This window comes from Melospiza melodia, chromosome 1 (assembly GCF_035770615.1).
Source record: "Melospiza melodia melodia isolate bMelMel2 chromosome 1, bMelMel2.pri, whole genome shotgun sequence".
Lineage (NCBI taxonomy): Eukaryota > Metazoa > Chordata > Aves > Passeriformes > Passerellidae > Melospiza > Melospiza melodia.
The window spans coordinates 22,173,852-22,281,916 of NC_086194.1; the positions used below are offsets into that span (position 1 = coordinate 22,173,852).

Below are 108,065 nucleotides of genomic sequence, written 5' to 3' on the forward strand. Positions count from 1 at the left end.
TTATTAAGTTTTGTCTGAGTGAAGTCTGCCTGTTCTTATTTTTATTATTAACTACGTCAGGTTCAAAATTGTGACTATTTGCTTGCATAACAAAGGAAGTAGTAAGCACCCTGCTCTTTATTGATAATAGACCTTATCTGTAGTGACAGTGGAAAACTCTTTTGCACCAAAGACAATGAAACATTAGATACATGTCTCCACTACTTTAAAATTGTGGTAAACAAAGGTGAGGGCAGAACATATAGACTGCTTTTATTAAAGGGCCATTGCAACACTGACCCAGAAATGGATTTTGTGTGACTGAGTACAACAAACCAAGAGTTTTTATGGGTACCATTTTTTTTAGAGGGAGTAGAAATGGTGACTGGAATTTTGAACACAATTATGTAGAAACTTTGAAACCTGATACAGATACATGTATTTGTTTATTTGTATATCAGTAGAAATTGTCAGAAGATTGTGCTCTGTGTAGAGAAATAAGTAAGCCATGCTTCTCATCTAAATAATTTTAGGTAGACATTTACAATGTTCACCTACACCAGCAGAATTATAATATCCAGAACATCAGCACCCTAGGGCTAACTGGAATCTTTATAATTAAAACATTAAGGAATCACAGAAAACTGAGCAAATAGCTGAAAAAGAAAAAGAGTCACGAGTAAGCACCAAGTAGTGAAAAGACATATTGCTTCAGAGAATCAACAACCACTAAGATCAGGAAAGAATGAAGAAACCTTGAATCTACTATGGTAATTTTAGAGGAGAGTCAAGCACTGTTACAAGAATACAATATTTTAACCATAAATCATTATCTGTGTATTAACTAGAAGTCTTTTTGTTACAGCTTGCAGTATGTCTTGTAGTGTGTGACAGAAGACGTGGGGCTATCTGGAGCTGTTGCAAAAAAGACCAACACAGATTTTGCAAGAAAATCACAAGACTGAAGCAGGGTGACAGTGCACTTACCTGTTCTGAGGCAGTACCCAGCCTTGAGCAGGCAGAGTGTGAGACTGGGTTCAGAATCACAGAATTACAGAAAGGTTGAGGCTGGAAAGTCATTTGGTCCAACCTCTCTGCTCACACAGGGTTCCCTACAGCCCATTACTCAGTTTTGCATCCAGATGGCTTCTGAATAGGTGGTTTCCCTTCCAGGGAAGGAGACTCCACAACCGTTCTGGGAAAGCTGCTCCAGCGCTCAGTTACCATCACAGCAAAGAAGTTCTTCCTTCTATTTAAGGTGCAATTTCCTGTGCATCAGTTTCTCCCCGTTGCCTCTCGTCCTATTGCTTGGAAGCACTGAGAAGAGCCTGGTCCATCCTCTTGACCCCCTCCCTTCAGATACTGACAGACATGGATGAGGTCCCCTCTCAGCTGCCTCTTCTCAAGGCTGAACAGACCCAGTTCCCCCAGCCTTTCCTTGCAAGAGAGATGCTCCTGTCCCCCGATCATCTTTGTTCTCCTCTGCTGGACCCACCCCAGGACCTTCAGGTCTCTCTTGTACTGATGATCTCAAACCTGGACACAGCACTCCAGATGTGGCCTCACCAGGGCTGAGTAGAGGGGCAGGATCACCTCCCTTGACCTGTTGGCAATTCCCTTCCTAATGCACCCCAGGATACCATTGGCCTTCAAGGTCACAAGGGCACTGCTGGCTCATGGACAGCTTGTTGTCCACCAGGACTCCCAGGTCCTTGTCCTCAGAGCTACCTCCCAGCAGGTCAGTTCCTGGCCTGTACTGATGTGTGGGATTATTCTTCCCCACATACAGGATCCTGTATTTGTCTTTGTTAAATTTCAAAAGAGTAAGAGCCTGAATGAGAGATGCAGGACTCCAGGCAGCTCTTCAAAACACAGTTTATTACATCCAAGACAGTCCAGGGCGACAGAGCCTGTGCCTACAGCTGTCAGCTCCAGCTGCAGGCAGGCCTGGAGACCCTTTGGTTTTGGTTACAATGCATTATATACTTTTCTTTGCTGAGTATCTTAATACAGAAGAACCAATCTATACCTTAACTTTTACCTATTGCCTGTCATAACTGCTATAATTACCATATTCATGTTACTATTCTCCAATCACTAAAAGTTAGGATGTTACAATTTAAGCTAGAAGTTGTTTTTCAGTTTTCTTGCAGTGGAAAATTCTGAGACCTTTTTTCTACTTGCAACATTTGCTGGCTTGTTTGCCTGTGCTATCTTTCTGCTTGGTAAAAACATCTTCTTGTTTGAGGTGGGTTTATCCTTTCCTCTAAGTTATAAAAACCTCTTCTAACATACCCTTTGCCTTCTTAGTTATCCAGTGAGACTGGCTCAGTCATTCTTTTCCTCTATATCAAAACTTGCTTTCATCTCTATTTCTTCTTCAGATTTTACATTCAAAAATCTTTCTGCCAAGTATACATATCTCTGAAACTTTCTTGTCTAACTTTTTTCCTTCCCAACACAAAATGTTCTGCTCTGCCAATCCCTCCAGCCTGTGAAGGTCCCTCTGAAGGGCTGCATGGCACTTCAGGGCATCATTCACTCCTCTCAGCTTCGTGTCACCAGTGAACTTGCTGAGGAGGAATCTGCCCCTGCATCCAAGCAACTGATGAACAAGTTAAACAATTCCTGTATTGAACCTTAGGAGACATCACTAGTGACAGTCCAACTAGACCCTGTGCCACTGCTCAAAACCCTCTGAGATCTGCCATTCAGCCAGCTCTCAATCCACCTCACCATCCACTCATCCAGCCTGCTCTTCCTGAGCTCGCAAGGCATGGGGAATTGACAAGAAGCTTGCCAAGGCAGAAGATTTTTATCAGTAAATATCCTAAGCATGATATAATAAATATTTGCTTGTCTTGAACCCAGACAGAAATACACTAAACCAGCAAACCCAGAAACAACAAACTAGCATTTTGTAATATAGCTAATCATACAGATAATATGAAACCACAGAGGGACAGAGACTTGGGGTACAGTTTCCCAAAAGTGATACAGAAAATCATTCTCAAGTAATAAAATCTGAAAAAGCAAGAATTAAAGATGCAGAACAAGCAGGAAAGAAGCCTGGCAAAATCAGAACAAATTCTAGTCCTAAAAAAAAAAAAAAGAAAAGTTAAATTATTGGTAGCAGACAATCCTCTGCTTGTTTTGATTGAGAAGGGGTGTGAAACATTAAAACTTCAAGGATGGGAGAGCAAGAATGGGGAGAAAAATCATTCACCTAATTTCTAACCATACTGAAGAGCTCTTAAATCTGACCACCCCAACATCAGTGATTGACATGCTTGAGAATTACAACAGCAATAGCCACAGCATGCATCTATTCATTGCAAAAAGGGATATATTGCTCCTGTATCTGTAGGAAAATCATGTCAAGGTTTGAATTGTATACCCATGAAAAAAAGGGATCTTAACTTACATTTTTTGTCTTCTATTACTGATCAAATGAGGCCACCAAGTGGCAATGTAAATATTTTAAATCACAAAGGAAAAGGGTAATAACTTTTAATAACATAACTTTAGAATATGTAAAAAAAATAATCAAGAGAAATGAACACAGATCAAATTTTATGTGCCATGTCATAAAGCTATTTTTCTCACAAGTAATCTCATAAGCATAACTTTCAAAAGCTACAGTGTTTAAGTCAAGATGTCTTCAAATATTGCTTTCTTACTCATTTCAGGCAAGCAACCTTAAACCAACTTGAGTTTAAAAACTCAGAGATTGAAATTTATATCCTTCCAGTCCTAAATCACAAACACTTCATATTTCAGTGTTTCATATTACCTTTCCTTGGCCATCTCTACTACAATTATATAATTTTGTAAAATTCAGGTTTGTTCTTATTCTCCTTCTGTTCATGACTGTCACCCAAGTATGCTCTAAAAAGGCATATGGTACTGTGCTTTCCTCAATTCCTTTCCCTCCTTCCAAAGAACTAAGTATCAGCAGTATGCCAAAAAAAGAAGGTGGGTGGAATTCCATGTTCTAACATGCCCTCAAACCTTCCTTTTAAAGGCTCCTGTACAGATTAAGATATAAGGATAAGTGCCAAAGGATATAAGGATAATAATGCCAAAGTACAAGATCTACAAATAACCTGAAAAATCTGAGAATTCTCGTAGGATAGAGCAATTTGGAAAAGTGCAACTACAACTTCAAATTATACCTATCATGTTTTAGTAGAAAGATGTTGGCAAATCATATCTGTAGATACCCAGATATTCTGCCAAAAAAAAAAAAAAAAAAAAAAAGCCCAGCAAAGCAAAAAGTAAACCCAAACAATTTCAAACCATGACATTAAAAAGAGCAAGTGTGTATGCCTCCTACATATACAGAATCACAGAATTGTTCTGGTTGGAAAGGGTCTCTGCAGATCATCTTGCCCAGACCCCTGCCAAGACAGGGTCACCTGGAGCAAGAGACACAGGAACATGTCCAGGTGAGTTTTGAATGTCTCTGGTGAGGGACACTCCTTGACCTCCCTGGGCAGCCTGTGGCAGTGCTCTGCTGCCCTCGACATAGAGAAGGTTCTTCCTTTATGTTGAGATGAAATGTCCTGTGGTTCAGGTATGCTTCATACACAGAGCCAGGCAGCTGGCTGGAATCCATGAGAAGTGTTCTGAACTATCAGTATACTCAAAATGACCCTAAAGTGCAATAGTAAAATATATCACATCTCACACCAATTTGTGTTTTGCTCCTAACTGAGGGAGTCTTATGTGATAGCTTGAGATCATTTTCTCCTGCTATAAATGACAATACAGTGCCAACTTGTGGACTAATCCTGGTCAGCAGCTAAGGCCCACACAGCCACTTATTCACTTCTGCTCAGTGGGATGGGAGAGACAGAATTGTACTGGAAAAGGAGCAAAACTTGTGGGCTGAGTTAAAGACAGTTTAATAAGTAAAGCAAAGCAGTATATGCAAGCAAGGCAAAATAAGGAATACATTTACTGCTTCCCATCAACAGGCAAACCTTTAGCCATTTCCAGGAGAGCAGGGAACAGTAACTTGGGAAATGTAACCAAATGGTGTAACTCAAATGTCCCTGCTTCTTCCTTCTCTCCCTGAGTTTTTACCACTGGACACAATGCCCTATGGTATGGTTCCTTTTATCAGCTGGAATCAGTTGTCCTGGATGTGCCCCCTAACAGCTTAAACATCTTTGCATCAAGAATCTTAAGTGCTTAAACATCTTTGCATCAAGAATTTTTCCCAATATCTGTCTTTTGTTGCAGCTTTTGGCAATTGCCCCGTGTCCATTTGCTCTGCACTCCTCAGAAAACCTCTTCCTCTATCCTCACATTGGATAATTGAAGGCAGTAAGATTTTTCCTTAGTCTATTTTTCTTACTGAGAGGCTTTAAAAATTCAAGACTTACCACTCTATACTTCCTGATAAACTTATTGAGCTTTCCAAAGCAGCTGATGATATTAAAATTATTATTTTTTTATTCTTTTGAAGTCTTCTAGAACCTTTTTACATTTTCTACTTTGATAAGACAGTAGTGGAAGATAAACTATGTTTGAAAGAAAGCAACAAATTTTAAGGAAATCCGTTTACTTGAGGACAAAAACCTATTAATATTGAAACCTAAGGCTTGGTCCAGCAGACAAGTCTGTTTTAATCTTAAATCTCTTTCAAGTATAAAAATAAAAACTCGCAGTTTCTGGGGAAAAGGTGAAGAGAGAAGATACTTCTGTTTTTGATATATGTAGAAAAGTTCTCCTGGCTTTTTTTGTTAAATATCAGTAATTATCCAGTATGTTTATCATCAGTTCAAGAACAATAAACCTGGCACCTGAAGTTGCTCATCTGCAGAGATTAAATCTTCTTCAGCCTTAGCTTGGATTTAATTGCAAGTTTACTCAATCTGCACAAATCTCTTAACAGAAGCTACAGAAACAATGGGCCTTAAAAAACCCCTGAGAAGAGAAAGAAACCTGAAGGCTTTTAATTTCTGAGAGGCAACAAGTAACACATGCAGCATTTCCCCCTGATAGTTTGAAAGAAAAAGTAAAGAACAACAGCTTGTTTCAATCTTGTACTGGTAAAGCCACATAAAATTAATTTTAAAAGTATTATTCTTGATTCCAGTGTAGAAAGGATATCATCTTCAGATTTACCTATGCCTCTACTTCTTTATGATGTTTCTGGAGCACAGAGGAAGAGAGGCAGAAACAAAATAATGAACTACCTTACAGTGAATTTGAATGGTAATATGCTTGGGAAAAAAAAACAAACACTCAAGCAAAGAAGATTTACTTTAGAGAAGGCACCACAGTTTATTCACCATTTCATATCAAGTTCAATGAAGATAAAGATTAGGTCAAATTTACTCAGTTACATGTTGAGAGAGGCGAGAAAACAGCATATCAAGTAATATATGATGATATTGGACGTTTTGGTAAGTGGTAATACTTGAATCAATTTATGAGATATCTTCTGATAAAAAAAGTTTACATGCTACTACATTTGAAAAATAGCCATCTATATGGTAATCTACTTTTCAAACTTCTTATGTCAACAAAATTCCTCTTCATGTAATAAAATTGTGCTGGACACGCTTCTAGTTTGACAGGAACTGTCAGAAATAGCTTCATATCTACAAGGGATATTCTCCAAAGAAACCAAAATCCAATGGGGTTTGCATGTCAGTAAACAGAAATTTTTATGTTTCATTTATAGGAATGGGTAGGTAGGAATTTAACAGAACCATTTAGGAGTATTATGTATGTAACTCAGTAGAAGGAAGAGTTGTGCCACAATTTATTTCACCACTCACTCTCATTGCAAACAAATAAAGCTTGTAAATCAAACAAAAGTATTTTCTTAGGCTGAAAGGGAACTTCCTCCCATAGAGGAAGCAAATCAAATTAATCCATACCATTTCACACCTCCCCAGCTAACCAGCCAAATCTACTCCTTCACAGCCACAAACCACAATTATTTTCTGCCGGGCTTTCTTCTGCAGTGCTTTGTCTTCCTGTCTTCCAGTGCCATGAACGTCACGCAATTCTGATGCCAAGCCAAAGCCCTGTAGCCAGAGCTCTTCCAAGCATGTCTTAGCTCAGAGCTGGGGCAGCCGTAGTTTGGTGGCAAAGTGTATTCCCACAAGCATGGCCTGTAAAGCTGATATATTTCATAAAACATTGTCCAGCACTGCAACAGACTGCCCAGCGAGGTGATGGAGCCACGTCCTGGAGGCATTCAAGAACCGATGCGGCACTTAGTGGCATCTAGGTGACATCGTGGTGTTCAAAGGTCGGACTCAACGATCTCAGAGGTTTTTTCCAACCCTGTGATTCTATGATCCTAATTAACGACTGACAGCATTTCAAACTCTAAAAGCTACAACCAGGGAAGGTCTCACATTCGAGACGCCAGCGGGCTAAGCAGGGAGAGAACTGATAACAATTAAAGGAAGACCACAATTTCACGGACGCTTGCAGAGGCGCACGTCTCCCTCGCGGGCCCCCTCAGGTGCGGCTCTCTCCTGAGGAGAGCCCGCCGCCCCCGGGAGCGCCGCCAGGCGGCGCCGGCGCCGCGCCCCCCGCGCGCGCTGATTGGCTGGCGGCGCCGGCGCTCTGCGGCGCTGTGGCGGCCCGGCTGCCGGGAGCGGGGGGGGCCGAGCCGCCCCCGCCGGGGGACCCCGCGCATCCCCGCCCGACCCGCCGCTGCCTCGGGCGCGCCGGGACCGGGCGGCGGGAGGAGGAGCGGGGAAAGCACGGGGGCCTTCTCATCCGCTTCCTTCTCGTCCGCGTGCCGCGGCGGCAGGCGCAGCATCCTGGAGAGCGGGAGGCCGGGAACAAAGGCTTCGCGCCAGCACCGGCGGCTCCACCTGCCCTGCCCAGCGGAGATGGCGTCCCTCGGCTTAGGGGGGCTCAACATCTCCGCCCGAAGGAAGAGCGTCCCGTCCCGCAACGCCGCGGTGGAGAGGCGGAACTTGATCACGGTGTGCAGGTGAGCCGCGGGCCGGGGCCCTGCCCCGCCCGAGGGGACCGTGCCCCTCGCTCCCGCCGCAGCCCGCGGGGCCCGTCCCGCCCCCGAACCGCACGGGCGGGTCGGGGCCAGGAGCGCGGGGGCGGCCCCGCCGCAGCCCTGTCCGGGCAGGGAGGCCGGTGCCGGTAGAGCAGCCTCCTCCATCCATCCTGACTCAGCTCCTGGGAGCGTGTCCGGGTGGCGGGGAGTGCAGCGGCTCGCCGGGCAGTGCCTCTGCTGCGGGGCGGCAGCGGCCCCTTCTGAAGCGGGGGGCTGACGGGTTTGTTGCCGGCACCATGCTTGCGTGCTCGGGCCAAAGGCGGTGCGGAGCAGGCAGGGCAGGGTGAGCGCTCGGCTGCGCTGGATTCGTGCGGGCACGGCTGCTGTAGCTGCCCTACAATTGACGGTCCGGCCGCGGGTCCGGTTCGGAGTCAGTGCGGTGAGGATCGGAGTTAATGGGATGGATCCAGGGGAAGAGATTCGGGCCGCTGACCGAGCGCTCCTGCGAGCGCGCCGGTGCCGCAGGACCATCCCGAAGAGGCTGCGCTCCGGGATATTTTTATCTGCGAAATCTAGATCAGGAAATCTGCAGTACTAGAGCTACTGTATTCAAATTTCTTTCTTTCTTTCTTTCGTTCTTTCGTTCTTTCTTTCGTTCTTTTTTTTTTTTTTTAAGCATCTTAGTGCTGAGCTTATGCAAGCTTAATAGCAGTTCTATGACGCTCTATTTAAGCGTTTCCACTGCTGTCACTGTGGAATTCATGCAGCATTTCCAGGTGTGCAGCAGTGACCTGTAACGTCATGGCAAACTTTTAAATACGTGGATATGCTGGTAGCAATGGCTCCGTTCGGTCGTTTGTTTCAATTGCTCAATTTTGACGTTATTAAAGTAATTTGATTATTGTCTGGGAAAGGTTTTCAACAGATTCATGAGTGTTATGACATAATTTTAGTTGTCACAAATCTTACTAAAGTGACAGGACAACTATTAGATAATTTTGTACCATCATCACTTAAAGCTGCAGCAGGGTTTTTAAAAACCCATACAACCTCATATTTTCCACTCTCTTTTTGGTTTTTGTTCTCTTATGGTATACTGTTAGCAGGTTTTACAAAGGTTGACTGTATCATCCATCTCTTGAATTTGCTTCAGTATTCCTTCCAGTCATAGTGTCTGTGTTTGAGTAGCATCAGCACTATTCTGTCTTTTCCTGGGCTTGTATGCTTATCTCTACTCCTGCCTGTGAAAAAGATACACAACAAAAAAAAATTTAAAAAAGTTTTTTATCACACCTGCTGAAGCAGCTTAAATAATAGAAATAGAAGTTTTCAATTTCAGCTGTTTTTACAGGGATGCAGATACTGCCAATCTGTGTGCTCAGGAAAACACTGGTTTTATCAAGTAATCACACAATTGTAGAGGATATAAACAGTTCTTTTAAAAGAAATATATTGTATTCTACAGAACTTGGGGCTTTTTTTTTTGCCTCCCAGTTGAGAAGAATTCTTCTGTACTCTCTGCTGTTACATTGGGTGGTTTTGGTTTATTTGATGTCCCTGTCCTGAAGTTGAAGTGATGGTGTAATATATTTAAAAATGCCTAGAAATCTGAGAGAACTCACTTAAACACATATTAAAAAAAAGAGCTACTGCAGAAACTGCTTGAGATTGGTGTATTTTTATTGCTTTCATTAAAGCGACTTAATTTTGCTGTTCTTCACACAACTGGAAGTTCTCAGTTTGTGAATACACATAAGAATTTGGAAAAAATATTGAGGAGGGAGGATTTGCATTATTATGATGTATGTGCATTTATTTATATTTTTATTTTGCCAGTGTTAGAGTGTTTAAAATATCTCTGTGCTTTACTGTAGTTATTACACATTTTCTATTCTAGAAAACTGTTACCTGTTAGGAATAGCCAAGTTAGTATTGAAAAGTGTAAAATAATAGTCCTTTCCAATCAGAATTCTATGAAAGTAAGAAATTGTTCTGGTAAAAAATAGCTCCAGTCAATTGAGTCAATCAAATTTAGATGGTATGGACTGTTCCCCAGTGAAGGGGAAAAAGCACAAGGAAGATACTCCTCTGAGTTGCCATCTGTTAACAGTCTCTGATAATTTAATGAATTATTTTTGTCAAAGCTTCAATTTAGTATATTTTTACTTAAGAGTTATACCAGACTTCAAGGTTTTCATATTTTCTTACAGTGATGTTATCTAACTCCTCCTGCAGATGTGGATAGTTTCTTATATTTACAGTTTTGGAAGGAACAGTTTATTTCCACTGAAATGTTGAGTGTCACTGTAGCCATGGAAAGTGACATAGATAGTTAAGTTCCATAAACCAATTGCATGTGAAAGTGAATGACTGTGGTTTTGTAACTGCACAGCCCTGATTTAAATTGGAATAATTCTCAGGACTTTTTGTGAGTACATAATGCATGTTCTAAGTTTTTTCTCTCCCCTTACCTGTTTTCCCTGAAGTTTGATCCCTTCCATGTTCCAGTAAGTGGCACTGAGATTTTTTTATAAGTTATAGATTGTTCAACTTGGTTTAATCTAGTCTTCAATAGGATCCATATAGATACAGAACAACTGAGACAGACCTCAGAAGTGACATTCATGGCTTAAATACAGACTGTTAACGCAGAATTGAACAACTATTAGGAAATATGCTTTTAAAACAGTGATTTTGCTAATACACATAAGACCTGATGCAGTGACCTTGACCCTTGGCTCAACTGTCTGGTTTCATGATTGCCATGTTTAGCCTAAGGCATATTGTTTCATAATCTTAGGGATCATTCTATAGTAATAGTTTGAATTCTTTAAAATAGTATTTTAATGACACTTCCCAAATTGCAAGCTAAATAATCATGACAAAATCTGCTGTTTTGGAAATAAGATGTGGGATGTACCCACAAAATGTTTGGCTTTGGTTTGGAGTTATTCAAGAAACTTGGGAGACTTCTTGCACATCTTGCAAAGTTGTAGTGGAACAATGTACCCTAGAAAGATTGGTTTCAGTCTTTCTTATTCAGGAATGTCTCCATCTTACATAGTTCATAAGGTCTTTTTAAGGTTGGGAGAATGTTACTGTTTCTACATCTTCTTTTTGGCTCAAGCAAGTGTAGATTCGTGACAGAGAAAATGTGTAATAATCCAAAAACATCAGAGCTCATAAAGGTAATTTAGAAACATTGATATTGAAATCTCTAATTGCAGTTACTGCATTAAAAAACAAGTAATAAAAGTTGGGGAGTAAAAGCTGTTGCAGTAACACAATGAGAAATGTTGGATAAAATACTTTATTTTTAAAAAGTCTTGAAGCAACAGGTGTTATAGCAAGAGAAGCTACATTACTCATCTGCTCTTGCACTCCCCTCAGAAGTTAATCTCTGATGTGTAAGCAGACTGCTGCTCTGGAGTGCAGTGCTGCTGTGGCAGCCCAGTGGAGAAAAGATGGAGTGAGGTGGTGCTTGGGCTTTTTCCCAGGTAGCAAGTGACAGGATGAGAGGAAAAAGCCTCAAGTTGCACAAGGGAGGTTTAGATTGGGTATTCAGAGAAATTTCTTCACAGGAGGGGTGGTCAGCCATTGGAGCAGAATGCCCAGGGAAGTGGTAGCATCACCATTCCCAGAAGCGTTCCAAAAAAGTGTGGATGTGGCACTTGGGGACATGGTTTAGCAGTGCTGTTAATGGTTGGACTCCATGGTCATAAAGGTCTTTTCCAGCCTTAGAGGTTCTGTGAAGATGGGAGCAATACAGGGAACCAAGGAAACAGCTCGAGCTATTTGGACCTTTTTTCTTCATAGCCCTTGTGTACTTTAGACCTGACCTTCTGTTTCTTGGCTTTCAGTCTCCATGTGGCTCCACATAACTGTGCAAGAGTGTGGAATTTCTGGTCTGGGGCCCCACACACTGGAAACACCTTCAATGACCGAGGAGAATTGCTTACTTAGTGCTTACAGTGTAACCTTTCTTCAAAGGCAAAACTTCTATATACCCTTAATTCTTTTTCCAATATACATGTTAAACATGGTGAAATGTGAATATCTAATATGCAAAACGTGCTCATGACTTTTAATTTGCACTTAAATATGTTTGCCTCTTTTAATATTTAGAGAAAAAAAGATAGCAAACCAGTATTTGCCTAAAGGGTTTTTTTTAAATCTCAAAAAAATGTTTCTAGTGAATCAAATTTTGCTTGGTAGTGCCATTAGCTTCCTGGTTTGTAGAAGTAAGTATGTGCTTGCACTCCCTTTAAGTTCTCCTAAAAGCCAGTCTAACCCAAGTTGGCTATAAAAGTTTAGGGTTTTGGTGAAAGGGTAGAGTAGACAGATTAAAATTAACATTTCTGATGTTATGGGAGTAATATGAGCACTTAAAAAGCACCATTTTGATGATGAGCTCTTAGACTGCCTTTTATAATCAGACCCTAGGTATATAAAAATTTTTTTCTAGTATTTTTTCTTTAAATACTAGATATTTTTTTCTTCAGTCGAGTAGCAGAATGCTTTAAAATGAAAAAAAAAAAAGCTTATCTGTGATTTTTAAAGTGTTTGTGAAATTGCTCTTAAGTGTTTCTTCTTGAATATATCTCCATTTCTGAATAGGTACTCTACACAATATTAATTAGTGAACTTTCAAGTATGACATTGAATACAGGAGAAGTAGAGATTGCTTTATATTGTACTCTACTTGATTTTGCAGTTTATGGATGATCCTGTCTCTGAGTTTTATGGTGATATTCCTGCATACAGGGCAGTACATCACTCTGCTAACTCACTGTCTATTTGTGTATGGATCTATGAGTGCTGTGCTGCACTGGATCTTTTTCAGACCTGCATGGTGTGGGAGGACTCATCTTGTTACAGTTAATATTAGCTTAGTCATGGCATTGCTATAGGCATTTGTTTTTCAAAATGAACACTTTTTTTTTTTAATCAAAAATTTCTCAGCTCTGATATAGCTTTGAGGAAGCAATAAGTTCTGCCATTAGAAGAGTCAATGGCATTGACTGGTGGGCATGCATGTCTCTCACTTACTCAAAATTGGTTAAAAATATGGAGGAGTTCAAAACTGAGTCATAATTTGGCACTGCAGGAGAAGCTTCCTCCTCCACCCTAATTCACTCCTAATTCCTGTTCTGCAAAAAACTCTACAACAATAGGAGGCTGCAGGAAAGGTAAAATAGGGAGTTGTTATTCAGAAGTTTACTGAGTAAAACATAATTGAGTGGAAACTCTTGAGCTGTGTGCCAGTTCAGTTTGAGCACATTAGTTTTGTGCATCAGAAGGCTGTGCTGGCTCCACTAGGCAGGTACTGCTGTAGTGCAGAGCATTTCAAACTACTACAGGTGTCAGGAGCTTCATTCCTGCCCTTGCTTATAATGCTGTGCTGCTTCTGCAGCTGTGCCATAGAAGTGCTTGTGTTGAGATGCTGTGAAGGATCTTTTTTATGAATGTATCTGTATTTAAGAGTCACTTCTCCCCTCCTTTCCAGTACTGAAAATCTAGAACAGTTCATAGTGAGCACCATAAAAAGTAGAAGTGGCAGAGCTGAGGAAGCCAGCGCTCGCTCAGGTGTGGGATCTGGGAGGAGCAGCAGAGTGAGAACATCCTGAGTTGATACTGTTGACATCTGGGTGTTGTAAAAAGTATCTCCTCAGGCTGCAGGATGGCTTTATTAATACAAATAAGATTGTTGCAAAAAAACATAGTAAATGCTTCAGATTTAATACCTTGAAGTTTGAGAAATTTGTCTTGAAACTGAAAACTGGAAGAACAAGCTGAAGAAAGGAAAATAAAAATGGATAATGATAAAAAATTATGAAGGCAAAAGAAAAATAATTTTTGTCATATTTGTTGAGGTTTGAACTATCCTCTGAATGAGAATAAAAGTTTGTATAAATGTAACTAAACACAACAGGCTGGCCAGTTGACTAATTACATCTTGTCTGCATTTTACTGTGACTTGATTCAGCCTTTCCAATTTTAGGTGTTGGATCATTGAAATGGAAAGCTTTTCTAGCATAATAATGAAGTAATACAGTGCTGAATAAGGATTACCCTCATTCACAGGGAAATCAGCCTAAGTGAATGCAGATTTAACAATGCATAAAAATTCATTGTTTTATAATATGTCTAGATTATTTTTGCATTAGGATGAAATTAGTGTTCTCATAATAGGATAAAGTTTGTATTTCTGATTATTGAACATAGATTTTGGGAATAAAAGGGGCACTGACAAAATGTCAAGCAAAAGTGTTTGTGTTTAGGATTACAAAGAAACTGATGTTGGATGCTTTTGGGTGCTTGTTTTTCTCCAACTGTGTTAAAATTGTTCAGAGAAGAGAAAAATAATTAACTCATTTCTGTGTGGAAAGGGTGGGGATTTTTGTTTCCTTTCTGTTCTAAAGGCTTTATGCCTAAGACCAACAATGCCAATTGCACTTCCATGCTATATCTGAACATTTTGTGTGTTCCTGTTGCTGTGACCGAACTTGATACATCAAGGTGGGTTCTGGTTCCTTCCTCTTGGTTTACACAAACTACTGCACTACTGTAGAGGACCTCTAATTATTCATGTAATTTATGATTGTCGCGTATTTTTTGCTCTAGGTTTTCAGTCAAAACTCTGATTGACCGTTCCTGTTTTGAAACTATAGATGACACTTCCCCTGAATTTAATAATTTTGCAGCCATTCTGGAACAGATTCTAAGTCATCGACTGAAAGGTATGTTAATTAACTTCCTTATTGATGATGATTTTGCCATGAGAATTTGTTTATACAAAACCAATGTGCATCTGTACAAACTCCTTGATGCTGAATGAAAGTATTGGCTTTCTTTGTGGGTCTGTCTTATTGCTGTTACCTTCCTGATTTTCTGTATTGCTATGGAAAAGTGAAAGCAACTATTTCTGTGAAACATATTTCCAATGAAGAAGCCTTCTGGGCTGTTAATTAAGCAAGTGAATGTTGCCATGGTGCTGAGCTCTGTCTGCTTTTCTGCTTTATGATAAGGCTGTGTCCTAAGAGTCTAAAAGACAATTATATTATCTGCTTCAATAGGAGCTACAGAGTGTATCTGGTGCTGCTCCCATTTCTTCCTCCCTTCCTTGCTTGCTCTTGTTGCCTTCTTTTCCAGAGACTGTTTTTAGGTTCTTTCATTCTATTGCCCCACCCCTTTAGTGAAGCTGTTTTTTCTGCTGGAATGTCCTGAAAGGGATTGCTTTTTAGAAAGGTCAGTTGTTGATTTTCTTCCTGTATCAAGTTCTAGTTCCAGATAATGTCTGTTTGCATTTTCCAGTTGTTCTAGAGGAAGCTGCTTTGCTCAGAGAACAGTGTGTGCTTTAGTAGTAGCAGTCACTAGAAAAGGACCTTGGATGAGTCTTTTCTTTCCTCAGTTCTGTGTACAGTTTCTGAAATGATTTGAGGATTATGAAGAACATCATAATCATCTAAATATAGATGTGTAATATGACAATCTACTCATTTTCATACTTTTTAATATTCATAACCAAGCTTTGTGAACAATACTGTGTGTAGGCTGACATTTGAATAGCACAATTACTACCTGCTGTGGTTCTGTCAGAGGAGGAAAGAAATGGTGCGCAGTATGGTAGAAACATAGGGTTTGTCACATTGTGACAAAGATTTTTGGAGTGATTATGGGTGCTTAGCAGCTTGACTCTGCAGGGAAATTGCTCTCTTTTCTCCTTCTCCTCCTCCTCCAGCTTCAGCAGTATTTGTACAAAAGTCATTGTAAATTCTTTTTTTTCACCAACATTCTTTTGCTTCACAGTCTTTTATTCAGAGCAGGCAGTACAGAGAAGAAGCCTTGACAAGTTGGCAAATGGAATTTGCAAGTAAAAAATAATTTCAAGTAAGAAATAGAGAAATTCAAATAGCTAAATTTTCTTTCAGTCTTCCCCTTGTAATTGCTAGTATAGTTTTCTATGTTTGCAGAGTTAAAATTACAGAAAAAGGTGGGAACTTGTGGATTGTGTTGCAAATGGAGAATGTTTTGGTAATAAGCTAGTTGACTGCTTGTAATTTTTAAAGATTTTAAAATAATAAGACAGAAATTGAGATAAGAAATGTACTGTGACACTTCACATTTTAAGATGGCATGTATTTTACAACTCAGGGCTTGAAAGAAATTGTATTTTATTGATGGAATTTACTAATATATTCTGAATACATACTTAGTGTCAGTAGGAAGAGACTAAATGTAAACTAGTGATTGCAGTGAGTTGTATAAAGTGTTTTGAAACTGGCAGAACATACTTGATCAGTTAGTCTATGGTAAGATAAATAGCTTCTTTGTATCAAAGTTGTCAGGATAATCTCATGACACTATAGTTAAATGGATGATCCAAATTTGAGAGTTTAAGTATATTACTTTAAGGCCATGGCAAACAACAGTTCTTAATATTTAGCTTCCTTTGGAAGTACTGGGTGAGGAAGGAAGAATAAGAAAAAAAACCACTTTATGTTATTAAGTATGAAGTTTGCCTTATTAGAAAACTTTTACTGCTAACTCTTCTGACGTTAAATTTAATGTATTTTTAAGGAGCAAAGTGTAGTCTTTATGGAATATAGTGACGGTTTCTGTTTATTGGTTTCATGCTTAATTAGGATCCAGACAAAAAAATCCAAACCCAAAATGGCAGGAAGAAGGATGGTTATTTTAAAGGAAAAAGAGTTCAGCTACAAGGATTAGAATTTTATGCTTTTCCTAAAACCATTGCATTTAAAAATTCTGTAATAGTAGTTGTCCAAGCCTTATCTTCCTAATTGTTCTGGAAAAAATGGTCGTTGTAGAAACACAAGGACCATGTAAAATGGATTTTTGGTAGGTACCTGATCTGATGCTCCTGGTAGCAAAAGGGTAATGAAATAGCATTTTTTATTTAACCACCATGAGTGGTTTCGTTGTTTTGTTTTGGTTTTTTTTATATTCACTCTCATTGAATAATTAAGTTTTGGAAAGTTTTTAGAATGTCATCCAGTCCAACCACTTGCTCAAAGTAGGGCTGTCGCAGATTACTCATGACATTGTCCAGTTGTAGTGAAAAAGTCCATAACATTTCTTAAACTCAGTGCAGTTTGCTACAGATTTTTATTTTCCCCCTTACTGCCCAGCTTTGACTTTGCACTTACCTTTCCTGGCTCTGGGGCCTTGTAGTGAGCCAGACCAGGAAGTCAAACAGGCAGAAAACTGATGACTTTCCCCATGAATGCACTTTTTAGCCAAGCTGCTCATATTCTTAAGAATATTTTACATATGGATATTTACTTAGTAGTAAAATGAGCAAACCAGCTCGCTACAAAAGTTCTGTAAATGCTGCTTGAATATATGTATCTGTGTGTGTGATACAGAAGACTTGGCACATATGGCACCAAAATAGTGCCAAAAAAGGTAGCATAATAAGCTATGGCACTGCCTTACAACTACATGTGCTGCCAATAAGTATCAGTCAGGAATAGGCCACTGTTGACAGTAAAAGCAATCTGAATTGCCCTAAGGATGAGAGTTTGAGCAAGCTGTACTAAAGGGTTTTTAAGGGACTGCCTTAAGCTCTGGAAAGGGGAGAGCTGTTTCCCTGTGCTGTGTAACACTACATGTGCAGTGTGCCTGCTACTTCCTACAAGTGCTGGAGGTATTGAGGACATGGAGTCAACCAAAGATTATAATGAGGAGTATATAAGGCATGTGTTCTTCTTGTCATTGGAGTAAACTGCAACATCCCTCCTGGCAAGATGTGATACTACTGGACAGGGCAGCTGAAAGTCTTGAAAAGGGAGGAGAGAAGTAGTAACAGAAAAAAAGACGAGTGACTAATTACTTTTATTTCTTCTTAGGAATAAGCTTTTGCATGGTTTTACAATACAGGTTAAGTGTTACTCTTGGGGGAATACAGGGACAATGTATTTGAAGGTCCAAATAAGACCTATAGTCCTGAAAGGGGTTTTACAAATTTGTGTACCTGTGTTTGATAGCCTTTAAAGCAAGGTGAATCATGTCAGGAGCCATTTTTTTTCTCATACAGTTGTTTGGAATTTTTTCCATTCCTGACCACTCTGTACTGTGGAGATGAAGCTGTATCTTGTAGTGATCTGTGTGGTTTCTTGTTTTCATTTCTAGCACAGATTTTTCAGGTATATTTCCTGTAAGTGTCTTTTTTATCAGGTAGTGCAGAAATGGTACGACATCAAAGGTGTTCAACAACAGTACTTGGGATTTGATCTCAGATATATCCAAGCTGATTTAAAACCTGAAGTAATTTCAAAATTATGTGTATTATATCTTTACTATATAACTAGGTTGTATTTTTTTCTGCCTTTTCTTATCACTTTAAGTTAGTATTAAGTGAGTTATTACTGAAAAACATGAATAACTATTGTAGATTTCTATGGCCATAATCTCAAACATATCTCTGAAGACTAGTCTCCTGGATGTATTTGCTGCCTTACTATGTTTTCAGTAATATCCTTTGTGCAGCAAAAATGTTTAATGTCCAAACTGCTAGCCAGTATGTGTGTTTAGAAATAGTGTCAGGCGTCAGTGTGTAAATGTATCTAGTGCATTTTGCTTGTGACTTGTGAAATTTTTGCATATCATGGTTACTGTGAACACATTTGTTATCTGTACACCTACTTGCATTTGCCACCATGAGGACACAGAAAATATGCTGTACTGTGCTATTTTGACATGTTCACAACTTTGTGTACCTATTTTCCTGTATGTTCAGGAGGCACTATAAACATGTCAAAAGCTTCTGCTAGGATTGTCCATGGAAGCTGATTTTATCTATCCAATTTATGTAACTCCTAAATTTCAGGAGTTCTTTGAGTCAGTAAAATGCCGCTTGTAATGCTCCTTGTTCTGAGAGAAACAAGTCTCCTGGATTAAATAATTTAGGTAATGGTGATATAATGGCAGTGAAAAAAGTAGGTTAAGGATATAAGAACTAAAGGCACTACTATTTTAAAAAGACAAAATAAACATGTGGTAGCCCTTTATTTGGTGCAATAATGTTGTTAGCAGAATAGCTTTTATTATTAGATTTAGTATCTATACACATATACTGAGTTATTCTTTTTCACTAAGAAGAAACAGGAAAGCTCTTGTGTAATTTGTGGTTTAGTTCATTCTTCTTGTATGGAGAAAAATTGTAAATGAACTCGTAATTGTCTTGGAGGACTGAGTTTATGAACTGCTCTAAGTATTTAATGACCAATTCTGTAGGCTCAAAATAAAGGTAGGTATCTCAGAAATTCCTCAAAGATCATGCCAGTTTGTTAGCAAGAAGTTGTACTAAAACTTACTTTTTATTGGATAGAAAAAATTGCTGCTAACTAAATAACATAGTGAAATATGGAGAAACCTGTCTGCACCTTGGAACATCCTAGTCATTACTTCTTTGCAACTGTGGAACTTTGTAAATTAAATTGGACAGTAATTGGATAAAGATCAGACTGTTTAATCTTATTTGTGAAGAATTTACTGAGCATGAAAAGGATCTGCGATATAACTGTGGATGTTTGTGTCTAGCTGTCGAAACAGAAATGGGTTGATACAAGTAGGTATGCAGCAGTTTGCAAAGATGTGGTGAAAGCAAAAAAAAAAAATCATAGTTTGTTTCTATTTTCTTTGCAGTTCTGTAGACAGGAATGGAATTTGTTTGAGCAATGTTTAATATTACATATGCAGCTTCCATGTTTACCTAAGAATTTTGTTTGGCTGACAAAACCAACATCATTTCTGTTGGAATACCTTGTCAGCTTCTACATCTTCAGGTGACATATGAACTTCACAGCAAAGACCACATGCTCATTGCCCTATGCACCTGCTGAGAAACTTCCTCTTTCCTTATGACATACTTTGACAGAATGTAAGTTCTACACTAAAACTAGCTTTCAATTTTATTGCGATGTTTTAAAATTTAGATATGATTTTGAAATAATAAAACAGCCCAAGTTGAAAGGGTCCTTGGAGAATCATCTGGCCAATCATTTGGGGATGGGAGTCTAGATGAGAATATCTGGCACCCTGTCCAATCATATCTTGAAAACGTCCCGTGATGGAAACTCTGTCGCCTTACTGGGGATGTTGTTGCAGTGACTTTTGGTTCTTGCTGTAAAAAAATTTCTTTCGTGGGATGCAACCTCTCCCAGTGCAACTTGTGTGTGTTGCCTTTAGTCTTCTGTGTGGCTCCTTGTGAGGAGGGAGCCTTCACCTTCTTTAAGTACTCTGGAACTGTGATGAGTTCCCCCACTGAGCCTTCTCTTCCCTAGAGAGAAAAAACCTAATGCCTTCAGTATTTCCTCATGGGACAGGTTTAACAGCCTTTTGAACATTTTGTGACATTCCTTTGGACCCTCTCCAATCTGATCCTGCCCTTGAATTGTAGAGACCGGAACTGGACACAGTATTGCAGGCAAAGCCTGACAGGTGCAGAGTAGTGGGAGCTGTTTCATTTCTCATTCTTGAGACCTCTCGTGGCTCTGTGCATTGAGTGCGTTAAGGGCCAAATAAATTTCACATGCTGAAAGCTTTAAAAATTTAGTAAATCTATAGTTTAAAATCTTTTCTGGTATTTCTTAAAATACATTCTCACTATTCTCAGTCTTTTCCAGCATTTTTCTGTGTATAGATAGATTGAGAAAGTTTTTTTCAGATTATACTAATGATGAGAATGTGGGCAAGATTTAAAGTTGTAGGAACAGAATAGTGAAATATAGCAGACCTTGGTTCACAAAAGATGCTGAGCTGGCTGTGAGTTTCAAGTGAAGAAAATTCCTGCTGAAGTCTGAAACCCATTGCACCCTCTCACAGAGCTGGAATGAGATGGGAGCCCACTGTAATGTCTCAGAGTATGTTGAATTATGGCCAGCTGGCTTTCTTGATCAGTGTAAGCCAAGTAAGTGCTGGTATGGTTTTCTGTTGTAAAGTTATTTCTTGTTTTAAATGATCATGTCTTTTTCAGGTGTTCATTTGTAAAAGGAATTGCCATGAATTAGGAGCTTCAAAACACTGGAGTGAAACTGGTTTTTGCTAAATATATTCTGCTCTTAAGATAGTTTGAAAAAAACCCACAAAGTTAATATATCATATGCCTGCCTTTATTAGTTAGAACTGGAACTGATGATGTGAAGTCATCTTTACACCATAACTGCATTTAATTTTGTAGATACAATTTCTAGGGCAGAAATGTTTTTGATTTGATGAAGAATATGAAAAATATCTGTAGCTTTTTCTGCTCTTAAAATGCTGTTGAGTTTTTGTTGCTGTCCACTAAACTTGGCATTTCAACAAAAATTGTAAGTTTGTAAAATTCCACTTACCTTGTGGAATTTCTTTTATTTTAGTCCTCTGAGCTGAGCAGATCTAAAACTACAGTAACTGTGGCACCTTGGAATTCTATTTTTTCTTTGTCATATTGGTTATTATATATGAATTCTTCCTGCTTGTGCCTTTTTTGTGGTTTTTAAAGTCTTTTATCATGCTTTGAATTTAATAAATGTATCTTTGGTCAAGGAAGCAGATGCACCCTCTAGGGGAAGAAGAACCTGCCACTTAAATTTCTTCAGTTCGTAGGGGACAGACCTTTGATACTACTTTGGTTATGCTTGAAGCTAAGTCTAGTCATGTCAGATAAAAATGCATATTCTGACTTTTATTTTCAGTATGTATGATTTGCAGTATCGCTCTAATATATTCTTTCTTGAAATCTGAGCTTTCTACAGAAAAAGAGTAAGAAATCTTTCTCATACATTAGTAAAGCTTCATAAGTGCAATTCCAGTCTTGAAATAAGATAAAATCAGCTTAAAAAGAACTCATTTTATATGGAGACGAGATTTTGCACATAGCAATGCTGGACGTCACCAGAGGGCAATATTAACCTTACTTGTTCCATACCTGTTTGCAGGTATGTCCAAAGTGAGAACAGTGTGCTGTTCCCTCTGAAAAATGGGGTTGAGCTGTTGTGCTGCTGATTAAATTTATGTGGAGATGTTGCAAGTGTTATGTAGTTTTGCCTTTCATTTTCTAAGTGCAATACATAGCAAACTGGAAAAAATGTGAGGGATTTTGGTTGTTGTTCCAGAAGGGGTAATGATCTGCTCAATTATTTTCTCTCAGCTTCTGAGGGAATGTTTTGTGTATGCTCAAAAGAAATTGTGATTGCAAAACTTTTTTGCTTATGCATCAGCTTCTCTTCAAATGAAAGTACCTTTTGAAAAAATACAATCTGTTCCTAAAATAAAGATAACACTACCACAGCAAAGAGGTGTTTTATATTTTTATTTATATAATTTTAAGAACAAAAATCTCTCTGCTTGACTCTATTAGTGATAATATGCTGCCTATAGAAAAAGCATAAATAAATACTTCTTGCCTCATATTTTTAAGTCACAAGTTTGTGCTCTGTTGTGATTGAAGAGTTCTGTGAAGGATTCTTGGGTATTATTTTAGCATAATAACAAGAAAAAACCCAAGAAAATACACATATATACACAAAGCCCACCCTAAAGTTCTCTTTGTACATCACTTTTAAACCAGGATGAACTGCATAATGCAACTTTTTTTACATCTGTGGGTCAGTTTTCAGAAGGAATTAATTTATACATTGTTTGTATAAAATTCTTTCAGTAAAGGCAGTGTATTGGGGAGTATTTAATTCCATTTATCTCCAATAAGCAGAGAGGGAGGTCCATAAATCTTTCTGTGTCTTGTGTTTTGATTGAAGGTCAGATCTCCTGGTTTGGCTACGAAAGCCCTCGCAGTTTCTGGGACTACATTCGCGTCGCTTGCCGAAAAGTCTCCCACAACTGCATCTGCAGCATTGAGAACATGGAGAATGTTGGCTCTTCTAGAGCTAAGGTAGGCAAGAGAAAGGCTAAAGTGACTCTTATTACATCTGTAATTTTTGACATTTCTGTACCTGTAAAAATACCATAGTACTTAGCTTGCTCTACATATTTTTTCATTGTTCAATTTTTTTTTAACGTGCCTAGTAAATATTTGCTTTTAAAAAGCCCCACTTTTAAATCAAAATGCATTCCCTTTAAGATTTCTTACTCGGTATGAAAAATTCTCTCAATTCAGTGATTGTGTTATGTTATAAAAGGATTGTCCTCAGATTTTTTACGTTACATAATTTTTTGGAAACACAGTTTTTTAAGGGAAATTAAGTTCTTCTGGACATGCCTAAGAAATATTAAAATTGTAGAAATTGGGTGATTTTTTTCTTTTCCCTTCTAGTAATTTTACTTCATGTAGAATTTATGCACTTGATAGAATAGGTGTGATCAGCTCTTAAGATTTATTTTGTAGATCTTTCTGAATTCTGAGATTTTGATAGATATGAATATTTAAATTCAGTAGATAATAAGATGCAAGGCTGTTTTCCAAAATATTCTTACAAATAAATAAATGCTTTCTATTACTCTGTGGAATACTTCATGCCAAACAGTAGACAGAGAACCTAATTTGAGCAGTGAGTGTGGAGAATGGTGTTTGGTTTTTAGGGGAGTATTTTGTATGTCTGGATATGAAAAGATGGCGAGCATGTTGACTCAAATACCCATCATGTGCATCAGTTTGACTGGTGTCCAGGTAAGTGTCCTCCTCAGCCTGGAAGCCATCAGCAAGGGTTTTCCTGTGCTAGCTGGCTCTGCTTTCACTGGAGGTGCATAGGCTTTAGTTCTTAGCTAAGCAGCATGGTCGGTTTCATGGTTTCAGTCATGTTCTAAATAAATGCAACATAAAGGCAGCTATCCAGGTAAATATCCTTCTAATTTCAGTGAGATTTAATTTAGTTTCTATGTTAATTTTTTTGCTGCGCTGATGGTATTTATGAAAGCAATTTTATTTATCATTTCATAGAATCTTGGAATGGTTTGGGTTTGAGATCTTGAAGACTAGCTAGTTCCAATCCCCCTGCTGTGGGCAGAGACATCTTCCTACTCTCTTTTAGCTTGAAGCTACTCTCCCTTGTCCTGTCACTACATGCTCTTGTAAAAAGTCTCTCTCCATCTTTCTTGTAGGCTCCCTAGAAGGCCACAGTTAGGTCACCCTGAAGTGGGATTATAATCTACTGCTGGTTCTGGTAGAATGTCTTATATTCAGATAGATGTCAGTAAACACCAAATATATTAAACATAAAGACATCTTACTACTTACATAAGTGTTTGTAAGTTTATATGGTTTACAAGAAATGTTCCTGGTGTTCTCAGAAACACAGTCGTAGCTGTGGCAGCCATTGAAATGTCTCCCCCTTGTAAGGCACAATCCCGTGCACCAGACCTACAAACACAGCACAACATGCTTTCCTAAGGGTTATTTTTAAAAGGTATTACTGTTGTTTATGGAACTGTTCCAGTGAAATTTTGCTTTTGAACTCTGAAGGATTTAGGCCTCTTGGATTTGATTTCATGTCTGTATTTTATGTACATGTTGTTAGTGAGGGGAAAAAATATTGTACAACACATTTTTTTATGTAAATCCCTCAAATATTTGAATGAACACAGAGAATCACTTTGAGGACAAGATGCTGCCACTTTACTGTGGAAACAGCTGGATGCTTCCAATGCCATTGGTTTTAAAATGTAAAGCTTTCTGCCCTGATCTGCTGCCTCTCACATACATGAGCTTTTCAAAAGGCTGGAGCACATAATTAAAGATAAAAACCCTCCACCCTCTCCTGAAAATTTTGGATGACTTTATTTCACAATAAACTTTGTGTCCTTGTAAGAATGCATTTTTTGTTTTCGTTATTGCTGTAATGAAGTACATCCTAGCAACTATTTCTGTTTAATGTCATTTTTGTTAATCAGTCATTTATTCAGGTAAACCAATGGTATTAGTTTTCAGAGTGTAAAACTGTTTCTTTCTGTAATGCTTAAATATTTGATACCTGTTTTGTCTTGCAGGGTCGAGCATGGATAAGAGTAGCACTTATGGAAAAACATTTGTCTGAATACATTTCCACAGCTCTGAGAGACTTCAAAACAACCAGGTCTACAAGAATTTTATTTTTGCAATATTTTAGTAAATAAGGATGTCATTAATGAAAGACCTATAACCTAGTGAAAGGTATCTAGAGCTGGTATGGATTTGGTTTTAGCATGGGTAAAACTGGAAAATTGAAAATCTTCTCGTGATTTAAAAAATGTGGAAATAAGCCTGGAATTCTTGAAATGTCAGAAGCAAAGATAACCTCTCTGAAGCAGGAGCTAAAGCTGAAATTGTGGTGTAGTAAGGATAGATGTAGTGTTCCTTTCAAAATTAATAGAAAGGCCAAAGACTCAGTGAAAAATAATTTTTATAGAACATCTTTTGAAGAAAAAAGGAAGACAATTCCAGAAACCTCTTGAGAACTGTAAAGCAGCAGAATTAGTGATCAGGCATAGCTAGGATTCTTGATATAATAAAAAAATGTGTAACAGACTTTTTTTTTTAGCTTCTAATGATAAAATCAGGGATGAGAATATTCTTTGTGATAGAGAATACTCTGGCAGTTTTTAATTGGTTTTAGATAGTGTGATTATTAGATGCTATTTTATCTCATAACAAGTATGTCTTAGAGATTTTTGATGAAGTCATCTGAGTACAAATGGATCTGTAACATGTACTTTGTGTTGAACTCTAAAAGTTTAGACATAATGAATGGGCTATTAAAACAAGAAGAGTTTTCTCTATAAGAACTTCTGTTCATTTAGCATATTGTTTAATACTGTTTGTCCAGAGATCTCCCTATAGTTTGCCAGTATTAAGCTGACTTTGAAACACAACTGGGTAAACATCCCATTTCATTTCAGTTTCAAAACCTGTTGTCTTATTTTACCCAGATTTGCTTGCATTTACAGTAGACAAGAAACACATAAAACAAAGAAAATCTGGAAAAGATTTACTAATGCTGCTTCAAATTGAAAAGTCACATGGGTTTCTGAGGAGGAGATGAAGAAGAGTAGGGTCACAGATTATGTAGTTAAGTAGTACATTCTTTGTCCCTGTTTCAATAGTGTAGTTTTTTAGTGGATAGCAATGGTCTTATTTGATTAATAGTTTCAAATTCATTTATTTGAACATGTTAATGTTTAATATATTTGAATGTTCTTTCAGTGGTATATCTTTTTGAAACAACTTCTCTTGCATTCCAAACATAGTAAGTGCAAAGTTTCTTTTGAAGTGATATTTTAAAATACATTTAATGGAAATAAAAATTACATTTTCAGATTTTGATTGTATGGATTTCAAAGCCTCTAGCAACAATGGACAAATTTTCTTTTCCTGTGTGGGATTTCAGATACCTAATAACTGACCTGGATTTTGGGTGATGCTTTGCATCATTTGTTTAGCATTTTAAAACATATATTTTATTATATGCATATTTAATAATTATTAGTATAAACTAAATTTCTTGTGTTACGTGTATATGACATACAAGATTATCTATCATGCTGATAGCTCTTTCTAAACTTCACTGTTTTGTTTAGCTTCCTGGAGTTAGTACTTGAATGAAGCAGCACATTCTTAGTGCTGTGTGTGCATATTTCACTTGGAAGAGGGGTTGGATTAAGCATGGGCACAGAATTATTTTTTTAACTGATTGGTCAGGCTCTTAAATTATAGCAGGCTGGTGTGTTGTGAGATGTCAAGTGTATATCACTGAATGAAGGTTTGTGGGTTTTCCAAGGGGACTCTTGGTTTGGCTGGATTGCTGCAGCTGTCTTTAACCCTGGCACTGCCAGGCTAACTTCTGCATCTCACCATTGAAGGTGTGCCTTGTCCTTTTTGTGTGCTTTCTCCCAAGGCACTATTTTACAAGAGCTCAGTGCAGATTGGTACCTGGCAGTGATTTTACAAACACCAGTGGAATGGCTGGCAGTCTGCATGTACTGGGGCACTGCTGTTTGTTCACAAATAAGAGTCACTGTGCTGAATCAGACTGGAGTCCCTCTAGCTCCGTGCTCTGGCTCAGCCAGCCTAGCCTCCTAGTGCCCTTCCTGAAGGGAGAGCCTACAGAGCTGAGTTTGTACTTCCTAGCCTCATTACTGGGACTATAATCTCTGTCTTGTGAGAGGAAGTCTTACAGATTTATTTATTCCTTCTACTGAGAACATCTGAGATCTTGGACAACTCATCTCTGTGTAGTGAATGGATGTTTGTTACAAAGCTGCAAAAAAAGTGGGATTTCTCACAGCATGCATTATAACACAGCTCAATTTCTGGAGCTGTGCCTCAAAACATGTATTTTCTGGATGTTCACCATACAGCCAACTGGAGCTCTCTCTGAACTACCCAGAAGCTTTCATGCGATTCTTAAAACAGATGGAGTTTTGGTAGGGCAGTGTTGCTGGTATTTGTCTGGTTGTAGTCAGTAATCTGGCAGCTTCCTGCACTCATCCCTGCTAGAATGTAAAGATGAACTGTGCATCTCAGTTCTTACTAAGTGACATTTCAGCCTTGGCTCTGGTACTGAGCACCTCTTGGTTTCCCTCTTACCACATGTAATTCTCAGGGGAATTCTGATGGCTTTCCAGCATGCGTCTTCCCAGCATGCAGTATTTTAAGAAAAGGTAAACTAACTGAAAAATAGCTGATTGGTGAAAATACTTTTTTAAAAAAGACCACCTACTAAGAATTAAAATTGAATGTTGAACTTTAAAGGAACCTGCAAGTACAATTGTGAGAGAGAATTTATTTTCATGTGATGGAATAATTTCTTTATGTACATGACACAAATTCTTCCTTTCAGAGGTAAAGTATAACAAACCTTCATAATTTTTTTTGCATTTTATCCATCTTGTTCTTCTAGTTCATAGGACTAATATTGAAAATTCTTTTTGCTTATGTCTAAATTCTTCTGTGTTTTAAGATTGTGTTGTTTTGTGCTATGTAGTCTATTAGTTTGCTTTCTTTGAAATGGAATATGAATGCCTCTGGGGTTCATGAATTGTTTTAATTTAAACAGGATTTCTTCAGTTTTCTGCTAAATATGAAAAATAGCTGAATTAATTTCTTTTTTGTTGAAGGAGGTTTTATGAAGATGGAGCAATTGTTCTTGGTGAAGAAGCAAATATGCTTGCTGGTATGCTGTTGGGACTCAATGCAATTGATTTCAGGTATTGTATTTGTGTGCTTCACAACAAAATGCTCAGGGAAAGTACTTACAAATCAATGTATTATGGAAAACATTCTTAAATTCCTGTGGTAGGTTGAGAGGCAAAACTTAGGTTGACGATGAGGGCAAGGGAGAGATCTTGAATGGTTCTTCTAGATAAGAACCAAGTTATGCCTTTAGGTAACTGCATGATTATGGGGTAGTTTTTTCAGGTATCAAAATCTTAAAAGGAAAGAAGTATAATTGCAGAAGATATTTCAAACCTATTAAATGGAGCTTATAGACATGACACCTTTTATTTTTAAACTGTAAGGAAAACTGTGTGATTAAGTACTTGGTTATGTCCTGGTACTTGAGGATAGCACTGTAACTGCACATGTAGAAGGTAATCTTTAACTTTATCACTTCTAAATTCGAAAAATATAACTTACAAATGACCATTTAATATCAATTGGTGTTAAAATTGCCTGCAGCTGAACTACTTATATTAATTGACCTTTGCAATTTCTAGCCAGGCTTTTGTGGGTTTTCCTATATAATTAATTCTGTGATTTTGAGGTAACAAAGGTGCAAGCACACCCTAGATAATAAACAAACCAACACAGCATGCCTATATATGTACATATATTCAAAAAAAAACAACAAAAAAAAAAAAAAAAAAAAAAAAACAAAAAAAAAAACATCAGCAAGATATAAAGATTGCAGTGCCTGTAAAAAGATAGAACCTGGCTGGTGCAAGTCCTTATTCATATGCCTGATTGGGCCAATTTAGCCTCAGGCAGAGCCACTGGCAGAGTTTCATAACCCAGCACAAGGAAAAGGAGACTGATAATGCTGTTCTTCATTCTTCTGTCAGTACACTGTTAGTATTTACCTTGCAGTAGCATTAATGCTTGTCACAAACCAATATAGGAGGCAAACTGCCAGAAAACAGAATGGATGCATTGAGTGATTGACCATTGCTAAAAGGCCCTTCAGAGATTTACTGCTGTTTATGTACCTCTGTGCCAGGCTTGTTGGACCCTTCTTTCAGCCAGCTAAATTTTTGAAGAATGAAAAAACATCCCCAGTAAGAGGACTGGGTACTTCTTTTTTTTGTTAGCTATTATGGTTCACAGAAGCCTCCTATTAGTGGCAGAGATTATGGGAGAATAATGCTTAGAGAAGAAAAGGAACAAATAAGAAATGGGCAGTGTTTTCCCTTTCTGGTGGTAAAGAGCATTTAGTTCCACTGGCTATGGAGCTGCACCTGGATGGAGAAAGGGGAAAAAAAGGGAAAAAACCTAAAAATGCAGGTCTTGATGGCTGCTGAACCATCATGGAGTCAGATAAGTGCCAGTGTAAGGAGGGGAATGTCATGTTTGCATTTAAGAAAAAAATGGAAAAAATAGGGAGAGGTTGAAAACACAGGATAGCTTCTTTTTCCAGCATTGTGTCATTAGATTGGCTTAACTACATCCTCAACATATGTCCCGGAAGAACAGAAGTGTGCTGCAGGATGATAAGAGTGCTAGTCTTGTGTACAGCAAAATTCAAATCTTACCAGATTTTATTAGTTTAAGCTTTACATAATCTGAAATTAAACTGCTTCTGTATTAGCCCTGTACTTGGAAGGACTGCAGCTATACATGAATAAGCATTGCAAGATTAGGTCTGCATTATGTAAATCCTGTCATAAATAATCATCAGTTGACTGTCCCTTAAAAGCCTCGGTGGTACATACTAGGGTATGAGGGCTTAGTTGTATGACTACTTGTTCTTTCTTTGTCCTCTGATTTCTAGTATAAAGGAACCTGTTAATGGTATTCAGACTGCTGATTGGCTCTTGAAGGCATTTACATTTTGTCAATGCAGCTTTTAAGAGTCTATGAATTTTCTGTGCAAAATGGGAGCTTAGTACTACAGGAGTGTTTTTATTGTGCCACACATCCCAGAATGGTTCAGGCTGGGAGGGACCACAGTCTGATCCAACCTCTCTGCTCAGGCAGGGTTATCCTAGAGCACATGGCGCAGGATGGTGTCCAGATTGTTCTTGAATATCCCCAGTGAGGGACTCTACAACCTCTCTGGACAGTCTGTTCCAGTGTGGGTCAGTGCACAGTAAAAAAATTCTTCCTCGTATTCAGGTGTAATTTTCTGTGCATCACTTTCTGCCCCTTGACTCTTGTCCTATTGCTTAGAACCACTAAGCAGAGCTTTCATAGTATTGTGATTTGAATGGCTGGGAAGCTGTATCCATTCTTTGCATCGTATTATGAGATTTTTTTTCAGTTCAGTATCTCTTATAAATGTTGACTAGCTTATCTATGTGGAACTGTAAGTGTGAGTTTGGGCTGGAGATGAGCAAGCTTGCCTGAGAACGTAATCTGATTTTTTTTTTCTCCCCTCACAGCAATATGGGATTAGGTAATTGTGCTCTTGAAGGACTGCTTTTTCACTTTCTTGTTTTTCTTTTTATCTTGGGGAAAAAAAAAACAACAACCCTTAGATGTACTTCCTAAATAGCACTTAAATTACTGCATTGTCAAAAATGGCACTTTGCGATTCAGTTAGCAATAGCTGTGACTAACTAGAATCTGTTTATCAATAACAGAGATAGGAGCAATGAGGAATATGAGCCTTGTGGAAGCAGTTTTGTCACTTCTGTGATAATTAAACATAGTTGAAATGCAATAATTTATTTCCAGTAAAAAAATACAGTGTAAATGAAAGTTTTATAAAGCTACAGCCATTTAAGAATATTTTCCAAAAGTTAGGTTCACTTATATTCTTCAGCTTCATGCACCTCAGCACCTGTAAGTGTCTGAAGGGAGAAAGACCCTGAAATATTTTTGAGAAAATTACTTTTTACTTAGTAGAATAGTTATATAACTACTCTGCAAAACCTTTAAATTATGTTAAATGTAGAAAATTCCAAGCTTGTTCATAATTCTTCTATTTCTGCTGCTTCAATTAGCTTTCTGGTTATTCTCTTGCCATTTCCCCGTATTATTGAGAATAAAAGTGAATGTTTAAAAACTAGGGTTTATAGCACCAAAATATTACAAAAAATGAAGTTTCAGGTTGGTAATATTCAACTGTCACTGTAATTTAATTTTCTTGTAATAAACTTATTGTTGTTGCTCTGTTTTATCAGTTTTTGTCTGAAGGGTGAGGGATTGGATGGAAGCTATCCAGCTGTCATAGATTATACACCATACTTGAAGTTCACCCAAAGGTACTTCTTAGCTTTACTCTGCTTTTTAAAATTTTGTTTCATTGGCAAGATTTTATTTATTATTAGGCCTCTTATTTTTCATTTCATATGCAAAATGATATTTATTTCTCAGTACAAACCTGTACACTCAGCTACCTCATTTTTTCCAACTGTTGGGATTGTTACATGATTCATGAAACGTGAGTCATGCTAATTGTGTTTCCTTGATTCAGAATAACAGTTCAGTGGAAAATGAGTGCTGCATCTCCTTTGATGATCACCAGACCAAGCTGTCTTTTTTCTTAGGCCTTTTCTGTGTAGCCATAAAACGAAATAGATATTTTGTAAATAAAAATAATATATAGACTGATAAATATAAGATATGACATAGACAATATAAGCCATTAGCACATCACAGAAAGTCGTGACCAGGCTATGTGTAAACTGATTTTTTAGCTGCATTTTGCTCCTCTGATCAGCCTTATGATTAATAATAAAAAGAATTCTTACTGTCTAATAAATCAAGTAGCAATTTGACATCAGCAAAAAGCATGGAAATTAATTATATGTTTTCTGTTATGAAGTTTACCAAAAGGAGAGAAACAGTTAGGAATAGTTAGGAATAGCAGTTAGGAATTGAAGATGTACAACTGAACATGAAACATCCTAGTTACTCTCTTGAAGTTCTTACTAGCTTACATGTTAGTCACAAATTGTGATTCAGTTTGTACCATGGGAGGATCACAGCGTTATGGAAATCACTACTTAAAAAAACCTAGCAAATTCTGTTAGTTAGGGGGAAATATAGTTGTAAGAGAAGATTTTCAAGTGGGTACTGGTATAAATCAGAATCCCAGAATTGTTTGTGCTGGAAGGCACCTTTGGAAATCACCTGGTCGAAGCCCCTGCCAAGACAGGGTCACCTGTAGCAGGTGAGACCTGGAGCAGAGAGGGACACTCCACAACTTCCCTGGGCAGCCTACACCGGTGCTCTGCCACCCTCCATGTAAAGAAGTTCTGCTTCATGGTGAGGTGGAACTTCTCGTGTTTTAGTTTATTGCCATTGCTCTTCTTCCTGTCACTGGGCATCACTGAAAAGAGCTTGGCAGCATCCTCTTGACACCTGCCTTTGAGATATTTATACACATTGGTGACATCCCCTCTGTCTTCTCTAGACTAAAATAAATTCTTGTCTTTGAGACAGATGTCTGCATTCTCTAGCATGCATTGATTCTGGAAGATATGAAGATATTTTAACAATGAGTCTACTTACTATGTAGGGAGATACATTCTGTGAAGTAACAGGCAAAGGACCATTGCTATAAACATAGATATACGTTCTGATTTAAATTGATCTTGTTTTAATGACAACCACTTTTTTTAGTTTCTGCTTTTTTTTTAAGAAACAAAATCTATATTGTAATGCATTTACCCTTTGTACTAAGGAAAGTAGCTCACATACAGTTGTCTGACTTGGCAAAGATCACAAGCAAATTTTTGCCCACTTTTTAGGTGGTCATAGAAACAAATGCTTGAAATACAAGTTGTGTTTAGCAAACCATCATATCCCAATGTTTCTTTTTATTTTTTGTTTGCAGAGCTTTTAAAGAAATACAATATTTCAATTTCAACCAGAATTTGCATTTTTATGAGCACAGCTTTTGACTTGGCTAATAAATATGATTCTTCAGTTCTGACAGTATCAGCAGTGATGAAGAAGAGCTAAGAACGCTGGGCAGCAGTGGCAGTGAAGGCAGTACTCCAGAGAACATTGGTCCTCCTTTCATCACAGATGAAAGCAGTTGGTACAACAAATGCAAAAGGGTAGAGCAGAAGTACCGGCTTGCATTGGAACAGAAGGTAAAGGATTCGTTTTGTGTGGGGGCTATGGAACCAAACTCATCACCAGCCAACTGGTGACATATCCATCTACTAAGTAAAGGCAGGAAAATATATTATTAGATGCTGTTTAGCTTCATGTAAGTGGTCCTAAATTTTATGATCCTCAGAGTATCCAAGCATCTTTGCTCACTGATTTAAGGGAAAAGAGGCTTGATGAGTTGGGGAAGAGAGTAGCAGTAATTCAGAGATCAGATTTCACAACCTATTGTTGAAGCTTTGACTTCTTTATCCAGTCTTGGAGTTACAGACACTGTATCTCTAATGCTGTTAGGTTGTGAGCTTAAAGTTCACATGAATTTTCTCTTCCTTAGAAGTCTCAGATTTTTATTGTAGGTAAACTGACAGTTGAAGGCTTTTTGATGATAGTGATGTTAAACTTTAACACTTAGTCTTGAACTAAACAAAAAGGATCAGCAAAGTAATCTATTTAGATGAAAGGTAAAATTATCTTCTCAGTGATACTGGGATGTGTTTTTAGAAAATAGGTAGTTTTACAACTTGATTGAAGCAGAATGGGAAAGGAAAATGTGAAAGGATGTGTTTGTTGGATTTTAATCTAGGTGACATATTGAATGTAACTACAGAAACCAAAGGTGCGTTTTCCATCTACCACCCAACATACCTTAAGTTAAAGGTGAAGTGAAATATATGTCCAAACCTTTTAGTAATTTAGCATTTTCAAAGCAAATTACTTGTCAGTTTTTCATAACAGCATTATTACATCCACAGTAATTACAATGCATATTAGCTAGTAGAGAGAGAAGAGGGCAGGCTCTTCATACACACCAAAGAAGTAGTACACAAAGAAAGAAAGGAAGGGTCAGGAAAAATTACAGGAAAAAATTAAATACACCTGGTTAAATTTTTAAAAATAACTTCTATTAGTATTTTTATTGTTCTGTTTTCCTAGCATAAGAATTTGATTTTTGTGAAACTCTGAATAGAGTCAACCATATGAAGGGCTGCAACCACACAAGGATGCTTGAAAGTGCAATTATTTCCCTGAATATGGTATAGGTGAAATCAAATTTGATTTATTTTAATGCACTTGAAAGAAGCTGGAGTTTTTCTAAGTAACAGGTGAAAGAGTCAGATTTACTATGGGATGGTGGATATTTAATATTTCTTTTTATTATATTTTTAAAATTATGCATACAGTTATTGCTTTTGTGTTTTGGGTCTCTTAGAGTTTGTTTTTGAAATATAACCCTGTTGCATCCAGGTTTCTGGTCCAATCTTCTCAGCTGGTATTGTGTCACTTTCCATATGGAAAGAACTTGTGTGTGTTCCTGGGGTCTTTTCTGGTAACAGAGGGCATTTTCTCTGCTTATATAAAAGCAAAGCATGCTGTTCAAAAGGAATCTCTTCAAATACATAAATGAAAACCTTTCTCTTGAACCTCTAGAAGGAATTCCCATCCTTGCCAGACAAAACATAGGATCAGTTTGAGTGTACATTTTTCCCCACCATGAGGAGAGTCTTGTCAGTCTGGAGAAACATTAATGAGAACAAAATAGGTGAATGTTTATTTTTCTTGATATATTTCCAAAGATAGTCCATCAAAGTTGTGACATTCATGTGTAGAAACATGTAACCCACATTCACAGTCAGAATCTCTAGGAACCTTTGTCTGCATAAGCACAAAGATTGTCAATGGCTGTAACAGCAAATGGTGGTTTTGGTTTATTCATGAGTCCAAGATCTAGAACCATTCCCATTCCATGGAATGTTATTTCTGGTAACATTCTCTTAATGAATTGCTAACTTCTATAGATAACTAATATAGAGGTGAATTTAATTCAGTTGTAGGATAAATCTTTGGAAATTTTTGTGCATTTAAACAATTTTCAAAATGGTAGCTACTCTGACAGTTGTTGACACTTTCCTAGTTGTCCTCCTTTGGAATGCCTACTTACAATTGCAGCAGCAAAATAACTTACTTTTCCTACAGTCAGAAAATTTTCTGTTCTCTAATTTTCATTTGGGGATGGGCCTGCCAAGTTTTTATATGATTCACTTCATCTGTACTGCATCTGTTCTATTGCAGCTTGAACAAATGACCATTAAGATGGACTGTGTAATAGAGCTCCTTTCCCAAGTGTTTCTCTCCCTTCCCTTTTTTCATGCCAATGAGTTGCACCAATGACTGAGTTGCACTCAGTGCAGTAGGTAGCAGTTCCTCAGAGACTTTTTATTTGAACAAAAGGGCTTTCTGACGTTCTGTGTGTTGGAAAACTGGGTGTTTGTGACAAGAAGACCAAGTTGTAAATAATGTCTTTAATAGCTGATACAGTAGGTCTGATGGATCCTTCTTTTGCTCTATTGTCATTCATTTTGCCTGAACAGTGATAAATTCCTTTTGTGCCGGTGGTAGGGATAGGGTCAGGTGTTACTTCAGCAAGCTAAATCCTAGCATTGCTTTATTGCTACTCTCTGCAGGTTTAGACCAAGACTCCTTGATCATGCTACTGTCCCATCTTGTGTACTTGACCAAAGCAGATGTGGAGGAAAGAATAAACACAAAGTACATGATTATGCCCCATTTTTCTTCTAATGCACTCTTAATCAATGTATGTCAGCTGAAGGGCTGCCTGAAGCTAAAAGGTTTGTCTGTGTAGTAACCTCAGATAAATGTCTCTGCCAAATACTTGTCAAATATCCCCTCGATTCCATGTAAAATTTCACCACCCAAACATTTTTTTTGGCAAAGCATTCTGTGAATCTACCATCTGTTGTGTGAAAAACTACCTCCTATTCTGTCTTTCGAAATCTGGTTCCTAAGAGCTTGATTTCATGGAGGCTAGCTCTTGCTTTTTAAAAGGTTAGGAACTGTCTCTACCTTTCTGCCCTGCCCAGACCACTCTGGAAATATGACAACTTTGTCTTTTCCAAGTTGTCTCCTGTCCACATCAATGAGTCATACTTTACACATTTGTTATTTGTTCTGGAATGGTTTAAGCTGTTCACTTTTGAATAGTAAACTCCTAAATTATTTGTGTACTGTTTATTCTGCAAGTTTATATGCTTGTACTGATGGGATGTGCATCTCCATGTCATTACAGATAGATGTATTTAGTGTACATAGGATTATGTTTCTGATACTGGTGCTTCTGGTCTAAAATGTTTCTGTAAAATGATTTTTTTGGGATTTTTTCTGTTTTATTTTGGGGGGGGGGCATGTTTTTGAGAGACAGGACATTTGTTATGTTGTAATGCAGCATTTAGTACTTTCAAAGTGCTAACTTAGAACTCCAAGGAACATATACCGTAGGAGTCAAGATAACAGTAATACTTGATGAGGCAGAACTAGGCATACTGAAAAGCTCTCAAGATTCCTTGGAACTTGTACTGAGACTAAGAAGTCCCTGTCAAATATAAATACACCAAATGGATAGAACTATATTTAACAGTAGGATCACAGAATAGTTGTAATCACGTGGCATCTCTGGAGAATGTCTTGTCCATATCCCCTGCTCAGAAAAAAAGTAGACTAGAGCAGGTTTCTCAAGGCCTTTTTCAGTCAGGCTGTGAGTATCCTGGGGATACACATTCTCTAGCCTGTTTGGACAGGCTCGTTTACTGGGGAAAAAAAGGAATGAGGAAAGAAAAGTTTTCTTTAAATAGTTTCCTATATGCATGTATTTCAGATTGTGCCCATTGCCTCTTTTCACTGGCTATCACAGAGAAGAGTCTGATTCCATCATGCATACACTCTCCCATTAAACACTGATGCACATTGATGTGATTCTTTTCCCTCTTCTCTTCGGCCCTGAACTGAGCAATCCCAGCTCCTTCTGTTTCTTCTCATCCCAGAGATGCTTCAAACCCTTAACAGTCTTTGTGGTGATGAATTACACTAGTAGCACTTTGTTACCAGCTAATGTGAACCTGTTTTCTTAACTCAGGAGTTGAGAACAGACACATCCATTCTGTGTCTCTGAAAACTACCTTGTTTTTAATACCTTTTTTAAAACGTGGGCATGTTATAAACAGTTGCACATTTTTCCACAGGTTTCAAGGAATGTGCACAATTTTAGTGTAGACTTATGGTATCTGGTTTTAATTGACAATTTCTAAGAAGTTACTAACACCTGACGTGCTGGAACCTTCTTTGTCGTTTTAATGTGTAATTCAAAATTTCAAAGAAACTTTAAAATAACATTGGATATTTTATTAATAGTAATTCTGGATCTCTAACTATAAAGATCCATGTAGACATAGTCTACTCTTACCCTAGTGTATTATCTAATATCCTGCACCTGTTCAGTTGTAGAATTCTGATTTGTTTTCTTGTACTTGTGACAGTTGTTTTTGAAAGATCATTTAGTGTTTCTTGCTGGTGGCTTTCCTGTCTCATTTTTTCATCCATTTTTCTACTCCTCTGCAAGAGTATAAATAAGTATATGATTTTCCTGTTGCCTACTAGGAAATCTCAAACTAATCTAAAGTCAATTTACTAGTCTGTTTAAAAATAAATAATTAAAAAACCTACAACAAACCCAAAATAAAATTGTATACATCATAAACCAACAAATATGAACGTGTATAATCTAAAGTGGTTTTGATAGTGTGTTCTTCAAAGTTTTCTAATAACTTACATTTTCAGGGTTATCTTGAAGAATTGGTACGACTCAGAGAAAACCAGCTGTCTGAATCTGTCTCACAGAATAAACTGCTGTTACAAAGAATTGAAGATATGGATCTAGCCCATAAAATGGAGAAGGAGCAGCTGGAATATATCATTGTGGAACTGCAAGACCAGTTGTAAGTTAGCATAATGGAGAAGCATTGCTACAGCAGCATTACTTAAATTATTTAAGTTATATAACTATACAATATGTGGAGTTTCTAATCCTGTGGAAATGAGTCAACTTCTTAAAGAAATTGATGTATTTTAGCTTTTTTTTTTTTTTAATCTGACAAGTCTTAGATTTGGGAATGGTTCCCTGGAAACCGTAGAATAATTCTGAATAATTCTGAGATTAAATATTTATTCTGAATTCAGAATAATTCTGAGATTAAATATTTAAATTTTTAAAATCTGAAATAGCTTACAGTAACTTGCTTAAATTTTATACACATTTTTATAAAACGTTCTTTATATTTCATTGCTTCTAGTTTTAAGACTACCCCTAAAAGTATTGAAACCAGCTACCTTGTGAAGACCATTTTTTAAAAGTTAGGCAAGAGGGGTAAAAAATATTTATTTTCTTTGGCTAGATTTTAATTTATTTGTGATGGCTCAGACACGGTAGAAGTTAGTCTGATAGTCCTGAAACTATTCAAACTGGCAAAGCAGTTCACTGTCACCTTTTCTTCAATGTAAGGCAAAATGCTAAAACAGTAGAAGGCTTATTTTTTTCTTTTTATAGCATATGTGATTTCTAGTATGATAAAGTTTGGAGTATCTTACAATCATTATACAGTTTATCCTCTCAGCCCTGTCTGGGTGGGGAGGAACTCTCCTTTTGCAGACATTGCCACATTGGATGGGTCTCTGAGCAGCCTGGTGTAGGGGAAGGTGCCCCTGCCCATGGCAGGGTGTTGGAGCAGGATGATCTGTAAGGTCCCTCCCAACCCAAGCAGTTCTGTAATTCTGTGTTTGAAGACCCAGGCAGATGGAAAACTCAGTGATAGGTTGCCATGAAACTGCCATTCAACTGCAGCAGTTGAATGTTCTCTTCATAACAAATATAAAACAAATTGTTTTGCCTTAAATCTGGATTAATTTGTTAGTGTCTGAGCCCTGGAGTAACACGGCAGCCTTCTCAAACAATCCACGATAAAGAGAATAAATGAAGACACCCTCCAAAGGGGTCTTTACTATGAAGTAAAATATTTCAAGCTTGTAAGCAAAGCTTTGGGGTTTTTTTTCTGCTGCTCTCTCTCTCATAATGGATCATTTTATTGCCAGTGCTTGAAATGGATTTTATGAAAGTGTTCAGGAATACAGAATTGGTATTTTATTTAAGCCAAATGCAGAGTTGATTAAGAAAAAAAAAGATGTTTTTCCAAGTTTCTTTTTTTTTCCTTCTAATTGACTGTAAGGTTTTGAGACATACCTGTTCTTGAACTCTTCTCTGAACTTGCTGATATGCCTAATGATTCATGTTATACTGCTTTGGCATCCCTGGTTATTTGGGGGATGTGAGGGAAGGTGTAAACTTATTTAAACCTACGCTGATGCTGGAAATTTTGAATGCTCATACCTGCTGTTAAATTTTAGCTGAGATCTATGCAGTCAGACTGTTCTGAAGATCTCAGCCTTTCAGGTTTGATTTTGTTTGATGGCTTTATTGTGTAAAGGCTCAAATTGTGGAGTAGCCTTGTTGTATCTTGTCAGTGCTCTTGTATATCTGTTTGTGAGACACTGCAGTCAGGAGTCTGAACTAATCTAGATATTTGGGGTATAATTTTACATTTTTATTGCTGTGAATGTAGTGTGCCTGACAGGTGAGGGAGGGGAAGAAATATTCCTAGCAGATTTATAATGGTCAACATCAGTCATATTTAGCTTATTTTAACAATATTTGGTATTTATGTTGGGTCTTTTATTCCAACCAAAGGTAATCTGGCAGCAGAATGTGTTTTATCAGTAATATGTCTGTAATGAGGCATGAGTTCTGGCCAATTGCTTTTTATGGTCCAGCCATTTTAGAATGATGTTAAAGCAATACCAAAACTTAGTGTTTTACTCCCCTATCATCACTGGTATTTTGAAGCAGTGAATGTAAGTTGTAATCTGAATTCTTCATCAGCAGATAAGAGCAAATCTGGGACTGTAATTCTGCCCAAGGCATACTGCATTGCTGTTTGTAAAACACTTTGAGATTGGTTTAGGATCCTTTGCTGTGTAATTGAAACTATTATAAATAAACATTCTATACTTCCTTTTTGATGATGCTCTTCTATTCTGCTGGCTGCAGGCATGAAAAGCTAAATGTTTTATTTATCTTGTCAGTGGACTTGTCAGAATCTGAGTCTATATCTATTTCTGCCTTCCCCCACCAAAAAAAAAAAAAAAAAAAAGAAGGTGAGGAATATAGGTCTGACTTTGTTGACAGTATAGGCTGTTGCTGTTGCTGAATTGGAAACCAGTTAACCCAGGATCAACAGATCAACAAGGCCTTCAGGTTAAACATTAGATAAACATTAGATTTCCTACAGAGAAGCTTTTCTGTATGCGTGTTCACTAAGGGGGCTTGCTGCAAAGCATGAAATAAATATGGGGATAGGACATCAGAAGAATTTGGAAGGAATTTTTCTTTTACAGCTGCTATGCTTCATGTTCTGCAATTTTCAGTACTCTTAACTTTGTCTCACACACTTGAATATTCAAACTACAATGAATAACATGGTTTCCAATTTAGTTAAAAGATCTCATCCATTTTACAGATCTTATGAATACCACTATCTGGAAAATGGTGAAGCTGAAAATTTATCGTTTAGTTATTCACAAGAGTAACTTTTTTTGTGTGTCTCTCAGCTTAATTGCACTCCTTAGCAATATGCCCACCCATCTGGGAATGGGACCTCTGACTTTGTTGGCAGGTGTCTGATGGCAAATCTAGGTGGAAAAGTGAATCTGCAATAGACAACCTGATTATCAGTTCAGCACACTTAAGCTAATACACGGCTCATCAGGAAGAAGGTTCGGGCTGGACATTGGCAAACATCCCTTTACCCAGAGGGAGGTCAAACACTGCAAGAGGCTCCTGGAGAGGTGGTTCATGCCCCCAGTCCATCAGTGTTCAGGAGTCATTTCAATTGTGTGAATTGCAATAATGATGAGCCATTCAGGGCCTTCATTTTTTTCTTCAGATGTCATCACTGTCATGTGTTTTTTTCCCTAGGACTCGAACACTACAGAACAGTGCTTTTGGCTCCACTCTTCTCTAAGAATAGTGCATTTTTACAGTGAGGGTGAGGCAGTTCTAAAGGCCCTAAAGTACATAAACAGCTCTGAAGTTCTTGAAAATGACAACTCACAGGAGGACAGCCAGGAGAAGCCTGTGATCCATGGCATGCCTAGATGAAGAAAATAGTTCAAATTCTGTAACATTCAAATTACAGAATTATCATTTGATGGGATAGGGATCCCAAAGCATCAAGGAACTGGATCCTGGAGTATTTGAAATGTGCAGAGGCAGACATTCCTGCCTCCTCTGTGTTTCTGGAAAGAAATGTTGAATGTCTCTTGAAGCACAGGGACATTTGATTGCACACCCCACATCAGTAAAAAAAATTCTAAGAAGCACCACAATATAGGTATAATTATTTATAAATTATATAAATATACTGTTGTGCTAGTATATTATTTGCATTCCTAAACATACAAAAATAGAAATTGAAGAGTATAAGAAAATTATAAATAAACAATTTACCTTGTTATGTAAATGTTACATGTTACATTTTTAAAAATTTGTTAGCAGTACAAGAAGGGTTTTTTCCAGTACCCCAAAGGATTATCTTCTGCATCCCACTTTGAGACCACTGCCTTGAAGGACTAGTTAGCTCAGTCAAAAATATGACTGGGCAAAATCTGGAACCCATTGGCCCACAATATCCTTGCATTAAAACTCTTTAGCTCAGCTTAAACAGGCTTTTTTCCCCCCTTAGGGTGATTCTTAGTCTTTCTTTTGACTAACACACAACCTGTGTTACAACAAAATCTGATTTTGTTACTTTCAAGTTCAGATTCTGCATCTGAAGTTGATATTTATATATGTTAAATATTGATGTATGATTACAAGAGAGATTCATTAATTTCCTCATTGGCTCATTTCCTGCATATTGACTCACTGATAGTATAAAAATTGATCTCACTGATGTTATAAAAGTTGATCGTGTCAACATGCAACATCTTTTTAAACAAAGTGAAAGGAAAAAGGAAAGCATTGTATGCAAAGCAGAAAAACTCTCAAAATGCTTTAGAAGTTTTTTCTTCTGTTTTGATTTTTGCTGAAATGAGAACGGTGATTTGTGTAATGTTTACCACCACAGGTTTCCTCCAAAAGAATTTTTTTAAGTTTTCAGGTTGGTGTGCCTGGTGTAAGAAGTTGTGGCCCCTTTGTCCCCACTGGTGTAACTTTTTAATCAATTTATCACATTTATGGGAAATTTATTTTGTACATTCAAAATAACATGTTTTATGTACATACGACTATGCTATATTTTATACCACTCTTTTTTATCTCCCACTACTGTTTCTTTGTAGATCCCCATCTTGTTATGGTGTTCTGTGGAGGGAAGAAAAGTTAGGGGGGAAAAAAGTCAGTCTTCCATGTTTGGAATTCTGTTACTGGTTAAGGCATAGATAAGCATCAAATTAAATTGAAGGGACACTCACATCTTATACTGTATTAAGCTTGACTGTGGAATTAAGAATTTTTTTAATGGGTTGTCATATCTTAAAGATAGGTTTAATTTGTCTGGCTGTTCCTTCAGAATTAGCCTTTTCAAGGTCCAAACTATGCTATTCTTCCATTCTTAACATCTTAATAGAATGTAATATTTGATTATATTAATAATACTTAATATTTTAATATCCAGCAATACTACATTTTCTATCTGAATAATACAGCTGTATTTGTAAAGAGAGTAAATTCGGATGTGATTAACTCCAGGCAAAATTGGCTTCTCTGTTTCAAACACACCATGACCTACCAGGTCTATTATGGACTACATGAAGGAAGATGCACTATATTCTCTGTTAGCAAAGATGATTTCTTTTCAGTGAATGGTCATGCCCCATTTGGTTAAAAACTTGCTTATTAAAATAGTATCTCTGCTTGTCCTCGCTTTGTCAAAATGCTGTTTGTAAACACTCTGGAATCTGCAGCATGCTGCTGTGAGCAGGCAGGGCAGGGTCAGAGGGGAAGGCACAGGGCTGTGGAGGATGCAGGCTGTAGCTGGGCTCTCAGGGCTGTGGAGGATGCAGGCTGTAGCTGGGCTGTCAGGGCTGTGGAGGATGCAGGCTGTAGCTGGGCTGTCAGGGATGAGGCTGTAGAGGATGCAGGCTGTAGCTGGGCTCTCAGGGCTGTGGAGGATGCAGGCTGTAGCTGGGCTGTCAGGGCTGTGGAGGATGCAGGCTGTAGCTGGGCTGTCAGGGCTGTGGAGGATGCAGGCTGTAGCTGGGTTTCAGGGCTGTGGAGGATGCAGGCTGCAGCTGGGCTCTCAGGGCTGTAGAGGATGCAGGCTGCAGCTGGGCTGTCAGGGATGAGGCTGTGGAGGATGCAGGCTGTAGCTGGGTTTCAGGGCTGTAGAGGATGCAGGCTGTAGCTGGGCTCTCAGGGCTGTAGAGGATGCAGGCTGTAGCTGGGCTGTCAGGGCTGTAGAGGATGCAGGCTGTAGCTGGGCTGTCAGGGCTGTGGAGGATGCAGGCTGTAGCTGGGCTGTCAGGGACAAAGCAGAGAAAAGCTTCTCCAATGAAATGAAAGCAGGAGGGTCTGAGCAAAGGCTTTGAAATTGTGTGTTGTGTCTCCTTGTGAGTAAAACTTTAATGTGGGTTGCCTGGCTTTGTAATCCTAGCTCAAAACCTAAATCATCTGGAGAAGAAGGGAAGCTGGATCAATTTTTTTTAGCCCTCTTGCCTTCATTTCAGATAGTCCCTCTTTTAAGACTTTTTTCAAAGAAACTGAATTCTTCAACTGCTTAAGTACAGTAAATCCAATTTGTTGCAGCTACTTTACTTCCTCACTGAAAGGAAGTTGAAGATTAAATTTTAATCTTTGATCTTGGTAAGTTTCTTTCCTAGAATGTGAAAACTGAGAATGCTAATCCTTTCCTTTTAAGGCTTTAATGGATCCTGCTATCAAACCCTAATTCACATTAGCCATGCTTTTATTTGTAATGCTTCCTGTCTGTCCTCTGCTTCTCCCTCAAGTTTGAGCAGCACTTTGAAATCCTGTTTGGTTGATTTTCAACTTGTCTGCATGTGAGTTTTGGGTTTGTTTGTTTTTTTTTTTTTGACATCACAGAAAAAAATATTAAATATTCTGATAAAACTTTTTTTTAGGCAGTGTTTTGAATTTTTTTGGTGTAACTTTTTTGTTTCAAGTTTGCTGCAATATCATAATCCCATTCTATTTTACAAGGGTGTGACCTGACAGCAAGAAGGGAAGTTCTGTTTTTAGTGAGGTGGAAACCCAAGAAGACATGGGTGTTTCCTTTTTTGCAAATATAACTAGTAAAAGTTCAGCTGGGCGTAGGACATAGAGAGATTCCTGCAATTCAGAGAGAAACATACAGGGCAAGGTACAGAACTATGCACAATTGAACAATTTGCTGTCAAGCTTACAACATGATTATTCTGTTCTTAGAGTCCACATGGGTTTATTGTGCAAATGGAAACCAAAAGTCTCTGGGCTGATAGCAGCCTGAAGGAAAGAGCTTACTCTACAGGATGCAGTAGATAGAGAGGCATTTATTTTTAACCCCTCATATTTTAGTATCTTATTCTGAACTATTAAAAGGGGGTGTTAAAAGGTTTGTTTTAAAATAAACCTTAACGTTCTAAAAAAAGTTTAAAGCTTTTGAAGCTATTGGTGTCTTCGAAGATGTGTTGGAATATTTACAGGAAAATGTTTTCTGACTCCCGAATGAAAAATATTTTTGTAAAGAGTCTGCCTTCTGCTCCCTTTTGTTCTGCACTCCCCTTGGTAGGTTAGAGACCCACAGGGACTTTTCTTTCCCCATTTTACATACTTAATGACATTAGCATGGCAGTGTGTCCCCTTCTGGGAGTCTAATGTGTAATACTAAAATCTGTTTTTATACTGGCATCTTTTCTCTCTTCTCCCATAGTTTCATTTCTGTGGATAATGGTATTGCGTAGAAGTACCAAGCAAGAAAGCTTTAAATAAGTTACTTGGACATTTGCACCTCATGCATTCCGAAATCCAGAACATTTGTCCAATGTAGAATTAAAAGATTGGGAAGAGGGAAAAGGAAAGCCTTTCAAATTAATAATAATTACAAGTATTGAGCCTCTGAAGGCCTCAGTACAATGCAAATGATGTGCATTCATGATAGGAAAGCAGATTGTGTGGATTATGAGTTCCTTCCTCTGTCAATATACCTGAACTGTGGCAGAAGAAGAGTACTTGCTTTGGCATAGCAATCCAGCACACATCTGTGTCTTCCTCTTCTGATTTCACAAGAGAATTGTCTCGTGTGTGGAACCTCAGGTGAACTTGAGGCTTTGTTGTCATAAAAGAGTTTGAGTGACTTGATGCTGCAAATGGAGGGATTAGAAAGAAGCAGATAAAAATTATGGTAAATTAATCATGGTGCATAATCATTAACTGCTGGATTGCAGTCACAGAGCCTGAATTTGATTTCTTTGTGCTTCATCTGTTTAGATAAATAACCTTGCATTACCATTTGCTTCTGAGAGTCACAGGGTTTTGTGCTTAATTTCTTAACCTTCATATTCATCTGCTGTACATTTGCTTCTGTATTCCAAAAAATACTGATGGGAAAAGCAAATATTTCATATTGCTTGTACATAAATGAGAAAAGTTGAGCAGAATTTAATATTTTCTAATATTTTTAATGCTAGTTCTGTATTTGCAGACATTATTTTATCATTGATATACCGAACGAGTATCTCTGCAATTTGTCAGACAAAAGAAATTGATGTTTAAATTATCCTAGCTTCAGATTTATCTTATTAGATTTATTGGTTTAAATAAATTAGACCAGGAATGAAATTTCATCCAGTAGGAAAAGAGTGCAAATTCCTTTTATACTTTCAAAACAAAACTATCAGTTTCTCTGAAATACAAATAGTTTGTTCAAAAGAAAGATGAGTTACAGATCAATGTGCATACACATGATTGCAAAAATGTTGGAGGTTTTTAAAATTATGAATTATATTTGTAAATTTAGGTTACAACTTGTTTTTCGAGTTTTAACTTTGTGTCTTGTGTTTCTTCAATATTTTGTTAAAATAAACCACAGTCTAAATGAGTTCCAGAAAGGCTTTAAATAGATGCAGGGAAATGCCTGAAGTTATAACCTAGAAAATACAATCAGTGTGCTCCCTGATTCCTGAGCAAGAAGCTTGTATTAGCTGCTGTCCTCTTTTGGCCTTACTGTTTGCATAGTTTGGCAGCTTTATTAATTCACATTCAACTGCCAAGAAGGACTTATATTACTCAAGGCTTGCTGCTAATAATTTAATTTTTTGTTTGTAATTAAAACCTCTGCATTTTGAAAGAGATTATATATGCTAGTTTTGGCAAATGCTTGTCTATGTGTGTAGAAGATTAATCTTCCAATTACCTTGTTGGATATCTCTCATGAAACTCTTGCTGTCTTAATATGCTAGTGGAATTTTAAAGAAAAAGTGGTCATTCAGTCCACCTGAAGTTACTTAACCATTTTGCAGTTGTTTATCCTGTTTTTACTTAATTCAAAGGAATCAAGTTAAAATGATAAAAAACTTTTTGAGAATACCAGTTTTCCTGATCTGTTAAGAAGAAAGTTCTTGATTTATTTTTTTCCCACACCCTTGTAGAAATGTTTTTTTAAAAGAATTTCAGCTATAAACAGATATGTTGTATTTACATCACTGACATAAGAGAAAAAGAATCCTTAAATGACAAACTGGGCTTGAGATGATATTTACAGAAGGCAAATTAGACAATCTGTCAAAAAAGCTTGTTTGCTACAAGTCCTTCATTTCCCAGCAGAGATGAGATGATGGTTGAAGAACTGAAACCTTCTCCTTACTTTTTCAGTAGTTTGGTTGCTGATCAAGTTCATCATTCTTGTTTTCTGTCAAGACCTACTGTCTGGGAAATCTGCTTGTGTTGTGCCTGCTATCCTCCTGCAGAGAATCAGGCCTGCTTATTTGTCCATGGACATGAAGAGTGTCAGTCACATGCTGCAGTGCCCTTTTAGTGAGCATATGCAAAGTTAACATATTATGGTATGTTTTGGTCCATTCTGGATGTTCAGAAGCAAAGTCTCCACTGCAGTTAGCCTAGAACTCAGGAGTTCCAGCTGCTGGTATTTCTGACAGTATAAACTCACTCCAGTTATCCAAAGGTCAAGAAAATCGAAGCCTGTATAAAATTGATAACTAATTTTGTTAGGATATAGTTCAAGATCTCTCTAAGAGACAATAAAAGAGGATTAAAAAAATGCTGAAGAAGCTTCAAGGGCATCTGTTCTGTGGCCCAAATAGTGCCATGGCTGTGACACATGAAGATCTGTTGGTCAGTCAGAATAAGAAAATATGTTGCAGTAGGACATTCCTGCCTTTTTTCACTGCAGCAACTGCCTTTAGGAAGTCTGCTGGCATCTAACTGGTCTGACATCTGGTTTGGGGAATAGTGTGTCAATGTACAGGGCACAAATCTGAGACAGATGCTGTATTGCAGCATCAAAATCTACTGGTAAGTAACTTGTTTTCATACCTGCTGATCTAATTTCTCAAAGTCCAATGACATACCAGTCCAGACAGCTCACTGCTCTGCTAGAGTACTGACAGCTTGGGAGTTCCCTTTTTATTTTGGAGTTGCTTTTACAGATTTTAGTTATATTCATGTATGCTATCAATTTGAGTTTGCATTCCATATTCCCTGTCCTAAATAAAGGTTTTTAAAGCTTGTTCTTATGCAAATGTTTTTATTTTTTTTTAAGCTTTTATTTTCACTTTTACTTTTCACTACTCAGGTAGTTCTTGAACTGGAACACCCATCTGATGTAATTCCCTTTCTTAGGGAATTAGTCTGTTTGGTTTATTTCCTGTCTTCATCTGCTGGTAGGAGGGCAAATTGCCAACTGGACTGGCATTTTCTGGATTTGGAGAAATTAAACTTGCAGGTAAGAAATTACTGGTTTTTCATAGGTATAATTGGAAACAGAACTGACTTTTGTTTTGTTGAACAAAAAAAAACTTATGTAAATGGAACTTGAGGAAAAGGCTTCCAGTGAGTCTGTATTTGGTGCAAGGGAAATTGAAAATCTGGTATAGCTGAAATGACACCAGAAATTCTATGTGGTTATGGAAAGGCTTTTCTATATTAGCTTGGACTAAGCTTGGATTGAATTTTATTTACTTATTTATTTTTAAGTTCCCATAGGTAATATAGTTAGAGTATAGTAGTAAGTGACCAGCTATAATCACTTACATAATTTCTGTTGTGCATGCAGGAACCCAACATACAGGTGGTCTTATGTCCCTCTGTCTCACTGTTAAGTCAGGTCACACTTTCAAGATGCAGAAGTCTCAGATGTGTTAATTCAAAGCAGTAATTTCTTAATCTCTTGAGAGGCAGCTGAGCTGCCAAAAGCAATGCTAGTGCAAACAGAAGTGTTTCTGGGTTTTTTTTTAAATTTAAGAACTAAATTTTAAAAACATAAACACAAACAAACAGAACAACAAAAAAAAAAGCCTAGTAAAAAAAAAAACTATTTTTGATGCTTCATTTACACAGTGGCCCCTAACATGATTGTGCCAGAACTTAACAGCAGCATGGATGGAAATGGGCAGTAATTTGTCAATTGCATTTTTTTTTTTGTGTGTGTGTACTGTACAAAAATATATCCTGCATGTGCTTAATACTCTCAAAACGTTAGATCATTAAGTAAACGTCTCGAAATAATAAGAGTTGAGGAAATCTGCAAGTAAATATTCTGGAGAGTACCTGACAAACACAGGACAAGTGAACAGTAGAGGAGAAGGATGTTTATTGGAAGACTTCACCAATCTTACATTTCCTAACTTCTTAAATACACAATGAAAGTCAGGAGCATGCAGAGATATTTCTGGGAATAGCTGCGTAAACCTGATTAATGCTTTGGCTGCTTCTGTTACTCTTGAATAAATGTAGGTAAATTTACAGGCCTGGAGGGAGCATATGTATCTGCAGACACTTATTTCCACCCTGGGAGTATGTTAGTATTGATTAGTCCCATCAGTAATAGGCAGGAATTCTTCTCTTTTGTAATAGGCAGGAATTCTTTAGCAGGATGTTTTTACTGAACAGTTTTTTTTTGTTTTTGAACAGGAGTCTAATTTTAATAGTAGTTCTTGGTATCGAGAAAAAAAAATACAAATGTAAGGCAAATATTGGTTAGTTTTTAATAATGTACTTTAGTACTAAGATGGTCTCATCTCTTTTTCTGGTTGTTTTGCCAAGGAAATTATTACTTGCAATAGTATTTTCAATTTGTGTGGAGTTTTTTCTTTTTTTCAGATATAAAAAAATCCCACCACAATTCAAGTGGCCTAAATGTTATCCTGGGACAACATGGGAGACTTTGTATATTATACTTCCCATATATATATATATATATATATATATGTATTTATTTATTTATATGCATTATGGAAAAATCTATGCTGTGAAGTAGTACAAAGGGTATTTGGTCATTTTAAAATAAATGCCCTGCTTTCAGCTGGGATAGAGTTAATTTTCTTCCTAGTAGCTGATACAGTGTTGCTTTTTGGATTCTGTTTGAGATTAATGTTGGTAATAGACTGATGTTTTGATTGTTGTTGAATGTTCTTTCTCTGCTTATCTCTTCACTATTTCTTTATTTTATAATGTTTACAGAACTTGAAACCCTATATGAAGTTATCTTACACAAGTGTTGTTTGGGGTAAGGATTGCTAAGGGTACATCTGTTAACTTTCTGCAGATTATGGAACATCTACTGCTACTTTTTTGCCAACATGATTGTAAAGAGATGGAAATAATTGTAATCACAGAGGATACCACTTAGTTGGATGAGAGAGGGGAAGCTCACAGGCTCTCAGGCAATCAAAAATTTTTTCATGGCTAGATTAGAGAGCGTACCATAAATGGATTTAACCCCCCTGCTCTCATAATAAGTTCTTACATAATCCTCCTGCACTGCACAAAACCTCTGCACTCTGCAGTCCCACTGTGTCAGTCCAGGATACCCTGTTCAGCCATATCTCACACACTGCCTGTCTTTCATCCAAAACACAGCCACACAATCTCTTATCCACTGTATTCTCCATGTACCACCTGCCTTCCTGACATTACTGCTTTTAGCCACTGTTTTTATCTTCTTTTCCAGACTGAAGAAAAGGAGTTAACAGCTTGGTGTATATGCTTGTTTTCTCTCAGGTTTAATTGTATTTCCTTGTTTTTTAACTTCCTCCTTTAGTAAATTCTATTATCTCTCTTACTTACCCTCTTTTCATTTTGGAGTGTCCTTGCTTTTACTCCTATATTAAATGGCTTAACATACTTTCTGCAAACCTTATCTTGCATCATCCTTAAATCCTCACAGCTACAAAACCAATAGAACCATATTTTATTGAACTTTATTGAAAAATAGAACTGCATACTCCTTCCAGTCCTGGTGCAAGGAAAAGTCCTGCCTGAAACCCTGCAGCACCTCTGCACAGAACTGGCCAGCCTGGTTACAGTGTTTGCATTCTGGGGAACAAGAGCACTACTGCAGAAATTCAATATGCCTTGGATAAAATAAGTTGTTGTCCTTGGAGAGCTCTTAACCTCTAGAAAGTGCTTTTCTTGTCTGAACAAGAGCAGGACAGCACTAGATAGCCTTGCACAGCTTCTTTTCACATTGAGTTTTGAAATTTGTATTTGCTTTTTTCATTAAAACTTGATCATAAAAACCTTCCGTTTTAACTTTTTCTGTAGCAAATGCTTTTGTATCCACTTCTTTTCCTGTTTCTGAATACTTTTGTAGCAGGATCATTTTTCCTCATGGTGATTAGGAGTGTGAGGATTCTGTATGCTGTGTCCACATGGCACTTAGGGACTTGATTTAGTGGTGGACTTGGCAGTGGTGGGCTTATGGTTGGACTCAGTGGTCTTTTCCAACCTAAATGGTTCTGTATTTCTGTGCTCTTTAATACTTCCACTCTACAAATAAGTTTGGTTAAACAAAAGCAGTGCCAGTTTTTGCATATCAAGAGAGTTGCTGTCTGCAGGCAGTGCCTCTATAATGGCTGCAGTGGAAACTTATGAAAAATGTCTGCAAAAGAGCTAAGAGCTAAATAATCTACAAAGCTGGTAAAATAGATAGTAACTAATAGCATCTGGTGTGAATATTTTGTCTAAATTTTATTGCCTATGCTACTATTTTAGATATATTTGATACTACACTTGGACTGATTTTATAATTTCAAATCTATTTTTACATATTTTTAAAGATTCAAAATAAAAGCTTTAAGAGGACAATATTTAGTTCTCAAGTATTTAAGAGGAGAATATTTAGTTCTCCTCAAGTTTATTCAACTTTATGCCTGGTTTTCTTCCTGAGCATGGTAGAGTGGTTTAAGAAATGATTAATTGAAACTATCTTTAAATGTTATGTTAAAATTCCTGGGAAATTTTGGTGACTCTTTGCTTCAGAATTTCTTTGTTCACACTGTAGGATGTAAAAATTTGTGGAATATAGAATATAGAAATATTAGATATATTCAATATAGAAACCTATGTCAAATGCAAAAATTACACTATTATAAGGGACTTGTCTGTATTTGTGTGTCTGTGATAATGTGTCTGTGATAGCTTACAGGGGTTGTCCAAATGGAAATTTGCATGTCCATGTTACATGTGTGAATTTGTGTTTAGACCCTGTGGGCATAGTTGCTTCTATAAACTGTGTCCTGTTTTGAAACTCCTGTGAAAATATTCAAGATGTCCTTCTGAATAAGGAGGTGATTTAATGTACCTGGCAAACCTCAGAAAAACTTGCTATCTCTGTGTTTCAGTTTCCTCAAATCAACAAGCTCTGTGTAATGCTCAGTGTTCCCAGGGGATTGGGGTTTTTACATGGGGAAGTGAATACCATGCAAGGTACTTGAAATTATTGAGAGCTTTGGGTCAGCAAAGTGGTTATTCCTGAAAACCTCTTAGGAGGGTGAGGGTGTGGATCCCTGGGTAGAAAGGTTGATTCTTTACCTGTATGAATACTGAGGGAATTAGTAATCTTGAGAGAAGTTTCTTGAAACTAGTTTTAATCACAGTTGTGCTTCATCCTCTTTTTGTGCAATAAAACTCAGAATCTGTCTCCTCTGTGAAACTCAGCTCCTAAAAGTTCCTTACTGAGCTTACTACTGTCTTTGTTTTGTGGGAGTTCCTGTCTAAACAGTTCAAGTATCACCAGAACAAAAACTTTTTTGTAAAAAAAGACCTGTTGACAATGTTATTGGAAAATTCAAGTAAATGTATGTGTGCCATGAATAGTTATTTAATTTGCTGTGCAGTTGGCATTTTGGATAGCAACATGGCATTTGGCTTTGAACTTCTGAGTACATTTGGTATGGAGATGAGTAAATTAGCTTTTTGCTTCAGGCCAGAGATAGTCAAACTCCTTGTAGAGCAACATTTTAGTATTGTCTAGTATTTTGTGGATTGGAGGACTTACAAAATCAAATTACAAAATGCTCTTGCTTTTAGTTCTAATTATTCTACAGCAGTATAAGGGCAGATCAGAGGTTGCCTTGTGCTATTGGAAAAGCCTGATCTTGTCTTGGAGCCTGAAAAACTAGGTACTTTCCTTATTTCAGTATGACTTTTGGCAGGTGATTTCCAATACTGGCATATTAGCTTCTTCATTTCTAGAATTTTAGAAAACAATTTTGCTTCATTGGGAATATGAGGCAAAACTAATTTGAGCATTTAAGGTCTTCAGTTTACACTTTTTAATATCAGTTATAGTCATAGTTACTAGAAATTGTAAGGTGATAGAAAACAGAGTAACTAAGTGCTATATTTTGCATGAAAGCATACAGTGGACTTGACATGTCTGTTTTTTAGTTCATTCTGGAAAAGTATTGAAGGGGGGATGCAAGGGTGTTCAAACTGCAAAAAAAATTGGTGTTGTGGGAAGCATATCACATTCCCAAAGTGGGCTTGCAAAAGAGCTGGCCTGTTAATTACCATTATGCTGGCAGAAAGAACCTTCTAAAATGCAGTTGCCTTTCTGTATTGCTTTTGTCGAAGGATTCAAATGTCAACATTTTTTTTTTTTTGTTCCAAAATATGTCTCAATATGTTTCTAAGTTGCTTCCCTTAGGAAAAGCAAGCAGTTTAAGATGCTTTGTGAAAATTGCAGTCTGTTGGTCACTTGAAATAGAACATCTGGATGGTCACTAGTGGTGTTCCCCTAGGCTCGGATTTGGGGTCAGTCCTGTTTAACATCTTTATTGGTGATCTGGATCATTCTCAGCCAGTTTGCAGATGACACTGAGTTGGGTGGGAGTGTTGATCTGCTGCAGGGTGGGAAAGCTCTGCAGAGAGATATGGGCAGACTTGATCAATGGGCTGAAGACAGCTGCATGAGGTTCAGGAAGGTGGAGTGCCTGGTGCTGCCCTTAGGTGACAACATCCCCTGCAGTGCTACAGGCTGGGGGAGGAGAGGCTTGAGGGCTGTTTGGCAGAAAGGGGCTTGGGGTGCAGGTTGGCAGGTGGCTGAACATGAGCCAACAGTGTTCCCAGATGGCCAATTGCATCTTGGCCTGTATGAGGAATAGTGTTGATTGCTCTGTACTCAGCACTGGTGAAGCTGCACCTCAAGTACTGCATTCAGTTTTGGGCCCCTCCTTCCAAAGAGGACATTGAAATGCTGTGTGTCCAGAGAAGGGCAGCAAGGTTTGTGAAGGGTCTAGAACAAAATCCTGTGAGGAACATCTCGGGGAGCTGCAGGTGTTTGGTCTGGTGGAAGCTCAGCAGGGACCTCACTGCTCTTTACAGGCTCCGGAAAGGAATTTGTAGTGAGTGGGGGTCGGTCTCTTCTGCTGTGGCTGCAGTGACAGGACCCAAAGAAATGGCTTTAAGATGAGACTTAAGAGGGGAGATTCACATTAGATACTAGAAAATTTTTTTTGCTGTTCAGGTGGTCAGGTGGAAATAGGTTGCTCAGGGAGATGGTGGAGTCACCATTGCTGGAGGTGTTTAAGAGACATCTGGGTCTGGCACTGGGTGATGTGGTTTAGGGGTTACAGGGCAGTGCTGGGTGATGGTTGGACTGGATGATCTCGAAGTCTCTTCCAACCATGATGATTCTATGATCATCTATGTCCTGTCTTTCCTTTATCTTAAGGAATTGCATGTAATAGACTCTTTTTTTTTTTTTTGTATTCACAGAACTGTGCTAAAGAATAATGACTTGAGATCAAGACAAGAATTAACTACTCACCTCACCAATCAGTGGCCTTCCCCAGGAGCTCTGGATGTCAATGCTGTTGCCTTGGACACTCTACTCTATAGAAAGCACAATCAACAATGGGATGAGTAAGTATCATATTTATTTTGACTCCCCCTTAGAGGAACAGGGAAACTGACAATTACATATTTCCTTCAGCATACTTTGGAACATATCCTACTGGATATAGTTACCAGTGAAAGATCACTGATAACTAAAATCAGTTTCTCTTGCTTTCCATAAAAATTTTCTTCCTTTGGATTAATTTTTTTTAAAAAGGCAGAAAAATAAATCATTGCTTTGGGAAAGAACTGGCTTTGGAAATAAATAAGAATAGTGTTTAAGAGAAGAAAGATTAACTGCATAGGATTATTTTAGAAAACTTTTTAAGGAGAGTTGAAGATACCTAGTTAGATCTTTAAATGTGTTGCTATCAAATATTACTTGCTTTGCAGGAAAAGTTTTCAAAGTCTGGACCAACTTTCAGCAGAAGTCAGTCTTTCTCAATCCTCTCTGGATCCAGGTCACTCACAGGATGGGAAGCAAGATGGAATTAACTTGTTAAATGAAGGTACAGAGCCAGTCTAATGTCCTCCTTTAATTTTGTTCTTCATAGTTCTGGACTTCAGTACCTGTGAGACAAATTGTCAGCGTGAAGAAAATACACATTGAAAAACATGTTTTTCATTGTTATGCCAAGTGTTTCAGTTTCCCTAACAACCCTGCTTCAAATTAGTTTGGATTTATGAAGATACGCACCCCACTCCTCTGTATTTAAAGCTAAGCTTCAAATGTCTTGCACATCTGTTCCTTTTCCATCACAGAATCAGTCAGCTTCACTACACGGGGGATCTGCTGACATCTTTCTGCTCTAACTAACTTCTTGTGTTTCCTTTTTTTGGTTTTAAAAGAATGATTAAGTGCATTGGATTTGCAACTACACTTTCATTCTTACATCTTAACATTTATCTGGAGATGCAGCCTGACAGTGTTTCCATTAAAATAGAGAGAGGAACGTGATATGAACTGTCTATATAAATGTGATATATGCACACACCTCTTTCAAACCTGGATGCTTATCAAAGCTTAGCTGCTCCATCTTGTGGGCAATTCTGAAAAAGCAGGAAAATGTTGGAAGAATTGTGAAATAGTAGTATTTTGGGTATAGAGTGTAAATTGTTAAAAAAATAATCCTTTCTGTATCTCAACAATTCTAAGCATTAAATAGATTTGCCAATACAAAACCTTAGTGTTACATAACTGCTAAAATGTCTCTTTTTTAAACATCAAGGATAATTTTTTTTTTAAATTGTAAGCAGTATTAAAATATAATTTAATCCAAGACTGATTTCAGCCCAGGCTGTAAGGCATGGGTAGAGATCTCTGTACCACCTGGATAGAGAATGTGTGGTGTAAGTTGTCTTCCCAGTCACATTTATGAAACATGCCTGTGCTGAAGCATACCATGGAATTCACAGTGTGTAGATTAAACAACTTTTTCTGTTCTCTCATTTTTTATGGTGAACTAATCTTGTGCTGCAAAAACTATTAGCTGACTTCTTATTTTTCTTCGCAGGAAAGGAAGACACTCCATCATTGCTTGGTCTTTGTGGCTCTCTTACATCAGTAGCAAGCTACAAGTCTCTCACAAGCCTGAAATCAAGTGAATACCTTGCAAGTCCCACGACAGAGATGACAAGTCCAGGCTTAACACCGTCCTGAGATGCACACAAGAAGCAAGAGCTTTATGTTGTATGCATTTGATTTATGTTCCATGAGATGACTTGCAGTGAAGACTGCTAGTTGCGAGTTAAAAAATAAGCTGTTTTATTTTTTCTTGTCTCAGATACCTTTATAATTCACCAATTTGGTCAGTTTTCATTTGCTTCTTCTTTCCCCCAGAGGATTTTTCAGATATTCTATTTTAGTCTGGAATTATTTCAATCTCTTGTTCAGGTACAGAATGTATAATCTGATGTTTATGACTGGTTTTTAAAATGAAACAGTTGAAAATCAGACCCATACTTAAATGCCATCAGCTTTATTTCTCCTTGCACTAGCCTGGACTGGCTCTAGCCACTGTACTCTACAGTGCTTTAAATATTTATCAACTCCTGCAGAAGAGACAGGGAATCCTGAACACCAGTTTTTGTAGGAAAAAAATACCTAAAAATCCAGCTTTTCATCTGTGTATGTTGTGTAGGACCTCAGATAGCATATTTAACCTATCAACAGCTTCTCTCAAGTTGACTCAGTGTTAGGTTTTGCATTCCTGTTAATATGGCACTTAGGAGATGTCCCAGTCACACTGAAACACAAACACTTGAAATTGCATGTGAATAACAAATGTAACTTGATCATATAAATCAAGCATACATAGAGATTTGTAAATGGTGAGTAAACTCACTAAAAATGCTTTTAAGTGGCCTGGGTTACAGATAATCTAACATTATACAAAAAGTTTCTTGCTGAAAAGATGGGGGCTATGGATGATGGGGATAAGCACCTTGCAAAGTTTGGATTCTGTGTTTATTGGCAAGATCCCAAGGAGAGTGAAAGAGAGGAAACAATGTAATGACTGTATTTGTGTGTTAAAAGACTTTTCTCATCCCTGTAGTAGTCCAGTAGGTATTTTTCTTGCTTAGGTAATGCAGCAGAAATTCTCTTAAGTCAATTTTCTCAAAGTATTTGCCATTGATTTAAATTACTGATAGGAGAAAAAAAAAAAAAAGGGAGACGTTTTTTAAAATGTAACTAACTTACCAGATTACCCTACAGTTTCAAAGTTTGCAAAATAATTTTTGAATTGCAAACTATATTCTTAATTCTTTGTAAAATACAATAGATCCTTTATCTATGAATTTTGCTAATCAAGGTAATGCTTATCAGTATGATTAGTAACTTTTTAAACAAAAGTGAAATGCATGTAAGTATGTTGTATTTATAAGTGCTAGGGAAAATGCTTTTTTGTGCCAAAGAAGTTTCATAAATTGTTTACATGAGTAGCTGCAATACAAGACAGATTTTTAATTATTGCTTACTCCTAGGTGTTTACAGTATGTCACTACACTTTGTACAGGATTAGTTGATTTGCCTCTTGTGATGGTACCTTGGCACTACTACTTTAAACTGGGCATCATAGGGTGGGCTTGAAAGAGAGAAGATTCATTCTTGCTTTAACTGAAATATTTAGTTTTTTTAAGTAGGAGGCTATGCATTTCTGGAACTCGAGGCACTGTTGGATTTAGCTAGAGGATAAGAATCCATCTCCTCAACTCTCTAGTCCATGCTGCTGGAGGACACTATATCCATGGCAGGGTACACAACCACTGATGCTACTTTAATGCAGAATTTTAAAGCAGTTTAACAAAACCACCAGGTCCTTCAAGCCCTTGTGTACCCACACAGGTAATTTCTCTGTAATAAACTCTGACCATTAAATCCTTTCATACACCTTCAGAATGTCCATTACTTCATGGAACTTTTTTCTGTTATCACATTAAGTACCTGTTTCTCGAGTAACATTATTAAATATAAATTTGTAAATTAGAGATGCCTTTTTACTACAAATAAAATGAGGGAATCCAGATTCCACATGTTAACATTCTGCATCAATGTACAGTGATTTAATCGGTCTTGTTCGCTGTTAAACACTTCTCATGCCACATCAGTGTTTTGGAGGGGGCAGTAATCATGATCTTCAGTCATGTTCACTGATGGCTCTTTTCTTAGAGCTAAATGTGTTGTTTAGCTGAAGTGTTTTATGTAGTCTGACACGTGTTTCTGGGTGTCATTTTGTGCATGGGCAATCAGTTATGTGCATCTTTCTCAGTTCTAAACATTAACCATTTTTAAAAAAATTATTTTAAACCGCCAAACTGTATGTTTTGTTGCCTTGACGTCCCATGAATGTTGCATGTAAATTAAAAATTTTGTATCATCACTAGTTACAACTTGTTGTCTCTGTTTTAATCACACAGGATAAAGTAAAACCATTCTGTAAATTACTCAGCATTACTGAGTTTATAGCAAATACTTTTCTTGCACAAGGGGGAGGCTGGTTTTCTTGCTCTATATCATTGTGTCATCCAATATCTGCTGCTACTATGTTCTCTTAGGCTTTATTTTGTGAATTTACATTCAAAAGTCACAGTGGAAGAACAGTGTTAAGCATCTCCTCTGGCAGCACCTCTTGCCCAATGTGGCACCTAATGTCTTTACAAGTAGAGCATTTTTCAGTGTGTGAGGAATTTTCACCATGAACTCCATTTCTTGGGTAAAGCACACCCAAATGACAGTGTCTTAATGATCTGACTACTGAGTTAGTTTTGTATCAGCACCCCCCTCATTAAAATACACCAAAAAAATAGAATTCAACAACTGCATTGAAAATGCATGAAAAGAGGGAGGTAGTGAGGGTAGTTAAAAAATGATTTAAATCACATAGAGGCAGCTCTAATTTAGTAATTTGAGTGCCTACAGGCAAGTGCAGTGCTGCAGCTGATCCTACCAGGAGTGCAGCACAGTGGGCAGAGGGTGGCCGTGCCTGTGGCAGCAACCTGCACACACTCTTCCCTTCCGAGGGTGCAGGGCCCAGGCAGGCTGGCACACCATCACCTCTCCTTATGGCAGCAACCTTGGCCTTCCAACACAGGGGGCCCCACACAAAGTGTGCATGGAGCAGTGTGACAGTGACAACTGGCACCTCCCAGAAACAGGTGCGGGAGTGTTCCTGCAGAGCACCTGGACAGGCCTTGGCTGCAGTGCATGTGTGTGCTTTAACTTCGAGTATTACCTTAAACAAAAAGCCCCTGCTGCCCTATCACTGTATGCACCATGCTCTCTCAGTGTCTAATGAACATCAGTATTTTTTCCAGTTTTACAGAATTTTTCAGTTAAAATAAACCTGAAAAGCTTTTAAAATATGCACTTACACAAAATACAGAGCTGCAAATAAGAAACAGGTACAGAATGAAACACATAACAAGCAGCAAGAATAAATAAGTATTTATTGAATTCACTCTGTATAAACCTCCTTATTGAGAAATAAATATATCTTACAATTAGAAACCCAAAACATTTTTAAACATAATTTTAAAACCCAACTAAAATGCTTAGGTAAATTTAGTCATTTTCATGAATAAAATTTTACACAGTGGAAGTCATTATTCTTCATTGCTATGTCCAGGTTCAATTTTTCTTCTCTCCCTCCTTTCTTTTTTCTTTTGTTCTTTCTTCCTTTATTTTTTCTCTCCAGCTGCAAGAGAAGTCATAAAATCTTCAATGATAGTTTAAGGGTGATGTGCATTTTCTTATTCTTAATAAAAAAGTGAATTAATGCTTTGTGAAAGTTAAAAATGAAGCTTTATTAGTTACCAAATGTAACAGTAGAAATGCACTGGGAATTCTAGAAAACATCTTCACAGATTTGGATTTGGCACAACTTCCATTTTATACTTTGCCTTCATACAATTGGACGAAGAAGAATTATGGATGTTGAGTCTTTTTTTCATTTAAATGAGAAAAGAAAGACTTTCCATATTCATATGTGCTGATCATTATGGCACAAGCAGGAGCAACTTTAAACAGCCGTGGAGTAATACCTGCCCAGAAGAGAAAGGGAAGTATTCACTATTACTGTTTTCAGACCCAAGTGCTGCAGCACAGTGTGTTGATCACAATATATCTATACCATTGTGTATCAGTTTAGAGCTGGGATTCTACCTGCTCACATGCCTCAAAATACTGAATTTACCAGCTGTAGGTATTACCAGTGTAATAACCTTAAGCCCTCACCTCTGCTGTCTTGTGTGGTCTGCCTGCCTCAAGTCCAGTGTGTCTCTGTCCCTTCTGACTCCATGCAACTGGAGCACCTGGGCCTGCAGGGCTCCTGTGCTCCAGCACACAAGAGGTGGCCTCTACTAAAATGAACCCTGGTCACAGGAGTAAATGATGGAATGTAAGTGTTAAATGGCTCCCATTATAGTCAACTGTGATCTTGCCAGTGGAGGTTAGACAGCGATTCAGTTTAGAGAAGGGGAATAAGGCCAAATCCCCTTGTCCACACACAGTCAGCCCTCCACTTCCACTTGAAATGCAAAGATGTCTGCTGAGAGCCAGCACAGATGACACAGGACCTATGCAGAACTTGTGTGCCTTTGGAGCAGCAGCAAGGAGCCAGACAGGCCAACCCCAGTCATCTCAGCTACGTATGGCCAACTGAACTGAACTGGGCCTGATCAAGAGTATCTCAAACTCTGCTACCCATGTGTCAAGACTGAAATGTGTTTTAATCTATTAACTGAATTCAGTATCAATATTATTGATACTTTGTGGTGTCTTGCATTCTGTTAGCATCCAGTGGTCTGAAATATGCAAATCCTGTTACTCAGCTATGCCATCACTGTACAGTGAATAAAGCAGTTTAATCTCTTTCAGCAAACACAAGTCCTGCAAGGCTTAACCACTTGTGCAGCCATTCACACCAGGGCCCCAATGAGCCAGTGCAGTGTGGTGAAGTCTGGTAAGTATCCTGGATTTGAATGTCTCTTGCCAATAGTCATTTCAGTATGAGCTACAATAGGATTTTATCTCAATATTATTTTAATCTCAGTATCTTGTCATTTCTGCCTCAGCCTGCCACAGTCATGCAGCACAGGGCCAATGTTTTCCCTTGTCTTCCTCTGGTCACCTGTAGAAGCCTTTCTTGTTGCCCTTGACATTCCTGGCCAGACTCATTTCCAAACCTGATCTCTGTCTACTTGGACCATTTCTCTGTGACAGGTTACCTGTCCTGGCTTCCTTATTGTGTCTGAGCTTGTCCAGGATCTCCTTGTTCCTCCATCCAGGCCTCTTGGAGTTTTCACCTAACTTTCTCTTTGCTGGAATACATTGTTCCTGAGCCTGAAGGAGATGATTCCTGAATATTAACCAGCTTTCTTGGGCCTTTCCTCCCTCCAGGACTTTATACCATGGTTCTCTACCAAGAAGATCCCAGGACAGGCTAATGTCTACATGTCTGTTGCTTTATATATGCAAACTATTGCATAGCTGACAGTGTTCACAGAAATGGAAATATAAAACTTACGCACTTTAAAATCTACAATTAAGAACTCTCTAGTCTGAATTTTTTTAGAGATAAGAAAAAATTTACCTGCAAATAATCCAGTAATCCCATTTCTAGCAGCAATTTTCCTCATAACTGCCCAAGTTGATTTACTGTCCCTCTGTGGAACTCAATACAGTACAAGACAACAGTGAATTAGGCAATCCATGCAATGCCACAGAACGATAGTTTTAGAAATCAGAGACAGTCACAGATGTAATTGTTAGGTTTAACTCCTTTTTTTGTTAATTTTATCCATCTTATTTATACAGTATGTTAAATTATACAGTACGCAAATACACAAATTGAAACAGCAAGACATGGAAAAGACCTGTAGTAAAACCTAGAATAAGATATATGAACAGCTACTATAGTCTTTAGTGGATTGATGATACAGGTGAAAAAAGCCAAAGTAGTTTCATAGAATACATTCATCAGGAATATCACACAGCCCTTGGAAGCCAAAAAATATTTATGCATAGACAAGAATATCATCAAATATTTTGAGAGACAAAATGTAAATGCACAGTCAGTGTCTAACTGGATTTGGAAAGAATTAAACTGGCACAAGTTAAAGATTACCATAATAGAATTTTAAAAATATAAATTAATTTAATTAATACTAACCTAATAAATATATGGCAGACACATGTTTCGAAGTGGTGTTAGGAAGGAATTCTTACATTCATCAACACAGGAAAAGAATTAAAAACAGTAACTATTTATATTTAAAACTTTTTTAATACTTGTTCTGCAATCAAATAATAATAATTTCTTTCAAGAATTACTCTAGGAAAAAAAAATTAACTGAGAGAATGAAACCTCATGCCAAAAAGTGAGCACTTATTTTCTAAGCAGAAACTATTTGGATACTCAGCCTTTTTAATGGTCTGTGTTCCTTCAATTTTATAAAACAGAGCAGTGCTCTACTGACAAGAACAACACAGAAACTTCCTTTTTCATACTTTAAAGATGTTGGAACATTCATTAATATGCCCTCCAAAATAACTTTTTTGAAATCTCATGAAAAGAAGGTGAAAAACACACAACCTGAGCACAATATTTCTCTTTCTACTCTAATACCTATCACAAGAATATTGCTATGTAGGAGCAAGTGGTAGTGAATGTTATTTTGAAGACTTCTTCTATAGATCACTGTTCACCTGAATGTTTGCTATGAAGTTAATTTTTTGCCTGTTTAAATACAACTCACTTCAATCATAGAGTACTTTGGGTTTAAAAGAACCAAAGAACCTTTATTGGTCATCTAGTCCAACATTCCTACAGTAAGCAGGGACATCTCAAATTTGCAATTGGTATGCCTAAATGTAATAGCTTTGGATTCCTTTGTTTCAATTTTATACCATCTTATTAAGCTAAATTGTAGTGAACTCTCACCTTTTCCCTCTTCCATGCCATTAATGAAATATGGTATTCTCCTGGGAGATAAAATGTATCTTATCTAGATACTGCAATTTGGGGAAGAAAAAATGCCTGAGTGATAAAATGTTTGCATATACTTTAGAAGGGGCAAATATTTACAATTCGTACCACAAGCCATACCCAAACACTAGGTTTTATTTTTTCAAACACTACAGGTTTATTTTTATTTTGAAACACTAAAGGGTTTTTTATTCTTACCAGCAACTTACTTTTTAAAGCCTCATTCTCCCAAAGCTGAGTCTGCCTATGTGTTTTCACTACATCAAATGGCTGAGTTACAACAGCTGCAATCTATCAGGAAATCAGTTTTAATGTTAGTGCACAAAAAATTAAAATTTAACTCTAAATTTTTAAATTAAAGTGCACACACAATTTAAAATTAGATTTGATATTTCAAGCACATTATATTTTAAGTCCTTTATGTCAGACCACTGTAGTTTATTCAGATTTTTTTAGTCAGGTTGAATGCCACACCACATGTGTTTAAAGTACAAGCACCCCAAAATATACAACATTTCTGAGAGAATAATCTAAAACCATAAATTTTGAAAATAGTTTATTAGTGCTAATAAAGAACAGTACTAGAAATGAAATTATATACTTACAGAGCCAGATGCTGCTCCTGAAGTAAAAGAAACAAAAAATGTGGGTTCATGTGCACCAACTTCCTTGCACATCATCTTCTTGAAACGTTCATAATTATACCAATACATTGCTATGATTACAAAAAAATAAACTTGCATTACAACAGATTTGTATCTCAAGTACAAAAATTCTTATATCAAGTCCAGACGTAAGAATTCTACTGTGGCAATATGGCATACAGAAACAAGAGCAGAAAGCATAATAAGTGTCCTATGTGATAACCCATGGACAGATTGCTGTGTTCTCCTTGTTCTCCATATCCCAAATTTCTTCATATGATACAAATTAGCCTAATCAGTTTGTCATTCCCTTAGGTAACCCCTACCTTCATGCAATCTAAACCAAGCACCATAAAACATTCAATTTAAAATAAATCAAAAGGTAGTCTTCTAATTACTTGCTATGTTTTCAGGCATATTTCACAGATCTCAGTAATTCTGTAAAAACACATTTAATACAAAATGAAATGTTGCTCAGGACTGCCTCATACTTTTTTGAGGCACAGTATAAAATTTATTTCTGAGAGAACCAAAAAAATATGATTTTGCTCCCTGGGGAGCAAATAGGCAAATGCCTCTCTGGGGACTGTCAAAGGAAAGTCCAGCAAACAACTTTCAGGAATAACATCTGTTTCTGTGACCATCTGCTGAACTGAAGTGCACTTTTTCTGCTTTCTAACTAAAACTTCCAGTGATATACTACTAGGCTGAATTAGAGAGTAATTCCTCATGGCAGTTGGTTGACTAAATATTGCAAATGACAGCTCCATATCCTGAAAGGTAACCATGTTCAGAACTGAGTTCTGGAGTTTGTGCCAGCAGAAAAATTGCACAGCATTTCCTTGCCATGAAGACTACCAGCACATATGCCTGGCTCCCAACATTTTACAAAACTAAAGGTAGGCAGTATGTCAGAAGGCATTCTGAGGATTTGAGGAGAATGTTGAAATGTACAACACTCTAATTTAATATAAATTATCTAAAGCCAGAATTTTCTTAAGAACCTACAGGACTCATTTCCCTGAATACCATTTACATGTATATTGTCTGTGACACTGCTTAAAGAAGGACTCAAATATTATTATTAAACCAGTTTTTGTGTTTATAAGCATTCATAACTTAAGTTTTGTTCAGCCCAGCTAGCGTCCCAAGAAACATGACTGAAACATGGCATGAACACTTGGGCTAGGAATAGAGCAGAATTCTAATTATCCTGTGCTCCTTGAGTCATGCTGTGCTGTTTGCCTGTTTTCAGTAGGACCTGCTTTCTCAACTCCATGTTACAGTGATTTTAACTCTTGAGATAGCTGACTTGAACTCCCTGCAGCAAAGGTGCAAACTGAGAACACCAGAGATTCATTCAAACTGAAGAGCTCAGACTGGAGGTACAAAGGGAGGACACCATAGCAGGGAGGTATGAGGAAGAAATTACCAGAAAACACAGTTGGAAAAGGCATTAAGCAGTATTAAACAACCTTGGCTTTACATAAGCTGAATTTTGTGGCATTTGGGTTTTTTTTAAAATACATTTTCCTCTACTCATGCTTCTACTTGCCTGCTCACTATTGCCTGAGTAGTTCTCAACATGCAGCTACTGCCTTATAGGTTAATTTGTGCCTCTACCATCATGCCCACAAAGTACTGGGCACAGATGAGTGAGTGGCCACTGGCTGTGCAGGGAATGCCAGAGCAGTGTGGAAACAGATTAAAAATCAACAAGCCTGGCTTGGAGCAGTGGAGGAACAGCAGGCATGGACACAAGAACCTGAAAAGTGCTAAGAAGAATGCACATCACCTTAGTGCCCTCTCCCTTGTGCACTCCCTCTGATCTTCCCACTCTGTTAAAAGCAGCAGGGGAAAGGAAGCTCACAAGCTCCAGCCACACTGCTACAGACAAAAATCAATAAAAGAATAAGAGTTTCTACTTGAAGTCAGACAGCAGGAATCAGATGAAGAATTTGAGAGTTCCCTTACAAACCTTAGAGAACAGCCTAAGAGAAAATTGCATTTGGCAGAGAAGAAAAATAGGTAAATCAAAAATAAAAATTGAAGAGGAAACACTTCAGACAAAAGATTCAGATGAATTCTGGCAGTTGTCTTTAGCCTTAGTGAAACCATGTTTTTATAGGGTGAGAAGCCTTCCCTATCACAGAAGACTAAATAAGGTCCCATCAAGGAACTGGATCTTTAGGCAGGAAATACATTCCAATCACAATTTTCAAACACCTTCCAGTAGCTAAGTGAAAGAGTACAGAGCATTATAAATTCTGAAAAGAAGACAGCTCAAATAACTTGGTTCAGTTTACTCACTTAACTACCAACAGCAATTTTAAAGTAAATATCCTCATCACACCCCACTTATGTCTCAGTTTGGTTCACAGCCAATTTAAAATTTACTCTGAGTACACACATCCTCTAACAGCCCAAACCAATGACTGGCCCCCAGTCATTGATTGGAAACACAAATTAAATTAGATATCAGATCATCTTAAGAGTGAAGTAAGACAATAGAGATAGCAGGTCAAATACTTCAAGGGTTCTCTGACTCCAAAACCAGGTTTGAATAAGAATCTTTCCAAAAATAGGTTTGAAGAATTTTTCTGGGCCAACATAAAGTGTTTAAAGATTCCTGGTACTACCCCAATGACAGAAACCGCTTCAATGACAACTGATGTCTGATGATCCAAAAGTATTCTGACAAAAACAGGCCTTAAAGGGACAGGGGCTTGCTGGTGCTTTAGCAGTCTCCCCTGTACCATCTGTCCCAGTTACCTTAAGGAACAGCCCTAAGACCAGTTATGCTTTGAATCAGACTTTTCTTCTTCAAGGCTTTCAGCTTTCGAGTCTTGCTAAAGAGTTTTTTGGAGCAGTTACACAAATGAATTTATCTTGATTTAAAAAAAAAAAAATAAAATCTTGAAGACAGTACTGTGTCACTCTCTGTACATGTTTCCAAAATTATGTAAAAGAACACTTAGATAACAGCATGTTTATCAGCCACTATTTCTATTACAGAGAAAATTTCCAGCTGAAACTCTTCAAAAGCAGTCATTGTGTAAGCTAGAGATGAGAAGAAAGTCTAAGTACAGAGAAAGGGAATGTAACAATGAATCCTATCTGGTATCCACAAACAAAATGGGGGAAAAAAATCACATCTTCAGAGAATTTATAAATAAAAACACTCAAAAAAGACAAATCTCAGTCATTCCTAAAGCCAACTATTAAAACTACTTAAAAGCACAGAAAAATAATATAAAAACATAAACAAAAACCTGCATGGGAAATAAACCTTACCTGAGAAAGGTACATCTCTCAGTATAGTCGAAGCCCAGCCCTGCCACAGGGAGAGCCACCCATCCACAGTCACTTTGGTGCTGACACGCAGGTACAGCTGCTTGTAGGACGACCTGCGACACTGCATTTGGGTTTTGATCAGCTCCAGGGGACTCACCACGGTGGCAGAACCAACTGCAAAGGAAACATGGCTTTTTTAGAAAAATCAGTATTTAACAGTTCAATTTCCTGAGCATTCAAGTCATGCCTCACCTTACATTATATATTTGATTCTTTTCAACTCTTCCATTTTCCTTGAACTAATTCCCAAAAAAAATGTCTATTCACAGTACCTACATTTCCAATTTAGGGTTTTTTTCAATGCTTGCATATTGCAAACAATGTAACATGTTGAGAATCCTCATTTTCCAGATTTAACACATAAATAGGCTGAAAAATTTCAAGTACTTAAACTCAATTATTTTCATAGCTATTTTAAACTGTAACTTAAGAAAGCGATCTTGATGTTTAAGGCTTCCTTTTGTGTTAAGGACAGAATTGTGGTTACAGATTTAAGCTTTTATTTCTAAGCACCTTTGCCACTCTTATTTTAAACGTTCAAGAATGATTAGCAGGCAATCTGTATCTGACGAAGTAACTCTTGCATCTTGCACATTGGTCAGGGAGTCATCATTGAGTCATCATTAAGTAACATGCTACCATCACACGTCTAGCAGACATTAAAAATTTTACTCGATCCAAGAATTTTTCTTCTGTTGCTGGAATAAGATTTTACACATGAATTTAAAATCTGGAACAGCCTAATAAGAACAATGTGCTACACCACCACAAAATAGCAATTATTTTTCCACTAGTCTGCCAGTGCCCCCAGGGTTGTCACAGGTAGAACATGGAACTGCATCATCAGACCTGTCTACAAAAGCCCTAAAATATATTATCTGAGTTAATTCTACAAAAAAAGACAAATAAAAGGATAAACAAAAGTAAGAAAATATACAAATTCCATCCACATCTTACAGCAGTAAAACCAGTACAAGTCCAATTTTCATCTTTGTTATAATTACCTATGTACCTTCCATGATAGCAAATAACAATGTTTATTATTAGATTGATGGCAGAACAGACTTAAATGAAACTGTCCTTGGTAGAAATCTAGAAATATAAAATTTTGAACAAATTAAAAATGTAGTGAAAGTGTTTCAGCAAAACCAAATCTCAGTCTTCCAGGTTACAGGGTTTTGTTGCCCAAAAAACACCGCGTAATGACAGTAATCCTTCCTATCCCTCATTTAAACCCACAGCATATTTACTTTAAATAAAAGTCAAGAAAATAGTATAGAGGTATTATGTTCCAGTTTTCTCTTTAAACAGAGGACAACTTACATCTGCTTAAGGAACCTGCAATAACTGGAATGTGCGCATCATCATGCTTTCCTGGTCTACTTTTCAAAGCTTCACACAGCTGATCATAGCAGGTAAAATAGATTGCTGTGGTAGGAATTGCCATTATTCTAAAATATAAGAGAAGAAATTTATATTAATACCAGGAAAGCAGGAGAATAAAGTCAACTATCTTGTATTGATATTTTACTTATATTTTAAAAAAAGTTAAATTTCCAGCTGTGTGTAATGGATTAATTAAAAAAAAAAAACAATATTAATCCCATAGCTTTGATTCACGGCTTGTAGTTCAGAGTTTCAAACCCACACATTTCCCAGGTTTTCATTTCATTAGGGAAAATGGTAAGTAAAATGATGGTTGATTATCTCAGTCAAAATCTATTCCATACCAGCTACAGAACTATTTTGGTAAAGAATGGCAAGTGAAAGATCTGAAAATGAAGAACCCAAACAAAATACTACACAAGTACTACTAACCTTAACTTTTATTTATGTAACAATTGGATATTATGCTCTTGATCAACAGCCGTGATATTCATTACTTGAGAGACAATGTAGTATGCACAAATATAAGCTTTTTCCATACCAGCTTAGTACAGGCTGTAGTGGCAACAGGTAGATTCAATAATCATTCAGTGTAGGGGTAAAGCACCACATCTTACTGTAATCTGGCAATTACACTTCTGTGCTATGTCTGTGCCAATACAGCATGCACCCCCATTAACAAAAACCACTGAGGACTGTCATGCTTGGAAAACCAACATGGCTTAGTTTATATCTTCTCTTCTACTTGTGTGACTTTCTCCAGTAAAGAAGTTAGCTCTCTGCTGGAGAACAGAACATGTGCTTTGTAAAAGAATGAAGTGACTGGAACAGTTCAGTCAGGTCCTAAGGTTTATATTTTGAAGTTGCCACATACTGGAGGGTAAACAAGGCTGAACTCCACCATGCTTTGCTTTGTTTGTGCCTATACACTGAGCACTGTCTGCAAATCAAAAGTGTACCAGTGCTTCCCACTTGGCACTTCACACTTTGTGCCTTCTTAGATTTGAAAACTTTTTTGGTTTATGAAGGAGAACATAATTATAGAGGTCTTAATTTCTATCTGTACTAGGTTAATATGAATGAAGAGATAAAACAGTTTGGGGCTGTTAAACCTAAAGAGAAGACCAGAAGGAGATCTGATTGCTGGGTTTAAATATGTAAATTGCTCTTGTAGAGAGAAAATGATATTATCTGTTTATCCAGATAGAATAAAACCCCAAAGTTCTTTGAAATGAAGATGATTACAAAAATTAAGTGAGGGTAATGAGGTGGAACACCAGTGTCTGGAAACAGCTGTGCTGCTGATAACAGGTCATTAAGTAACAAGATACAACAGGAATGTGTTGAAGACTGACCCTCTCAAGTGACAAGGTCCCATCCTGTGATTCGATGATGCTATCAAAGGAATGGTTATAGTAGGAAAAAAAAAAAGCAGAATGAGAAGTCTATTGATCCTGCTTAAGTACTGAGAATGTATCAGGAAATTCTAAAATCTGGTAAAAATTATACTGTCCGTAACATTTCTGATTAAACGGATTAGTCTGAAACTTCATAATTGACCAAATTTTTAAAATAACTTAAAAATAAGCATAATAATTTCTCAAAAATAATTAAGTAATTTTTTTAACAATAACTTACAGCATGTTCCCAAAAAACCCATTCAACTTACAGTGTTGGGGGAAGCCCACTCCACAGTGACTTAATTCCCTCTATTCGAATAATTTTCACAAATGCATCCTAAAAATACAACCAGGCAAAGAGCAATAGTTAGCTACAAACTTTTGTAGTTAGGAATACATTTTAGCTGGCAGAACACAAAACTAATGTCTTTAAAAGTATGTTTTTAAAATGGCTTAGCATTGTAAGATCCCAATTTTATAACTGCTTACACAAGCTATCACACTTAATCATGCAAACAGTTCCACTGAGCTGAACAGAATAATTTATGTGCCTGAAATTAAGAATTTCCTTCCATCTTTAAAAAGGCAAAGTACTAAGTGTTAATCAGTGACTGACAGCCCTGTGAATAACTATTTTCAGTACTGATATGGTATTGCCACAATTTGTGGAAACTTCCCCAAAAATCCACTAATTTTTTTTTTCAATATGTAGCAGAGTTTCTAGGAGTGAAATAGCAACTAATTCTCACAGATTCTTCAATACTTCCTCTGACAATGTGACCCCATACATGCAATGGGGTCTATACACTATACCACATAAAAGCTTTCAATTATTATTACAGCCGTCCTGTATATTCCCAGGGGACTGACAGCACAAGAACACTAAACCTTGAGGATCATTCAGCTGAAATCACAAGCAAAACCACAAACTCTGTAGTGTCAGGATATTAATTTTCTTAAAACATCTGGAGAAAGAGGTTGGGATTCAATGGATTAGAATATGCTTAAGACCAGACATTATTACAGAGCCTCAAAAGACAGAGTCTGGCAGACCAGAGAAAGGATTTAGAGGAAGGAAAAAAAACCCAAATAGCTTTAGAGGAGACAGCCTTGATGGATATATAGTGTAAGGTAAAAAGTTGAATGGAAAAAACAAAAAAATGGTTTCTTACAGCAAACCTGATAAGCTTTGAAAGGAAGCCCAGAATCCCTAGAGGTCCTAACATGGTTTAACAAAACAGACACTTTTATACTAGCCGGTTAACATGTTTGTAACCCAGCTTCAACAAGTTTACAAAACAGGAAGGGATAGATGAAAGTTAAGATTCATTTTTTAAAAAAAAAAGGAGTTATATGATAGTCATTCCTCTTTAAGAATCACCTTTTATGGCAAAACTAGGCATAAATTAATGTCTAACAGAAAACTATTTAACTTTCTAAAATTACATAGCAAAGGTAACCGAAAAAAATCACACTTGTGAAGTTATTAATTTAAAAAAACCTTTTAAACTGAAGACACCTTTTGCATTAACATCCCATTCTCAAGACTTTAATTCTGAAAAATCCTTGATCATAGGTTTAATTTCATAGCAGAGTCAAAACAAAATTGATTAATGAACCAGCATGACAGTATCTGCCAGCAAGTCTGGTTCAAGTGTTTAGGAAAATGCCACTCCTACAAGTCTAGATACTTGACAGGATAGAGATTCTCTGGATAGAGAACTTGACACATGAACTTAACTTTAAACACTATCTGCATTAGTTCAGCTCAGAAGCATATTGGGAGATGTGTGGCACAAGGGATGTAAGCAGGAAAGACAAAATTATTACCTGGAGTCAGCAACTACTGCTAATATAGCTGAAGTGGGGAAAATTAAATCATAAAGCCAGTAACGTGGGAGGAGAGCTGTGCAGCTGCCTCCTTGCTCATCTTAAGGAAGGAATAGGTATTTTTTTGCAGACAGTAGAAGGTATCATCAATCAGCAGTGTAACCACATGAAGGCCCTCTCAAATAATAGATTCCAGTGGAACCCGAAAAAACCCTGAAAACTTTAGAGTATGCTACTTAAAAACGCACACTTTTATATAAATGTAAAATGTTCTTACCAATGTCCCTTTGAAATGCCCAGGTTTTTTATACCAGGCTTTGCTGTCCTCATTTTTACAAACATACACATGATCCATATGGCCACTGGAGTTTACAAGACACTTTCCTAAAAAATGGTGTATAAGAATATAGTTAATGCTTATAAGATTGTTTTTATGCAGCAGCAATTTTCAAATTGGATATAATGTCAACACAGATTTATCTCTGGTTAGACACAGAGGGGCAAATAATTTTGGTAAGTCAGTAATGACAAATTAGGTCAAAGGAGAGAGGATACAAATGTACTACTCAGACTGCCCAACTAAACAGAACTGCCTTCACAAGGCTCCAAGAGACATGTTTAGGTTATATTACCATCTGCTGAAAGGCAAAACTAATACAAGACCTGAACGTCACTATTGTATGTAACTGTGAACATCTTTCAGACTTTTAAATCTTTTATTAAGTAGCCTCAGCATCCACTTCAAGTGGAGGAATTGTATCTTATCTGTATAATTATTATTGTTGTATCTTATCTTGGTCTGTATTTATACTAGATCATCCCCTCCATTTGTTTTTCATTTCTCCTACATTATGTACTTTCAACCTGTTTAATAAAATATTAGTGCCATTACAAAAACATACTTCAAGCTTCACATTTGCAGATTTCTGAAGGCTTTAGAACTTACTCAAAAACAGGATAGAAGGCACAAGTATTTTTCCTAATTTAATTTGCAGGTGTGACTGCAAATACTCACCTGCACATTCAACATGAAAAACCAGTCATCTTCTTTTCTTTTAAATCTCATATACTAAGTACAAGTAAATAGTAGGAACCATTAGAACATCTTTGAGAGCACAATATCTTCATCTATCTAGAACCCAAGTGGCAAGTGACTTGTTAAGACTTCTCCATTTCAAAAATCTCTGGATTCTGGAGGAGATGAACTTTGATATAACATCCTGACCACACAAGCCCTCTGAAGAAATATTTATTTATTTATTTAGTAACAGCTTTTTATTGTTCGACTCAACTCAGTATTAGTTGTATGTTCTGCCATAATGAAAATACTAAGACAGGGACAAAAAGCCTGTTTAAAATGATATGGATGTATGGGATTTTTTGCTATTGTGTCATAGTACATATGGTGCGTTGCTTTTCCCCCACGCCCCCAGTTATATTGGAGAAACAGACTGAAACATTCTGCACCTCAGCACAGCACTATGACAACTATCAGCTAAATACAAGAGCAAAAAGCAAACTGTGTTCCCCATTACGCTACAGATTTGTTTGTTTACCGTCATGGAATGGATTCCTTTGGGCTTGCAGTCGAGTTTTGATAACATCAAGAGGAGTTACTAAAACGAAACAGAAGGAGGCATTTAGAAACACCCTGGATGCCTTGAAAATGTGGAAGCTTACAGATGCCTTATTAAGAACTTCTAGAACCTTTTTTTTGTTTCCAAAGCTGGGGGGGAAACACGTAAAAGATTTTACAATGTCATCAAGCAGAGAGAAAAGGGATGTCAGCAGACAAAGAATGCTATCAGAGACAAAGGAGAACTACACACCTTATATGGTTTGCAAGATATCAAATCTGTCTTTTCTAATTTACTAACAGCTGCATAAGCATGAAATATTACAAATACACAAAGCTCATTCAAAGACCACTGTATCATGTTGTCTAAAATTGCTTTTATAAGTAGCATACCACAAGGCATACAAGATCAAATTTTGGCCTCCGGCATATAAAATAACACAGCATTTTCTTCATGTGTTTGTTCTTTTTCAATTAACTGACCATAATACAACTTTAAAAAAAAAAAAAGTTAAATTTATTATGTACTTTTCTTTTTTCCTGCATGTAGCCAATATGTAAAACACTGGGCTTCTTGAAAAGTAAGTGAAGGTTTAGTGAACACTTCACTGTTTCCACTGCAGCCCTTACAACTACCACAGGCTGAGACATGCTGAATGCTGCAGTGCCTGGGCAGCTGGACCATCCTGCTCTGAATATATCGGCTGAGGGCTCGATTCCACACATTAGGGGAAACATACACAAGCAGACATCATGCTGAGTCAAACTGAAGAGTAATTACTTTGTAAGAGTCTCTCTTACAAGTAGTAGAGAAGAAGTGGCCAGCTTCATAGATTGCCTTACCAAATAATGATGTAATTATAGCTCCACAACAAGAGGCTATTGCTTGCTGAACAATGGTTAGTTTTTGTACATGGATACCGCTCATTTCAGCCATGGCTTCATCCCCAGACAAGAAAAAACCTGTTAAGGAACAGAAAAACATATTGTAAGACTACACTCAAAATTTGCAGGAAAAAACTCAAGGGATAAATATTTTCAATTTTTATTACTAAGTTATGTAGAAACAGCAATATTACTTTTCTACTCATGTAGAAGCATCTCAGTAATTTTTGAGATATTTTGAGCCATGTTTTGCAAGTAAGCTTTCTAAAGACAATAAATCTTCCAAATCCTTCCTAAATGAATTACAACATTTACATGTTCTTGCAAACCACATGAAATGTTTAACATTTCATTTTATTGCCTTTAACTGCAACAAAGTATTTACAAATGGTCCTTAATGCCAATAATCCTTACAAAGATAAACTCCCAGCCTGTAGCCCATAAACTGAAGCACTGCGGAATAAATGACCCAGCCCTTCTCTTGCTCCCATCTCCCCTGAGAGAACCCCCAAAGGTCTCCTGGCTGCCACAGCCCGCTAGTGATGACTGTGCCCTGGCATGCTCCTGCTGTAATAGGCGAGGACTAGCTACTAATGATAACACCATCAAATGTTAATTCCTCGAACGAATCCTGCTCTACGGCTGCATAGGCACGGCCACAGCAATTTAGGATTGCAGTCACAATATGTGCAACTACCCAGGACAGGAGAAGATAATAAAAGAAGATAATAAAAACACTTCAGAAAATAAAGTCTCCAAATAGATGTGTGTCTTTAAAAATGCACCACTGTGCTTAAGTGCAGCCTTAACTTTGTTAGAAACACTGATCTAAGTTCTTCATTGCCTTCACAAGAATGTTTTGTTATTTTCACTACGCTTAAAGTTAGATAAAAAAAGATTAAGTTGCACAAACCAACTCTGGCCTCTCAGGTGCTAACAGCTGCAACGGTGGGTGGGGATATTGTTTATTTTTCATGTATCTTTAACTCGGAAGGGGACCGCTGCCCAGAATTGCGTACATACCCGTTTACCGGCGGCGCCAGCCGAGGGCAAAGGTCTCCACAACTCAAGGACAGTCCGGGCTGCAGCGGGGAGAGAAGAACACTGCCACTCCTATAACTCCTCCAGAGCCAAGGTAGCCGAGCTCCGGCCCCACAACCTCCTTCCCTCCTTCCCCTCCTTGCGCGGCCTTCCGCCCGCCCCTCGGCGGGAGGGGCCGGCCCGCGCGGGCAGTTGGTGAGGGCGTAGCAGCCGCTGCGGCGGAGGCGGGAAGGCGGCGCGGAGTGGCTGTGCCGATCGGGGCTGCCGGCGGAGCAGAGCACGATGTGACTCCGCGGGAAGATGAAGCCGAGCGCTGCCGAGCCCGCCGACAAAGGAGCGCGTCCCCGTAAGCGGCGGGGGGCTGTGGGCAGCGCGGGGGAGCTGCCGCCGTTCGGGCCTTTCTCAGGCGGTGCCGCCATCCCGGCTGGGGCTGTGAGGCGCCGCCGCCTCGTGCCGGGCTTGGGCCCCGGGCTGGCGCTGGAGCGGGGGCGGCTGGAAGGCCCTCGTGTGTGACGGGAGTTACTCGTACGGGCGTGCCCCTGGTGTGTGGGACATGGCCGGGCCGCCGCTGGGCCAGCTGCTCCCCCCGGGCTCCTCTGGTGTCTGTGTGGAGGGCTCCTTAGGCCCAGGGTGTGAGAACGCACCCCCTTTGCGGGAGAGACTCTTCGTTGCTGTTGCAGTCCTGTTAATGCGCTCCAAACTTTTGATTATCCCTGAGAGGTTTAATCTGAGTGCTCCAATATTAATTCCAGTGTTTAGAGTGTTAATTTTTAAACGGTCCTGGCGTGTGTGTGGTGACACTGTATTTAGTCGGTGATCATTACAGAATTTTCCTTGCACACTTGCTTAGTATCTATTCTGTTTAGATTCTGGATCAGTTGCATCAATCTCCTAATTTTCTTATTTTTCTAGATTTTTTTTGTCTTCTAGATCCTACAAATTGAGTGCTGTTCATCTGTTATTTACTGTGCTCATAAGCCCTAGAGGATTTTGCAGCACGAGTAGTGGTTCTGCTCCCTTTCCTACCTGGGACTCCTTGAGGGAGGGAAGGAATCAATCCCTAGCGGAGGGACTGTTTTGCATGTTGCCTTTTTGTCTCCAGAAGAGGCCTGCTCACTTCCTGTGGCAGCTCTCATTGTCTTGAGCTTCTCCAAAAGAGAAACAACTAGGATTAGGCAAGGGAGGAAGAAAAACCAGTGTAAAACCAATATGTGTAATTGTGCTTTGAGCAACGTGGTCTAGTGAAAGGTGCCCCTTTATGGCAGGAAGGTTGAAATTAGATGAACTCTAAGGTCCCTTCCATCCCAAGCCTTTCTATGGAAGCTTGCTCCATCCATTTCCATAATTCAGGAATTTTCCCTTTCAGAAATAAAACCAAAGTCCAGTTCTGTTTAAATTGCCTGTTTGGTTTTTTTTTTCTTTCCCCAGAGGATGCAATTCAAGCAAAACCAGAAAAGACAAGATCTTCCCTGAAGAATGTGAAGAAAGACACGGCAAAACCGGAGAAACTCAAATTTAAGCCGCTCACTGGGAAAGTATTTTACCTCGATATCCCATCAAATGTGATCTCTGAAAAGTTAGGAAAGGACCTCAAAGAGCTGGGAGGGGTAAGTTAATAATAGAGACCTATATGAACCTAGAAGGAAATGTGCACATGTGGAATGCTTTTTTTGTGTTCTTTGAAACTGCATTTTAATGTCACTTGTAGTTACCTGAGATGGTGTCTTATTTTTCTATCTTTGTCTTAAACTTTAATCTGAATAAGGAGCTTATCAACAAACTATTCTGTGGGTTTTCAAGAGGAGCTGCTTTCCTGATTGGAGCAAAAGTTCTTATTAGGCAGTTTTGTTTTCAGTTGATTATTCACCTGGCTTAAGATTTTATCCAAATTCTTAAGGTTTCATTGTTCAAGGTGATTTTTCTTCTGCTGCTTCTGACTGTATTGACATGTTTACATGTTACAACTCACAGTGTTCAGCTGAACCTGAAAGAGAATAAAGGAAGATTTTTGTGTCTGTTTTCTGTAAGTCAGCAGCTTCACTACCAATGTTTTGCACAAGGTATCTTAGTGACTGTTTTTGAATACTCTTAAACAATAAATTTTATAAGCACCTTAATAATTTTTTCCTAATTCTTCTTTCTGTATGGAGGGAGCTATTTGATACAAGCAAGTACAGAATACTTGTGTGGAGGGCACTTAGAAGTGCCTCTCTCTGTATATCCTGTTTCTGTAAAAGATCCATAGAGCAGAATTTAAATGCACAGTTTCAAGCTGTGTGATTTGTGCTTTCCACAGTGATGACTGGAAAAGAGGAAAATACCTCAAACTGTACAATCTGACATGAAATAGCGAGGCACTTGGCTGTTGGTCACACTGTAGTTGGCAGTGAAAGAGACTGAAGGAGCAAAGTGGAGGAGTAAACTCAGAATGATGACATTTTTATATTGCTGAGTATGAGAATATGAATCTACTTGAAACTTTACCTTTTTGAGAAACGTTATGGACACTGTAGGTGTGAAACATGATAGCTATCCTGAAATGTTAGTTTTACTGCTGGTCCTAAACTCAGTAAATTTATGGCTTCTTGAAGACTGTAAATCCCATTTGCAAACACCTGTCTTTAAGTTTTGCTGAACACTTCTGTGTAATTTCTTTTACATAAAATTAGAGGGTTGTTTTCCTTTAATATGTTACTCCTTAATGCAGTGTTTGCATTCTTGTAATTGTAAAGTATTACAGGTAGGTAGTATAAAATTGTAATAATCAGAACAAAGCAAAGCTCTTTTAATAGTTATTACAAAATTAAGAAATTTAAATTACAAATTAGAATTTGTGACTGGTAAGATGCTAGTATAACTTAATTGTCATTGTTATCCAGATATGTAGAAAATATTTTCTTGTTAACTCAGTGTTTTTGAACTTAATTGTTTTAGAAGTTTTATCACTTTCCTTTAAAATAGTCAATGTAAAATTGAGTTACTGATTTATTGTCCTGAAAAAATTACTTGTTTTATATCTTTATATTTAGAGAGTGGAGAGTTTTCTTAGTAAAGATATCAACTATCTGGTGACTAATAAAAAGGAGGCAAAATTTGCACCAACTCTTGGCCAGATTTCTCCTGTTCCTAGTCCAGAATCTGCACCTAATGGAGGAAATGGTTCACCTCATCCTAGCAGCCGAAAAGATCGACATGATGGCAGTTCATTCAAGATAGCAGATACAGTAAGTTTCTTAGTAATAATACTGCAAATCAGGTGCAATCCATGGGATATGCTCCTACAGTTGTTCTCTGATTTTGTTTCCTAAAGGTGGCAGCAATTCCTTGGGTGAATAGGGATTTTTCTTTGAAACATTCTTTTAAATTTATTCAGGCTAACTTGTTAAACTTAACTAACTCAAAATAATTCAGCAAATTTGTTGGAACTTGTTTTAAAAAGGATTAATTTTTGCAAATAAGAAGAGTATACTCAAATGTGTTCTAATTTACTATGTCTGACTTACAACACTGATGTCGTGTTTGACAGCTGGATCAGGCGCGTGATGACATCCAGTGATTCCTGTCTCTTTAGCAGCACAGCCTGTTAAAATTTGGCTGATTTGGTGTTGTTAATGCTGATATCTGCAGAAATGCTCTCTGGTAGTAGTAGGAATAAAATTGAGCATTATGAATATTAAGTTTTTCTTACCTCTTTCTTAGGGAATCACATTAATTGCAACAGTTAGTATCTGAATTTATGCAGGTTTATGTGAAGTTTCTTACATGGGCAAGTCTTGTGTCCTTTCAAAATACAGTTGAAAATCATTAACTGTACTATGGTTATATATGGTATATATGGTTCTTGTTTAGAAACATGACCAGGCTGCAGGCTGGTCTTTGTGTTGCATGGGAGAGGTCACCTTATTTTGCAAACAGCCTGGGTAGGTAAAGGCAGCTCATTATGAATGAACAGCAAAAAGTGGAAAAAGGAAATGCAGTGGTGATTGAAAAGCACGGGATAAGACAGAGGCTGTGATTATATTCATGAATATAATTTTCACAAGCCCAGCTGATGAAACCTCATCTTTTAGTGTGTCACTGGCTGCTTATTCCCACCATGTGCTTTGTTCCAGCACTAACATTGCAGTGGCCTTCTTTGGCTGAAAATGATTACTTGTTGGGGTCTTCTTGGTTTTGGGTTTTTTCCTTTTCACTGTATCAACCATAATCCTGTGATGAAAGATACACATTACTGAAAAATTGGCAGTAGAGTGAGCAAAAGGAGGCCCTTGTAGCTAATGTGTATTTGTTAAGAGCAATGTGAATTGTCTCTCCTCACTACAAATGTGTTTCTGTTTTAATGTAGGTACGTATGAGCAGAGGAAAGTCTTTGGTTGAAAAGGCAATCAAAGAACAGGTAAGCCAAATAATCAGCAAACTTGTGCTTCAGAACTTTGGTGGTTTGTTTTTCTAGAAAACAAGCAGTTGCATAAGTGGCCTTAGTGGTTCTAGAAAGAAGTCAGTCATGGAATACTCAGGCAGAAGTTGAGGGATTGTCCTAAGTGAAGTGTCAGGTATGTTTTCGGGCTACTTCTGAAGAATTGAAAGTCTGTGGAGTTTTAGGAAAAGTAGTTAAAAAACATTTGTTAGGATTGCTAATGTAACTGACATTTGAGAGGTGCTCATGAAGTTAATGTATATATTCACAGTCTTCGGATCTTGCTGTAAAATGTGACCATAAAGAACAGTTTTGGTTTTCTGAAGGTTAAATGTATTCTTTTGATGGTGAGGTGCTGTAATACAGAGAGAGACAGAAGAGGAGTCTAGGAGAGTGGTATTCTTTTGGCTAGAAGCAAAGCACCTTCATTTTAATCGCAGCTTTCATATAATATGTTATATTTTAATTATTTTAAGTAATTACTATGCATTGTTTAAGATTATTAATGTAGTTTATTGCTTGCAGGACTTAATCCCCTCTGGTAGTATACTATCCAATGCTTTGAGTTGGGGAGTGAAGATACTTCATATTGATGGTAAATATTTTTGCTGACTTCAACGTGTAACATTCACTTAATGGCTTTTGTTGAATTTAAAACATTAGAAGTTATGTCAAACATGCAAAAATTGAGCCAACTGAGTATAATTCTCCCACTTTTTGCCAGATGTTAAGAATTGCATTGAACAAAAGAAAAGGGAGCTCTATCTAATCAAAAGAGCAGGCAGTTCTTCTAAAGATGTGGTAAGTGCCTCTCTGCCATTTATAAAAATGCCATTTGTTTTGTTAGCTAAGAAAACACAAAGTACTGAGGACTGCCTACTGTGAAGCTTGTGGATTTTATTTTAATGAAGCTATTGCTCATTTCCAGTTTTTCACAGACTAGTATATCTTGTGAATTGATTTAAAAACCATCTTGGATAATACAAAGTATATGCTGTATATTTCAACATTATTTAAAAATAACTTTATTAGTAGCATTGATTCTATAGTGTGTAGAGCTGTGCTCTTACAAAGGGTATCTGAGAGTCAGAAGTGCTGAAGTGTCTGAAATTTCCATTCTGCAGGCCTCAGAAGTAATTAATAAAATGTATTGTTGTTTTAGTATGTTGTAGATGGCAGCTAAGTTGCCTTGTATAATTTTCCCTGTGACATTGTATAATTTTCCCTGTGACATGTATAATTTTCCCTTTCATTTTGATGGGCTATTTTGAAAAATCATAGTTATGTTTCCTGGAGAAGCTGTCTCTATAAGGAATCTGCAACTCTTTCTTCACAGAGAATGAGCATAAAGCATCTTGAAGCTAATTTGCCAAGTATGTGGAGTTGGCAGAAAGGGAAAATGCCCTTTTCTCAGGTTTTAGTCTGTGATGTAGTTAGACAGTAAAGCTTGTAGCTCTTGTGTGCTCCACCTGCAGTTGCTCTGTAATTTGCACAATTGTCTGGTTTAGCCACGGGGCCTGATAAATAAACAGAACCAAACTACCCAGCATGTGTTATATTGTTTTGGAATGTAATATTGGCTAGTTCTTGAGGCCTCATAAAATCCTCTGCCAAATCATCACTGTGTACATGGATAGCAGGTGAGGATTTTTTGCAAATAGTATAAAATGAGTTTATACTTTTACCAGAATCAATTATATTTAACAGCTGATACTTGAATGTAACTTCACTTTTTTTCTGAAGACAAAATTATTCTTCTGCATTTTAGTCTTCATTGCTAAAAATAATAAAAGATGCAGCCTGTGTAAACCCATTCAAATGAAAACAATTGTTTTAATTGGAAATACTTGCTGTTCTGCAGGTTTTGGTGGCATTTTGCAGCTTGCAGTTAATTAGGATTTACAAAGTGTTGTAAAAATGTTACCTGTACTAAAGACTGAACTTTCAGCAATGGCAAGGTATTTTCAGGTGGAGGGAGTAAATGTATAAATTTACCTGTGTTTCTTTGTTTTGACTTGATTTTAGAAAAAAATAAATTGAGGCATTTGAATGAGAGCACTTTCTTTTCAGTGTAGCAAGAAATATTTCTTTGGGAAACATGTTGTCTTGTTTCAAAGTACTAATGAGTTTAGTTTCCTTAAAAATTTGTCTTGAGTGTGTGAGGTCATGATAACACAGGGAGACTCTCATAACTTAAATTATCTACAGCTAAATCTTCAAGTACAGTGCAGAATAATACAGTGATTTTACACCATCTCTCTTTTTTCAATAGGGAAAACACGTTACTGCTCCAAAGTCAAAAAGTAAGTACTGCAACAATTATAGAGGTTTTTGGCTTGATTTATTTTCTGAATGCTCAGAAATGTGCTACCGTTCTTCTGTGGTCAAATGTGGTGCTGTACTCCAATTTGTATGTCCAAGAAAAGCATGTAGAGAACCTTCAGGAAATCAAGTTTGTCAAAACCTGTACATAATGAGTCCTAAAATAAAGTCTGCTTATTTATTAAGCTACTGGAGCAGCTTGATACATGATGAAAAGTATTTCCCTATTGATTTCCTTTTCTCCCCCTTTGAGCAGGTAGACTGAAAAGTCCATTTATCAGGGTGGAAGATAGGAGTTGGTAAGTGTTCTCTTCATGCATTTAGTAATGTGGTTCTCAAACTGAGTAATACAGAATTACTTGAGGAAGTGTGTCCTTAAATCTCAATTCCTTTCAACTTCCTGACTTCAGATGTCAAGAGTACTGAAAATGACATACAAATGCCTTTAGCTGCCAAATGAAATTGAGCAAGTAGAAGTGTAGTAGGGAATATTTACAGTCAGGTGAAGGAAGCGGCAGGTTAACGCGTAACTCCAGTTTGTAGATGATGAGAATGGATTCTTTGGGTTACATCCTACCAAGGAATGAAAGGGAATCATGAACCTTTACATCTTTCCTTAGATCCAAATTTTGTAATGCAAAACTTTGCATACTGAATTTCACTCCTGTAGTTCCAGCTCAATTACATTCATCTCCTGCTGAGACTCTTTAGATGTAAGGAAAGTGAAGATGTTAGTTAAAATAATAAATTGAAACTAGGTTTAATTTCCTGTTCAATCATTTCTTTTTAAAAGGAAAAATTAAAGGTTATTAATCTGATTTCAATATCCACTCATAAGAGGTCTGATACTTTCAGCCTTGAAAAGTTTCACATCTTTCTGGTCCTGTAATCAGTCTTCGTTGTGTAAGAAAATGCCAGTTAGCCAGAAGTTGAGAGAACAATGAATTGTAAAAAAAGTTTGGTTCTGCACAGCATAATTTGCACTTTTAAATTCATAAGTAACTTCTGAGTTATGGTGTTGTTTATAAGCACTAAATTCTTTGACCTGACTTCTCTGACACTTTCCTGTTTTAAAAAAAATCATCTAAACCTGGTTATACACTGTAGGTTGGCAATAGGTATGAGGGACATGGGGATAGTGGGGAGAACGGGACCAACAGAATTGTAAGGATAAGAAATTCATATATAAATATATGTGAATTTCATAATGTAGTGAAAACACTTGAAACACTTCTAAATATTTATGTAACATAATGTTTTTTAATATTGGTGCAACATAAGTAACAGTTCAGAAACAGAAGGTGATGCTTCACTGGTGTATTATGTTTTTCCAGACTTGCTCTTGTAGTTTTGCCTGGGTAGCTTATAATAGTAATGTGGGGACAAAAATCATACTGAACTCTGCCATCAGCATTTCAGTCAACTGATTATTCAGTGTGTGAATTTTTGACATGTCCTATTTTGGAAGTCTTTAATCTGTTCAGAGCACTGGTGTGGTTGCTAGTTCTGATATCTCTGAATGTACAGAGTGGTGTACAGGGATATTGTTTTTCTGTAAAAGGTCTTATTTTAATATTCTGAATGGTGAATTGAATTTTTTTTTAAGAAAATGCTAAAATAAATTTTAAAAGCATTGGATGTTGGGAACTACTGTAGCTACTTCTCAGGAGCACAAATGCAATGTTGTCCAAATTGTTCTTGGGTTTATTGGTTTCCCAACTCACAACAACTAATAGGCACACAAGTCATATCCCAAGGAATGTGTAAGACAGCTCTGGAAACTGAAGGAAAGTATCAAGGAAGAAATGAATGACTTATTCTAAGATATGTATCTGTTTGGCATTCTGTATATGTCATATGTAAAAGAGAAACACTTGTTCAGTATTTTGAACATGGAGTAATGTATGCAGTGAAGCCCTTTTCCATTTTTGATGGTTCTCATGCACTTGTTTTGTGTTAATGCAGCCAGTACCGACCGTTTTATCTGCAGTTACTGAGTTTTCCATTTCTGAACTATTGTGTTCCAAAGCCATATAGTCCATTTGAGGTGGATAAGAAGTATCCTGGTCAAAAGCAAACTCAGTCTAAGGAAAGGTTTGTTGAAAATTTTATTTTATTGAGGTGTGGGTAGAGGAGAGATTTGTTCTCTGAATTATTCCATGACTAAAAAAATTTGTGTTCTAAAATAATTTCTCAACTTCTAATTTTCTGTGCTATGTAATACTATTAGACTATTAACCATGTCTCATCAATGTATCTACTGCACTGTTGGTGTCTTTCTATCTGTGCCCTCTTTATCCTGTCTTTAGTCCTTTTTTTGGGCACACAGATGCATACATCCAAAAATGTGGCCTTCTCCTTTCACTGTGGGTCAGCATAAGAGATTTCTTTCCTTTCTCCCACTGGTTTCTTCTTTGTCCTCATCTTGGATGCTGTTCAGTAAATATTTCACAGGAAGTGGGTTTCTTAAGACTTCTTTTGTATTTGTCCATATAGTGCTGAAATAAGCAGTTGAACTTTTTAAAGCAGTGCTATTCAATCACAGTGCCTACCCATTGTTTATAAAGACTCTTGATAATTCAATATATTGTTATATTGATATATTGTTGATAATTCATAGAAATTAGATAGACTTCTAATACAGCTTCAGCTCTTCAAAGGTGAAAAGTAGATGCCAGCTTCCCAGTGGAATTGCAGCTGGCTTTACAGCAAGTGTTTATGTAATACATTTTGGCATTCAGGCCTGATTTGAGCACTACAGATGCAATTAGAACTTCAGCAAATCAATTTTATGATTTGAAACTATTTAAGAGTCGTAATTAACTGGTTTTTGTGAATCAGTGGGGTTTTAAAATTTTTTAATACCTGCTTTTTTCATTGACTTGTAAAATTGATTCATGTGAGAGATGAACTATATTTATGTGGAGGGTAGCTTTGCAGTATGTGGAACTTTCTGTATTTAGTAAGTTGCTGCTTTTCTGTCCTTGTGGCTGGAGGCTTACTGAGCTGTGATACCTGTTTTCTTTATGAAGTGGCTTCTCTGCAGTTCTGTCCAGTCTTGACCGTAACTCAGTGCTGGAGGTTTCAGCTGATATTGCTGTGATGCTTTTTTTTCCTTTTTTTTTTTTTTTTTTTTTTTAATTGCAAAGAAGATAGCAGTATGAAAAGAGAAAAAACCATATATTGCAGGGGTTACTGCTGTATTAATAAGGCAATTTCTGATTGTGTCTCTTCAGAGGATGTTGGAAAAGCCCATTCTTTTAAAGCATAAAAAAACCAAAAAGGCGGTTTCTGTTTGGATGGATTAAGGAACATGATATATTAAAGAAATCAGGATTTATATTTGAATAAATATTCCTAATTAATACTTCACGTGGGCACATACCAAAGAGATGTTTAGGTGGGAGAATGGTCACATTCACCTGCTGAGTATGAAACAATGTCAGTTTTGGGGGCAGGGGGAATGTTCACTTGTTTTGTCTTTACCTGGAAGAAAAACTTGTTGAAGCAAAGTTGTTAGTTCTTCTTGCTTCTGCATTGGACAAGACCTGCAGACTTATTCAGTCTTCAGATGATGCATTCTATTGCTTCAGTCCTGCTTGCCTGGTTCTCTCTGAGTTTTACTGTTTCCAGAGGGAAGGTGTGAAGGCTGGTGTAGCAGTTAACAGTTAAAGCACACTTCAGAGTTCCCTGGCCTGGGGAACCCAAGAACTGCTGGGGCAGGATGTTAACAATACTTTGCTGTGCTTTGTAAGCTAGAGATTTTTCACAACAGATTTTTAGATGTAGTCCTGAGCTTACATCTATGCAGATACTTGGTAAAATCTGTGATTTTTGGCTAAACAGGGAGATGGAACTATTCCTTCAAAGTCAAGGGAAGTAGAGTTTGATGACTTTGCTTTACTGCTGACATGTCAACTGTAGGTGGTTTAATAGTCGATTGCAGCAAGCAGTAGCTCTTCCCAGATGGGGATTCTGAAGATCCTGGAGCAGCTGTTGAAAATCTCTTCATATTTTAATGTCCAGGCAGAACTTTAGGTTCGTTTTTTTGCATTCTCACTTAGCCTTTACCTAGAAAAACAGGACAAAATGGCATTTGGTCAGCATATTCTAATTATGTACAACCAACAGTAGGTGTTAAAATCTTAAAATCTTTTTTTTTTCCTTGCTGTTTCTAGTTTGTGTTTTATCAGCTGTGCACAGAGACTTCTAAATGTCCTTTTGGCTTTTGTTTGTTTAGCAATTTTGTACTATTTATTCTGAGTGAATGGTAGTAGTATGTCTATACTAACCTGGATGTTCTGTGCTTACATACACTTCCACTGGGTCTGCCTGTCTTCTTGCAGTAAATGTTTCTGGGTTTTGTTTGTTTGATTTTAAATCTAACTATAACTCTTCGGGTTTTTTTAAGCGTTGACTAAAATAATGTAAATAGTTTAAGGGAAAATAAAGGTTTGTTTTGGGAGTGGTTTTTTTAAGTGGGTAAAAATGAACCTACTGTGAGGGGCAAGTTGAGCACTTAGTTCCGTGTTTAAGACTCATTAATATTCTCTTAACAGAAACAAAGTAAACAGTGACAAGGATTGTGGAATGCCTGCTCAATTTCCTCAGAAGGACAAAAAAAGGAGAGGATATTGTGAATGTTGTGGGAAGAAATATGAAGATCTGCAAACAGTATGTGAAATGTCAAGTATATGCTTTGATACCATCATATCTCTTCAATGTGGTATCACCAGAGGTTTCTCTGTAATTTTTTAATTTTAAAATATTTTTCTGAATAATCAGCAAATTAGTATTTTTTTCCTATGTTAGAAGCAGCAATTAAGAATTAAAACCTATCTCTGACAGCTGTAGGCACTAGTAATTCATGTCTTAGAGATGCTGGTAGTAAACTAATGGTATTTACTTGCTCCTTGTTGTGCTGTGGATTTGTGTATTGATATCTGTAATGTTAGATTTATTTCATGTTTTTTCTTTATTGCAGCATCTTGAAAGTGAGCGGCACCGAAATTTTGCACAAAGCACACAGTATAAAGTTGTTGATGATATCATCTCAAAGTTAGCTTATGAGTTTGTTGCATACAAAGATGATGAGACAGGAAAAATAAAAAGGTGAGTTACATATTGTAAATTCTAAAGACTCTGTGAGTCAGGACACTGAACATAATGATAGTTTTGAAATTCTTGATCTGAATAGAACAGGATAAATTCATATTTTCAAGGCTGAAATAAATTAGGGAAATTTTCTGTGAGGTTGTTTGTGGCAAATCAGTTCTGTAAAGCAAAACTTAGGAAAAAAAATTAAAAGTGCTGATGACATTAGAGAAAGTTGAGACTGAAAGTTGCCAGAATTTGTTCTACTTATGTTCAGCTCCTGTAACACAAAATCTACTGTACTGAAATATTGCTAACAAAGACAGCAATGTCTGGACATCTTGTTCTGAATTCTTTGTCTAAGGACAGCATATTAGTTCAATCTGGTCTCCTTACCTGTGGAAAAACTTCCTACCTGTACTCTAAACCTCTCTGCTTTTGTGCTGCCTGTGGAGGACAGAGAAAGCAAAGTTCCCTTCTTTGTGCTCAAGAGCTTAAAAGGGCGAGAAAGGCTTGTTTGGTGTCTTGGGCTGTAGGCACCAGGGTCTTTTTATGTGAAGCAGTAACACTGTTCAAGGTTGCTCTTGATTGTTTGGAAGTGAGTCAGGAGATAAGGAATAACTTTCTTGTTTATTTCTTCATTACTTGCTTTTTTTTTAATAAATATATTCTTAATGAAATCAAAGGAAATGCAAATAGAATCAAACAAGTGGTAGACTAATGAAAGCAAGCCTTTATTTCTTTTGTGGTTTCGAAATACTCAAAGTTGTTAGGCTTGAAATCCTGTCAAGAAAATCATATTAATTTTGTGTGTAAATATCATAGAACATTTGCAAGTATTTATAGTAATTGCATTATATTAATTTACTTCTTTTGTTCTTAATGCCACTGTAAATTGAGATTTTCTGAAGTACTAGACTACATTGTGTGTTTTTAAAGCAACGTCATGAGCTGTAGGAATCAGTAAGAAAACATCAAAACTATAAGGCACTCTGCTTGTGTAGAAATAGCATGTTGCTACCCTGAATGTGTCTTTCCTTGAGGAGTCAAAACAAAAGCCCCTTTGTCAGTTCAGCTGCTTTTAAAGAATCAGTTGTATATCAAGTTACGTTGCATGGGGATTTTTATGTTTGCTAATATTTTTAAACAATTTCATTGTAGGACAAAATGTAGCACAGGATGTTTTTCTCCTATTATTGGAAAGATAACCAGACCAGATGAGCTGAAAGAGCGACTGAAAAGGCAACGCATTGCTTTGAAAACTTACTCCTGGAAGGATACTGCAATGCAGGCTCTCAAACTGGATTGCCAGACTGCAGAAGTACAACCAAATTCTGTGCCAATACCTGCCCCTGTTTCTGCATCTGTCTGTTCAGTTCTTTATTCTCACCCATCACAACCTTCAGAACTAAAAAGTAAATTCAGAATTAATAATGAAAATAATAAGACTGATGGCTCCTGTGTTGTGAAGTTACCAGAGACTGTTGTATCACCAAATTCCATACAACCACCCCTTCAGAAAACTGACAAAGTGTACGCAGAGAACTTGTCTCAAGCTTCTGAGCTGTTCAGCAAGGAAATACTGGAACCAGATGAAAGTAAAAAGAAGGTACAGTGTTTTCAGGAAGGAATGGACACTTACAGTTCTCACACCCAAGTTACAGATTTTAGTGAAAAAGACAAAAACTTACTGCAGCAAAAACGAAAATTAAATAATTCAGTAGTTCTACCAGCAAAGTGTTTGAAAAAAGCAGATGCCAATCCTACATTTGTCAAGAAACATCACGATGTATGTGATAATCATCAACAAATGCAGCACAATGTCGTTCTGGAGGCTGAGGTATCTGATCCTGCTGTGAACAAAGAACTTAATGCATCAGCTGCCAGCACTGCCCACAGTTCACCATCTGGAAAGCTGCACAGAAAAGTGAAGCTTAATTTGAGGAAGAATAAAAGAGAAACTCAAAAACAGAAAGTGGAGTTACGAGTAAGGAATTCAGATGGACTGTCTGTTCCTGAAGAGAAGAGAAGCACTTGTAGCTCATCACTGCAGACTCTATTGGAGTTATTTCAGACAAGTGAAAGAAACTCAGAATTTGGAGGTTTTTCAAGTTACACTGAGAACAAATGTTCAATGAGCATAAATGATACATGTGAAGGGCAGAATGCAAATGTTTTGTGGTCATTATTTTCCTCTTCATCCTCATCCCCATTTTTTGGATTTTAATACTGTTTTATTTAATATAATGATTTTTAAATTGACTTGAAAACTTAAGATTCTATTCATGAAGACTTAAATTGCTGTATTATATGTACAGATTATTTGGTTTTCAAGTTTTTTAATGTAAAAGCTTCTGTATATGTAAATAAGAAAAATAAAACTGTGTTTGGCTTTGGTCATGTGTTCTGGGTTTTTTTTAAAGGTACTGCTTTATTGTGTCTGGTAAAAGCCTCTGACCCCACATTTGGATTAAATGAATTTCTAGGTAAAGCATGATGCTGCTGCATTTAGATAGAGTGCTTTCCTAAACTCTATAAAAACTATGATACATTCCAAGTAACCACATTAAAAATATCTGGATGTTCCACTGCAAGTAGTCCGTTACTCACGGATTGCTGATGTTTTGCTGGCATTTGGTTGCTTCCCTTTTTTGTTTCTTCTGCTGCTTTAATAGAGAACACAGTAACAAAGATGTATTACATTCTTTGACTACTCTGATGTATTATTATTATTATTAAATTAAAACTACTTCTATTGTGTGTTTCAGCTAGTAAGAAAGCAGTTAGATGCGTGTGTTTTCATTGGGGGAAAACAAACAAGAAATCAACAGGACAGGTAGGTTTCTGAGCGACTTGGGTCATTTGTTTGATTTTTCTTTCAGAGTAGCCAGCCTGTGGGATTGGCTTTACTCCTAAACTCAGAACACAAGTGAGAGTTGGGAAGACTTTTTTTTAATAATGCACATCTTGACCAGAGCTGATTTCTTTCAGAATTTTCATATCTGTAAATCATGAGAGGGCACAAATATAAAATTACAAGAGACAAATCTTTATTAATACATGTAGAGTGCCTTAAGGCCATATAAGCGATCTCAACCACAGAAATTACTTTCATTAATTTTTGCATAAATTACTTGTTTGCATTTTCATCTTTTGCCCATTTAATATTTTGAAATTCAGTGCTTTTACAGTTAAAGTGCTTTAATGTTGCAGGCTATTGTATGTCCTTTATAGGCTGTTTTCTGTGAGGGGTAGGTAAAGCTGCCTGAAGTGCAGGAATAGATGAGGAAAATTATAAAAAATATTTCTTTTACAGGGGATATGAATTGAAAGCTTAATGACAGTAGCTGCTTAGGGTGTTACTGTCACCTTTAAAGGTGACATCCCTTATTCCTCTGTTAATGTAATTGCATGTACAGTCTGTGAGGACTGCTTTTGGCTTCTCCAACTTACTGGTCACTTCTGGCTTGATTTATAGTTAATTCTGATCTGGATTCACATCCAGAAAATATAGAAAGCCATTACAGAAATGAGCAAAATTAACATTTTAAAGAGGACTTGATCTTGAATGTACTGATCTGTATTTATTTTTTGCCTGCAAATTACCAGTATATAGTACTCTAGGACTGGGACTGGAAAGTAAAAGATTGAAGCAGCTACTTTGTTCTTCATTTTGAATGACACTTTAGTGATTGCTTTCTGGTTCAGTGAGTTCAATATATTTTAGGAGCAAGTGTTGTGACTGTTTTTCTTCTATTGAGATAATTTTGTTCAGTTGGAGGGTTTTTTTGTCGGGTTTTTTGGTTGTTTTTTTTTTTTTTTTTTTTTTTTGGTTGGAGTTTCTCTGGGTGTGGGTTCTTCCTAGCTTTTCGTTCAGTCTTGAAAGTAAAAGTTAGAAAATTTTGCATTTCCCCCTAAAGCATTGCAGCAATCTGCCAGTAAGTATCTCTTTCTTCTGCCTCTGCTTCCATCCATGGGACACACGATCCTTAGCTGCCCTGGTGGCCTCCACCTGTGCATGGCTACTGATACACATAAAGATTGCTGCAATAAGAGTGAATGTCACCGTTAGTAAATCTACTCATCAGATAAACAATGTGTGTGTTTTGCATATGATTAAATGCAGTCCTAGAACATGTTAGCTCAACAGGCACTGCTAAGACAAGTTTTGAGCACATTGGAATATGGCTTTAGAATCTTGAAGGGAAAAAAAATTGAGGTTTGTCATTAAAATATGAAGACTATTCATTGTAACCCAGAACAAGATTAGGAGAGTTGCTGCTACTGGTTGCAAAAAGCAGTTCTAGTCACTTTAGTGTGTGTTAGTCTCCTTTGTTGTATGTTCACTTGGTATCACAAGCCACAGTAAGCCTGTTAACTATTTCTAGAACAGATTTGCTCAGCATATTTAATTATTTTAATGTATTTATTATCTTTTAAGCTTGTTTAAAAAAAGCTCCCACCATTTTTACAAAAGTTTGAATGTGTTTGTTGCAATTTGAAAAAAATAAATGAGGATGGGTAGTTACTAGAACATCTGTCTCTCTCTGATTTCCTCATAGAGAAGAGAATTGCGTATTTTCAAAATATGTGGCAGTGATTGTGAGAAATGTCAAACAGTTCAGACAAAGACTGCCTCTTTGGTTACTAAAACTGCACTTCTAATGGCGAACCTTGATTTATCTGCATGTATTTGTGATAATTAAATATTGAATAATTACAGTTTGAACCTTCTTCATAAGGATTTCTTCAAATGCACTTCATTTTTGAATTGTCTTGCTTTCTGTGACTGAGGAGCAGAAATGTTGTGCCTGTTCAGGTAAGTTACAGTGTGGCTGTAAGGAGGAGAGGAAGCAGTTCCCAATCCGTGTGTGTGTGCACAGGGGTGTTCATACAGACTACTACTGTGGGGATTAGCAATGCCAACACCACTCACACACGGGGAGGTTCTGCAGGGAACTCTGAGGTTGATGCGCTCAGGTAAGCCCTGTGCTCTGCAGCAGCATCCCTGTGGGCAGCTATTGCCTGATGATCAGCTGCAGAACACTTGGCACAAAGCAGGAGGTGACTGTAGGGCTGGCTTTCCCCTTCAGCATTGCAGGCAAGTTAGTTACAACCTGAGGTTTTGGCTCCTTAGGTGTACCTGTGAGGGTGTGTGCACCTTCATCCCACACCTGAAGAGGCTCAGCTCTGACACACTCAGCTAATGCAGCTGGTGATGGTGTCTGTGAAGCTCTTGTGGCAGCCTCTGAGTGAAGGAATGTTGAAAAAATGGTACCTGCTCTTAACTAGTGGGGCATGTAGACATGGGACAAAAATACAAATCCCTCCACGTTCTCCAGCTGGAGAATCTTTGTCCATGTGGCCTCTGGGCCATTGGCTGATAAGCACCAGGGGCTGATAAAGACTGTTCACACTGGGCTTTTTTAATCATGTTGACAGTTGATACCACAGAAGCATCAAATCACAGTCTACCTCGGTCTTACGCTGAGTACTCAATGGTGGAAAGCACTTCCTTGCCCCAGTTTCATTCTTTAGATGCTTAGAATCTGAGAACTTTAGGGCATGCAATTAAATTGTGTAAAGAATTATGGGAAATTCCTTAAATAGTGAAGTGTAAGATAAAACTACAATTAAATGTGATCAAGCATTCATATCCTTCTTGCATGACTAGTTTGGATGTTACTTGCATCACAGCAGGAAATGGTCTCCCCTTTATCCCTCTCATTTTTTCCATGATGCTTCATCTCATGTAAATATTCTGCTGGAAAATAAGCTATTTTCTTTCAAGTGCTTACTGCCACTCAGATTTAGCTGTAACCTCTATATGCATCTAATCATCACTCTTGAAGACAAATGAGGGGAAATTTTAGCAACCAATTGATCCAGAGCAATTGTACAACTTTCTTACACAGAATATATGTAGGTGGACTAGAAAATTAATACCAAAATTTATTTCTTAGCGCAGCTAGTCCTCTGGACCCTGTAAAGAGATTATTTATGCTTGTTCTTAATAGCAAAAAGAAAAGTAAATCCTGTTGGTAATAGCACAGAATCACCACTGATAATCTGAAGCAGGTGAAGATAAATGTGAGTTAAGTCCATTAACCAGTTTACCATCTCTAAAGGTGACATAAGATGAACAACTTGGGTTTTTTTACTGAATTCTGCAAATGTTGCTTTTTAGTTCTTTGTTTTAGATAGTGCAGTTATCAAGAATAAATGCAGAGCACTCCAGATACAGCACTATAAAAAGATTTGGTAAGGAAAGCAGGTGTTTGGGTGTAGTCAAATTTAATTTGGGATAAAGAAGTTAAAGATAAGAGGATAAAGAAGTAGATTCAGGTGGCTGTCTATAATATTTTTATTTGTTTGGGGTTTGTCTTGGTTTTGGTGGGCGTTTTTGGGGGGTTTGTTTTGTTTTGTGTTGGTTTTTTCATTGTGTTCTGAGTTTTTTTGTTGAATGGAGATCTCACTTCAAGATTCAGTATTAAGTATTTGTTGAGTATGTGGATAGCTGGACACAAACCCCAGACTTTCACTGTGACCTTCAGTACTACAGGCAGTGGAGAGGGTGATGCTGGTCTCCTCTCGGGGAACTAGAGATGGGACACAAGGAAATGGGAGGCAGCTGCAACTGGTAATGTGTCGCTTTCTCGGCTGTTTTAATGACCTGGAAAGGCCCGGGGTGGCCTTGGGCAGCCCGCGCTCCAAAGGACGAGAAGAGGCTTCAGGTTTTTTCTTGGTCTTCAGTGTTTATTAGTTATTTATCTAAAAGATTTTCTCTCGGCCCGACAGAGGTCTGCACAGCAAGCCAGCCATGAGCACACTGTGCGCCCCCGGGGCGGTCACCTATCTTTATACTCAAAATTACGTATACAATATTTATCAATTTTCCCCAATACCTTTTGCCCTTATTGACCAGTGCTCTTTTAGTAATAACCAATCCCAAAGTGCCAACATCACCACAGAAGATGGAGGCTAAGAAGAAGAAGAAGAAGGACAGGACACGCCCCAATTCCTCCATCTTACTTCTTTAGACCCCCCTGTACAGAAATCCTAAACCCTGTGTTTCACACTCTAATTAACTTATCCCTTCACCATTCACCCCAGTGAAATCCTCCCATCCTCATACAGGTGTCGTCTCCCATGTAGGATCAAAGTCCAGCCACCAGACACTTCTGGCAACATTCCAGGACTTCCGAGCCCCCCAAGGATGGTCTCGGTCACTCTGCACATCAGTCCTAAGGTGCTAAGATCCCACAGTAATGTTCAGGTTGAACATCAGGACCAGGCTCTTCATTGAGAGGGTGGTTGGGCACCAGAACATGCTCCTCAGGGAAGCAGTCCCCAAGTCAAGAGTTAAAGGATTGGATGACACCAATTTGTGGTGTGTTTTTACGTAGTCCACAAAGAGAAGGGAGTTGGACTTCATGAGTCTTACAGATCTCTTCCAACATGAGGTATTCCATTAGTTGCTAGAAGAAGAAACAAATCTGTCCCCTGATGTGAAAGAGCTCGTGGCTCAGAGGTGGATAGTCTGCCACAGTCCACAGCAATGTTGAGGAACTCCCAGGAAAGTAAAACTGGGAAGTGAATCTCAATGTTGACTGCCTGATTTCCCAAATTAATGTGAAATCGCCACCAATAAGATTTAAATATTTCTCTGTTGTAGACATCTTTTTGTGAAAATCCTTTCTTAGTATTTTTTTCCCTTCCGAGAAGATAAGAAGCCTCAGAAACAAAATGTAAACAATGGTTATCTGCTGCTGTAGAATGCAACAGGTGGATCCCTGATTGGTCTCATGTAGATGTTTAGAATTAGTAACAGCTCACGGCAGAGCTAGTTCCCTCTCTCTGTCCAAGCCACAGACCTTTGTTTTCATTCTATTCTATTCTCAGCTTAGCTAGCCTTCTGAGATGAAACTTTTCCTTCTAACCTTTTTAGTATAGTTATAACGTAACATATATCATAAAATAATAAATCAAGCCTTCTGAACATAAAATCAACATTTTCATCTCTTCCCTCGTCCTGAAAACCCCTGTAAACACTGTCAGATTTCTCTGAAGAATTAAGCCTGTCAAATCATTCATTTCTAATCAGTGTGTACAATTAAGAAGGGATTTCAGGCATACAGATCAGGATTTACTTCCTTCAACATAGATTAGATCCTTCAACATAATAGTGATCTAGATAGTGACTTAGATCCTTCAACATAATATAGACATTTTCTGCAATTTATTTAAGTTTTCTCTTAAGAATTAATCTTTAGTGTTTACCACAGAAGTGATAAACAAATAAGCCAAAGAGTAGAAGATATAAATGAGAGAGTTTGCAAGGAGAGGAATGTAAAACCTTTTTCAGCTGTGTTTTGGCTAATTGCTTCTAGCACACACACTTTTTAAATGCTTTTATCTTTGTATTAGTTGGCTGTATTTCTAAAGAAAAAAAAAAAGAAAGTTATAAATATTATTCTTAAAATAAGTGAAGGGTTTGACCAATACAGAGTTTGCATACTAAAAAAAGAACTGCATTTATGAAACATATGTATCATACCTCACCATACCCACGGAGGACGCAGACTGGATAAAACTCTGCATTCATAGTTAGCTTAAAGCAGCCAAGCTTTGGCTGGCACTGGGTTGGTGAACCTTCCATGTGTAACACCTACACTAAATCTGAACACTGGTGAGCAAGAGAAAAAAAGAATTCTGTGATGTATGATCCAGGAAATGAGTGTATAACTGTACTGTGTATCTGCTGCTGAGTGGTGTAAAGTATACCCAATGTCATGGATTCACACAGAAATACTGACAGAAGCAGCTGTGAAATAGTGTGCCAGTGGGGAAAGTTTGGTCTGACTGAAGTAACTGTAGGGGTTGGCTGCAGCCTGAAATGCAAGGAGTTATGACTTTCGTAAGAAGATTGAAGCATCATATGGTAATACTGATTTTTTTACTTTGCTATAAATAGTACTTTCTCATTCTCTTTATCCAACTCACCCATGGTCTTCTTGACGCCCCACACAAGAGTTTTATAAACTAATTTTGCATTGTTTCAGCAGCTGCTTCAAGACTTAATGGATACTTTGAGGTAGTATTGCATCTTGCCTGTAGTACCTGTCAGCAGTATAAGCAGGACAGCACAAAACTTGCCACTTTCTCCTCAGAGTTACTATATATTTCCACATGCAATACTCTTCTGTTATCTTCACCTTCTTGGACTGTCATTTTGGCTGTCTTCATATCACAAAAACAAACTCCGAGAAACTGAATTTCCTCCATCCATCCCCTAATTGGTTCCTTTAAGAAAATTATATATGTAAGTAAGACAAGCCCTACAGAGAAATGGGGCCAGGAGCGCCGGCGTTCCCTGTCGGGCGGCTCCGGGGAGCCTCTGTGCCCGGAGCACGGTGCTTCCCGCGGGGAGCCGTGCAAGGCAGAAGGGAAACGCTCCAGAGAGCAGAAATGGAGGTGCCAGTGTCCTGGCTGCTGTCGGTGCAAGCAGTGCAATTAAAGTTGATCTGCATAATGGTCTTAAGATATTTTGTTTGTTTGTTTGCTCTTTTAATCTTTGAGACTGCACTGAACAGCAGCTTTCAGTGGCATTATCTGTGATGCCACCTCCTCCTTTATTATGTGTTTACAACTGGTACAAGCCTTGCAGTGGGTAGTTAGGCTTCGTTTTCTCATGCCTGGATCGGTAGCGAGCTGCATCGGCCGCTGCCCTGCCATCCCTCCTCCTCTCTGCGCTCACCTCAGCTGCGTGCCATGGCCGTCCTTGCTATCGCCCCTTCCGAAAGCGGCGGGCAGAGAGGGGCCTCAGCCGTCCGCCACTCTTGTCCCATTTTCATAAAGATGTGTTGTTAAGGGAGGTGGGATACGTCGTGCTGAGAGGCAGCGCTGCTGCTCTCGGCCTCCCGGTAGGTGGGAGTGTAGAATTGGGTTGCAGACGCAGCCAATTCCTCCGCTAAGGGAGAATTATTCTCGCGTTTCAGGGAACGGACATCGTGGGGACTCCTTGACACCTCGGCCTCTTGCTTAGTCCAGGAGAACATGTTGTAACGTGAAAGGAAGGATTCTGCCTTGTAATCCTCTCGTTGTTAAAAGAGCGAGGAGAGAGTAGAAATTTAAGAAGGGAACAAAAAATGTCGTAGAGAATGAAATTAAGGTTTACTCAGAAAATGAGCACGTAAAGGAGGAGAGAGGGGCTGACGGCGGTACGGGCAGGGAGGGAGGGAAAACGCCCCGGCTGCCTCCCCGGAGAGCCCCCGCCCTCACCCGCAGCTGTCAGTGAGGGCAAGTTTTCGGCGGGGGCTCTCTCTCGCAGCCCCGGAGCGGTGCGGTACCGGGGCGGCCCTACGGGGCGGGGGCGACTGCGGAATCCCTGCGGCGCTGCCCGGGCTCCGGGGCTTCCCCTCCGCTCTCGCCCCGCTCCCTCACGCCCTGGCAAACGACTACATTTCCCAGCACTTCCTTCTTCAAGCGGGCTCTGCGGGGAGCCTCGCCGGCTCTCGCCATCTCCTCCGCTGGCAGGGGGCTCGGCGCGGCGGCGGGGCGGAGCTCGGCAGCCCCGGCCCCGCGGCAGCCGCGGCCCCGCAGCCCCCCCGCCCGTGCAGGCGCGGAGCCGGCGGCGCTCGGCGGCGAGCGGGGCGGCGGGCAGCGCCATGCGGGCTGCCGCCTGCCTCCTCTGCCTGGCGCTCGGCGCCCTGACAGCGGCCGCAGGTGAGTGGCGGTGGCGGTGGCGGGGCAGCGCCGCCGCGCTTGGGGCGGGGGCGGCGGGGAGGGGGGGACGCTGCGCCGAGGCTGCTGCGGAGCCCCGGGAAACGGAGCCCCCGCTGCAGCCTGCGCGCCGGGGGCGAGGGCGCAGCCGGGTGACAGTGCCTCTCTCCTGCGCAGGAGGCGCCGGGCCGGCCACGGCGGCAGCGGGGCGGCAGCGGGGCGAGAGCCCCTTCGCGGAGCGAGAGAGCATCAGGCCGCTGCGGCTGGTCTCCGGCGAGGGCGGCGGCGGGGCGCGGTGGCCGGCGCTGAGCACGCGGGTGCGGAGCGAGGCGGCGCGGGCTCAGGTAAGCGCCGGGCGGGGGCAGAGGGGCCGCGCAGCGGGGCCGGCAGAGCGGAGCTCCCGCAGCCTCCGCCACGGGGCTCGCAGCGCCGGGGATAACGCTCGGGGCAGAGCGATGCTCGCTCGGCTTCCCGCAGGAGCGCGGGGAATGCCCGTCCTGGGCAAGGGCGCTCGAATTGGTTAAGGTGGTCCCCGTGCCTGTCAGTGCCCTCTCCCGGGCGGGCACGGCCCGCTGCCTGCGGCCGCCGGGGCACCCGAAATGAAAGTTGCGGTGCCTTTGCGACAGCGGGGCTTGGAACGCTGCGGCTTCATTTCGGCTCGTGGCTGAAGCGTGGGCAGGGTGGGTTTGTGTTCTGGGGACTCGGATGTGTTTTTAAAAATAGAAACTGTGCATCGGAAGGAAATTGCTTGAAATGTAACATGTGAGCTAAGCACAGGATTTAACGTACATATTGCCTGCTACCCAACCCGGGGTGTATTTTCAAATTCCATAGAATCGTAGAATCATTGAGGTTGGGAGAGACCTCTAAGATCATCGAGTCCAACCATTAATCTGGCTCTATATGTGTTAAAAAACATATTTTGATCATATGGAGCCCAATCCCTATAACTTTTAACAACTTTATTTTGTATTAAAATACTGTGATTTTCATCTTGACCACTTTTGTTTGAGGTGGTACATGGCTGTTACATCTGAAGGAAAGAAACATTAAGTCCATATTGTATTAAATGTAGAACATAAAATCTGAACATTTGAGGTAACTGCTGACATACAAGATGAGTTGCAGGCCTCCGTTTCCTCCTTTTCTAATGGACTATCATGTGTTTAAGAAACAAAATAGATGAAAAATTGTCTCATATTTCTCTTTTATAATCCATGAAGTATAAGAACCGACAACTTGCATTCTCCTTGTTTTGTTAAGTAATAAACAAGATCTTCATAGCATATGTATTTGCCTCTGAATGTAACTTACTCTATGTAAAGGTTTTCAGATATGGTGACCATACTTACGGTACAATAAAATACTGTTCTCGAAGTTCATAATGCTTTGTTCAGAGAGGAAAAAAACTCCTTTAGGCATTTCAGGATTCTTTGAAGACCCCCAAAAAGTCACAAGTTCACACACTTTGTGACATGTCTGTTTTAAACTTAGTAATGGTTGCATTTAGCTTTAGTATTAGGCTTAAAACACTGGTGTTACAGAACAAACTGCTAATTAATGGGTTTCATTTTTCTGAATGTCTCAGCTTTTATTCACCAAATATTAAGCTCATAAAATTTTCAAGTTATCCTGATCTAGTTAAGTTGTTAGTATGAATATTAGTCTAAGCAGAAAAAAACTAGTAACATGGATGGTTTGGAAAGGGTTAAATATGTTTATTTCACAACAACCTCCACAGTAAACTAATGTTAATGTGTAAAAGCTCTGATGTAAGTGTAAAAGCTACTACAGCTTTTCTTCTTGATCAAGAAGTTTCCCCACTGCTGCTTTAAATATTCCCAGCCTCTTCCATGGTATCTGGTGGTTGTTACTCATGGAAGGATACAGTAGCTGACAGTGCTTTGGACAAAAAAAAATTGCCAAGCAGGCCGAAGGAACTGGAGTGAAGCAGTGGAGACTTTCTGTGATTCTGGCACAGAGCATGGTCACATCCTAATTGCAGGATATTGTGTGCCCTGCCCGGGGACCTGAGTCAGCTCGCCGGTGATGGGCCAGCAGCAGCGCGGCTGCCTTTGCTGTGCTCCGGTTGTGTGGGAGCTGCTTTCAGGAAGGTGCTCGTCAAAGTTATGGACTAGCTTCACAGAGTGAACTTTAATGGTGCTTTTGGGTGTCTGGTGAATGTCACATGAAGTATAAAGATGCTGGATTCTCCTCCCACATGAAGAGACACCTCATGCCGGCCCTGAAGAGTTAACAGTCAGTGGCGTATAGAGAGTAGGGAACAGAGGTGTCCTCTACATCAATAACATTTCCATATCTCTTTGACTGTTTTATGGTTAAATACACTCTTGCTGTCTCCATGTTCTGTCCATTGCTAATAGTCTTTGAATAGCTGTGTTTGAGAGTTAAAAAAGCTGGTCTTGAACAGAGGCTTCAAACCAAAGCTAACTGCCTTCTGGGTTAGTTAAGGGAGCATGCTTCTTTGAGGCAGTAAAAGCATTCGAGAAGAGTCCCTGGTGAGTGAAGGACTAGCAACCATGTCAGGAAAAACAAAGATTGCTGAATGGGAAGGTGCATTCAGACTAGCCAACAGGACTGCAGTTGAATTAATGTAAAACAATGTAGTTGGATTTGAATCGGATAAAGATAAAAGGGGTGCGGGGGGGAGAGAGAGATGAGCTGGAGAGAAGGAAGTCACATTAAATCGGATTGGATTCCTTTAATTCCTGGATGAAAGCTTTAGCTGCAGAAAGGTCAGAAGTTGAACAAGAAGGATGCAAGCCTGAGTTCAGAAATGCACAAAGGCAAATGAAGATGATCATACAGAGGAATGCAGAAGAAAAGCATGGCCTTTGCAGATCAGGAGTTTTAGAACAGGATCATGATGGAATTGAGCCAAAGGATAATATGAGAAAAGGGGATGAGAGGAGATAATTGAAGGCAGAAGTGACTGGGATGTGATGGATGGCGGATTTCTTAAAAGTAATGGTTTGTTTTCAGTATTTATTGAGGTTTTTCTCTAGCAACTTCCTCTGTTTTGTTTGTTTTGGGGTTTTTTGGGCCACTGCCATCAGAGTTGAGTGACTTCTCTACCTGCATACTTTACTATTAAATAGTAAAGGAAATAGTCTATATACTCATCTTAGAAACCCAGAATGTAATTACCTAAAAACATAATTAATGTGCTCACAGCTGTGGTTGTCCAAGATTGCTGAACCTCAGAACACAGCACAAGGCAAATGTTGTAGGCTATTACATCTTCATGTCATTAATGTTCTAATGTACAATATATAGTGGACATTGGAGAATTCACGTGACTTGGGGTTTGTGCTTTTAATTCCATTGCAGAATGGAGCCATTACTGGTATCTGTGACACTCCTGTATTTCAATTTCTCTGTTCCTCAAAGAGCGCCTTTGGCAGCTGCACAGCACTTAATGTATAGAATAATCAAGATAAGATATAGCTAAAATACACTAATATTATATTGTCATTAATGCAATCCAGGATCTTAGCAATGGACACCTAATTTACTGGTGCATAAATAAGTGTATTAGAAGATGAGAGTCCTTTATGTCAGGGACATTCAGTGAAGGCTAATCTAGTATTTTTGTGTTTAAAAGAAGGAAAGTTCCCACCTTTGACATTTTTAAGGAACCTTTTAACTTTGTGCCTTAAGCCATATTTTGGTATTGTAAGAAGCACATGAGAAACCACAAGTTTTGTAATATTTTCCTTTAGTCAATACTGTGCAGGCATGTTCTTTGTTAAAATGTGGGAATGTGTAAAAATCCCTCCCCACTGCCTGTATTGCCATTATCCATTTTTAATACATCTAAGTGTTACGTGGAAGTTTGTGAGATTTTCTATGATTTTCTGTGGGAACAAGGTTCTGACCTGCTATGGACAGAGATTCACTCCTCTCTGCTGGTTGTGCAGGACATCCATGTTAGAGCAATCTCTGTTTCTCAGGCTGATTTTCACTTGCTCGTTGCCCGTTGTCATTAAGATACATTGGATTCCTTCGAAGAGAGTAAAAGGGATGACCTGGTTGTAGGGAGAGCCTGGAGGGGCTCCAGCACTGAGCTGCATCTGGAGGCAGAAGTGCATGTTGTTTGTAGTCAGAGTGAGTCAGTGGTTTTCAGTAAAGAACCTACTTGTCTTCCGCAGCCTGCGTTGTTTGTGACCAAATGATACCATTGCACACATCTATTTGGAATGATGGCTTGCAGATTTCTTAAAGTATTTCTTATTGCTAATAATGAGTTTCAGAGGAGCTTTGCTCTGTCATGCTGAGTTTGCATAGCTCTGCTTGCTCTTGGATTTAAAATCTTCATTAGTTATTTGAGTGTTGTCTAGTCTTTGCTATTGGATTCTCTGATTTATTGTCATCTCACTGAAGTCTTCAGACAGGATATCCAACTTCTTTGCAGGTGCTTCTGAAATTGCTGACTCTTCCTTTCTGTTCTGATGCTGTCAATTTCTGTTGGTATTGTAAGTTACTGTGTTGGGTAGCTCCAACGAACAGTAATTTTTTTTCTTAAAAAAACAGCTCTGACTGTTGAGTGGCTTATAAAATATCAAGAGTTTGGAACTGATGGATGGTGACTGCTGAAAAAGAGGAGTGTCATCAGAAATTGCTTGATTTAAAAAATTATTTTCTGCCCACTTAATCAAATGACTTGAAGAAATTTAGGCACAATTTTTGATCATCCTAACAGAAAACCAAAGGGAAGGAGGCTAAACTGGGAGAGGGGCTATAGTGAGTAATAACATGCATTTGGTTTATTGCTGAATTTGGTTTTCTTCCTGCCTTGTTGCCTTTTAAGATTTGTAAGGCATTAGGAAAAATGTGTGTGATACTTTACTGTATGTTCAGTGTATGCAGTTCTGCAATAAGATAATTCACCAACATGGCAATTTTTTATGAATATGTGAATGATGGTTAAAATATTCATACTCTAGATGCAGGTCTTACCTTCCTGAAGAAGAAAAAAACTGCTTAAAACTAAACTTTGCAATAGATTGTGTATTGAATGATGTAAGGACATTGAGGGTTTCTTTTGATTTCTGAGATACACCTTTTTATAAAGAACTCAAAATGTGTTTTAGTATTTTATAGGCAAAGAATATTTCAAATTCCTAATTTCTCCTTCTTTGCAAGCTCATATCAGGAAAAGTCTTTCCCTGCTTGGTAATGAGATTTGTTATGACAGTAAATGTATAAGTCCAAAAAATCATCCAGCAAAAAATCTCTGGTAGCCGCTGCTTCAGAGTTCATGTTTTGTGTTATCTTCTCATGCTTGTGCCATAACAGCTGCAAAAGGGAGATATTCCTAAAGCTATGGCTTAGCCTCATAAAACAGGCTTATATACAGCCAAAAAGGATCATAAAGGCTCAGATGTAACAATTTGTATAGAAAATATTTTCCCAACATTTGTTCATTGCATGATTAGTGTAGTGACTGCAAAGTCTGACAGAGGAGTGCTTTCCAGCTCTGGTGAGGAAGGTATCTGTACCCTGGTCTATGTTGGTGCCCCTGAGTGCAGGATCACACTGACTATTCTTTCTGCCACAGTTTCACTGTGTACCTGTTTTGGGGCTCCTACAGTAGCTAATCAGCTATATCAGCTGTAACACATGCATGGTGTAGAAGTGTGTTGCATCCTGAGCAGTGTCTTGATAAACTGATGAGATTTATCCATGTTCTGGAGGAACTACATGTGAAGTTAACATTCACTCTGAAATGTTTGCCACAAGAGCATTATGGGCTTTTATGTTAAAAGGTCATGGTAGATATATTATCCTGCTGGTAGTCCAGGTCCCTTTTGTGGTTTTCCCAATAATCATGCCAGTGTTTAAGTGACTCAAAATGAACAACTTTTTTAGGGCTTTGCTTCTGAAAACATTATCACAGTTATCCTGTCAAACAGTGCTTAAAGGTCAATCAAACTGTATAAAATCTTCAAAAGCCTGATAAGGTTCAGGTCTGTAAATTGTGGGTCCTTCCAGCCAGCACTGGCTCAGTGCTTCTCCCTCACCAATTAGCTCTGCTGAGGTTTGTGGTCCTTCCACTTATTGGTGCCTTCCGCCGGGTTTCCTCCCTGGAGAGGATGGAAGATGAGGATCCTTGTCTTCTGCTCCCATGGGTTTGAGCCAAGGCTGCCTCTCCCAGGCAGACTGTTCTGCTTCAGGGGAAGTAGCTCACATGTCAGATGATTAAGTTGCCAGCCCAGGCCCATGTGTATTCTCTCAGTCTGGATAACTGTGGATGTAGAAGGTGAAATCCAATACTGTCAGAGGATCAAGACTGGACACAGGATTTTGGTGTCTTCCTATGCAATCTATCTTTCTCTTCATCTAATGATATGGTTCAGTGTTTTCATCACTAGATAATATTTTTTCAGTATTGTTTTTTCTAGAAACAGTGTAATTGTTTCTTGCATGTTAACCAAAATTGCTGTATTCAGTGTCTCCAGAAATTACCGTGACTCCCATCTTGTCTTCCATTTCTCTAGTTTTGTCTTATTTAATTGATCTTAAACAATGCCAAATTTGCCCTAATTGTCTGTGGAAAACTTTCAGACAAGAGAGCCTTCAGTGTCCCTCTAATTCCCTTCTTTCCTTTGGCTTGCCAGTGGTCTCCTAGATAGTGCATGGATACGCTGTTCTGTGGAGATGTCTTTTGGAGCACATACATGATCCCAGAGATCTGTCGCATGAAATTTAGCTCTTCATAGCTGCAGATGCTCCCTGAAAGTGCTCTTCTGGAGCCACTGCAATAGTTGCGTTAATCTGCAGAGGAGAAAACATTGCTGCAGGGGTGAACTGTGCAGCGGCAGCTGTGCTGAGCCACAGCCAAGCGTGGATGTGGAACAGCATCACTCTCCTCAGATGGAAGCATGTTCAGTGCAGATGAGAGCTTTGGACACTGCAGATTACATCTGTGCAAGCTTTTAATACTTCAGTGGGAGGACTGTGTGAAGGAAGGCTTATGTTTTTTTCCCAGATACTTTATTATTAAGCTGAACAGAAAGGTGGCTGAAGTGCACGTACACACGGTCAGGCTGGGTTCTGCCAGGCTGTGGCATGCACTGCCGTGATGGGGCTTGGCCATTTGGGTGAGTCCAAGTGGAAAAAGTGGAAAGTCAGTGTCACTTGAAGTTGAAGAATTATGAAGAAATCACAGAAAGTGGCCAATGACATAGACGGGTTTTAATTGCTGAGTCACTAGGAGTCCAGCTTGAAAATTTGATTCAGTTAAAGTAAGTTAAAAGCATGGCATTGTTGCTGTACGTTTGCCCCCAGACAATGAAATTTGGTGATTCATCTGGTAATTTGACCAGCTCCGGTTTCTCTACCTAGGCTAAATTCACTCTTAAGTCTTTCTTCCTTGTTTTTAAGTGAAATGGGTGTTACCAGACCAGAGAACTGTAGCAAGGGACTTGCTTTATAAAAAGCATGCTCCAGAACGTGGTATTAATACAAAGTTTAGAAAAATTTGTGTGGGTAAATGCCTTCTAATGAAAGTGTGATGTAGAGGAATGTGGAAGCTAGAGCCCTGACTTACAGCTCAAAAATTGCCCAGAAGAATAGCAGTATGTGGGAATACACTCTATTCCAGAAATGTCTCCTTAGAGTATTTCAACTCCTGCAATTCTGTGGGAATGAAAAAAAATCTATCCATCAATTGTTTCAGAAAATATATACAGTGAGAATGTTGTTTCATTTTGGTCTTCTAGGCTGTATCAAGGGAAAAGCAAATTTTTGAAATTTGCTTTTCTTGCACTTTTCAACTTGAAGCAGGACTTTGATACTTGAATGTAGAGGGTGAGTCATATTTAAAAAGTATTATCTGTGGAATTGATTGAGCAATGTATTGGCATGCTTAAGAGTGTGCAAGTTTTTTCAAGCTTTTTGTTAGCCTCTAATACTGACAGGAGGTTGGTAAACTTTCTGTTGGTGCCCAGAGTCCATTCCTGGGAGAAGTTAATCTTGTTGGTAGGCTTTAGGTGCCAAAGAGTGCTTGTTACTTCCAATGGGCAGAGCTAATCTTTTGGTGGTAAGCTTTCATTTGTATGTAAACTAAATGGAAAACCAATTGAAATTGTTTGGAATATGTCACTGTGTTGCTGAAAGAAGGTTTGGTCACTGATACTGGTATAAAGGAGCAAAATTTGCATGGACTCCTTGTACTACATTTGAATGCTTTATTTATAATGTAAAGGCAGCTTAATGTAGATTGTAACTTACTTGTAGGTTTCTCTCTTAGTGGAATTCTGTTCCTTCATTTCTGAAGACTACAAGAGATGCTGAAAAGGGGGCCTTTAAATGTTATTGATTCCTTTCAGATCTTGGAAAACATGCAGCTAAAAATGACCTCAAGGCACCATCTGCTTCAGCAAAGGAAATGCCTTCACGCCTCCTGACTGTTGGATCCGTTGAGTTTTCCTTCTTGCCTAAATGGTGCTCTTGGACAATGGTCCTTTCTCCAGAGCGATGACACAGAGATGCAGATGGGTTCATGCTCAAGGGCTGCCCACAGCACGTGCCTTGCTGCCCTTGTTTTGTCCTGTCCCCTGCAGATGGGTGATGTGCTGCCTGTTTGCCTCTCTGCTGCAGCTGGGCAGCGTCTCGCTGGGGTTCTGCCCACTGGAAACTGCCAGGCAGAGGGGTATTGTACTGAGGATGGTTTGTCCTTGCTGGAGGCCTTTCCCTCTGGTCTCATCTTTCTTCACAAAGTAGTTTCCCCCTCTGATTGCAGCCAGGTCTTGGGCTGCTGAGTGATACAGATGGAATACATTGCACTACTGCTGCTGTAGTATTTTTTCTGACTCCTAGGCATGGCAGTACATTGCTTTTCCTGTTAGATCTGGCTTTCTGAAAACTACAGTCACTGTGGGGAGCAATGGAAACTGGTGTTTCTGGGTCACAGGGTGAGTCTTTGGTTGCTCTGCTCCCTGTCTTAGTTTAAGGAGTGTGATCTTCAGTGGTTGTCAAAATTTTGTATGCATTATGGCAGGAAAAGATTCTGAACTTTTCAAATTTTCATTCATGACTTTTCTTTGTTTTCTGTATGTAACCTTGTACTTGATTAATCACACTTATAACAACCTATTTGATCATATTTCACCTGGCCATTTGATGAAGAATTTTTTTAGTGTGTTTTTAAGACATGAGATTGAACAGTAACCAGTTTTCTGGTTTTGCCCCAGTAGTGATGCATTTAAGACCCCTGGCGCTCTAGTTGGATGTAACCTTTTATACATGAATTCTTGCTGCTTCCGTTTCAGAAAAAGGGGAAAAAAATTGACTTCCCAAAAGCTATTGCCGTTCTTCCTTTCATAGTGATTTGAAGACTTGCAGTAATTAGTCTCATAGGAAATCAAAACTTATAAACAAAATTTCAGAATCAAATTAACATCATCATCTACCCTTAAAAGCACAACGAGTGTGAGATCTGGTGCCACAGGGCTTTACTGGTGCTGGAAGCAAGTGTTGGATTGATTCTTGGGAAGCAGCATCTTGCCCATTCAGTTGCCCAAATTTGTCCTATTAGATGTGTGAGATCAAATGGTAGCTCGTGCTTAACTTGCTGGCAGTGACAGCCCAATAATTTTCCTCTTTTCATTGTTTCACTTAGCATTTAACCTGGGTGAATTTTTGAGAAAGATGCAGTGAAGGTGAGGAGGGAGAGCAGGAAGAGAAGCTTTCAGAAGGATCCATGCTGGTGCCCAGGCAGTGACTCTGCAGCAGTGGCACCTGTGTAACGTCTTGCATCAGTTTGTGCTGGGGCTTTTGTCCCTTGTGCTCTTCCCCCATATATATTGAGCAAATTCAAGCAGTGTCTGTGTTCAAACACACAAATACACAAAATAGGGGGGGTTTCTTTGTAGGGTGATTTTTTTTTTTTCCTACTGGGAAGACTAATTACTGGCATTTTTGAGGTACAAGTGGTTCTTGCTTCATTGATACAATGATGTTTATATGGAGAAAAGCTATTTTAGGTCATGTTTACAACCACAAGGAACTGGGCCCTGGCATTCCACTCTAGCTGATGGTGTTTAGCTCTCGCTGTGCTCCACCCTCACTTGGCATGGAGAACAGATGTGTGATCCAGGACTTAAAAATGAACATGCATCTGTTAAAATATATTCTTATTTCTAGCTTCGCTTCAGAATAAATAACTGATTTACTAAATGTGCCCCAAAGAGGTAGTTGTAAAAATGTTTTTATCAAACCATGATCCTGTTCTGCAGTTTCTTCATTAAATATACTCCACCCCACCAAATGCCCCAAAGATATTTAGATTTATGCATTGGATAAAAAGAGAGAGCTTGCATGAAGAATGTCAAATATTGATGATTAATGCAGTAAATGAGTGCCTATAAATATCATGAAAATGCTAGGGAAAATAAAAAGAGAGATTTTGCAGTTGTTTAATATGCTATGATATGTGGATCCAGT

General features: G+C 38.3%; 3 protein-coding genes across 8 annotated transcripts; 2 read left to right on the forward strand and 1 right to left on the reverse strand.

Moving 5' to 3' along the window:
* Positions 1-7,624: 7,624 nt before the first annotated feature.
* Positions 7,625-58,322, forward strand: RUNDC3B (RUN domain containing 3B). The gene is made up of 11 exons (XM_063150807.1): positions 7,625-7,951; positions 14,594-14,709; positions 22,732-22,865; positions 24,917-25,002; positions 28,022-28,111; positions 31,247-31,327; positions 32,998-33,166; positions 37,815-37,972; positions 54,319-54,465; positions 54,832-54,947; positions 55,953-58,322. Exons 1-11 carry the CDS (start codon positions 7,848-7,850, stop codon positions 56,096-56,098), a joined length of 1,347 nt encoding a protein of 448 aa, XP_063006877.1. The 5' UTR covers positions 7,625-7,847; the 3' UTR covers positions 56,099-58,322.
* A 1,063-nt stretch (positions 58,323-59,385) lies between these two features.
* On the reverse strand, positions 59,386-75,196 carry SLC25A40 (solute carrier family 25 member 40). 5 transcript variants are annotated; one of them, XR_010027051.1, is made up of 12 exons: positions 75,023-75,194; positions 73,958-74,077; positions 73,095-73,154; positions 71,816-71,922; positions 69,978-70,045; positions 68,246-68,373; positions 66,863-67,036; positions 63,530-63,639; positions 63,134-63,215; positions 61,530-61,610; positions 59,753-59,979; positions 59,386-59,633 (listed from the first exon to the last, which is right to left on the reverse strand). XR_010027051.1 is itself a non-coding variant. In XM_063150829.1 (11 exons), exons 2-11 carry the CDS (start codon positions 74,049-74,051, stop codon positions 59,864-59,866), a joined length of 1,020 nt encoding a protein of 339 aa, XP_063006899.1. In that variant the 5' UTR covers positions 74,052-74,077; positions 75,023-75,194; the 3' UTR covers positions 59,718-59,863. The 5 variants fall into 5 exon arrangements, 4 of the variants coding, with proteins under 4 accessions (XP_063006899.1, XP_063006890.1, XP_063006906.1 ...); XM_063150829.1 differs by lacking the exon at positions 59,386-59,633 and having other exon boundaries at positions 59,718-59,979; XM_063150820.1 differs by lacking the exons at positions 59,386-59,633; positions 59,753-59,979 and having other exon boundaries at positions 60,000-61,610; positions 75,023-75,196.
* A 56-nt stretch (positions 75,197-75,252) lies between these two features.
* Positions 75,253-89,269, forward strand: DBF4 (DBF4-CDC7 kinase regulatory subunit). Of its 2 annotated transcripts, none has more exons than XM_063150784.1 (12): positions 75,253-75,386; positions 76,469-76,647; positions 78,070-78,264; positions 79,386-79,436; positions 79,983-80,052; positions 80,182-80,258; positions 81,730-81,760; positions 82,033-82,078; positions 83,745-83,873; positions 86,339-86,453; positions 86,764-86,891; positions 88,035-89,269. In XM_063150784.1, exons 1-12 carry the CDS (start codon positions 75,341-75,343, stop codon positions 89,098-89,100), a joined length of 2,133 nt encoding a protein of 710 aa, XP_063006854.1. In that variant the 5' UTR covers positions 75,253-75,340; the 3' UTR covers positions 89,101-89,269. The 2 variants fall into 2 exon arrangements, with proteins under 2 accessions (XP_063006854.1, XP_063006864.1); XM_063150794.1 differs by having other exon boundaries at positions 75,254-75,386; positions 82,036-82,078.
* The last annotated feature ends 18,796 nt before the right edge of the window (positions 89,270-108,065 follow it).

Excerpts from the sequence above, each read along its gene's own strand:
- RUNDC3B (XM_063150807.1), top strand. The coding sequence starts at position 7,848 with ATGGCGTCCCTCGGCTTAGGGGGGCTCAACATCTCCGCCCGAAGGAAG. Across the intron at positions 28,112-31,246 it reads CTCAATGCAATTGATTTCAG|TTTTTGTCTGAAGGGTGAGG; the intron begins GTATTGTATTTG and ends CTGTTTTATCAG. Across the intron at positions 33,167-37,814 it reads GGCTTGCATTGGAACAGAAG|GGTTATCTTGAAGAATTGGT; the intron begins GTAAAGGATTCG and ends TTACATTTTCAG.
- SLC25A40 (XM_063150820.1), bottom strand. The coding sequence starts at position 74,051 with ATGGCTGAAATGAGCGGTATCCATGTACAAAAACTAACCATTGTTCAG. Across the intron at positions 73,155-73,957 it reads TATAATTACATCATTATTTG|TAACTCCTCTTGATGTTATC; the intron begins GTAAGGCAATCT and ends GTTTCGTTTTAG. Across the intron at positions 71,923-73,094 it reads AAGGAATCCATTCCATGACG|GAAAGTGTCTTGTAAACTCC; the intron begins GTAAACAAACAA and ends ACCATTTTTTAG.
- DBF4 (XM_063150784.1), top strand. The coding sequence starts at position 75,341 with ATGAAGCCGAGCGCTGCCGAGCCCGCCGACAAAGGAGCGCGTCCCC. Across the intron at positions 80,259-81,729 it reads GCAGTTCTTCTAAAGATGTG|GGAAAACACGTTACTGCTCC; the intron begins GTAAGTGCCTCT and ends TTTTTTCAATAG. Across the intron at positions 83,874-86,338 it reads CAAACTCAGTCTAAGGAAAG|AAACAAAGTAAACAGTGACA; the intron begins GTTTGTTGAAAA and ends TTCTCTTAACAG.